The sequence below is a fragment of the Tachyglossus aculeatus genome, chromosome X4 (genome assembly GCF_015852505.1).
Source record: "Tachyglossus aculeatus isolate mTacAcu1 chromosome X4, mTacAcu1.pri, whole genome shotgun sequence".
NCBI lineage: Eukaryota > Metazoa > Chordata > Mammalia > Monotremata > Tachyglossidae > Tachyglossus > Tachyglossus aculeatus.
Window position 1 is genome coordinate 45,708,532 of NC_052098.1, and position 144,179 is coordinate 45,852,710.

The 144,179-nt window shown below is 47.1% G+C and overlaps 3 protein-coding genes and 2 non-coding genes across 6 annotated transcripts in view; 3 read left to right on the plus strand and 2 right to left on the minus strand.

Moving 5' to 3' along the window:
* The first annotated feature begins 4,780 nt into the window (after positions 1-4,780).
* On the plus strand, positions 4,781-4,918 carry LOC119948569. The gene has a single exon (XR_005456957.1). It is a non-coding gene; the product is annotated as a small nucleolar RNA SNORA7 (small nucleolar RNA).
* A 12,209-nt stretch (positions 4,919-17,127) lies between these two features.
* AP3S1 (adaptor related protein complex 3 subunit sigma 1) lies at positions 17,128-83,056 on the minus strand. Of its 2 annotated transcripts, XM_038769442.1 has the most exons (7): positions 82,899-83,056; positions 65,255-65,346; positions 59,964-60,075; positions 49,057-49,128; positions 27,416-27,523; positions 24,092-24,132; positions 17,128-17,736 (listed from the first exon to the last, which is right to left on the minus strand). In XM_038769442.1, the coding sequence occupies exons 1-6, from the start codon at positions 82,965-82,967 to the stop codon at positions 24,097-24,099; spliced, it is 489 nt and encodes a 162-aa protein (XP_038625370.1). In that variant the 5' UTR covers positions 82,968-83,056; the 3' UTR covers positions 17,128-17,736; positions 24,092-24,096. The 2 variants fall into 2 exon arrangements, with proteins under 2 accessions (XP_038625370.1, XP_038625369.1); XM_038769441.1 differs by lacking the exon at positions 24,092-24,132.
* Positions 83,057-83,331: 275 nt separating this feature from the next.
* ATG12 (autophagy related 12) lies at positions 83,332-101,088 on the plus strand. The gene is made up of 4 exons (XM_038770005.1): positions 83,332-83,663; positions 96,583-96,719; positions 100,133-100,195; positions 100,508-101,088. Exons 1-4 carry the CDS (start codon positions 83,537-83,539, stop codon positions 100,565-100,567), a joined length of 387 nt encoding a protein of 128 aa, XP_038625933.1. The 5' UTR covers positions 83,332-83,536; the 3' UTR covers positions 100,568-101,088.
* A 12,892-nt stretch (positions 101,089-113,980) lies between these two features.
* LOC119948356 lies at positions 113,981-114,118 on the minus strand. Its single transcript, XR_005456757.1, has one exon. It is a non-coding gene; the product is annotated as a small nucleolar RNA SNORA7 (small nucleolar RNA).
* Positions 114,119-132,494: 18,376 nt separating this feature from the next.
* CDO1 (cysteine dioxygenase type 1) overlaps positions 132,495-144,179 on the plus strand; it is a 14,696-nt gene continuing 3,011 nt past the window's right edge. Inside the window, exons 1-3 of the mRNA XM_038769777.1 lie at positions 132,495-132,733; positions 141,903-141,980; positions 143,034-143,188. Of these exons, the coding sequence (XP_038625705.1) occupies positions 132,564-132,733; positions 141,903-141,980; positions 143,034-143,188 (403 nt within the window). The 5' untranslated portion in view covers positions 132,495-132,563. The remainder of the gene's footprint in view (positions 132,734-141,902; positions 141,981-143,033; positions 143,189-144,179) is intronic.

Genomic DNA, 144,179 nt, shown 5'->3' on the forward strand with positions numbered 1-144,179 from the left:
GGGCTCACATTTCACAGACGAGGGAACTGAGGCACAGAGAAGTTGTGACTTCCCCAAGGTCACACACATTCACTGGTAATGCTGAAAGCAGAAGGTAACCTTCCTCCTCCTGCTTCTGCAAGCACTCCTTCCCACTACTTTCCCTCTCCCGAAGACTCACTGTGAAAGGAAGAGAAGTCGGCCCCCTTATTGCCCCCCAATGCCCTCCCAATACAACCCCCCCAATCCCTCTCTACCTTCTTTTGAAGTCCACTCCATCTGTCTCTACCCCCTACTCCAATTACTCATCGTCATTATTTACCACCCCCAGGACCCACCTCCAACTTCCTGAACCATTTCGACCCCTTCCTCACTTTCCTTCTCTGTCTCCGTCCCTACGCTGATCCTCGGAGATGTAAAGATCATGTGGATTTTCCCACCAACCTTTCCACGTCCCACTTTCTGCCTCCTCTCACTCCTCAACTCCAGTGACCTCCTGGTCCTCCCCAGTCATCCAGTCAGCAACTTGGACGTAAGTTTGATCTCTTCATTTCCAGTCACTATAAAATCCCCACTCACCAATCTGAAATTTCTCTGACTGCAACCTCCTGACCTGCCCTCTCTCCCACACTTCCCCTTCCCTGCAAATATGTCTTGTCCGTTTGCCCACCCAAACCTCCAATCTTGACCCCCATTCCATGCTTCTTCCGCTCTTGTGCACGAGTTGTGGAGTGCCGTTGATAGAAACCTAGACACCAGTGCTGTCCTCATCCATCTCAAATTCATTCTTACCTCTTGTAATTCTGCCCTATCCTTATTGTCTTCCACGCTCATTGCCCACGACAGCTGCTTCAGACTTTTAACTCCCTCCTCAAACCCCTGTCCCCTCACTGCCAACATCTCTTGCCCCGACGAGCCAGCCACATGCTTCATCGATAAAATTGAAAGCATTAGGGTGGTTTCCCTAGAATCTCCCTTGCTCCTCTACAGTCCCTTCCTCCTCCTGCCCCTCTTCAACTCTCTCATCTTTCCCAGAAGTTTCTCAGGAGGAGATCACCTGCCTTCTCTCAAATTCTACCCCCTCCACCTGTGCTTCTGATCCCATCCCTTCTTACCTCATCAAAGCAATAGCCCCCTCCCTCCTGCCCTCCCTGGCTGCCGTCTTCAGCTGCTCACTTTCTGGTAGCTTCTGTCCCACTCCTTTCAAACAGTCCCAATAATAATAATCCCCCAAATAATATAACAACAATATAACAATGATGATAATTATCGTTATTACGGTGCGTGTTAAGCCCTTACTATGTACCAAGCACTGTTCGAAGCACTGGGGTAGATACAAGTTAATCAGGTTGGACACAGTCTCTGTCTCACATGGGACTTACACTCTTAATCCCCATTTTATAGATGAGGTAACTGAGGGCTTAGAGAAGTGAAGTAACTTGCCCAAGGTCACACAGCTGACATGTGGTGGAGGCAGGATTAGAACCCAGGTCCTTCTAATTTCCAAGCGCGCACTCTATCTACTAAGCCACGCTGCTTCTCAAGTTTCCCCCGTCCTAAAAAAAACCCCTCCCTTCGACCCCTCAAGCACCCTCCAGTTATCTCCCTCCTCCCATTCCTCTCCAAACTCTTTGAGCAAATTGTCTACACCCGCTGCCTCCTCTTTCTCTCTTTCAATTCTCTCCTCGCCCCTCTGCAATCTGACTTCTGCCCCCTCCACTCCATGGAAACGGCCCTCTTTAAGGTCATTAATGACCTCCTTCTTGCCAGATCGAATGGCCACTACTCCATCCTAATCCTCCTCCACCTCTCTGCTGCCTTCGACACAGTGGACCAACCCCTTTCGGAAACATTAGCTCACCTTTCTGTCAATGACACTGGTCCCTCCTGGTTTCTCCTCCTATCTCTCTGTCTGCTTCTTCTCAGTGTCTTTCCCGGGCTCGTTCTCTGCCTCTCGCCCCCTTACTGTGGGGGTCCCTCGAGGCTCAGTTTTGGGTCCCCCTTCTATTCTCCATCTACGTCCACTCCCTTGGAGAACTCAGTGGCTCCCAAGGCTTCGACTACCATCTCTATGAGAATGGTTCCCAGATTTACCTTTCCAGCCCTGACCTCTCTCCTCCTCTGCAGTCTCCCATTTCCTCGTGCCTTCTGGACATCTCTACTTGGATGTTCTGCCGACATCTCAGACGTAACATGCCCAAACAGAATTCCTCGTTTTTCCCCCCAAACCCTGTTCTCCCCCTAACTTTCTTATCCCTATAGATAGCACTACTATCCTCTCTGTCTCACAAGCCTGTGACCTTGGCATTATCCTTGACTCATCTTTCTCATTCAATACACACATTTGATCTGTCATGACATCCTGAACCCTCGACCCTCACAACATCGCTAAAATCCACCCTCTTCCTCTCCATCCAAACTGCTGATATTTTAATCCACGCACTTATTATATCCACCTTGATTACCACATCAGCGTCCTCACTGACCTCCCTGCCTCCTGTCTCTCCCCTCTCTGGTTCACACTTCACTCTGCTGCCTGGATCGCTTTTCTGAAAAATCATTCAGCCCATCTCGCCCCCACCTCTCAAAAACTGCCAATGGCTGCCCATCCACCTCTGAATCAGACAGAAATTCCTTACCATTGGCTTTACCATTGGCTTTTACCATTGGTTCGAATCCCGGCTCCGCCACATGTCTGCTGTGTGACCTTGGGCAAGTCACTTAACTTATCTGAGCCTCAGTTACCTCATCTGTAAAATGGGGATGAAGACTGTGAGCCCCGCCGTGGGACAACCTCATCACCTTGTATCCCCCCCAGCGCTTAGAACAGTGCTTTGCACATCATAAGCGTTTAACAAATGCCATTATTATTATTATTATTATTAAGTCATTCATACAGCTCTCTCCCTCCTACCTAACCTCACTGATGGCCGACTACAACCCAGCCAGTAAACTCCACTCTTCTAACACCAACCTACTCACTGTACCTCGATCCCATCTATCCCACCCCTGACCCCTCGGCCACAGCTGGGAACTCCATCCTCTTTCATATACGACATTCCACCACTCTCCCAACCTTACAAACCTTTCAAGATGTTTCAGGTCGGAAGGTCATGGGCTCTAATTCCGGCTCCGCCACTTGTCTGCTGGGTGACCTTGGGCAAGTCGCTTCACTTCTCTGGGCCTCGGTTACCTCATCTGGAAAATGGGGATTGACACTGTGAGCCCTACGTGGGACAGGGACTGTGTCCCACCCAATTTGCTTGTATCCACCCTAGCACATAGTATGCGCTTAACGAATACCATAATTCTTCTTCTTATTATTCAAATGACACGTCTCCTCCAAAAGGCCTTCCCAAACTAAGCCTTTTATTTCCTGTATCCACCCTCCCTTCTGCATCGACTGTGCACTTTGGCTGTTTACCCCTTAAGCATTTTGATTCTCATTCCAGCCCCCCATTTCTTATGTAAATATTCTTATACTTTACTATTTCCCCTATCCCTAATCCATTTTAATGTCTGGTCTTCCCCTGTAGACTGTAAGCTTCTTATGGGCAGGGAACATGTTTACCAACTCTGTTGGATTGTAATAATAATAATAATGATGGTAATTTTTAAGCGCTTACTATGTGCAAAGCACTGTTCTAAGTGCGGGGGAGGTTACAAGGTGATCAGGTTGTCCCACGGGGGGCTCACAGTCTTAATACTTCATACTTCATGCTGCTGCCCGGATTATCTTTGTCCAGAAACGCTCTGGGCATATTACTCCCCTCCTCAAAAATCTCCAGTGGCTACCAATCAATCTGCGCATCAGGCAGAAACTCCTCACCTTGGGCTTCAAGGCTGTCCATCACCTCGCCCCCTCCTACCTCTCCTCCCTTCTCTCCTTCTCCAGCCCAGCCCGCACCCTCCGCTCCTCTGCCGCTAATCTCCTCACCGTACCTCATTCTCGCCTGTCCCGCCGTCGACCGCCGGCCCACATCATCCCCCGGGCCTGGAATGCCCTCCCTCTGCTCATCCGCCAAGCTAGCTCTCTTCCTCCCTTCAAGGCCCTACTGAGAGCTCACCTCCTCCAGGAGGCCTTCCCACACTGAGCCCCTTCCTTCCTCTCCCCCTCGTCCCCCTCTCCATCCCCCCCATCTTACCTCCTTCCCTTCCCCACAGCACCTGTATATATGTATATATGGTTGTACATATTTATTACTCTATTTATTTATTTATTTATTTATTTTACTTGTACATTTCTATCCTATTTATTTTATTTTGTTGGTATGTTTGGTTCTGTTCTCTGTCTCCCCCTTTTAGACTGTGAGCCCACTGTTGGGTAGGGACTGTCTCTATGTGTTGCCAATTTGTACTTCCCAAGCGCTTAGTACAGTGCTCTGCACATAGTAAGCGCTCAATAAATACGATTGATTGATTGATTGATATTTTATATACTCCTAGGGTGTCCTGCTTTCCTTCCACTGATACTAATCTTGCCACTAATCTACTAATCTTGCCACAATACCTTTCAATGGAACATGAGAAGCAGCGTGGCTCAGTGGAAAGAACCCGGGCTTTGGAGTCGGAGGTCATGGGTTCAAATCCCAGCTCTGCCAAGTATCAGCTGTGCGACTTTGGGCAAGTCACTTAACTTCTCTAGGCCTCAGTTACCTCATCTGTAAAATGGGGATGATGCTATATCTTCCCCCCTGCTCGGCACATAGAAAGCATTTTATATGATAATAATTGTTAGTAATTTACTATGTGCCAAGCACTGTACTAAGGGCTGGGATAGATACATGCTAATCGAGTCCCACCCATCTCGGGGTCACACCTGGAGCGTTTCCAGTCTTCTACCAGTCTTGGCTACGGGAGGAAGAGTCAAGCAGAGGCCTACCCATTCCATTCCTAGCTTGGCCAGTGGCTAGCGAGTGGAAGGCCATCTGCAGCAAGTCAAAACTCACCTGTGCCGGACAGCAGCGGCACGGAAGAGAGTCGAGGGCGGAGACTCAAGTTTACTACGCGGAAGGAGGCGATGGTAAACCACTTTCGTATTTTTACCAAGAAAACTCTACGGAAACCAGAACGGCTGCAGATGGAGGTGGGGGGTTCTGGGAGAGATGCGTCCGTGGAGTCGCTATGGGTCGGAGACGACGCGACGGCACAAGACGAGACGACCAGGAGGGAGATCAGGCATTGAATCCCCATGTTGCGGATGAGGGAACTGAGGCACAGAGAAGTGAAGTGACTTGCCCCAGGTCACCCAACAGACCAGTGGCAGAGCCAGAATTAGAACCCAGCTTCTCGGATTCCCAGGCCCTTGCTCTTGCCACCAGGTCATACTGCTTCTTCCTTTACAAATACCACAATTTTTATTGTGGCACATTTGCCAATGTGGCTATTATTCCATATTTATTGGCCATTAACAATAGGCTGGCCTCTGTTCAAAGTGTTAATTTTGACTTTCCTACTCACATCGAGATGGGAATCGGGGAGGAGAGTCGTGAGGGTGGCCTCCCTTTAAGAAGTATTGATCAGTTTATCAAGGAAGACCCAGAAAATCAAAGCTTTCCCTTGTACTAATCCAAACCAGGCATGAAAAAGGGGGGGGGGGGGGGAGTTTAATAATAATAATAATGATGGCATTTATTAAGCGCTTGCTATGTGCAAAGCACTGTTCTAAGCACTGGGGAGGTTACAAGGCGATCAGGTTGTCCCACGGGCGGGCTCACAGTCTTAATCCCCATTTTCCAGATGAGGCAACTGAGGCACAGAGAAGTGAAGTGACTTGCCCAAAGTCACACAGCTGACGGTTGGCGGAGCCGGGATTTGAACCCATGACCTCTGACTCCAAAGCCCGGGCTCTTTCCACTGAGCCACGCTGCTTCTTAACAGAATTCTTAATAATATAATTCTAATTCTTCTATAATAGAATTATAGCCATAGACACAGCATTAATAAAATAAATAGAGTAATAAATATGTACAAATATACACAAGTGCTGTGGGGAGGGGAGAGGGAGGAGCAGGGGAAGGGGGGGCTCAGTCTGGGAAGGCTTCCTGGAGGACGTGAGCTCTCAGTAGGGCTTGGAAGGGAGGAAGAGAGCTAGTTCGGCCGATGAGGGAGAGGGGCTCTGCAGACCCCCAGCATACAACTCTCCCACTCACCCCTACCTATTCCTTGATGTTCACTTGAGTCTGGATTTCTGCCGTTTCTCTCCCAGGGGTGGGAAAAACCGGACCTCTTTTGGGTCTTCCTGAAGCCTTTGCTCCAAATCAACTACTTCTTTCTTGCAGCTGATCCTGATCAGCAAAGCATTTTATTGCTCCGGAGAGCTAACCCTGGAGATTTTACCGTGCGCTCCATTTTCCAGATCATTGACGAACATGTCGAACCGAGCCAGTTCTAATGCCAACCCTGGTGGGGTGGAGTGGGGGCTTCCTATTCAATCAATCAATCAATCAATCAATCAATCGTATTTATTGAGCGCTTACTATGTGCAGAGCACTGTACTAAGCGCTTGGGAAGTACAAATTGGCAACACATAGAGACAGTCCCTACCCAACAGTGGGCTCACAGTCTAAAAGGGGGAGACAGAGAACAGAACCAAACATACCAACAAAATAAAATAAATAGGATAGAAATGTACAAGTAAAATAAATAAATAAATGAATAAATAAATAGAGTAATAAATATGTACAACCATATATACATATATACAGGTGCTGTGGGGAAGGGAAGGAGGTAAGATGGGGGGATGGAGAGGGGGACGAGGGGGAGAGGAAGGAAGGGGCTCAGTCTGGGAAGGCCTCCTGGAGGAGGTGAGCTCTCAGCAGGGCCTTGAAGGGAGGAAGAGAGCTAGCTTGGCGGAGGGGCAGAGGGAGGGCATTCCAGGCCCGGGGGATGACGTGGGCCGGGGGTCGACGGCGGGACAGGCGAGAACGAGGTACGGTGAGGAGATTAGCGGTGGAGGAGCGGAGGGTGCGGGCTGGGCAGTAGAAGGAAAGAAGGGAGGTGAGGTAGGAGGGGGCGAGGTGATGGACAGCCTTGAAGCCCAGGGTGAGGAGTTTCTGCCTGATGCGCAGATTGATTGGTAGCCACTGGAGATTTTTGAGGAGGGGAGTAATATGCCCAGAGTGTTTCTGGACAAAGATAATCCGGGCAGCAGCATGAAGTATGGATTGAAGTGGAGAGAGACACGAGGATGGGAGATCAGAGAGAAGGCTGATGCGGTAGTCCAGACGGGATAGGATGAGAGCTTGAACGAGCGGGGTAGCGGTTTGGATGGAGAGGAAAGGACGGAGCTTGGCAATATTGCGGAGCCGAGACCGGCAGGTTTTGGTGACGGCTTGGATGTGAGGGGTGAATGAGAGAGCGGAGTCGAGGATGACACCAAGGTTGCGGGCTTGTGAGACGGGAAGGATGGTAGTGCCGTCAACAGAGATGGGAAAGTCAGGGAGAGGACAAGGTTTGGGAGGGAAGACAAGGAGCTCAGTCTTCGACATGTTGAGCTTTAGGTGGCGGGCGGACATCCAGATGGAGATGTCCTGAAGGCAGGAGGAGATGCGAGCCTGAAGGGAGGGGGAGAGAGCAGGGGCAGAGATGTAGATCTGGGTGTCATCAGCGTAGAGATGATAGTTGAAGCCGTGGGAGCGAATGAGGTCACCAAGGGAGTGAGTGTAGATTGAGAACAGAAGGGGACCAAGCACTGAACCTTGGGGAACCCCCACAGTAAGAGGATGGGAGGGGGAGGAGGAGCCTGCAAAAGAGACTGAGAAAGAACGACCGGAGAGATAAGAGGAGAACCAGGAGAGGACGGAGTCTGTGAAGCCAAGGTCAGATAGCGTGTTGAGGAGAAGGGGGTGGTCCACAGTGTCAAAGGCAGCTGAGAGGTCAAGGAGGATTAGGACAGAATATGAGCCGTTGGATTTGGCAAGCAAATCCATTCACATTTAACAGTAATAATTATGCTATTTGCTAACTGCTTGCTGTGCGTCAAGCACTGTTCCGAACGCTGGGGAAGATACAAGTTAATGAGATTGGACACGGTCCCCGCCTCACCTGGGGTTCACAGTCTAAGTAGGAGGGAGAACAGGTGTTGAATCCCCATTTTGCAGATGAGGAAACTGAGGTACAGAGCAGTTAAAGTAGCCTGTCCTAGGCCACACAGCAGACGGGTGGCGGAGCCGGGATTAGAACCCCAGGCCTGGGCTCTTTCCACTAAGCCACGTTGCTCTCTCACGACATCTTTTAATCAATCAACTAATGGTATTTATTTAGGGCTCACTGCATGCCTAGAACTGTACTAAGCGCTTGGGAGGATACAGGGTAGTTGGAAGACATGATGCCTGCCCACGGGGACCTTACAGCCTAGTAGGGAAGACAGACATGAAAAGAAATGACATATAGGGAAGCAGTAGAGTATGAGGATATATACATAAATGCTTAGTACAGTGCTCGGCACACAGTAAGTGCTCAGTAAATATTGCACTGTGGACAGGGTGGGTGGGGGCAGTGAGTTTCAAAGTGTTTAAGGGAAACAGACCCAAGTGGGAAGCAGCGTGGCTCCGTGGAAAGAGCCTGGGCTTTGGAGATGTGTCATTTGAATAATAATAAGAAGAATTATGGTATTTGTTAAGCGCATACTATGTGCTAGGGTGGATACAAGCAAATCGGGTGGGACACGGTCCCTGTCCCACGTGGGGCTCACAGTCTCCATCCCCATTTTCCAGATGAGGTAACCGAGGCCCAGAGAAGTGACCTTGGGCAAGTCACCTCATTTCTCTGGGCCCGTTACCTCAACTAACAAATATTAGTGATGCTGATGATGAAGCGAAAAATTCCAGGTTTCTCAGATCATAGAGGGACAGTGTCTACATGTTAAAAAAAAATGCGGACACTTAAACTGCTGTGGGAAGGGTTAAATTCACGGGCGAGTCTACCATGGTGATAAATGCAAAGGGACATGCTAATAAAGAGAAGGGTTGATTAGAAGAAGAATGAAAATAAACTTCAAAGTGGCCCCAAAGAAGTGGTGAGCATGACCCAGGGCAGCTGCAAAAATTGATGAGGTGAAAATACCCTCATCACTGAATAATAATAATAATAATAATAATAATTATAATTATAATAGCTATGGTATTTGTTAAGTGCTTATTACGTGCCAAGCAGTGTTCTAAACGCTAGGATAGAAACAGGGTAATCAGGTTGGACACAGTCCCTGTCCCACATGAGGCTCACACTCTTAATCCCCATTTTCCAGATGAGGTAACTGAGGCCCAGAGAGGTGAAGTGACTTGCCCAAGGTCACACAGCAGATAAGTGGTAAAGCCAGGATTAGAACCCTGACTTTCTGACTCCGAGGCCCTTGCTCTATCCACTATGCCATACCCCCTTTCATGTTCATGCCCAACCTGAACCATTAAACTGGTAGCAGTCATTTTTAGGCCCACTCTGACCTCCCTGCATTTGACCTTGATCCCCGTCTGTTTTTTCTCTCTTCCTGGAACTCTGTCCAGGAATACCCAAGATTACAGCCACCTCCTGAGACATTCAACTCAGGGATACATTCAGTAGAGTTCAGTAGAGTTTGATATCCAAGCCGTCACCAAAACCTGCTGGTCTCAGCTCCACAACATTGCCAAGATCCGCCCTTTCCTCTCCATCCAAACCACTACTCTACTCGTTCAAGCTCTCATCCTATCCCGTCTGGATTACTGCATCAGCCTCCTCTCCGATCTCCCATCCTCCTGTCTCTCCCCTCTTCAATCCATACTTCACGCCGCTGCCCGGATTGTCTTTGTCCAGAAACGCTCTGGGCATGTTACTCCCCTCCTCAAAAATCTCCAGTGGCTACCAATCTATGCATCAGGCAGAAACTCCTCACCCTCGGCTTCAAGGTTCTCCATCACCTCGCCCACTCCTACCTCACCTCCCTTCTCTTCTTCTACAGCCCAGCCCGCACCCTCCACTCTTCACTGTGCCTCGTTCTTGCCTGTCCCGCCATCGACCCCCGGCCCACATCATCCCCCTGGCCTGGAATGCCCTCCCTCCACACATCCGCCAAGCTAGCTCTCTTCCTCCCTTCAAGGCCCTTCTGAGAGCTCACCTCCTCCAGGAGGCCTTCCCAGACTGAGCCCCCTCCTTCCTCTCCCCCCTCCCCATCCCCCCCTTACCTCCTTCCCCTCCCCACAGCACCTGTATATGTGTTTGCATGTATTTATTACTCTATTTCATTTGTACATATTTATTCTATTTATTTTGTTAATGTTTTGTTCTCCATCTCCCCCTTCTAGACTGTGAGCCCACTGTTGGGTAGGGACTGTCTCTATATGTTGCCAACTTGCACTTCCCAAGTGCTTAGTACAGTGCTCTGCACACAGTAAGCGCTCAATAAATATGATTGAATGATTGAATGAATGAATGAAAGTGAACTGACTTGCCCAAAGTCACACAGCTGACAATTGGCGGAGCCGGAATTTGAACCCATGACCTCTGACTCCAAAGCCCGGGCTCTTTCCACTGAGCCACGCTGAGTTGACACTCCAATATGGAAACAGGGGGAAAAATAAGAGGGAAAGAAAAGAAGGACAACATACAAGCAGAAGAAAGTGAATTCCAGGCTTGAATACTAAAGAGCCTGGCTGACGTTAACTGTGGAGCTTTCGCTATGATGTGATGTTTTTCCAACCACCCCACAGGCAGATGGAAGTAATCAGAAGCCACAATGTTCAGCAGCAAGAGGAAACATCAATTTCCCCAAGGACACGACCACATTTTCTTCTGATCCTGTTGATGGGTAGTAACACCTGGCAGGTCCGGAAATGGCAACTGTGTTTGAAACTCTCAAAATGCCTTTCATGCTACTGGAAACTTCAAATCGAGGGAGAGCAGAACACTGATGTCTCCCAAACCTATTCACTTCAACCCCCATCTGCAGAAGGAATAGGGGTGGTGAGGTTGAGGAACAGCCAGGGATCTCTCAGTGTTATTTATCTCACAGAGCTGTTGATATTTACTAGTTGCTCAGGCCATACTCAATTTACTGCGTGACAATTTCCTCTGGCAACTCTCTTACACCGGGAAATAACTTAAAAAGCAGAGGAATAGAAAATCAGCCCCAGCGCTGCATCCATATATTCTCCAAGCAGTTTGGTCCAGAACGAAGACTGAGATTCTGTCGCCAAAGTTGAAACCAGAAGCTTGGCGGTGGTTGCCTTTCTGGATAACCAACCTAATGTTTAGGGGTGGACTATTTAACGTCTAACTTTTCCTTTAATGAGACAGCGTACGGACCTCTCGTCCAAGAACTTATCCAAACTCTCTTTGAACGCTCTCATTTCTCTACCCTATTCACCCTCCCTTCTGCATCACTCAATCCTATTTACTGAGCGCTTACTTTGTGCAGAGCACTGTACTGCTTATAATAATGGCATTTGTCAAGCGCTTACTATGTGCCAGGCACTAAACACTGGGGTGGATACAAACAAATTGGGTTGAACACAGTCCCTGTCCCACATGGGGCTCACATTCTCAATCCCCATTTTACAGATGAGGTAACTGAGGCACAGAGAAGTGAAGTGACTTGCCCAGGTCACACAGCAGGCAAGTGGCAGAGCTCACCTATGCAACGAGGTCCATACCCCTTAGAGCATTTGAAATTTGCTCCCCCGCCTCAGCCCAGAGCACTTATTTATGTGCTCTGCCATTTCCCCCCATCTGTAATTTATTTTAATGTCTTTCTCCCTCTCTAGTCCATAAGCTCCTTGTGGGCAGGGATCTGCCTACCAACTCTATTGCATTGTGCTCTTCCAAGTGCTTAGTACAGTGCTCCGCACACAGTAAGTGCTTGATAAATGCCATCGATTGATAATTTCAGATGGCATAGCTTCCTGCGGGAATAAAGTCCATGTTTACCACCTGCTGGGTGAATCGATCAGTCTTGTATCTACCTCAGAACTTAGTACAGTGCTTGGCATAGAGTAAGCGCTTAAAAACGCCACAATTAACGCACCTAGGGAAAAATAATCCATTACAACTGCTTGACGATGGTGGGCTCAGGACTCAGGAGAGAGATCTTGGAGTCATTGACCGATCTTTCAAATTGCTGTTCCAATGTGCGGTGGCAGCCAAGAAGGCCCAACGAGGGCTTGGTCGCGGCGGGTGGGGGATAGGAAACAATAAAATGCCCGGCATTGCTACTATATAAAACCGTGGTATGCCCATTCCTAGAATACTTTATATAGTCCAGCGCTTAGAACAGTGCTTTGCACATAGTAAGTGCTTAACAAATGCCATCATTATTATTATTATTATTATTGTTGCATTTTTAGAAAGACATAATAGAGCTGGAGAAGGAACACTCCCCAGGGAGAGGCAGACCGAGAAGGGTGATGAAGATGATCAGGAGAAAGGGCAGTGCTCTGAATATACCAAGTGCTCCAAAACACTGTTTGATTGTTGCTTTCTACAGAAGCAGCGTGGCTTAGTGGAAAAAGCCCGGGCTTGGGAGTCAGAGGTTGTGGGTTCTAATCACGCCTCTGCCACTTGTCAGCTGTGTGACTCTGGGCAAGTCACTTCACTTCTCTGGGCCTCAGTTACCTCGTCTGTAAAATGGGAATTAAAACTGTGGGACAACCTGATGACCTTGTATCTCCCTCAGTGCTTAGAACAGGGCTTGGCAGTGCTTAATAAATACCATTATATATTTTAAACACAGATCATCCCATTTGTTAAGTGCTATGTGCCGGGCGCCAGGTGTAAATACAAGCTAAATCAGGTCGGACGCAGTCCCTATCTCACATGGGACAGTCAATCCCCATTTGACAGATGAGGAAACTGAGGCCCTTTGAAGGTGGTAGGTCCTATGTGTGCCTATAGGCCACACCGATGAATGGATGACTTCCAGTTTCGAGCATCATTGGGAGGGTCTTCCCTCTAACTTCGGGAGTTTCTTCTCCTGTCTCACTGTGGGGCTATCCGGAATTACCATTACAGGGGAGCTATCACGAAGAGATGAAAATGGACATCTTGCACAAAAAAGGTCCCGCTGCTGAAACAGAAGCTGGACGAGGTCTGGTCCACGGCCCCCCGGGGGTGGGGAGCGATTGGGGAACGATGGGCAGAGGATGATGAAGATGAAGAAGACCAGCTGGCTGCTGCTGGTCGGCTCCCTTGGGAAGGTAGTCCAAGTGGATTTAAAACAGAACTAAGAACTCGTCACGATCTTGTCCAGGCAGTTCCGGTAGCTGGAAGGACACTTGTTTACTTGATAGAAAATGGAGATGATTGAAGCCCACAAAAAAACAAACAAACCAAAAACAAAAACAAAAAAACTATCAATCAGAAGCTTGTGGGGAAGGCGAAAGAAAGAGGGTCAACACTTATTCCTTTTTTTTTAAAAAAAAAAAAGGATCATTCCTCGCAGCTCTTCGGAGAGAACTTGTTCTGTTTGTCGGAAAAAGCGGTATAGGTAAATATCTTTAATAGAATGATGCGACGTGGTACGGCTCAAGCAAAATATTTTTAAATTTTAATGGTCTTTCCACACAAATTGTTATTACTCATCAGCTGGCTGAATTGGTGATCTTGGAAGTGGCTCGGACATTAGTGTCACATTGACTTTCCAACTAAATAAATGCATCCCAAGTGCTGTAATTTTGGATGCAAATCTGTTTAAATCAGTTTCTTCATTAGCTTTCCAAATAATGACATGCTTTAGGGTTTCTTGAAACAAACTCCCTTGTTGTTTTAAACACAGGGATTCTTAAGACTAGAAAATGAGCCAGTTCATCCATTTCTGAACCTAACATCTATTCCAGGCCAGGGACAAGGTTTAAATAAAGTTTCTGTTCCAAGAATGGATGGGCTTCGAAGACTTTGGATTCAGCCTAATCTCCATTGTCCTCACAGCACGTAAACAATGATTAGAGACCCCAAAACTGGCTTGAAAGAGAGTCTTCTATAAATGTATCCAATGCTTTCCCCGCTTCCCTCTCATGTGCTGGATTTGAATACAGTGGCCAAAGAAAAGAAGGGGTTTCTAACTAAGAGTGTTTGGGGGAAAAAGTTATTTGCATAGAAAGAGGTTGCAATTCTCCCAGTTAATGGTGAGGCATTGGTTTGGGGGAGGAAAGAAAGGAGCAAAAAGTGCGAGTGTTTGTTCTCGGCCATCAGCAACTAGCTTGAATAAGAAACAGAAAAATGATTCAAGTACAGGGGTTTCAAATATGTGCATTACTTTAAGGGTTTCTGCTGAACACAGGAGCAGATATTAAACAAGTCATATCTTCCATGACAAGGATTCTATGCAGAGGCAGTAATGTTGGATTTCTTGTGAAAGCTCAGAGATGAAGCCTTACAGACTTTCAAGATGACCAACCCAAATGTACACAATTTTATACCCACTAGCTACTTTGTAGTAACTCATTCAACATTAGAATTGTTCCTGAAGTTTGAACCTGGAAAATAAAGAAAATGCAGTCCCATCAGGCTTCTCTGGTCCAGATCTCCAGTTCATTTAAACCATTTTGATTTGCACAATGTTGCTTGCACACTCTTGTAGTTTTTGTTTATGCTCGAGGCTGGTAAGTGTCTCAGCTAATCAGAAATTGACTTGTCTTAAGCTGTCGAGTCTTCGGCAGGACATCCAAGCAGAGATGTCTTGAAGGCGGGAGAAACCGCGAGACTGCAGAGAGGGAGAGGGATCAGGGCTGGAGAAGTAGATTGGGAAATCATCTGCCTAGAGGTGGTAGTTGAAGCCATGGGAGACCACTTGATTTTGAAAGGTTTGTCTATGTAGTCAACCAAAGGGTTCAGGCCCTATACTAGTCACTCTTTTAAATCAACTGCTTCTCAGTCCCAACTTCCCCAATACAATCTCACATCCAAACAACCTTCCAAACGCTGGGGACTTTCCACCCTACCCTTATCCTCCCCAGCCTGGTGGGTCCCTTAACCCCACTTTAGAGAACTAGATGTGCACATCAGGCTTTAGAAAATTTCCATCCCGTATCCTGGTACAAACTCAAAGGCCCAGGAATAGACTTTCGAGAAGCGGCGTGGCTTATTGGAAAGAGCACGGGCTTGGGAGTCGGAAGACGTGGGCTCTAATCCTGGCTCCGCCGCTTGTCTGCTGTGTGACCGTGGGCAAGCCACTTAACTTCCCTGTGCCTCAGTTCCCTCATCTGTAAAATGGGGATTAAGACTGTGAGCCCCACGTGGGACAACCTGATTACCTTGTATCTACCCCAGCACTTAGAATAGTGCTTGGCACATAGTAAATGCTTAACAAATACCATTATTATTATTACCTAGCATCGCTTACCTGGTTACTGGCATTTCTTAATCTGCTCCACTCAGAGTAGCAGCATGGCCTAGTGGAAAGAGCACGGGCCTGGGAATCTGAGGACTTGGGTTCTAATCCCGGCTCCGCCAAACGCTTGCTGTGTGACCTTGGGCATGTCATTTAACTTCTCCATGTCTCAGTTCTGTTCTCCCTCCTACTTAGACTGTGCGCCCCATACGGGACAGGGACCGAGTCCGACCTAACTCACTTGCAACTACCCCAGCACTGAGAACAGGGTTTGACTCACATTAAGCACTTAACAAACACCACCAAAAAAAAAAAAGCTTGACTGCCTTCTGGGAGGAGCTGGTCAAGATGAAGGGTAATACCTTCTGGCTGCCAGGAGGGAAGGGAGATCTGGTGCAGCTGAAAGACAGAATTGCTGGCAGAGAAGGGAGCGTGGGAGCAATTGAAAGCCGGGGGTAGGGAGGAGGTTCTCTGGCACATTACAGGCAGGAAGGAGAACAATGCAAACAGCAGATGAAGAAGAGGCGGCAGAGATGCTTTAAACCTCCAGGGAAGGAGAGGAAATAAGTCAAAAAGACAATAAAACAACAAGACAACAGCTTCTCTGAGCAATCGTGAAGTGGGAAAAGCCAGCAGGAAAGCTCGCTTCAGAAAGAGAGAGAGGGTTGAAGACCAAAATGCCCATAAATTCTAAATGAGCAGGAGCAACATTCCCAGTCAGGAAGTTTGGATTTACCTTGAGAAGCAGCATGGCGCAGCCAATAGAGCACAGGCTTGGGCATCAGGAGGTCATGGGTTCTAATTCTGGCTCTGCCCCTTGTCTGCTGTGTGGCCTTGGGCAAGATACTTCACTTCTCTGGGCCTCAGTTACTTCATCTGTAAATGGACCGCGAGCCCTGTGTGGGACAGGGACTGCGTCCAACCCGATTTGCTCGTATCCACCCCGGCGCTTAGTACAGTGCCTGGAACATAGTAAGTGCTTAACAAATGCCATAATTATTATCGTTATTATTATTCTGCTCTCTTAAGCTGAAAGTCCTTGCTCTTGATTGAAAAGAATAAACATGCAGGTGTGCCTCACTTGCTCTGTATCTGGATTCACAGTTGAGAGAGCAGAAATACAGACTGACCATCAGGTTCTACAGCAACTGAACCTGACAGCCACAGAGAAATCTTGGAAACAAAGAAGGCCAGTTGAGGAGGCTGCTGAGAAACAGTACCTTGGGGGTGATCGTTCAGTTGGAACCAGGGAGGAGGCCAACAGACCTTAGACCTTGAAGGGAGGGTGGTGGAAGGAGGTGCAGGCAATGACGGGGATCGGGAAAGGGACACTGGGTGACAACATTCCCTGACCACTTAACAAGGTTAAATGGGATAGTGCAGCTGGAGGATGATGGATGCCAAATTTGGGGAGGGGTGGGTGGGGGGGGAACAGCAGAAAGCCTTGGGTCAGTCCTTCAATCCACGCAACACAACAGGTAGGTGACCTTTCAGGCCCAAGTTAAGAATAGAAACCATTAAAATCAAGCATTTGTTGAAATTTCCACCATTTAGCAGGAAGCAATCACAAGGGAGAAAGTTAAAGCAAAAAGACTTCATCGCCTTGGCCTGGGGCTGGCATATAGCACCTTTCAGCATAATATAAGAAAGATTTTTCACCCTCTCGTCGCCCCGGCATTTAACCTGTCGAACAGATCACTAAACTATTTCTAGATTATTTCCATGCTTTCACTCTGGATTTAAATAATACCACGTTAACTTTTTACAATGATAAAATATATTTATTTACTTTGTTAAGCAACAGGAAACAAAATGATTTATTGCTAAAGTATATTTTAGACAAGCCAACGTTTTGGAAGTCCAGTAAATTTAAAGTTTATTTAAACAAAAAGGATTTTTTAATGTTTCATGCAACATTTATACATGATTCTTAAATAATACTCATGACAGAGAGCAGGAAGAGTTAAGGAATGCTGCACTATTAGTAGAATATATAAAATACTCCATAGATTGGGTAGTACATAGTAAAGAATTGTTTTAAATACTTTTTCAAAATACTGCAGCAGCCAAGTTCTACCATGCCTTACAGGGCATAGGAATGTAATTTAGAAAAAAAAAATCACACAGGACCATTTCCTTTAAAATTGCTGAGCAAGACAAAAGCAACACTGAATTTCACAAACTGATTTTTACACACAATTTCTATACAGTACCTTGATTCTAAATCCAATAGCAAAAGTTAGACTCTCTTCCTCTTTATTTGGTAAACAACTGCATGGTAAACCTAGATGACTTTTTTTCCCCCTGGATTTTACCTGGGAGTAGACTTTTTATTTAAAAGAGGGCAGGTTTGGCACTTTTATACTGATGTCACCAATGTTAATATTTCTTGGGATCTCGGGAAGGTTCATATTCTTTACAGCTGATACAGCACGGGCTGGAGCTCCTGCTAAGCCAGCCTGTATGTAGAGGTAAAGAAAAAAAAATACAGCTCAGGTGAAGTCGATTTCTGTAACAAGTGCAATACAATGGAAGACAGGGACAAAACAATTTTTAGGTAACGAGGTTGGACACACCGTATGGTAGGTTTGGTTGGCATGGAATGAGTTACTTTGAGGTAGTAAATAATAGAGAAAACAGTTCACACATTCTAAGATATCCTGGATTCATGCACTGTCAGCTGAACCTAAATGGTAGGGGGAAAACTACATAACGCCCCAGATACGACATAACTACGGTGAGAGAATGCAAAGGTGAAAGTTACGCACCACCTTATCCCCTCTGCCTAGATACTACAGGCAGGGTGCAAGTTTTTGTAATATGCCATGCCCATCAACTACCTGCAAGTATTAGGTAGATAGAGGCTGAGGTAGTTAATCTACACAATTAATGATCTTGGTTCCAATGGTCTATTTCAATTCAGAAATTCGATATTTTGCATTACTTTTCCCATTTTAAAGATGTTGGAACCATTAAGGCCTAGGGTTGAAAATGTATTATTGAAATAAATGCTTTTAAGCAAGAGGGTAAGGGGAGGATAAAAGATCAGTGGGTACTGTGAGACAAAACTCAAAGGTATTAAGCAAATGATTGAAAACACAAAATTTTCAAGATAATGGAGTGGGGGGAAAATTCCAAGCACAGAGAACAATTATTGGCAGCCCTTTTTCTGAAAATTGAAAAGGGAGGAAATGACTTTAGAAAGTTGGTTTTTTTTTTTCAACTTGGTAGGCTTAAAATCTAGGTGAAGTAAGTAAGGAGAGGGCAAATTATGGCTCCACAAGAGCCTTTATAGGGGTAAAAAAAATCTCAGAGATTTGGGAGACCCCTCTGTTAAATCTTCCTTCAGAGTTTGAAAAGAACAAAACAAAAAAAAAAACCCAAAAAACATTTAGGGTGCAGAGAAAATATAAGTACATGTTCCTGAACTGTGAGGCTCAGCTGAAGTCACCTCAATACAAGAATCCATCTCCAAATCACGTATGTGACCATTTCATTCCAGTTATTTAAGGTCCTAATGCATGGCATTGGAGTCGGGGGAGGTAAGGAGAAGACTAAGAAAGCTAGAATGTATAAAGGCCTAACACCTAAATGTTCTTTTTATAATTGGTGAAAACTGGTTTCAAAAATAGAGCTATTGAAAAACAAAGGAAAAAGAAAATGCAAACACATTTTCTTAAACAGGGAGATCATTTGCCTCTCAACGTTAAAGACTTCAATTTACACACTAATATTTAAAGATTCCATCAATATTTACTTAATAGTGTTTACAAAAGGTTATATAATTAAGCTCACCAACACATCTGCCTCCTGCATAAATGCAGACCACAGCATCTTCATGTAAAGCACTAAACTCCATACATAGATTGATTCAATATAGCAAAATGTACATATGAGGAAAGCAATGAGAAAAGTGGGTTTGAAAGTGCCAATTCATACTTCATTTCTGAAAATCATGTCAAAAAATCTGCTTCTTTGCATTCAACTGAATCGGTCCCTCTCTGCTGAGAAAACAAGGGAGCTAAGAAACCTAATTAAATTCTTCATCAGTTACCAAGAAGGCCAGTGTAAACTATTTTCTGCATGAACAATGCAATTATTTGTTAGGCCACAACCAAAGCTATGAATGATCAGCTCAGAAATGGAAGAACTGATGAATGAATGTCGACGTCAGACGGTCCACAGAGACAGAGAGACAGGGACAGGTAGGGGTGAGAAGTTGAACAGACGGGTCACCTTGTGATGGCATGAATGAAGACCCTCTGACCCCACTTAAAGATTAGGGTTGAGGCGTTCATTTATCCTAATTTAATGAAGGTTAATCGTTTTTGAATGGACAACTACAAATTGAAACAAAACTGCTTTTTTACCTACCTGTGGCTATCCTCTTTATACAGATTTACTGTACCCTGCCTCCCGCCCCCAAGAGGATGATGGAGACACAATTGAACATTATTTAGTGTACCAGGAATGATACCCAAAAGAGACTTTAACAATCATACTTTCAATTCAACTTCCATATATCACAACTGGGATGGCGAGGATCCAAGAAGATCCCAGATCAAGGAGAAAGGAGGTCATTTAGGCTCTGGTTGCCAAGGGAGCTGAAATGATCCTACCAAATGACACAAACAGTCCGGATACTACCCTTTCTCCACTTTACAAGATCTGGGGACGTCTCATCTGGCAATGCTCATTCACCACAGCTTTTCGGCATCGCAGCATATTTCTACCCGGAGCCGAGTTACCCAGAACTTCCAAAACGAGATGAACATACTTTCATACTTACAAAAACTGGTCAAGTGTCAACACTAAAGAACAAAGTCATAGAGTTCCCAGCGTGTACAAATTTCTGTCATACATTAAGCTTCAATACTGTATGTGGTGAACATAATTCCTTAAAACATTTGGTGATCCAGGCTAGTTTCCTACAATAAGCAACTAATGTTCGAATGTTAACAAAGAAAATGAAAACAAATTCATCCACTTTAACTTCACTGGATTGTGTTCTTTCTTTGCAACCAGCTTCCAAGACACCGTCAATTTTATGACAGCTAAATGAGAAGAGTCAATCGGCATAAGAGTTTCAATGACCTTATATTATGCGCCCCACTTTGCTAGAAAGTTGAGACACGAGAAACTAACCTTTCTAACATATAAGCAGCAAGCCATAGTCATGCAAAGATTAATGGATATTTAGAACACGCAATGAGTGAAGAAAATACAGATTATTTTTTGAGCATGTTCACAAATTTTTTTTGAAGTCTAATATGCACTTGAATGCCATGGAAGGTAATAAAAGGCATCAAATTGCACTTCAACTCCCTTGCCACGCTGCATAAGAAACTTTACACATTTTATATTTGTCTGCAGCTACTAAAATAGTGTTGAAGGAAAAAAAAACCCATCCCCCTTGGGGCTTAAAAAAGCTATCATTGTCCTATCAAACTTAAAAAATATCAGACTTTGAAAAATTGCTATAATTTAAGTGACCAACATAAAAATTGCCCCCCCCCCCCCAAAAAAAAAATCACTTTGGTTCCTCCAGCAAAAGTGGACTTGCATTGTATTTTACTAAGAAAAATCAGTGAGGAAGTGAACTCCATTTAGCGACATGAAAATATAAAGTCACTTATGTATGTACCATGATCACCTTGTGACAGAAGGCCCCCAAACCCTCTTGTTTTGTGGACATGCTTCAATTTTTGGAGAGGATTTGAACGAACAGGACAAGTTACCGGACTTCGTCACATTCATGAAGTCTAGGATCATACGAACGAAAAGCTGGGATGGTCTACAGCTGAACCACCACGGTCCAGTTAGCACACAAAGGAAGATTTGAGAACCCAGGTCTCACAAAACCAAAATAATGAAGACTGAAACCCTCCTGGAGAAATAAGCTGGTTCGCTCTGTACTGCTTTTAAAGCGCTCTAAGGCCGAGGTCCTGTACCAACTTCGCTCCCCAAAACAAACGTATGGGGTTGAAAGCAGTGGGGTTATGATCTGGATGGAAGAATGAAATACAAAGAATGACCATGTTTTCTCTCTCATGAGATTAAATAAATGAACAGAATCAGAGAAAGAAAACAAAATGAAGTCTGCAAGTATATCAAAATGAAGCCAAACAGATAGAAGACTTATACAGACATACTCCTGGAAATTTCAAGCACTTGAATCACAAAGATAGGAATGGATGGGTATGATTTTATTTTATTTTTTATTTGTTTTAAGTTGCCAGACCCAAAAATAAACAGAATGTGTGCAAGCAGAACTCAAAAGCAGCATTACTGAAGAAGTTTTTTCAAAGAACCTGCAAGCTCCCATTCCCTCATGCAGTAAGACAAAGGTTATTTGTTGGAGGAGTGAGGGAGACAGTGGAGAAAGATGGAAAATAGGTTATTCTTTTAAATAAAATGCTTTTCTACCATCTTAAGACATACTTCAAGTTTTACATGTAGCAACATAAAGATGGTAGTCTTAAATCATTTATAACTTTAAATACCCTATCCCCACCTTTCAAACGGGAAGATGCTCTAAGCACATTCCTCAGTTTTGAGCAACGCGGTCAACAGTATTAAACACACTTGAAAATGTTTTCAGAACCCAAACCATTAGCAAAACATCTGTAGTCTTCAAAGACATGCTTTTCAGCAACACGGGAGTATTCTAAAGCCCGGCTTTAGAATATGGACTCTCAATTGAGGTGACACCGAAGTGGATAACAGGCAGCCGGAAAACCCAGCAGCTCCGGGTGCTAATCCTGAGTCAGCTACTAGATTTCTGCCGCCATCTCGGGCGGGGGAGGAAAAAATGAACTTCTCAGAGGTCCACCTCTGGCCCTTCTTTCTTACCCCTCCTCGGGACTGCAGGGGACCTCTGGACACTGGGAACTTGCTCTACCCCTGATCTTGAAGCAAGTTATTATCTAGTCTGCAGGGTCAAGAGGGTATTATCGGCGTGGATTAACAAGCTCTATCAGTGAAATAATACTGTATTGCTCTGAAGCCAAGGCAACGATCGGTGATGTTCTTAGCCAGAGCTGCCCCCACCTCCTCAGCCCTACATCCTAACCAAGAGAGTCAGCTTAATTAAAAAAAAAAAAAAAGGTCATTTAAGGAAATGAGCTTCCTGGACCCCGCTGCCGCCTTGCTCCTCGCTAAGACTTCGAAGCACATAAGGCCCTTATGTCCACGCGGCGCTCTGCCGCTGTTAGATTTCAAGTCAACTCTGGGGACATCACTGGCCAATCTGCTGCTGCCACAGAGACGGAGGCGCAAGGCGAGAGCGCGTGAGCAGTGCTGAAATGCACACGAGGGAGAGTGCGAGACGGGGGGTGACTGGCACTGCAAAATTGATTTCTATTCTGAAGGATCAAATTTGGGGTGACTTGGTTTCCGAGTAACAAAGCATCGGTACCACACACCCAAATACGTTTTAAGGGAAAGGGCGTGGCCAGCTCTACACCTGCAAAGTCGGCTGGAGGGGTGATCCAGGCAGACAGGCAAAATGGATAATTCAAGCCAAAATACCCAGGATGGGGCCTGTCTAGATGGAGTAAATTAATCAAGCAACTGTCAACTTTCTACTTCGCTCTGCAAAGCAGATCCAGCCTAAATCCATTTTTTAAAAAAGTTCTGTTAAAGGTTCTCATTTCTCAATCTGCTAAAGGCGTTAAAGGACAAGATGATGCATCGTAAGACATTTCAGGGTTGGAACCCTCATTTAAAAACAAATGAACAACTGAATTTTTCTATGGTGGAAATCTTTTATCTCTGTTACTTTGTCATCTTCGTTAAGAAGCAGCGTTGCCTAGTGGAAAGCACATGGGCCTCCGAGTCGAAGGACCTGGGATCTGACCCCGGCTCCCCTACTTACCTGCTGTGTGACCTTGGGCAAGTCACTTAACTTCTCTGTGTGTCAGCAGTTTCCTCATCTGTAAAATCAGGATTAAATCCCACTACTTCCTACCTAGACCCCCATGCAGGACAGGAATTGTGTCCAAACTGAGAATTTGTATCTACCCCAATGCTTAGAACAGTGCTTGGCACACAGTAAGCGCTTAACAAATACCATTATTATTATCATTATTAATACTATTATTATTGGGATATCTACTCCCTAATTCAAATTTCAGAAGGGTGCTTTTTTTATTTGTTTGTTGTTTTTTAAAAAAAAACAAAAAAAAAAACCAAAACCACTTGCAGGCCACCAGTAACATGAACTGAGCTGCAATTTTAACTAAGACAATTCTGTTAAGAGTTTGGGACTGTAAATCATTTTGAAAAAAAAAAGGCTGGCTATTTACCTGTTAACTGCTCTGAGAATCCACTGCTTTTCTTCTTTTCATAACCAAAAATCAAAAGGTTCTTAACTTTGAAAAACTTTTCTAAGTTTAGAAGCTGTGAAATTACTATATACAACGCCGGATTTGGAGACAGAAAATTTCTGTTTCACCATTTTGATACTGAAAAGTAACTTGATTTTGTACAGACATATCAGATTGTTGTTTTCTATAAGTGTGCCATTTCAAAGAATCCAGTTAAATGACAATGATAAAAAAAATTAAAGGTTCATTCTACAATGCAGGCAGACAAAAAAAAGAACATGACATCAATGACGTGCTAGTAAAAATACACTAAGGCCAATAAAAGATGAGGGAACTACGAGAAGAAACTAGCATGAATAGGCTACAGGAATTGGTATGGGTTTATCAACACAGAGAATTTTTGAGTCTGGCCTAAAGAATTTATTGCCTTTGACATCATTTTGCTTTCCCTTTGTTAAAAGTACATTTTTCTCAAAGTCAGCAATACCTTGTCTACCTGTCCTGTCTGGGAGACTGAAAGATAAAGGTCTGTAAGAGAGAAGAATGGAAAGAGCTAGAAAGATCAGGAGGTTCGGAAAAAAAAATGAGGACTAACTTCAAGTAGAGACTAAATTCATACCCATCTTAAAAAGAACACTCAATACACGAGCACTGTCCCAAATCGCCCCTTCCACTCCCCCACCCCCACCCCCACGGGGGGTTTTTCCCCCTTCCCAAACCCTCTCCAGCCCCATCCCCGGCTTAATCCCTCCTCTCCCCGGATCCGTTTCAGCAAACCCTCCTCCTGGCCCAAGGAGAACACCTAGAATACCATTCAGAGCCTGCCATCACCTCTCTTCTGCGAGGCCCAGGGGTCAATGTCGACTGAGGAGAAACTTCCCTTCTCCCTGGCCGGAGTAAGCAGTATCTCCAGTAACCTCTGCCCCTTCTAGGCTGGGGAGGAGAATTCAAACCTGGCTCACTGGTGCCCACCTAGCCAATGGCCCAGCACAAATAACATAAACTGCTGATTTCAGGAAAGAAAATAATACAGGGGCTGATTAAGCTATCTCATTTCTATACAGACCAATTTCTCATAAATCGCTAGAAATAGTAACTAAGGCAAGCTGGGGTGCTGACCGTAACATTTCAACCTCACCACTTGTATTTTAATTTACTCTCTCAAAAAAAGTTTCCATTCACAAAGAAAGTTTTGCGGTCAACAAAGCATTTTAGAATCGGGTTATTGTGGTTTTCAGCACTGTTGCTGAAAATGAAATTTAGGATACTCCGCTAAGACTGCTATCTTCTACAGCCAACCAGCTTGAGTCATAAACTGAGATGGGAATTATACTGAAGGTTTGGATGACTTCAATATGCCTGAGACAAGGTTTAAAGTAGCCTTATGATAGTCCCCAGTGCAAAACTGTCCCTGAAGATGCCTCTGCAAAGCCAACATACTTTGCAATAATGCTGCTTAAATGCACGTGATCCTGTGATCCTGGCTACTTATGATTCAAAACCTTGTGTTACAGTAGAACTTTAACAACTGTCTTGCGGAGGGATTCTGTGCTAGGTTTTTTACCTTTGATAAAAGGATGTTGGAACATTCAATTAAAAGGATGGGGGGTGGGGGACGACTGATCTGGCGGCAGCTAACAATTGGATATAAATGAATAATAATACAACACAAATGATCAATGGATGACCAGAATTAGAGACCCACAACAGTACAGTGTTTGTGGAAAGCTGAAAAATGTTTCCGTTTCAGAACTCTTCGAAAGCTATTTATTCCTATCGATCTGTCACTTGAAATGTGCTCCGTTATATTTAATTTTTTTCATTCATTTCTCCTCGTAGATGAAAAAATGGCCTCAGACTGGAATAAAATGGACAAGACTAGTGAGGAGCTGGTCTCCACCACGTAATTCTTTTTGATCCTATTCTGCCCAATTGAGAATTATACTCATCACACTAGGCATTCCAGGGAAGAGAGGAAGGCTAGAAGAATGCCAAGTAAAAAGGAAGTTTGGTACACGGAAATTACACGGAAGGGGATCACAATCTGAAAAGTTCCATGCAAGAAGTCAAAGACACTTGCAGTTTAGAGCACAGAAGTTACAAATTACTCTAGGTAGTATGTTAATTTGGAGCAGATTATCAAACTGTCAATAATTTTCTTAAAAAAAAAACTGTCAGCCCTTCGGCTCCTCATCAGCCAGCACTTGGAACAGTGCTCGGCACACAGTTAGCTCTTAACTACCATTATTATTATTATATGTTGAGAAAACCATGTTTAATCAATGAATGCCCATTTCAGCTGATCAGAGGTACTATTTAAACACAGTATCTCATGGCTCGTAGAAAGTATTCTCTCTAGGCATTTTGGCCATCTTAAATATGTGTCGTATTTTAACCTAAGGTGCTTGTTTGCCACAAATAAAAAGTGTTCTGCATTTTTAGAACGTTTATCTGCCCTTCTCTGAGATTTGGATTTTCAGGATTTGGCTGTTAAGTTACACTTAAAATAAATATTCTTGCTTACAACAGTGGACAGTTAAGCAGCCCAACTTCTTCACTCTACTCGGCTCTCCTTGGGAACTTAAAGACAGGTGGTAGCTAATCATTTCATTTCAATTACAGCTGCAGAAAAAAAGGTTTTGCAGAATTTCAATGCTCACCAACCATCACCCCATCAATTGTTTTACTCATTTAAGGAGGCAGAGGAATTGTGCAAATCGGGAAAACACAAATACTAGATTACGAATCAGCAAATAGCTTGAAATGGAATGTTGGAAAATTGCTTTTTGCCTCGTTTAACCTGATGCTTTAACTGCAACATTTACTTGAAATGAACCCTACAAAGAGAGATTGCTCTAAAATGGCAAATAAATCATTTTCAAATGCCTTGGACAACCTTGCTTAGGCCTTTAACTCCGACAGCCATGAACTCTCCCCAGATGGAGACAATACTCACAGTTTTATGTTTTGCCACAGTGAACAAGAATGAACCAAGAACGAACGATAGCCCGAGTGGGCTAACTAGCCCACGCTGCTGCTGGTATACTGGTTGGCAGTTGCTAGCTAGGCTATAAGCAGAGCCCCTAAAATTCTGGAGAGAGATTTGAAATTCAAATACAGATTTGCTCCCACCTGCTCAACCCCATAACCCCAGGAGCATCTAGAGACCACTTAGGTCATACATACCCTTCTGCAGAAGTAGCACAAGCAGCGTAGCATTCAGAACTGTATGTAACCACAGCTAGCTTCCCAGTGCTCTCTCGGGTTAGCCAGAGGTCTCAGAGGAGAATGCAGGTTTCTTTCTATATATTGACAATTTCGCTCACCCCAAATCTAGCTTGGGATCCCCATTTCCAAGTCAATCCCACTCACCCCTTTTCTCCTAGGAATAATGCTTTTACACTACACTGGAACTTTTTTTTTTTAAAGATCAGTTCTAAGAATCCCTTTGTGAACCAGCTTTTGGAAAAATTCAGGAGCAAATATCGGATTTCATCCGCCAGACAGCGATACTCCAAAAGTCTTTAACAGTAAAGAACTGAAAAGTGGTGCTTGGGCAGAGTTACCAATAGCAGATGTGGCTCTGGTCAAACTAATGAGAACAGCTTCAGCTTCTAGTCAGCGTACCACAGGACAGTTCGCATACCAACATACTGAAGTGGGAAGTCTTTTTTTTTGTTTTCTTAGCAGAATAAGCAAAGCCAACTGCACTTCGAGGTGGTATCGAAAGACAAACAGTGAAAGCTGCAGATCATGCATATTTTATGATCATGCTTGGAATCCCGGTTCATTGGCATGCTTCCCAACTTACCTCCGATTTCTCCAACTTATTTTGGGCATCAATTTGTGTAACTATTTCATTCATGTTGGTCTCCAGAACCATTCCCCCCATCACCATTTCTGCCAGAATATTGTGGACCTAGAAAAAGAAGAGGAAAAACGTATGTCTACACCCCTGGAGCAAAATTTCGCTTAGCGTTATGGAAAGAAATTGGACGACTCCAGTCTCTACAGGCTTGAAGCTGCTGTGGGGGTCTGCTGAATACAGTTCAGCCTCGTACATGGCTTTCACCTCTCCAGATCTCTGGTTAATGGAGACTATTTTTGGTAGGCAGTTTCCGGCCTACCAGCATGCAAACCCATCAGAAAATGACACACAGGTAGCGAGCAGACCGACTGCTAGGCTCACATCCTTTGGCGATTTGGGGAGGAGAGTTGAAACAAGTGGCGGGGAGGGCCTGTGGAGACTTTTGCTTCTTGGAACTCCACTCCAGTCCCAACTCCCAGCCGGCAGAGCAGTGAAAACAGGCACTGCAGATGCTCCAGATGGGGGAAGGGGACAGGTGCCTGCTGTGAGCATGGGTCTGGGACCCAGGGTTGAGGATTGAAGGTCATTATAAGTGGCTGGAAGGGTTTACGGACAGCCCCAGGGGCCCCATCTGGACTCTTTTCAGGACATCCAGGTTTCTGTATCATACTCAATCCCGAACAATCCGAAAGGACAAGGTGGTACCGGATAGGTAGGGTCAAGATCAACCCTCGGAAAAAAGGGTGCTGCAACGGTTGACTCTGCCAGATTACGCACTTCAGATTTTACCTAAAAATCAATCAAGGGTATTTATTGAAAGCTTACAGTGCGCAGAGCACTGAACTAAGGGCTTGGGAGAGTACAACAGAGTAAGTAGGAACGATCCTAGTTCTCAGCTTATTCTTGAGTCCCAGGTTACCGCTCCGCACGTCTCGGTTCTTAGGGACTTGTCCCAGGTAGGTAGAACAATTTAGATACTACTCGAGGATTTGGATTGCAAATGTTCTAGAAAAGACAACTTCAGAAAAGGAGCATTTGCTCTCTGACAGACCTGTCCTAACAGTTTGATTTGGATATGGTCAGGTTTTTGTTTTTAAAGAACAGTCTAGTACGAAATAAAAATAAAATCCCACACTTACAACTAATCATTATTCGGCAGAGGGAAGAGGAAAGAAAGGAAATAGTCTGGGGGAGGAGGTTGGGACGGGGAGAAGAGGGAGGAACCAGGAACCACTGGCTATCTGGAATTCTAAAACCACTTTTTTGACCAAAAACATGTTTATAGGATACAGCCCATTTCTATTCATCCATTATTTATAAATTACCTTTCAGCGCTTAGAACAGTGCTTGGCACACAGTAAGCGCTTAACAAATACCATCATTATTACTATTACCTCCACTCTAGTCCTCTCCCAAAATGTCAATGAAATGCAAACAGGCTTTTGATTAACGTCTCTCAATATACTGCAGAAATTCAACTGATGAGCTAGAAGGCAGGCAGAAGAGATCACAAGGTGGACGGGATCAGACTCCAACCCAAGAGAAGGGATCTCCCTAAACTGGTGTTTCAGCATGGTTGGGGTGGGGGTATCTTCCTGGATAAATCAATTTTACAAGGAGGATTCCACGAGCATGTGATTAGTGGAACTGTTAAGGATTTGGAGCGGAGGTTTGTCACTGAGAGGAGGAAGTGAGGAAGTTATTCATGAGTTGGTGGGGCAACCAAAAGGTTAAGCAGTCTCCCTACAGAGGAAAGGAACTCCTACAGAATGCAAGCATCCAGTGTAGTTGCGACCTAAATGAGATTACTTACACAATTGCAAGGCTTCCTATCCTCCCTTAACCTGAGGACTCCTTACCTATTTGTATATGAAACTATTCTGTCTTCAAGTTAAAAGTTACAAAGGGCCCACTGTGGATTCAAAGGTACCACATTATGTAAACATTCACAGAAATCAATCAGTAAATCAATCAAAGGCATTCACTGAGCCCTTACTGTGGACAGAAAACTGAACTAAACGCTTGGGAGGGTACAATAGAGCTGGTAGACACGTTCCCTACCCCTAATGAGCTTACGGTCTAGAGGGGGAAACAGACATTTACTATAAATTACTGATATGTACATAAGTGCTGCGGGGCTGATAGTGTTGTGACTATCAAGTATTTTAAGCATACAGATATAAGTGCACAGGGATGGCAGAAAAGAGAGGGAGCAAGGGCAAGGAAGGTTTCATTGGGGAACGCCTCTTGGAGGAGATAAATAATTATGGCATTTGTTAAGCACTATGTGCCAAACGCCGTGCTAAGCGCTGGGGTACAAGCAAATCGGGTTGGACACAGTCCCTGTCCCACGTGGGGCTCACAGCCTCAATCCCCATTTTACAGATGAGGTAACTCAGGCACAGAGAAGTAAAGTGACTTGCCCAAAATCATGCAGCAGACAAGTGTCAGAGCCGGGATTAGAACCCATGACCTTTTGATTCCCAGGCCCTTGCTCTATCCACTACTAAATGCAGATGTGATTTTAAATACGGCTTTGAACGTGGTAAGAGTGGTGGTCTGTAATATGTGGAGGGGGAGGGAGTTCCACGTCAGAGGGAGGACATGGGAAAGGGGTTGGCAGTGCAACGGACAAGACTGAAGCACAGTGAGCAAGCCGGTGCTAGAAGAGCGAAATGTGCGGGCTGGGCTGGGATGTAGGAAATCAGCAAGATTTGGTAGGAGGGAATGCCTTAAAGCCGACGGTGAGGAGTTTCGGTCCGATGCAGAGATGGATGGGCAACCACTGGAGGTTTGTGAGGAGTGGGGAGATATGGACTAAATTTTTTTTTTTAGAAAAATGATCCAGGCAGCAGAGCGGGGGAGAGACAGGAGGCAAGCAAGTCAGTCAGCAAGGAGGCTGATGCAGTAGCTAAGGCAGGATAGAATTACTTGCATCACAACATAGTAGCCATCTGGACGGAGAGGAAAGGGCAGATTTTAGTGCCGTTGTGAAGATAGAACCAACAGGATCTGGTGACTGGTTGAATATGTGAGTTGGACGAGAGATGAATCGAGGATAATGCCACGGTTAGAGATTTGTAAGATAGGGAGGATAGTGGTATTGTCTACAGTGATGGGAAAGGAAGGGGAGGGCAGGGTTTAGGTTGAAAGCTGAGGGCATGCTTAGTTTGAGGTGTCAGTGAGACATCGGGTAGAGACGTCCTGGAGGCAGGAGGAGATGCAGAGGAGGAGAGAGAGAGGTCAGGGCTGGAGAAGTAAATTTGGAAATCATCCATGCAAATCAGAAAATATGTTTGGGCATTAGCATGAACCCTGACTTGGGTATCCAATTCTCAAAATGAGGAAAGCTAGTCACTAATCACATCCAATTCTCATTGTTGACTGTCTTTCTAATAATGTCCACCTTAGGGTTTTTCTTTTTTTTTTTTTTTGGAGAGTAACTGGCTGGGGGAAAGATAGAATCGGAATAGTCTTTTAAGTGACAGAAACGACTAAATTAAGGCAGCTGGCTCTCCTGGTAAATAGGATCGACACTGTCAATGAATTTTACCAAAATGGAAAGGAATGGCATGGCTCAGTGGAAAAGAGCCTGGGCTTTGGAGTCAGAGGTCATGGGTTCAAATCCCGGCTCCGCCAATTGTCAGCTGCGTGACTCTGGGCAAGTCACTTAACTTCTCTGGGCCTCAGTTACCTCATCTGGAAAATGGGGAGTAAGACTGTGAGCCCCCCGTGGGACAACCTGATCATCTTGCAACCTCCCCAGTGCTTAGAACAGTGCTTTGCCCATAGTAAGCGCTTAATAAATGCCATCATTATAAATACGCGTACAAAATAAATATAAAGAACCTGAGCAGCCTTGATTTCTTCTAAAAGAGGAGAAAGGAAGATAAAGCTTTGCTTTGTTCCACTTTGCCAACTCACACAGTTGATGTATTAGAACAGTTTATTTAAAAGTCTATCTAAAACAGATTTTTTACACAAATAGGAGAAAACTTGACAGCAACCTTGTAAAACATTGCATCTATAGAACTGCTGTGATGTTGACCAAGGATTAAACCAAAATCCCCTGTGCAAACATCTACAAGTGACAAATTAAAGCCTAAATGGTAACGATTCCTAGGATTAAAATTATTTTTCACTTTCAGGTCTCTCCATTGCAACGTAAACAGTTTTACTCAGGGGGCAAAAGTGAATGGCGAAAACAGTTCTGGGAAGACCACCATCTGTGTACAAATAATTTCTCAGTAAATTTCCATAATAAATTGGGTGCTTCAGGACCAAATGTAATCTGACCTCAATTACCAACATTTATATAGCCACCATTTGATTACTCATGCAGGAAAAAAAACACACAATGCCGGCAAAGCAATGTATCATTCTGGTTACTAATACCATTCCCTTACTTTGGCTGCTGATCAAAGAGAAAGAAGCAACAAAGCAGACCCAAGTCCTATTAAGTAGCCACAGACCAGAGACTTATGAACTGTCCCTAAAAAGGATTAACCAAGGCTCAGGTCGGATCCTGCCTCTGAAGTGGCTATTTACGAAGAAGCCAAGCTCAAATGGCTACTACATTGACGAGAAGTATGTTTTGCAATTGAAATCAAGCTCAAATGGCTACTACACTGAAGAGAAGTATGTTCTGCGATTGAAATCTTTGGGGAAGGTATTTGAAAAAATTGCCGAACAAGATTCCTCCCAAATTCCACCCTCCCCTAACGTACAGGGAACTCGGAAGCTCCCTGAATTGACCCTCCCCCAAGATCCCCTTCGGATCCTTTAAGCGAAAAATAAATAAGAAAAATGGAAAAAAACTAAAAACAAGTCTTAAAAGGATAGTTATTTGTGCGGTACTATTACTGATGCATTTCTTTATGCATATATGTATATTACGCTCTCTATTATATGGGCGTGGATCATCCATGTTGCAGATTATCCACGCCCTTAATGCTGTAAGAGAGTGTGTTTTTGTGTGTGCGCGCGTAGGAGGATGGAGGGGGTGGAAGAGGCATGCCCACGCCAAGGGGATTCCAGCCTTTGTGACAAGGACTGCGGCCTCTGAACGGGGTTTACGCACTGAGCAGGACTTGGGATATCCAGCCCTGCTCAATGTGGCGACTCCTGCCAAGAAGGCTGGGGATTTTCCATCTCAGGCCAGGCCACCGAATCAACTGTTTGGGTAAGAGCTGCGCGACAGAGGCTGGAAACCTCTTTGCTCAGGCATGCCACCCAAAGAGCTGATGCAACGGCACCGCCCAAGCCAAAAAAACCTCCAGACTTCGGGCGATAGGCTCTCAAGGTTACAGAATTCAAAGACGGCATTCGTTCAATTCCGGGCCACCGATACCGATCCTTGGTTGCGCGTAGGGTTGGCCAGGTGCAGGCTAGCCATAACCTTGGTCTTCTTCGGGATGACAGTTAATCCGCAACCGGTTCGAAGACGCCGCCTCTGAAGGTGAGACTGCGTCCGGGAGCGTGAGGGTCGTTCGGAGGGCATCTTGGACCCGGTGCCCATGGAGAGGCAGTCGTGCCCCTCGATCGGCCCCCTTGCCGTCCGGGGGCGAGCAGTCCTCGGGCACCGACGGTCGGAAAGAGAATGGAATGCCCCGTCGCCAGCAGGACCCACACGAGTTGCTTTGGCAGTAGTGGTGATGCGCTCTCTCGCCTGGACCCCGTGCCCGGCAGCCCACGGAGAACGTCGGCCGGTAGGGAGAGCGGGTGCAGCCGGCGGTCACGCCACCGAATACAGCTGAGACCTCTCGGCGGCGGACAGCTCTGGGCCCTCACCCGTTTGGTAAGCCAACGCTGAGTGCCGCCTCGGGGATTTAGGCAGAGTCCATTTTTTTGAGCAAAGCAGGGGAAAAACATAAAGAACAGCCGCAAAAAACTGTCGAGTAGTCCTTGGTACGATTAGACAGACCGGAGCATGATATAAGTAGGCAGAGGAGAGTATTTTGGGAAATAGCGCAGTAATCGCAAGTCACCTCCGGGTAGATTCGGAAGGCCTGATTCCGGCAATGACCCAACTGCAAAGCCAAACCCCAAGAGAGGTACAGCTCCGACGAGGAAGGGCTTGCCTCTCTGAAACAAGGCACGCCATTCGCCTTTCTCCACGAGCCAGTCCTCGATAGAGCCGTACGATCTTATCCAGTATGGGGATACCGACTCCGCATCCGGCCAGCCCGTGTGCTACGAGTGCCTCCGTCCTCGCTGGGCAAACGACTGTTCTCACCGGCCCGCGGCACCCCGGTTGAAACGGGTGCGACAGGGAAGCGACGCTCGTAGGCAGCGAAGGGGTGCCGCGCAAATCGTTACGAACCTAAAAATGGAAAAGCCCACTCTGCATCAGGCCAACTAGGGAGCAGGTGAAACTCAATTCCCCAGAAGCCTCTTTCATTAACTGTGGCATTTGTTAAGCACTTACTGTGTGCCAAAGCACTGTAATAAATGCTAGGGGTAGACGCGGTATGGGAAGTCTGGAGTCCCACATGGGACGCACAGTCTAAATGAAATGACAGTTTACAGACGAGGAAACTGAGCCCCGGAGAAGTGACTTACCCAAGATCACACAGCAGGGGAGTGACAGAGCCGGGATTAGGACCTTGGTCTGAAGGAGGCCCGGGGAAGAACACACCAGAATGGCTCACCCTGCTCACTGCCCTCCTGTTACCTGGATCTGAATGGTACTCTATTGATGAATGAGGCCCCCACTTCCGCCGTTCAGAGAATTGGCAGCCGGCTGGAAGTACCAGTTGTAGAGAGTGAAAGAATGGAAAAGAGAAAGGTAAAATTAAAATACGTGGAGTCTGCCCACGCTGAGAAGGCTTGGGGCAGGGAAATCACTTCTCCAAAAGCCCTCCTCCTCTGGTCTGAGCTAGTGATAGAGTATGGAGGTGGGAAAACTAAAAATAAAAAAAAATACAAAAAACAAACATAAAGAGAGAGGTGGCTTACCCTGCTTGCTGCCCTCCTGCTGCCTGGTCCTGGTCAGGTTAATCCATTAGTACTTTGCTGAATCTAAGAAACAGTTCAGAAACATCTGCTCATCGTCTTGTGTCTTTTTCCAGAGCACAGTTTTCAGCCCTCTGAGGCTCTTGCGTGAGTGAGTCAAGGCCACCTGAAGATTTGCTCAGCCTGTTGAGTTGGGAGACTCTCTCGGAGGAGCAGACTTGCATTCTGACTCCAGCTTCCAGATTCTTTGCTGCATCCTTGAGCGTGTCTGTGTAGACTAGGATGAACAAGGCTGGATCTAGCAGAACAGTGCTTTGCACATAGTAAGCGCTTAATAAATGCCATCATTATTATTATTACCCAGCCCTGTTTTACTCCACCGGGAATGAGGAAAAGGTCGGACGAAGCCCTTCCAATTCTTCTTCTGCCAGTCGTATCACTGTGGAGTACTCTTCCGCATTTTATAAACTTCTCTTGGCAGTCGAATCTGTTCAGGAGTTGCCGGAGCCCAGGCCTACTGACGGTAATAGCAAATGCTTTTCTCCGATCTGTGAACACTGAATATAGGTCTTCCTGTCATTCTCCGCACTTATCCTTTATTTGATGTGCACCAAATATCGTGTCCACTGTGCTCCGCTGACCTTGCATCACGAGCCTGGTAGTTAATGATGCTCTTTAGTAGATAATCCAGGAGAACTCTGACTAGCATCCAGCCGGCAACAAAGAGCAGTGAAATCCCACGCTCAGCTCGCTCCCTTCCTTCTTGAAGACGGTGATGTAACGGTGGCGGCTTTGAAATCCCGTGGCCTTTCCTCGGAGTCTCATACATTGAGGGAGAGCCCGCAGAGGCGACTAAATGGCATCCTCTCTGCTCACTTGTAGATCGCAGCAGCTAAATCGTTCTTCACGGCTCTAGCCCGGTGGGGACTTCGTTAAGGGTGGGAGCGAAAGCCGCGCCTTCGCACGTTGGCAGGCAAACTGCTCTCTGTAGAGTACCATCCTCAATGGGGAAAGGGGGCCAGGAAAATCACTGAGAAGTTACGTGGAGATGTTTCCTAAAAAAGCCTTTAGAAGTAGGCAGAAGTCCTGGGCTGGGTTTCTGTCTGCGTGGACTTGCGTCTCCGGGGCCTTGGCAACCCACCCCTTATTGTGCACACTTCCTGGAAGATTCTGAATTCCACATCGCAGGCTTAAATAAGCACCCTTTCATCGGGGGTGAGAGGATCAGTAGGGAAGTGTTGCTATACTGCTCGTTTTGATGCGGTAGCTCCTTGTCCTGGGAATCCCTCTCATCACACCAGTTCTGGTCTGCTTTTCGGGCAGCACCCAATCTTAACAGGTGCCCGCTAAGCTTATCCCATTGAGATACCTAGCCGTGGGTCCTGCTGGTAGAAGCGCATGAATTTTCTCGCTTTGACGGGGGTGACGTTCTTTGCCTGTTTCTTGATTCTCCAGGAATTTGACATGAAGCGGCCTGGGTGCCTTTCGGGGATGTTTTGACTTTACTGTTAGTGAACGTTTGGAATGTATCGGGTGAAGATCAGCCCTTGGCACCAGACATAGCTGCGGGAATATGAACATCCTTGAGGTCTCTGTCAGAGGATGATATAATCAACAAGGTGGCACTGCTTAGATCTTGGGTGCATCTCTTTGAAGATCTGCAAACCCAATAACGCTCAGTCACCTTCTTCACCAAAGGATTTAAAAGACGATTTCATTGAACACTAACACTTCATCACAGCCAAATAAACACAATGTGTATTAATTAGTACATACCCTAAGTAGAACTGTATGCAATTTAATTAAAATTACATTTGCAGAGAACAAATTCCATTCAGGGGTCACTTTCAATTGAAGGGCTCTTTTTCTTCATTTACTAATCTATAAAAATCCATTAATAAAGAGTACGGGCACCTTTATGCTCAGGTACGGTGCTATGTACCTTGGGCATGCTCAAATGCAGTTGTCTGCTTCAATTTAATGCAATGATTCAAGGTTACTGGCAGAGAATGTGTCTACCAACTCTGTTACATTGCCCTCTCCCAAGCGCTTAGTACAGTGCTCTGCACGCAGTAAGCGCTGAAATAGGAGTGATTGATTATGCCTTTGTTACTGTTCTAAGCCCCAGCCACAGCTTCCACTGCCTCCTTCCCTAAACCACATGGCATTTCGGGAGAATATTTTGGCCTTGGTTCCTCAGCAATTCAGTGGGAGGAAATACAACCTATTAAGGGAGAGGGGAGCAAATGCAAATGAGGGACAAAAAAAGATTGAAACTCCACAATCCAGTCAGTTCTTCCATAGTGTCTGTTTTCAATGTGCATTATGTTAAGACTGCTACCATGAAATTGGGGAATATTCTTCCCACAGTGCATATCTGGCTGGATACGACACAATGTATTGGTCAAGGCAAGAGTGCTACTCCACTAGTTTTCAATAAGACGGCTGTTAGGAACATTACCCCTGGCCTTTAGGAGAACTGACCGTGCAAGAAATGGAACAGGCAAAATGGGAGGAAAACAAATACTCTTCTCTGAGTATTCCAGGTATCACACTATTAAACAGTTCAACAGTTTGTTCTTTCCTCCACATCGTAAAAGATACATTTCTTGGCCTCATGTATCGTCCATGTGAACGTTAACATTGTTGGCATAATTGTTCTTCTTGAGAAAGCCTTAGGTCCACGCCTCAAATCGAAGTCAATGGTTCCTAGGAAAATGTTATTGGAAGCACTGAAGAATTTGCTCAGAAAATAAGTATCTGGAGGCATAAAGACGGCTGCCCGGAAAGCTTTTTTTTTTTTTTTGAGCCACCTCCAACAAGGAAAGGTTCTGCTACTAATCACTCTCGATTCTTTAAAAGGTTGTAGCCAGAGATCCCTAAAGCTCAGTTTGAAAATACAGTCATATGATTTTAAAATAATTTGGAAGAGAACCAGAAACCAGGTATTTTGTTAAAAACTACTGAGTCACAGTACTGTTTAAGGGAAAAACAAATATCCAGGAGTAGTAATCACAGCTGTATTTGAGAGCATACTGTGTGCAGAGCACTGTACTAAGTGCTTCAGAGGGTACACTATAACAGAGTTGGTAGACATGTTCCCCGCCCACAGTGAGCTTGCAGTCTAGAGGAAGAGACAGACATTGCTAGAAATAAATTATGGATACGTACATAAGTGCTGTGGAGTGTACTAGTATTATTATTTCTATAGCGTCTGAGTGCAGTGCACTGTATTAAGTGCTTGGAAAAATATAACAGAAGCCCAAGATACATTCCCTGCTTACAGTTGTTTCACAGAACTGGCACCCCAGGGACAATCTGAAACACAACCTTCCTTTTACAAAAACAAAAAAAACCCTAGAGAAAACAGAGACCCCCACTCCCCTGGAGTGGCCAACTACCAGACAGGATGAAATACAATCTACCATGTCCCAGAAAACTTAAATTATGGTAGCTTGGGTTGGTTGTTTTTGCTTTTTTCTGAAGTATCGTCTCCATTTTTCCTCTACCGGTAGAATCGCTCAATACAAGTGCATTTGGTTCCATCGAAGAGGACATTTATGAATATAGATTATGTCGCTTCTTAAAAGTACTGGTGCTGTTGCAGGTTACGAACATCACTGATCAGTGTGATGGAATCTGCCTCGGAAACCGATGGAAACCAACTCCAATATCTCCCATGGTATTCTGAGGTGCAGACAGAGGGCAAAGCATTAAGGTTCACGGCTAACGGCAAATTATGAACGTGGAGGGAGAGACTGATTGTCTTAAAACAGCTGCTTCCCAACCTATTCTCAGATTTATTGGCAGAAATTTCCATTTTAGCTTGTGCTTACAGTCTTACATCTCTCTCTGGGTAAGCAGAGCTACAGGAAGAATCAAGGGAAGCCCGATTACGTTCACAGAAGCATGAATCCTGTCTGATACACTTGACTGTGTTCACACTGTACTACGCGTTAAACTCCCAACCGCTCTCTCTCCTCCTATTCCAGGGTAGCCAAACTGTGGCTCGTGAAGCCCCATGCAACTCCTCTTCAGTTGCTGTGTGGCTTTGCGGTGAAAATCTAGGTAACACGCTCTGCGCGAGCGGGAAGAGGGTGGTAACGGTGGACGGCGCCCCGGCAGAACGAATCCGGGGAGCAGCATCGCCTCCGCCGCAGACACCACTGCCACTCCGCCTCTGACTCCTCATTTAAAGCCTCATCTTTGCCCTTTCCATGCCCGCCCCTCCACCACTTCCGACCTATGGCCCTCGGCCACAATATGCTTTTGGTTTGTGGTTTTTCCATCCACAATGCTTGGCCACCCCCATCTTCGGCCCTGTGGTAACAAGGGAGCGGGGAGGGTTGGGGGGAGGAAGAAGAAAGACACAAGAGCTAATCACCCCACATCCAACCCTCCGTGACCGGACTCGTATTAGATAGCAAACTCCTTGCTGGCAGGGAACATTGTCTTTGGCTTGTTGTGGTTTCCCAGGCATTAGTACATAGTGGTGGGCTCAGCAGCTGCTCGATAAATACGATAACAAATAAAAATTAAGGCAGGACAATGGAACTGGCCATAATCGAAAGCTCACTTCCCCCTACTGAAAGTTCAACTCCTCCAGGAGGCCTTCCCAGACTAAGCCCCCCTTCTCTTCTGCTCCTCCTCCCCTCCCCATCGCCCCAACTCCCTCTCTCTGCTCTACACCCCTCCCCGCCCCACAGCACTTGTGCATATATGTGCATATTTATTATTCCATTTATTTTATTAATGATGTGCATATATCTATAATTCTATTTATTCATATTGATGCTACTGATGCCTGTTTACTTGTTTTGAAGTCTGTCTCCCCGCTTCTAGACTGTGAGCCCGTTGTTGGGACTGTCTCCGTTGCTGAATTGTACTTTCCAAGCACTCAGAGTACAAGTGCTCTGCACACAGTAAGTGCTCAATAAATACAACTGAATTGAATGAATGAATCGTATTTCTTGAGCACTTACTCTGTGCAGAGCACTCTACTAAGCGCTTGGGAGAAGTGGTGTGGCCTAGTGGAAAGAGCCTAGGAGTGAGAAGACCTGGGTTCTACTCCTGGCTCTGTTACTTGTTTGCTGTGTGACCTTGGGCAAGTCATTTCACTTCCTCTGCACTTCAGTTACCTCATCTGTAAAATAGGGATTAAATCCTACTTCCTCCTAGACTCCCGAACCCCATGTGGGACAGGGATGGAGTCCAATCTGATAACCTTGTTACTATCCCAGGGCTCAGAACAGTGCCTGGCACACATTAAGCACTTAACAAATACCATTATGATGATGATTACAAGATAACAGAGTTGGTAGATACGTTCCCTGCCCGCAGTGAGCTTGCAGTCTAGAGGAAAGACAATAAGTGAAAGTAGGTAATCCCAAAGGCCGTTGGTCATCATGGTTCTGGGGCAGTGGGGTCTGGGAGTAACCACTGGCTGTGAGAACATTCACTCCGGCTACATGGTGTCCTCGCCACAAACGCTGGATTGGAGAGTTTGAGATCTGCCGCTTGCCAATTTAGGTCAACTAGAATAAGAACTCGTTGGCCATGACCCTAGGCCAGGCTCTGAGCAATTTAGATGAGTCGCTTGTCCACCTTTCCCTACCAGCATTGGTTCGATATGGAGCAACAACAAATGCTGGGCACTTTAGGGAAGGATACTGCAAATAACATGCAAGGCATAATTATACCAGTGTACAAAACCTGGTTACTTCCCCGCCTGGAATTCTGCCTGCAGCACTGATCAACACAACTCAGGAAAGAAAAAAAAAACAAAAGATAGAGAAGGGCGAAGAAACTGATCAGGAAGACAATGCAGAGTTGTTCAGGTGCAGATTGTAAAGATTAAGATTTTTCAGGATAGAAAGACAAGGGGCCAAAGGGAGACGTTACTTGAATCCATTACATCATAAAGAGTGTGAACGGACGGAACAGGAATGATGCTCGCCAAACCTCACAATTCTAGAAAGCTGTACCCTAATTCCTTTTCAAAAGAGGAAAGACTGGATAAGAAGTGCCGATCAGCTAGCTTCCTGGCAATGGGAGCCAGGAGCAGGAATGCACCCCCAAAATTTGCCCTTGCATGATACAGACCCAACCGCTTCAATCCAATCCTGACCTGATTCCTTACTATTTCAACAACCTGTGCTGTTTCCCAAGCACTGTTTGTTTTGAGTACAAATAATCAAGGATGAAATTACACCAAGACATAGGCATATTTTCAATGACTTTTGTTTTGATTCATGCAGGTACAGCTGGTAAGGGCTACTTAGTTAAGATGGTTTATGAGGGCGGTGGCAAGCTCACTGAGGGCAGGGAATGTGTCTACCCACTCTGCTATACTGTACGCTTAGTACACTGCTCTGCACACCGTAAGTGCTCAATAAATACCACCGATGGACCGAGTTTACGTCACTCGGCTGCCCAGATTGTTTTTCTGGAAAAGCGTTCAGTCCATGTTACCCCGCTCCTGAAAAACCTCCAGTGGTTGCCCACCCAACTCCGCATCAAACAGAAGCTCCTCACCCTCAGCTTTAAAGCACTCAATCGCCTTGCCCCCCAACACGCGCTTTACCTAACTGCTCTTCTTACTACAACCCAGCCCGCACAATTTAATACCAACCCACTCACTGTACTTCAATCTTCTTTATCTCACCCCCGACCTCTCACCCAAGTCCTGCCTCTGGCCTTATTGAAGGCACACCACTTCCAAGAGGTCTTCCCTGGATAAGCCCTTTATTTCCTCTTCTCCCACTCCATCCTGCGTCGCCCTTGCACTTGGATTTGTTCCCTTTATTCATCCCTCCCTCAGCCCCCCAGCACTTCTGCACATATTCGGAATTTATTTATATTAAGGTCTGTCTCCCCCTCTAGACTGTAAACTCATTGTGGGCAGAGAATGCGTCAACCAACTCTGTTATACTGTACCTTCCCGATCGCTTAGTACAGTGCTCTGCGCACAGTTAGCGCTTAATACATGCGATTAATTGATTGATAACCGTATTTACTGAATGCAAGGCATCGTACTAAGCACCTGGAAAAGTACAGCGGAGGCACAAGACACATTCCCTGCCCACGAGGAACTCTAATGAAGGCGAGGGACAAAAATAGTTATCAAAGTAAAGAACTGACCATACAATTGATTGGACATCTATACACAAGTGCAGAGGAAGGGCAAAAATAAATATATGCTGTGCACAGTAGCTTAGTACAGAGCTCTGCACAGAGTGGGCGCTCAAGCAGCATGGAAACAGCCTGGCCGAGTGGAAAAGCAAGGGCCTGGAAGTGAAAAGACCTGGATTTTAATCCCAACTCTGCCGCTTCCTTGCTGTGTGACCTTGGTCAAGTCACTTGACTGCTCTGGGCCTGTTTCCTCAACAGCAGAATGGGGATTCAATACCTGTTCTCTCTCTCCTCCGTAGACTGTGAGCCCTGTGTGGGACAGGGACTCTGTCTGACCTGATTAACTTGTACCCAGTGCTTAGAACAGCACCTGCCACAGAATCAGTGCTTACCAAATACCATAAACAAATCACTAAATACTACTGACTGATGGCTTGATTAGGATGGTTGCGAGGCCAACATGATGGGGAGGTGGGAATTAGCTGGGGAAGCTTGTTGGAGGAGGTGGGATTTGGGGAGGGCTGTGAACTCGGGCTGCGTTTCGCTCTGTCGGATTTGGGAGGAGGACAGGAAGAGCCCAGGCCAGGCGGACACTGAGGGTGAAAGGATGGAGGTGGGACAGCCAAAAGCAAGACCCAGTTTAAAAGGCTAGCTTGAGAGAAATGAAGACAGAAAACAGGGGAGTAGCGAGTAAAGAGAGCGGATAGGTAAGATGGGGAGAGGCAGTGAAGAGCATAGACAATAAATGACTTGACCAATTACAGCTTCAAATTAATTGGTGCGTGTCCTCTCTCTTTCCTCCCGTCTCTCCCTTCCCCTGTCCTCCCGTAATATTAGACCACGGTCCCCGGCCTCCCAGAAGCTTCCCCCACTAACAACGCATCAGCAAGAAAAGAAAGAGTTCTAGTCACCAACTTAATAATAACAACGGTGTCCATTAAATATACCAAGCACCGTACTAAGCGCTGGAGTAGATGCTTCTTTTCCTTCTTATTCTATTTAATAACGCGTTAGGTTGCTCTAAATTTTTACAAAGAACGTACTAGCAGATTACAACTTTTTTTAAAAAAAGTGCAGCCCATATATGAACTTATAACCCCACCAGGCAGACCACCCACAGGGATTGAGTCGGTCATGCCTGATTTAAGCCCTCTCAGAGAGTAGGAGTTACGGGAAAAATCTGGCAAATATAGATAATGATACATACCTCACATTCTGATGTGAAGAAGAACTAAAATTGAATTTATTTTTGCCTTTGAAGTCCTAGACCGGAGCTTGATCTTTCTGCAAATTTGAGGACTGCACATCACGAAAGAATGAAACAATCTATATACCAACTGCAAAGATTCTTCAGTTTATTTTTTCCATGTCATTCCTTACTCACCAGGAAATACTTAGACTTGTTTTTAGGCACATGTCAGACATAAACTTCTAAATCAAAGTATTGTGGAGTACGGCGGATGTTGGGAATATCATATCCACCTTTGCATTAAGGCAGGAGGCAGCTAAGCTAGATTCTGATTACTCATTAAAGTCCAAAATACCGTCCTACTCAGGTGCTGAGAATCCCTCTACAGTCAGTTTCCCCTCCACTCCACTGAAACCTCTCTCTCCCAAGTCACCAAAGACCACCTCCTTATCAAATCAAATGGGCTCTGCTCCATCCTTACCCTCCTCAACTTCCAACCTGCCTTTCACACTTCTTCTGGAAACATTATCTAACCTTAGTTTTTCTGGCAGCTCGATCCTGGCTCTCCTCTTCTCTAAGTCTTTCTCAGTCTCCTTTGACTGCTCCCCTTCTGCCTCCCACCCTGGGGTGGGGGGGAGTGGGGCGGGGTGGTCCCTCAAGGCTCTGTTCTGGGCTCCCTTCTCTTTCAGTTGATTCTCACTCCTTTCCAGAGGTCCCCTGCTCCAACAGCATCAACTAGCACCTCGATATGGTTGACTCCCAAGTCTCCTCGATGATTCCAAATCCACCTCACAAGCCCCGACCTCTCCAGGACACCTCTAGATAGACGTCTCACTGGCACCTCAAGTTCGGTATGCCCGAAATTGAACTCATCTCACCTCCCAAATCCTCTCTTCCACCTAACGTTGCTATCGTCGTTGACAACACCACCGTCTTCCCTATCTTGCAAGCCCAGAACCAGGGAATTATCCTCGTCTCCTCTCTCTTTCAAACCCCACGTTCGGTCGGTCGTCAAAATCCTGTGGCTTCTTCCACCGCGACATCTCCAGAATCCCTCCCAACTTGTCGTATCCCATTTTGATCGCTACATCGGCCTCCTCGCAGACCTAGCTGCCTCCAAGCCATTTTTCTCTCTGCTGCCTGGATCATTTTTCTAACACATCATCTTGCATACCTCTCTCCATTCCTCAGAAACCTCCCACTCCTCTCCGCAGAAACTCATGACCAAGGCACTCAATCAGCTCTCTCCTACTTATCCGCTCTCTTCTCCCACTCCACCCCAGTTTGGAATCTTCATTCTTCTTAAGTGAACCTGCTCAGGGGTTCTCATTCTCATCTCTCCTGCCACAAACCACTTGGCCACACCTCTTTCCTGCCAGGAATTCCCTCCCGCTTCCTATCTGACCGATCCCAGCTCTGTCCGTATTGAAAGCTGTTCTCAGATCACGTCTTCCAAGAGACCTACCCTAATACTTCCCCATTTTATATCTCCTCCCACCGCCCAACTCACTGCCAAAAAGAACTTTAGGTTCAATCTAAATCTCTCCTCCTACCGTTTTCCTTTGCACTGCCCTCTGTGAATATAGAAAACAGCAGATCGACACCCTTCATAAAGAGATTTCCTTCATTTTAAATCCTGGTTGCCGTCTGAGAAAAGAAAGACTAAAGCATAACTGTGCAGAGTGAACTTCAGGTCAAAACATATATGAGCACTCATCAACGTCAACTGGTAGTTGGGCACGGGATCATACACGGTGAGAGTGGAACAAGAGCTGCTCTGAGGGGAGGACGATTTTCGTTTCACGGCATTCGTTCAGCTTGAGAGCAGTGAACAAAAGCAGATCACTCAGACCTCGGAGTCACTGTTCTAACACAAACTATGACTGATGTTCCAAAAGAAAGCACAACTACCCAATCTGACTTTGAGACCTCGCTCCTACCTAAGAATGGGTACAGAGATCTTTTTGGGAGAAGAGGACGAGATTGGGTGAGGAAGAGGGAGACAGGGAGGAATGTTCAGCTAGCCAGAAATCTGCAATACTGAGGTCCAGTTGGCAGCTTGGATTTAGCTTTGACCTTTGAATTACAAAACAACTAATCAGGAACAGAATGCAGCCTACTTAATACAACAATGAATAAAGCCATCACATCACTGGGTTAGATCAACAGTTCTTCCATCCCAGGATTCTGTCTCCATTAGTGCCAACAAAGATCACTGGGAGGAGTCATGTGATGGTTGACTCCCTCACATCCATCTACCCGGTTAAATGTGGGCCTTTAACACACTTAACTCCTTCCCATGCAGTTTTCCAAATCCTTCGTGACCTTGCTGATACTTGGGATTTGTACGACTTCTGGGGGAAACAAATTCCACATACCATCCGCTCTGTGAACACTGTGTTTCTTGGTGAAATGACCACCAGCAATTTCAAAGGATATCCCCTCATCCTGGTGCTGTGAAAACTTCCGTGCTCATCCTGCCCACACCCCTTCATGACTATCGAGTTCAGCTGTCGCTCCAAAGAGCAGAAATTTCTTTCCGTTTGTCCTCACGCGGAAGCTACTCCATCCCTCCGATCATCTCGATACGTCTTTTCTGGGCCTTCACCAGTTCCATTATGCCTTTTTCTGAAGAGGCAGTGACCAGAACCGCATGCAGCATTCTAGGTGGGAATTTACCACCTAGACGCAAAACTATGCCTTTTTGCCTTCGCTTTCCAAACCCTTTTGCTATCCCAAATTTTACTGGCCTCTTTGGCTGCTGCTGCCCAATCAACCAATTAATCAAGCAATAGTATTTACTGATCGCTTACTGTGTGCAGAGCACTGTATTAAGCACTTGGGTGTCCACTGGATCCCTGATCGACATTGACTCTCTGAGATCTCTTTCTAAACTGGGACTGACAACTCTGAGTCCACTTTCATGGACTTTTCTTTGGTCACATCATCTTGCATTTGCTCATAATGAAATTTATCTTCCACTTTTCGGTCCACTGACTGTACTTTGAGAACTTTCTGAAATCTATCCCATCTGTATCTTCTAGAAGAGCTCGATGTCACCTGTAAACTTGGAGATTCAACTGCACTCTCCTTCTTACAAATCTTTTCTGAAAATGTTACACAGAACCAGTTCCAACAGGTATTTCAAAAGGACCCCGCTATTTAAATTTCTCCATCCTGCATAATGGCCACTTATTCCCCCATCCTTGATTTTCTTTCTTCGAAAACACTCTTTCCAATTCCATTATCACTGTTTTGATTTTTTAACTGCAGAAAGGCTTTTGGAAAAATCGAAATATGGATTTGTGTACTGGTCATGAATGACAAATGTGGAGAGAAATTCATAATTCATGAATTAGCATTCACATCATCATATACTCCACGAAGCCTACATTAAAAGAAAATGAGATGTGTGATTATTATCAATAATTCTATTATGAATAATTCTCTCTGAAAATCCACTTAAGAGATCATGAATAAATCCATGTATTTGAACCTTCTAGTACTGACAGGTGCTTAAATATTTGCCGACGGGCTGGGAAATGGCATCGTCTGATGCATTTAAAGCTTTCAAAAAGATGAGCTAAAAATGAGTCCCTCCCAGCGAGTGGAAAGAGGGTGGGCCTAGAGTCAGGAGAAACAGGTTCTAGTCCCAGCTCTGCACACTTGGACAAGTCACAACCTCCTCAGCTGTAAAATGGGGATGCACTTTCTACTTTTCCAACTTCTTAGGCTGTAATAATAATAATGGCATTTGTTAAGTACTTACTATGTGCCAAGCACTGTTCTAAGCGCTGCGGGGGGATACAAGGTGATCAGGTTGGCCCACGTGGGGCTCACAGTCTTAATCCCCATTTTACAGATGAGTTAACTGAGGCCCAGAGAAGTTAAGTGACTTGCCCAAAGCCACACAGCTGACAAGTGGCGGAGCCGAGATTAGAACCCATGACCTCTGGCTCCCAAGCCCGGGCACCTTCCACTGAGCCACTCTGCTTCTCTAAGGGACAGGGGATGGGTCTGTTCTGATTGGATCTACTCCGGCACTTAGCATCTAGTACAGGCTTAATATTAAGTGACCATAATTCCGAGGAAAGCATTTCAAAATGTAACAGGTGGAAGGTCAGAGTTAAAATGCGCAAACATCACCCACACTCTCACTGCGACATTACTGTTTATACAGCAGGCAACCACTTCCCACATTCGGTGATGACATTAAGCAATGCGGGCTACTTATTACTTACCCAATCAAAGCACCAGTGGAAGATATCACTTCACTGTGACCAATCAATTAGGACGAAACAGCATCTTGGACCACATTTAACTACCGCACTGATGATTCATATGAAAATTAACTCTGCTACGGGGCAGTAAATGCACTTCGCAACTCTATTTCCACATAGCTAATTCAACCGAGACTTCCCGTGTCGATGACGGTTCATTCTGTTTACAGGAAATCACTGGTTCTCTTGCCAGTAGCTTAACGTACCAAGAGGGGAGGTCGAGAAGGGTGCCCACCACACTGTTCATCCAAACATCCCGTTGCCAACGTCAGAGAGAAGGAAAACTGAGCCGACTGGATGACTGCTCTGACTTAATAATGGCACCGCTATTAGGTTGCTACATTAAAATTTGAGTTTGCCTTTATGTTCCAAATTCATTCATTCAATCGTATTTTTTGAGCGCTTACTGTGTGCAGAGCACTGTACTAAGTGCTTGGGAAGTACAAGTTGGCAACATATAGGGACGGTCCCTACCCAACAGCGGGCTCACAGTCTAGAAGGGGGAGACAGACAACAAAATAAAACATATTCACAAAATAAAATAAATAGAATAAATATGTACAAGTAAAATAGAGTAATAAATACGTACAAACATATACAGGTGCTGTGGGGAGGGGAAGGAGGTAAAGCTCTCAGTAGGGCTTTGAAGGGAGGAAGAGAGCTAGCTTGGCGGATGGGCAGAGGGAGGGCATTCCAGGCCAGGGGGATGATGTGGGCCTGGGGTCGATGGCGGGACAGGCGAGAACGAGGTACGGTGAGGAGATTAGTGGCAGAGGAGCGGAGGGTGCAGGCTGGGCTGGAGAAGGAGAGACGGGAGGTGAGGTAGGAGGGGGCGAGGTGATGGACAGCCTTGAAGCCCAGGGTGAGGAGTTTCTGCCTCATGCGCAGATTGATTGGTAGCCATTGGAGATTTTTGAGGAGGGGAGTAACATGCCCAGAGCGTTTCTGCACAAAGACGATCTGGGCAGCGGCGTGAAGTATGGATTGAAGTGGGGAGAGACAGGAGGATGGGAGATCGGAGAGGAGGCTGATGCAGTAATCCAGTCGGGATAGGATGAGAGATTGAACCAGCAGGGTAGCGGTTTGGATGGAGAGGAAAGGGTGGATCTTGGCGATGTTGCGGAGGTGAGACCGGCAGGTTTTGGTGATGGATTGGATGGGAGGGGTGAACGAGAGAGCGGAGTCGAGGATGACACCAAGGTTGCGGGCTTGTGAGACGGGAAGGATGGTAGTGCCGTCAACAGTGATGGGAAAGTCAGGGAGAGGGCAGGGTTTGGGAGGGAAGATAAGGAGTTCAGTCTTGGACTCATCTGGACTGTCCAAATGACAGGACACTGCCTAAAACTTTCAAAACGTGTATGTAAAAGTATGTACATGCACGAGTAAATGCATGTACATTAAGGACCCACTCTTGTGTTCAGTGATCCTGAGGGTCCTACGATGCTCGCTGGGGAGGTGGGGAGGAGAAAGACAGCTTCGTCTGCCCTGTCTCTATTCCCTCAAAGCAGGCCCATGCTCCCTGCATGGCAGCTTTTAACATTTAATCTGATCAGCCATTTTCAGATGATTTTAATCTGATCAGCCATGTCGCTATACCCTCTACTCTTTTGTGCACTTTAAAAGAGGTACAAGACAGTGATTATCCAGGTCTGATGAGATGATTTATAGTCATTACCCCAGTGACGTTCCCGCCGTAATCTGGGGACGACGTTCAGAAGATCATCGATCCCTGGAATCTGGAGGGGTCTGAGAAGGGAGGAGAGAGGACAGAAGAGAGGGGGGAGGGCGGGGAAAAAAGGGGTGGGAAGGAGAGGGAATACATTCTTTCACATCCCCCAGCTTCACAAACGCACTGGTGTACGTACTAGCTTCCCCTGGCTCCCCCTGCATAGGGGCAGACTTGGTTTCGCTGTTTCTCATCCCTACTTCCGCACTCTTTAAAAGCTTTCCGTATAATGTGCTGATGGGCAGTGAGTATATTCCATTATCCACAAGGGTGGGATTAACCACCACACTGGCAAATCCAGAACCAAATGTTTCCCTTCAAATAGAAAATTTGGCTCAACCGATATTACAGAAATTCACAGTACCTTGTCGACATGGAAAATTAAATCCAGCTCACAGACATTTTCAAAACATTTGTCTAATGTTTCCACGAATACCTGCGGAAAAAGAAAAAAAAGTAGAATTCAAGGGTTTAAGAGCAATTAAAACGTTAAACCTGGTATACAATGAGAGACTCTGAAAACAACAGAAATGAGAAAAAGCCTATAGAGTTTCCAAACATCTGTTGCCAATGTCGCTATTAGAAGTCTGCTCTGCTGGCAGTTTCTTAGAGATAAAGAACATTAAATATTGAAATCAATCATTTTAGTCATTGAGCAGCCCTCTTACTAAGAAACAGACAATCCTAACGGGAAGCAGCACATTCTAACAGACCTCTTCCAAATGCTAAAGAGAAACATTTCAGCTCTCTGAAGAAAAGTACAGTTAATTTATACCCTACTTTTCTGACTAATACAAGAAATTATGTTTCCATCATTAGTCAGGCTCAAAGAATATTTAGTGACTACTACACAAGAAACTAGAAGTGACTCTTTCTACAAGGGGATTGTGTTTGAAGGTTGGACAACTAAGGTAGGGAACTTTCTTATATGGGAAAAAAAAAAAGAGGAAAAGCTTTCCCTCCTGGTCATATTTTGTTCAGCGCTTTACTATGTGTCATGCACTGTACTAATTGCACGATAATCAAGCTGGGCCCAATCCCCGCCGCTCATCAGAGGAGCAGCAGGTACCGAGTCCCCATTTTACAGACGAAACCGACACAGAGAAGTTAAGTGACTGGCCCAAGTCACACAGTAGGCAGGTGGCAGAGCCAGGATTAGAACCCAAGTCCTCTGGCTCTCACACCTATTCTCTTTCTACTTGGCCACACAGTTTTCCCTCTTCCTACTTTCCCTATTTTCCTACCTTGTTCATTTTATTTCCTGTACGGTAGAAGGGATCAGCCTGGAGGAGAAGAGAGGCAGAAGTGGACATAGATAGGTAACCAACTAACTTTGCAGAGAACTCACCATGTTTGTTGGGAGCATATCATAGCTATTTCTTAGTAATAATAATAATAATAAAAATAATGGCACTTGTTAAGCGCTTACTATGTGCAAAGCACTGTTCTAAGCGCTGGGGGGGGATACAAGGTGATCAGGTTGTCCCACGGGGGGCTCACAGTCTTCATCCCCATTTTACAGATGAGGGAACCATGGCTCCGAGAAGTTAAGTGACTTGCCCAAGGTCACACAGCAGACATGTGGCAGAGCCAGGATTCGAACCCATGACCTCTGACTCCGAAGCCTGGGCTCTTTCCACTGAGCCACGCTGCTTCTCAGCTAGGCCCCAAATAGAGTTTTATTTCTCACATTCCTCTAAGTGCTTATCTGTCCTCTGTCACTTCCCAAAGGATGCTGCCTCCAAAGAGCTTTTCTCACAAGCCAAAAGGAAAGAATTTTGCTCCACTCGCAATCACCCACACTTCCGGGATATACAGAGGGGATACAAGCGAATCGAGGTCAATTTCCTCACGAGTACATCCAGTTGTCACCCAAGGACAAGGACTCAGTGACAGTTTTGTGCCATTATACAGAGTCCAAATGAGAATCACCTGCCTCTCTATTTCCCAACAGCAAGGGGAAGGAGCTGGAGCTCGGGGGGCCTTACCGGCACAGCCCCTTCCTCTTCTTGCCAGGGGCGAGTCAACATTGGGCATCATCATCATCATCAATCGTATTTATTGAGCGCTTACTGTGTGCAGAGCACTGTACTAAGCGCTTGGGAAGTCCAAGTTGGCAACATATAGAGACGGTCCCTACCCAACAGTGGGCTCACAGTCTAGAAGGCCGCTCCAGTTGCTCCTGGCTCACGGTCCCCGCCCCCGTCACCCCCACGCCCATATCCTCACCATCACAGTTATCCCGGCAGCAAGCCTCTAACCACAATACCTTTGTCAAATCTGGGCTAAAACCAGTTTTGGCCGTGCAGGAGGGACAGAACGCGCATTGGCTCGAGAGTAGGAAGGTGTGACGGCTAGCCGGGGGGACCCCAGACCCAAAAAAGGCTTCAGCCGGCCCTCTCTCGTCCCCATTTCCTGCCCCTCTAATGCTGCTAGCACTGTCTACGGGAGTCCCGCGAGCAGTAGAGCGGTGTGACTGGATTTGAGTGTAAGTGTGCCCTTAATTGAGCCTGCATAGCCACATTATTACACTCGAGATTCAGTGCTAAACCCTGGGACCAGTAGACCCCAGGGGATCAATGCTTACGGTCGGGTTGCACTGTCATTCATTCGATCGTATTTATCGAGCGCTTACTGTGCACGGAGCACTGTACTGAACGCTTGTCCCTCTCCCGGACTATTAGGTTTTCTCCAACTTTTTGGATCTGATGCTTCAGAGATCACATAGCTTCCGGCTTTATTGTTCCCAAGCTTTCACCAGAGCTGCCCTTCTCCTAGGCCAAATTCAAACTTCTCATTCTAACCTATAATGACGTTACATTTTTATATCTTCTGGTTCCCACTTCTTTGGTTCTCCTGCATCTGTCAAACTTGGTTCTGACGGCTTCCTTTTCTATTCCCTCCTTCTTAATGGAATCAAAGTCCTAGAACGCAAAGGGAATTCAAGAGGTCATCTGCTCACACCCCTTACCTCAGGCAGGTCTGCACTTCCGTCCTCTACAATAATAATAATAATAATGGTATTTGTTAAGCGCTTACTATGTGCAAAGCACTGTTCTAAGCGCTGGGAGTTGTTGGTCCTATTTACAAAGGTAACCAAGGACAGTGATTCCAGAACCTTCTGTGAGAACTTTATAAATCAAGAAGTTTTCCCTGGTGTCTAACTCTGTCACTATTTAAACCCATTTCCTTTCGATAAATCCCCTCTGGAGACGGAGAACAACGGATCGGCCCCTTCCTCATAACTCTTCAGACTTATCTGCATTCTCTCTACAAACTACTCAGCAAGACACCTCTGGAAAATATTCGTCAACTCGTACATTAATAATCCCATATTAAAAAGAAACAGGAATCAGAAATCCCTATGCCCTTTCCCATTTCTGAAGAATTTCGGTGGCCCTGAAAAAGTCAGTTATTTATCCCAACTTTTTCTGTGTGCTTGAATGAACTCTAGAGAAGAGGCACAGCTTAGTGAGTCAGGGGGTCAGAGGGTCATGGGTTCTAATCCCAGCTCCGCCACTTCTCTGCTGTGTGACCTTAGGCAAGTCACTTCACCTCTCTGTGCCTCAGTTCCCTCATCTGTAAAATGGGGATTGAGACTGTGAGCCCCATAAGGGACAGGGACTGAGTCCAACCCCATTTGCTTGTATCCACCCCAGTACTTAGTACAGTGCCTGGCACATAGTAAACGCTTAACAGAGACCATTAAAAAAAAAAACTCTAGCAGATTCTCCTGTAAGAGAAGTATCCATTAATAACATTCACCTACATTATTATCAATAATGACTACATATACCGATGGTCCCCTGGGCATTGGTAATGCAGCATTACATGAATTCCCATAGTGCACCCTAAAATTGCTCTCCTGGAGGCCCAAGAGGAACTCCACATCCACCCATCGATTATTATTGTTGTTGTTATTATTAATAATTCACTCAATACATAAAGGTAAATGTCATCTCTCTACAATCTGAAAAACATGGTTCCCTCTTCCAAAGTTAAAGACACACTCACCACCTCCCTGTAACAACAGTACTGTAATCAGTGGCTGTGCTTAATCCGACCACCTCTCTGACTTTCCCGTCACTGTAGACGGCACTACCATCCTTCCCATCTCACAAGCCCGCAACCTCGGTGTCATCCTCAACTCCGCTCTCTCGTTCACCCCTCGCATCCAATCCGTCACCAAACCCTGCCGGTCTCACCTCCGCAACATCGCCGAGATCCGCCCTTTCCTCTCCGTCCAAACCGCTACCTTGCCGGCTCAATCTCTCATCCTATCCCGACTGGATTACTGCATCAGCCTCCTCTCTGATCTCCCATCCTCGTGTCTCTCCCCGCTTCAGCCTATCCTTCACTCTGCTGCCCGGATTATCTTTATACAGAAACGCTCTGGGCATGTTACTCCCCTCCTCAAAAATCTCCAGTGGCTGCCTGTCAACTTCATCTGTAAAATGGGGATTAAGACTGTGAGCCCCCCGTGGGACAACCTGATTGCCTTGTACCTCCACTAGCACTTAGAACAGTGCTTTGTACATAGTAAGCGCTTAATAAATGCCATTAAAAAAAACAAAAACTGCAAATCAAGCAAAAACTCCTCACTCTCGACTTGAAGGCTGTCCATCACCTCGCCCCCTCCTACCTCACCTGCCTTCTCTCCTTCTCCAGCCCAGCCCGCACCCTCCACTCCTCTGCCGCTAACCTCCTCACCGTGCCTCGTTCTCGCCTGTCCCGCCGTCGACCCCCGGCCGACGTCCTTCCCCTGACCTGGAATGCTCTCCCTCCACACATCCGCCAAGCTAGCTCTCCTCCTCCCTTCAAAGCCCTACTGAGAGCTCACCTCTTCCAGGAGGCCTTCTCAGACTGAGCCCCCTTTTTCCTCTCCTCCTCCCCATCCCCCCCACCCTACCTCCTTTCCCCCCCGCACCACTTGTATATATTTATACAGATTTATTACTCTATTTATTTTACTTGTACATATTTACTATTCTATTTATTTTGTTAATGATGTGCATATAGCTATAATTCTATTTGTTCTGATGATTTTGACACCTGTCTACATGTTTTGTTTTGTTGTCTGTCTCCTCCTTCTAGACTGCGAGCCCGTTGTTGGGTCGGGACTGTCTCTATATGTAGCCGACGTACTTCCCAAGTGCTTAGTACAGTGCTCTGCACACAGTAAGCGTTCAATAAATACGAATGAATGAATGAATATTAATGAGTTGACAGGTTCTCAGTTTCAAGTGCCTCCTTCCCCTTAGCAAACCCAGGGCAACTTTTTTTTTACTCAACTGTTCCTGTTTTTCATGCCTATTTTCATTTCAGAAAAAAGGAACAACAAGCACTTGGAAAAATCATTCTGTGGAGTCAGGAGGGTAAAATGTTTGACAGATTTCTTCCAACCTTGCTGTTGAAGCTTCTATGTGTGAAAATGAGCCACCATTAAGGTTTGGTGCCCCGCTTGGTAAAATAGATGGGGGAAGCGAAACCAGAAAAGTATCTTCAGAAAGCTATTAACACTAAAATTAAACATTTTAAAATGATCTATTTAAAATACAATCAGCATAACAAACAGCAAGTCGTCGACTTCCCCTTCTAGACCGGAGTCCGCTGGTGGGCAGGGACCGTCTCTAGATGTTGCCAACTTGTAATAATAATGATGGCATTTATTAAGCACTTACTATGTGCAAAGCACTGTTCTAAGCGCTGGGGAGGTTACAAGGCCATCAGGTTGTCCCCATTTAATCCCCATTTTACAGATGAGGTAACTGAGGCACAGGGAAGTTAAGTGACGTGCCCAAAGTCACACAGCTGACAATTGGCAGAGCCGGGATTTGAACCCATGACCTCTGACTCCAAAGCCCGGGCTCTTTCCACTGAGCCACGCTGCTTCTCTAACTTGTAGTTCCCAAGCGCTTAGTAGAGTGCTCTGCACGGAGTAAGTGCTCAAGAAATACGATTGAATGAATGAATGAATGACGAATTGCAAAACATTTTAAAATTCAAGAGGCAAAACGCTAAGAGGTGATAAACCTCGGAAACCCGGCGAGCATCCTTCTACTGATTTCTTCAGACATCGGCGGCACTTGACACCACATTAGAAACTGCAGAGACAAGAGTTCTGCAGCTCAGAGTGGTTAATGTTACTGCAGGTGAAACAATCCAATCAATCGTATTTATTGAGCGCTTACTGTGTGCAGAGCACTGGACTAAGCGCTTGGGAAGTACAAGTTGGCAACATCTAGAGACGGTCCCTACCCAACAGTGGGCTCCATCAGAGACACAGAAAGAAGGTGAAGGCCTTTGCAGCGTCAAGGGCCCTGACAGCACGTTTGCCGCTTTTCAGAAAGTCTGACTCAAACCGAAAATGAGAAGGAAGCAGGGAAGTTTGGAAAGATAAAATAAATATAGGAAATAAATAAAATTAGATGGCGAGTTTCTAGCACCCCCTAGTGGTTTACTTTTGATCTCTCCTGGGCTCACTGCATCTGGACAAAATACTCAGACACATTCCCCGTCCCCTCATGGGGCTCATGATAAAAAATAAATAATGATGGCATTTATTCAGCGCTTACTATGTGCAAAGCACTGTTCTAAGTGCTGATAACCCCGCTGCCCTCACTTTAAGGCATTAGGAAATTCAGACAGGAATCATGCGTAAGAAGAACGGTGCTTTAATTACTCGGTCCAAACGAAAGCACGGTTGGAGCCACCGGGGGACCGGAGGGACATTATTATTAATAATAACAATAATAATAATAATAACGGTGCTTATTAAGCGCTTACTATGTGCAAAGCCCTGTTCTGAGCTTTAGGAAAAACCAGATTCCCTATGGCTGGCCAATCTGGAGGGTGGTGAAGCCAATAGGGTAGGCGGTGTGGAAAGTTAAAACCAGAGAATTAGCTATAAAAGTGTCCGTTGGTACCGTGGTAGCTCGCCTGTCTTTATCAGCATTTCTGGAGCGAGAGGATGCGAGCCTCATCAAGGAGCAGGGGAGGAAAAGGAGAAACATGGGACACATTTCCATTATGATAGATCTGTAGGATAAAGTGGTCCTCCCCTTGATCAACTTTACCTTATGTGCCTTCATAATAGTTCACATTCATTCATTCATTCAATCATCATCATCATCATCAATCGTATTTATTGAGCACTTACTGTGTGCAGAGCACTGTACTAAGCGCTTGGGAGCCCACTGTTGGGTAGGGACTGTCTCTATATGTTGCCAACTTGTACTTCCCAAGTGCTTAGTACAGTGCTCTGCACACAGTAAGCGCTCAATAAATATGATTGATTGATTGATTGATTGGGAAGTACAACTTGGCAACATATAGAGACGGTTCCTACCCAACGGCGGTTCTACATCTTAGGCCTCTACCAAGAGTCTAAAACATTCTGCATAAATTGGCTCATCGCTCTTCCTAACATCTCAGTGGAGTTGGTTGGAGGCTCCAGGTAATCTCCATAATTTATTGGAGGAGGAAATTGTGGTCCACCCAGCAAGCCATCATAGGAAATCACAAGCAAAAGTGAATTTTCCCCCAAATTAAGCCGGTGCTCAGTACACAAGAACCTTCTGGATTCTTGGACCAAATGCTGAACGACGCGTACTGACTGGAAATTCTGTTAGGCAAGGTGCGATTTCCTGAACCCAGAGGAGGAAGCATTCAGATTAAGTGTAAAATAATATATTTGGGGAAGTGGATGTTACCCAGTCATTTCCGAATTCTGTATTGAAAGAAATACTAAATGTGGATTTTTCTGTTCTTACCACTGATCATCTTGGGCTGGCAAATGAATTGAGGACAAACGAATGCTTATAAATAGCCCAGTGACCTGAAATTAATATTTAATGTGCTGCTTTCCTCACCTTGTAAATATTTTAGCATTGCCAATTAAGAGATGCCTCAACAGGCATAGCTCTCTAAAAGTTATCAGCTGTAAAATGATTATTCATTGTTGATGGCATTCAGCAACTTGGACAAAGCTTAGGTGACTAAAAAAAAGAATAGCCTGTTTTCCAAGTCAAAGGCAAATTTGAGGCAAACCCAAGCGCTTCGTACAGTGCTTTGCACACAGTAAGCGCTCAAATACGACTGAATGAATAAGTGAAAAGAGTAGGTGAGTTGCGAATTTCTGTAACAGATATCGACACAAAATCTACTGGAAATGTGGGAGGATTTATTGTTACTGACAGAGTCCTCTACCAGAAAGTAACTGGCAGGAGATTATTTAGTCAGTCCCAGATGAATGTACGGATGCACACCACCAAAGCACTATAACTGGGCAGTTCAGGAGCTGTCTTTCCGTATTAAACGCACGCTCCCGGGATACTATTTAACACTCCCATAGGTTCACTTTGCGCATGAAGAAATTCACTCAAACCTTTTATTCTTACTAAATTTACTGAATATAAGCTGTCAGTTAACACGGAGGAACTGTTTAAATTGTCTCCCAACGTTTCCCTTATTTTGTAGTGTGAAATGGGTCTCAAGGCGCCTTTACAATCCCTTAGAAAGGATGGAGAAAGTTGATCTGTCTGTGAATAAACGAAGGCTGATATGAAGTGTGAAGTATCCTGGTATTTTTTTTTTAAAAGGATATTGTTAAACGCCTACTCTGTGTCAGCCACTATTCTAAGCGCTAAGGTAGGTACAAGTTAATTAGGTCAGACACGGTCCCTGGTCCACGCGGCTTCAGTAGGAGGGAGAGGGGGCACCCCGATTTTATAGCGGAGGAAACTGAGGGACAGAGAAGTGAAGTGACTTGCCCGACGTCACACAGCAGACAAGTGGCCGAGCCGGGAGTAGAACCCAGGTCCTTCCGATCCCGGGCCGTGGTCTCTGCACTAGGCCATGCTGTTTTGGGCGTCTCCTACACTACAGCAGACGCTTTCAGCTGGGGGTTCGTCATGAGGGAGCGTGGCCCTGAAAAAGCTCTATCATCATCATCAATCGTATTTATTGAGTGCTTACTGTGTGCAGAGCACTGTACTAAGCGCTTGGGAAGTACACATTGGCAACATATAGAGACAGTCCCTACCCAACAGTGGGCTCACAGTCTAAAAGGGGGAGACAGAGAACAAAACCAAACATACTAACAAAATAAAATAAATAGAACAGATATGTACCAGTAAAATAAATAAATAAATAAATATGTACAAACATATATACATATATACAGGATCTTTCTGGACTTCCAAACAGGGCTGGAAAGTTTCTTTTAATGCTTGCCTCCCCGATTAGACTGTAACCTCCTAAGGGCAGGGATCACCTCTACCAACTCTACTGTAGCATATTCTCCCAAGGGTTTTGTACAGTGCTCTGCACACAGCAGAGGAGCAGCATGGCGTAATGCATAGAGCGCGGGCCTGGGGATCAGAAGGTCGTGGGTTCTAATCCCGGCTCCGCCGCTCGTCTGCTGTTTGACCCTGGGCAAGTCACGCCACTTCTCTGTGCCTCGGTTCCCTCGTCTTTAAAATGGGGATTGAGCCTGTGAGCCCCACGTTGGGCAAGGGACTGTGTACCCCCCACCTGATTTGCTTGTATCCAGCCAGCACTTAGTACCGTGCCTGGCACATAGTAAGCGCTTACCCAATACCAGAATTATTATTAGTAGAAGTGCTAAGCGCTTAGTACAGTGCTCTGCACACAGTAAGTGCTCAATAAATACGACTGAATGATTGAAGCAGCAGCTGGAGCAGGTGAAATGAGTCCTTGCTCCTGCTACTGGCGTTGACTGCCTGGAATCTGGGTCTCCATTCAGCTGTATTTATTGAGCGCTTACGGTGTGCAGAGCACTGTACTAAGCGCTTGGAAAGTACAAATCGGCAACAAATAAGAGACAATCCCTACCCAACAACGGGGTCTGCAAGGTGCACAGCAAACGGCGGCCCCACAGCCCACGGAACACAGGATGGCAGTGACAGGCGCTGTTGCTCTTCTCCCCTGCTCAATCCATCCATCAGTGGTATTTATCATCATCATCAATCGTATTTATTGAGCGCTTACTGTGTGCAGAGCACTGTACTAGGCGCTTGGGAAGTACAAGTTGGCAACATATAGAGACAGTCCCTACCCAACAGTGGGCTCACAGTCTAAAAGAGTGGGCTCACAGTCATTGAGTGCTTACTGCGTGCAGAGCACTGCTCGGAGAGAATTCAATATAATGGAGTTTGGGGGGGTTCTTTTCATGGTATTTGTTAAGTACGTACTACTACTAATAATAATAATGATGGCATTTATTAAGCGCTTACTGTGTGCAAAGCACTGTTCTAAGCGCTGGGGAGGTTACAAGGTGATCAGGTCGTCCCACGGGTGCCAGGCACTGTACTAAGTACTGGGGTAGAGTCATTCATTCATTCAATTCATTCAGCCGTATTGATTGAGCGCTTACTGTGTGCAGAGCACTGCACTAAGCGCTTGGGAAAGTACGACACAACAATAAACGGTGACATTCCCTGCCCACAACCAGCTCTCGGATACAAGCTACTCAGATATGAGCTAATCAGTTGGACACGGTCCATGTCCCACAAGGGGCTCACTGACTTAATCCCCATTTTACAGATGAGATGACTGAGGCACAGAGAAGTGGAGTCACTTGCCCAAGGCCACACAATAGACAAGTGAGCTAGATTTAAACCCAGCTCCTTCTGGCTCCAGGCCTGCTCTACTCACTAGGCCACACTGCTTCTCAGCGTGATAGACCTTAATGTAAATAAATAAATGACGGATACGCACATAAGTGCTGTGGGGCCGAAGGAGGGGTGTATAAAGGGAGCAAATCCAACTGCAAGGGCGACGCGGAATATGCTCCAGTGAATATTCCTCTGTGGGTGTTTAGAAAGGTGGGTAGAATACTTCAAAGTGGAACTCTGAGGTCCCAGAGAACCAATTTCTTAAAAAAAAAAAAAAAAGATTTGACATCACCTGCTTTAGTAATCATTCAATCAGTGGTATTTATTGAGCGCTCACCATATGCGGGGCACCGTACTTAGCGCCTGAGAGAGCACAATACAACAGTTAGAGGATGAGTTCCCTGCTCACAACGAGATTATGGTCTAGAGGGGGAGGACAGGCATTAATATAAATAAGTAATCTATAATAAATAATTTAAAGATATGCACATAAATGCTCCAAAATACTACATCAATCCTTACTCTATTCCTAATGAAAATACTTGCTTTTCAATATATTTTTGAACAAAAAGATGCATTTGTAGGAAAACCCTAAAAGGCGCTACTTAAGAAAAGGACATTATTAGAAACTTACCTGTATTAGGTCTAAAATGCCCAGTTCGCTTTCTGAAGAATCCACACAGAAGACAAAATACAATGTGGCATAATGTCTGTAAATCAGTTTGTTGTCAGATCCCCCTATTAACCTGAATAACAAGAGGAAAAAAAAAAAACAGGCTGTCATATTGCCAACAACATAAAACATATTCTTTAGCTTGAGCAACTTCTAAGTATGTTTTAGTACGTGGTTCAAACGAACCACCATCGATAGCTTATGCCTAAGCCGTTCATTTCGTAATTGTATTCCACTTAAGAAAAGTGTTAGTAAGTGAAGTTGGTACTTAATCAATTTTTTTGGTTTTACTAGAGAAAAATATTTTTAGATCACAGTGGTGATACACAGGCAACCTTTTGAGTTGGGCAGCTTAGAAGAAATATTACCCAAAAAAGAGGAGAAATAGTGAGCAATACTGAAGATAGGCAAGGTCTGCCATTGCATCTACTCCAACTCAACTAAAATGATTTTTGAGGTTATAAATGTTTTGAACTGGAAATAAAAGGTCACTGAACTATTCTACTATTCAGAGACCCTAAGTGTAATCATAATTATTAAATTATGGTACGATGCTATTTAGTACGGAGATTTAATCATATTAATTGAGGAAGCAAGCCCTCTAGTCAAAGAAGCACTTTCTGCCAATTTCGCATTCAGAAAAGAAGCCCCCTACAATTTCGCTTAAGTGATTAAAAAGGCTCAGGCTATTTTTTCTAGTAGCGCACCCAAAGTGACCCCTAATCTTTTGCAGTTAAAATGTCAATCAACAATACTGAAAATAACTGCTGCACGAGATTTAAAGCCTTCCCAAAAGAGAAGTGTAACAAGCAACAAGCTCTTTAAAGATGCTCAAAACTCACAGTCACACAATAAGAATGCTACAGTAGTATACCAGCAATTTAACCTGAAAAGCAATCAAATAAGTTGCACGGTTAGGAACAAATATATTCTCATATGTTGTTTAGTACCATTTGCATTGACTAGATTTTAGAAACTATAAACTCCTACGTCTCTCCTGAAACTTCATTATAAACTGGGTTTCGGGGGTACCTCTTCCCTCTCCAGTTCTCCGTTGAAAGGAGCCCCCCCGGGCCCTCCCCTTGGAAGCAGCGTGGCTTAGTGGAAAGACCCTGGGCTTGGGAGTCAGAAGACGTGGGTTCGAACCCCGGCTCCGCCACCGGTCCGCTGTGTGACCTTGGGCAGGCCACTTAACTTCTCTGGGCCTCCGTTACCTCATCGGTAAAATGGGGATTCAGACCGTGAGCCCCACTTGGGACAACCTGATTATTCTGTATCTACCCCAGCGCTTAGAAGAGTGCTGGGCACATAGTAAGCGTTTAACAAATACCATTATTATTATTATTCTCTTTGGGAGGCAACGAGGAGGGGACAAGAGGACGCCTGGACGGGCAGGGTGGTTTCCTGGGCTTCTCCGAGAACTCATCTACTGCCGTCTCCCAGGAACAGGGTTGGACATTGGCACCACCAAATCAATCGACTGCATCTACTGAGGACTGCAGAGCACTGTACTAAGCGCTTGGTAGAGGACAGTACGACAGAGTTAGCAGACACGTTCCTTGCCCGCAGCGAGCTTACAGTCTAGAAGGGGGAGACAGACCTTAATATCAAATAAATATATTTACATAACATTGATTTATTCCCACCAAACCAGAGGAAACTCAGAAAGGATGAAGAAGCTTGAGGGGGCTGGCCACAAACCAAGGCACCTCCCGGCACTCCCACCCTTCGCCTGACCTTAAGGTCCCCCTCTAAACTGCAAGCTTGTTGTGGGCAGGGGACACGTCTGCCAACTCTGTTATACTGGACTCTCCCCCAAGCGCTTAGTACAGCGCTCTGCACACAGGAAGTGCTCAATAAATGCGGCTGATTGACCGATTGGTCCGCGGGGGCACCGGAAGAGAAGCAGCGTGGCTTAGTGGAAAGAGCAAGGGCTTGGGAGTCAGAGGACGTGGGTTCTAATCCTGGCTCCGCCACTTGTCCGCTGGGTGACCTTGGGCAAGCCGTTTCACTTCTCTGTGCCTCAGTTGCCTCATCTGGAAAATGGGGATTCAGACCGTGAGCCCCGCGTGGGACAACCTGTCTACACGTTTTATTGTCTGTCTCCCCCTTCTAGACCGTGAGCTCGTTGTTGGGTAGGGACCGTCTCTCTGTGTTGCCGACTTGTACTTCCCAAGCGCTCAGTACAGTGCTCTGCACACAGTAAGTGCTCAATAAATACAAATGAATGAATGAACAAATGCCATAATAATAATGAAAAATAAGAGACAGTTCCGAGCGGTATGGCTCCCTGAAGCTCTCGTCACGCCGTTTCCTATTTACTTGCCAATACCCAGTGGACACTCAGGGACCGGCTATGTGGGAGACGGCAGGAAGCTCACTGACCTACCTGCACAGTTGGCAGGGGAGTGTGCTGGGGGCGGGTGCTTCAGGGACGCCACCCTCCCCCCCACACAATCTTTTCTAGGGGACGTGGATCCCTGAGATACAGCAACATCTGCCACAAGATGCGCAGCGGGAAAACCACCTTGCAGAATTCACTAAATCAAATCAGCGTTTAGACCGCAACTTGGAAAATAAGAGATAGTTTCACGAAAACAATAAAATTAGATGGGAAGGCAGCAGTAGTGGTAACAGCACCAACATCATACACATAAGCACAACCACTTCTTCCATCACCACCTCGTCTTCTACCCAGATGGATGTGCACTGTCAAAAGACCGCTGCCTCGATTCCCTTACAATGTTCTACCTAAAACACGGAATGAAAACAGATGCTATGGAAGACAAGAGTGTAATCTCTATTGCTAAAACTTCTTTTCTCCTTTGCTCTTCCCAATCCACTTCCTCCCCCTTTGAAGTGGCTGGACCATAAAGCCTGAAGGCTTCCTAGAGTAGAACGATAAAGCGGGATCTGCTTTAGGCACCAGCGTCGCCAGTGGGGTTTGAGGAGTTGTGTTTGATGGGAAACTGAAAAGATCAACGTTTTATCATAGGCTTGGAAGCAATGCTAGCTCCAAATCCTCTTTATGAGTTTTGTAATGGAATGTAATTACAATACATACCGTAAACGGTCTAATCTGCGCATCTAAACTCCCTAAACATCCAAAATCTACAGCTGAGCCAAGATATTACTATAATTCGTATTCCGGTATCCCGGGCCAGGCCATCCGGCTTTATAGATCACGCGTGTTTCAAGGTACGTCGCTACAAATATATACCATTTAGAACCCGCTGTTAAGGTCATGGTATGTTCCAATCATAAATCTCAGGCCCATAGTTGCAAATCCACAGAAATCCCTAACTGACATATGAGCCCAGCAACTGCAGAATTGTGATCTTCTACTGTATCTGGAACCAGAAGCAAAGGGGGTCTCTGAATTCAGATCATGCTTTCAAGTTCAAACAGAATCTAGGATTGAGGTGTCGAAGATACGGAGGGTTATAAGCGGAGGGTGGGATACCTGGAGTCGGAATAAGTGCAGTGAGAAGCTGATCTCAGAGATCTCCAGATGTCTGAGCTCACCGCTGTTCCAGAGCGGAAATGATAATTCTGCTGTGTCCCCGGGTGTCCCACTGTTCCACCCTGGTCTGGTCACCTCAGTAGTTTCTACGTGTTTCCAGGGAGGAAAAAAGCTTATCCAAAATCCTTGAACCTGAAGCTGCAACTTGGATTTCCAATCACCCGGATTGTCTGCCGTGTGAGCTTGGGCACTTAACTTCTCTGTGCTTCAGTTACCTCATCTGTAAAATGGGGAATAAGACTGAGCCCCATGAGGGACATGGACTGTGTCCAACCTGATTACCTTGGAACTACCCCGGGGCTTAGTACATGCCTGGCACAGAGTAAGCACTTTAATACCATTAAAAAAAACCCAAAAAACTAAAAACAAAACCTTCTCCCACCTCTTAAGGGAGACAAAATGCAGCCTCAGTGTAGTTTCTGGAAGGTGTGACTGTGTGCAATAGGAACAGGAAAAAGCAGCAGCAATCGTGGAGACGGTGGCCTTGCTGGGTAGGGACCGTCTCTATATGTTGCCAATCTGTACTTCCCAAGCGCTTAGTACAGTGCTCTGCACACAGTAAGCGCTCAACAAATACGACAATGAATGAATGAATGATGACTAATGAAATAATCGCGACATTTTACACGCTAACTACAAATTATCTGCACCTACCTGAACACTCAGGAGAGCTTCCTTATTACTAAATTTGTTGATCAAGTCATAGATCACATAGTGTCTGACCTTGCCTGGGACAAAAGAAATGTCTGTTTTAAAAAAAAAAAAAAGGAGTGCAGAATCTACGCTTCCTCGTGTCGCAGATGTTTCCAGTTTTTTCTTCATCTGAATAGCAGAGGACTTCCTTGGGCTTCTTGCTCAACATCCGCACGGTCGAGCAGTTAGCAAGTTCCAGCCGAAACCCGCTAGATACTAAGGTGTTTGGGGTTTTGGGGGGGGTTGTTTTGTCCTGCTTAGCCTGGGAACCTGTCTAGGGGACACCTGCTTTCTAAAGGGTCAGAGGGGAGGCATGGCCTAGTGGAAAGAGCACTGCCCTCGGAGTCGGCGGACCTGGGTTCCAGTCCTGGCCGCCAGCTGAGAGACCTTGGGCAAGTCACTTTGCTTCTCTGTTACCTCGTCTGTAAAACGGAGATTCAACACTTGTCCTCCCTCCGACTTGGACTGGGAGCACCACTGTGGGACAGGAACTGGGCCCAGCCTGATTAACTAGTATCTACCCCAGCGCTTAGAACGGTGCTCGTCACAGACGTAAAGTGCTCTTCAAATATAATCTCGATACAGAGCCCTTCACCCTTTTTGGAAAGAATTCGCAGTTTAGGATTTGGGGTCTCTACAACTCCAGGAGAGCAGGAGAAACCGTCGAGAAAGCCATGTTCTGTTAAATACAGCTCTCACTGTAATCTTGTTTCATGTCTGCCTCATACTTACCTTGACCGATCTCTCCCAATCCCCACTGCAGTTCGGTGACAGGACTGGGGAAAGCTGGAAATATATTCGGACAAATGTTCCCTTCCCTTCCATAAAACTAGTAGGAAGGCTGCTAATTGATCAAGATTACTTTCACCTGTCACTTGGCAAAATCTGCAACAAACGATACCCGCATAGGATAAGACTGTACAAGTAATCCCAATACTTATGATGCGTTAAAACAGGGTGCAAGTTCCTGCTGGAAGCAAACTCAATTGCTATTCAAAAATCACTAAAAAAAATTGCTATTAAATATTTTACTTACAGGCCTCCTTCTAGAAAATTACAAACATTTTCATCTCGTTTGGATACCAAGTGGAAAGTTTCTCGAATGATTTGTTGCTGTGTATCTTCACTCTGAAGAAGAACAGTTAACACATTTAATAGCGGCCGTTTTGATTAGAGCAAACGTGAACAGGTAGCATTATCAAGGCAAACACTCTGTTGAAAAAACATTTATTTAGAAATGCTTTTCAGTGGTGCTGAAAAGCATTACCACCTATCTCAACAAAAAATACCTGGCAGAACTTTGAATAGCTACATATTGATTGTGAAACAACAGACCTTGGAAAGGCAAGTCGATGCTTATTTTTTTTTCTTAAAAATCAATCGACACAATGGTCACTGATTTGTTTTCTAGTCAATTAAGCCACCCATCCCAACCCTTTCCACCCTCTCTCCACAACCAGGTATTTTTCAGCAGTCATATTTGCTTTCGTCCCTAAATGTACATACATCTGAATTTTTATCTTTTTTTTGACAATCATTTTTTCTAATGTGTCAAAATGACTGCATAATTATGGTATTTATTAAATGCTTACCTTAGGCCAAGCGTAAGAAACAGCGTGGCCTAACGGAAAGAGCACAGGCTGGGTGACCTTGGGCATGTCGCTTCGCTTCTCTGTGCCTCAATTACCTCATCTGTGAAATGGGGATTAAGACTGTGAGTCCCGTGTGGGACAGGGACTGTGTCCAACCTATCTTGTATCTACCCCAGTGCTTAGTACAGTGCCTGGCCCATAGAAAGTGCTTAACAAATACCATTAAGAATAAGAAGGAAAAGCACTGAAGATAATCAGATTGTATAACAGACACTGCCTCACGTGGGGTTCACAGTCTAAGAGGGAGGGGGAGGCAGGTTTTATTATCTGTATTTTACAGAGGGGGAAACAGGCTCAGAGAGGTTAAGTAACTTGCTTATGGTCACACCGCAGGCCAGTGGCAGAGCTGGGGCTAGAACCCAAGTCTCCTGACTCTCCATCCCACGCTCTAACTCCAAATTTTGTTATTCTGGATTTCCAAAGTGTTACCCACTCCACCCAATTTAGTGTCACCGGCAAACTTGACAAATATGCTCTCAATTCCTCGATCCGATGACTAATAGAGATACCGAGCACTAATCCCTTCACGGCACCACCCGCTACGACCCCAAACTGACACTGATGCATTGAAAATATTTCCCTACTGAATGAGAATGCGCTGTATGGCCAAATCTAAAGCCTTACTTGCATCTAGGTGGATTATATCCACTACTTGCCTCCTTGTCATCATAGCCAGGTGCCCTAGTACGGAAGAAAATGTAACCCATCTGGCATGATTTGCTCTTCACAGAGCGGTGTCGGTTGCTTCACAGCATCTTATGCTCACTTTGGTGGTTGCAAATTAATTGCTTGATATTTGTTCTGCTATTTTCCCAAGGACGGATGTTAAATTGAACCAACCGTAATTACCAAGATCATCCTTTGCCCCTTTTAAAAACAAACAGCACACCATTTGTCCCTTTCAAATGTACAGGAACGTTCCCTGTCCTCCAAGAGTTTACCAAAGTAGGGACAAGTGGCTTGATCATCCACGGCACTGACTGAGCCCCCGTGTCCAGAGGCGTTGGAGAGAGGGACAATTAATTATGAACTGTAGCCCCCTGCCCTTGAAGAGCTCACAAACAAACGGGGGAGGACAAGGAGATATACAGACAAAAATATTGTACTTGAAAGTGGATACGTGATGAAGAACAAATAAGTAGACCCCCGCCTTCTCTCCTTCGCTCCCACATGCTCCTTCATTCATCCTCCCTCCCAGCCCCACAGCACATACGTCTAAGATCCGTAATTTCTTTATTTGTATTCATGTTCGCCTCCGCCTCTAGACCGTGAGCGCGTCGTGGGCAGGAGTGTGTCTGTTATACTGTGCTCTCTCAAGCGATCGGTGCTGTGCACACAGTAAGCGCTCAATAAATACGGCGGAAAAGGCAGGGGAAGGGGAGAGGCGGGATGAAAACAAATCGGGAATTGCCTTCTGTAGGAGGTGGTCTTTACAAAGGGATTGGAAGGGGCAAAGGATAGGGTTGGACCAGATGATGAACTGGATTGAAGCAGGCAGAAAGCTGTTGAGAGGTTTGCTCGGGAGAAATACAGAGCATAAGGTGGTAACAATAATAATAATAGTAATAATAACGGCATCTATTAAGCGCTTACTATGTGCAAAGCACTGTTCTAAGCGCTGGGGAGCATACAAGATTATCAGGTTGTCCCACTGTGGGGATCACAGTCTTCATCCCCATTTTACAGATGAGCTGAGGCACAGAGAAGTCAAGTGACGTGCCCATGGACACACAGCTGACAAGCGGTGGAGCCGAGATTAGAACCCATGACCTCTGACTCCCAAGCCCAGGCTCTTCCCACTGAGCCAGGCTCCATATTTATTTTACTTGTACATATTTACTATTCTATTTATTTTGTTCAGCGCTTAGAACAGTGCTCTGCATAGTAAGTGCTTAATAAATGCCATTATTATTATTATTATTAATGATGTGCATCTAGCTCTGCTTCTATTTATTCTGATGACTTGACGCCTGTCCACATGTTTTGTTTTGTTGTCCGTCTCCCCCTTCTAGACTGTGAGCCCGTTGTTGGGTAGGGACCGTCTCCATAGGTTGCCAACTTGTACTTCCCAAGCGCTTAGTACAGTGCTCTGCACACAGTAAGCGCTCAATAAATGACTGAATGACTACTGAAGGCTCACCTCCTCCAGGAGGCCTTCCCAGACTAAGCCCCCCTTTTCCTCTGCTCCCCCCCATCCGCCCCAACTCGCTCCCTTTGCTCTACCCCCCTCGCCCCCCACAGCACTTGTGTATATATGTATGTATTTATAATTCTATTTTTTTAATGATATGTATCTATCTATAATTCAGTTTATATTGATACTACTGATGCCTAATTACTTGTTTTGATGCCCGTCTCCCCCCTTCTGAGCCCGATGTGGGCCGCGATTGCCTCTGTTTGTTGCTGAATTGTACTTTCCAAGCACTTAATACAGTGCTCTGCACACAGTAAGCGCTCAAGAAATACGACTGAATGAACGAATAATAATGATAGTAATGATGGTATTTGTTAAGCGCTCACTATGTGCCGAGCACTGTTCTAGGCGCTGGGGTAGATACAAGGTAAGGAGGTTGTCCCACGTGGGGCTCACAGTCATCATCCCCATTTTCCAGATGAGGGAACTGAGGCACAGAGAAGTGAAGTGGCTTGCCCAAGGCCACACAGCGGATAAGTGGCCGAGCCGGGATTAGCACCCACGTCCTCTGACCCCCAAGCCCGGGCTCTTTCCACTGAGCCACGCGGCTCTGAAGAGCAGACTCAGAAGCTCCCGCTTCGGGAAGTCGAAACCGGGGTTGCTCGGCTGCGTGACCCCACGTGGAGCCCAAATTGGCCATCCTGCATTTACGGCGACCCAAGGAACGTGTGGGATTAGTGATGCCAACGAGCAGAAGTAATAATAGTATTTATTATATAATAAATAATAGCTATATTATATAAATAAATATAATAAATAATATTATATAATAAATAATAGCCTTCCCAGACTGAGCCCCTTCCTTCCTCCCCCGCCGTCCCCTTCTCCATCCCCCCCATCTTACCTCCTTCCCTTCCCCACAGCACCTGTATATATGTTTGTACATATTTATTACTCTATTTATTTTACTTGTACATATCAATTCTATTTATTTTATTTTGTTAGTATGTTTGGTTTTGTTCTCTGTCTCCCCCTTTCAGACTGTGAGCCCACTGTTGGGTAGGGACTGTCTCTATGTGTTGCCAACTTGTCCTTCCCAAGCGCTTAGTCCAGTGCTCTGCACACAGTAAGCGCTCAATAAATACGATTGATTGATTGATTACCGAACATTCACTGGGTCCCAAAACAGAGAAGAGACACACACACCCCTGCCCACACGGAGCTTACACTCCAACGGAGAATGCAGATGGAAAAATCTTTACAAAGGGAGGACTCGAAAGTAACAATGTACAGAGTGGCCTACTCAGGCCACTCTTCAGGAGAAGCAGCGTGGCTCAGTGGAAAGGGCCCGGGCTTTGGAGTCAGAGGTCACGGGTTCAAATTCCGGCTCTGCCAACTGTGTGACTTTGGGCAGGTCACTTAATTTCTCTGGGCCTCAGTTACCTCATCTGTAAAATGGGGATTAAAACTGTGAGCCCCCCGTGGGACAACCTGATCACCCTGTAACCTCCCCAGCGCTTAGAACAGCGCTTTGCACATAGTAAGCGCTTAACAAATACCATTATTATTATTATTACTAGATAGAACACAGGCCTGGGAGTCAGAAGACCTGGGTTCTAATCCCGGCTCTGCCACGTGTCTGCTGTGTGACCGTAGGCAAGTCACTTAGCATCTCTGTGCCTCAGGTACCTCAACTCTAAAATGAGGATTAAATCCTACTCCCTCCTACTTAATGATAATAATGATAATGGCAATTTGTTAAGCGCTTACTATGTGCAAAGCACTGTTCTAAGCGCTGGGGGGGATGCAAGGTGATCAGGTTGCCCCACGGGGGGCTCACAGTCAATCCCCATTTTACAGATGAGGGAACTGAGGCCCAGAGAAGTGAAGTGACTTGCCCAAAGTCACACAGCTGACAAGTGGCGGAGCCAGGATTTGAACCCATGACCTCTGACTCCAAAGCCCGGGCTCTTTCCACTGAGCTAGACCGTGAGCGCCCATGTGGGACGGGGACTGCGTCCAACCTGATTAACGTGGATCTACTCCAGCGCTTAAAACGGTGTTTGGCACAGAGTATGCGCTTAACAAGTTCCATGGTTGTTATGACAGGCTTGACCAGCTGTCGGCTGTGTGACTTTGGGCAAGTCACTTAACTTCTCTGTGCCTCAGTTACCTCATCTGTAAAATAGGGATTAAGATTGTGAGCCCCCCGTGGGACAACCTGATCACCTTGTAACCTCCCCAGCGCTTAGAACAGTGCTTTGCACATAGTAAGCACTTAAATGCTATCATTATTATTATTATTATTTGAGTAACATCTATGCAAAAGTGCTCAGAATGGATATAAATAAATGCACAGGTGCTGGGGATCACTGGTGGGTTTATACGGCTTGGGATGCCAGGGGCGGCTTGTTGTAGAAGGGATTTTAAGCGGAGAGAGCATCAGGGTCTGTTGGATTTGGGAAGGGAGGGATTCATTCAATCGTATTTATTGAGCGCTTACTGTGTGCAGAGCACTGGACTAAGGGATTCATTCATTCATTCAATCGTATTTATTGAGCGCTTACTGTGTGCAGAGCACTGGACTAAGGGATTCATTCATTCAATCGTATTTATTGAGCGCTTACTGTGTACAGAGCACTGTACTAAGTGCTTGGGGAGTACAAGTCGGCAACGTATAGAGACGGTCCCTACCCAACAACGGGGTCACAGTCTAGAAGGGGGAGACAGGCAACAAAACAAAGCATGGAGACAGTGTCAAAATCGTCAGAACAAATAGAATTAAAGCTAGATGCACATCATCATCATCATCATCAATCGTATTCATTGAGCGCTTACTATGTGCAGAGCACTGTACTAAGCGCTTGGGAAGTACAAATTGGCAACATATAGAGACAGTCCCTACCCAACAGTGGGCTCACAGTCTAAAAGGGGGAGACAGAGAACAAAACCAAACATACTAAATATGTACAAGTAAAATAGAGTAATAAATCTGTACAAATATATACACAGGTGCTGTGGGGAGGGGAAGGAGGGAGGGCGGGAGGGATGGGGAGGAGGAGAGGAAAAAGGGGGCTCAGTCTGGGAAGGCCTCCTGGAGGAGGTGAGCTCTCAGCAGGGCTTTGAAGGGAGGAAGAGAGGTAGGTTTATGGAAGGGCTCCCAGGCTGGGAGAACCGCATGGGCCAGGGGGTGAAGGTGGGTGAAGCAAGGTAGAGCTAGACTATGAGCTTGAAAAGATAGCAAGCTGGGGCAGAGATGGTGAAGAGGGCAGATACTTAAGATGGGGAGAGTTTGTTGAGAGCCTCGAAACCCACCGTGAGGCTTTCTGTTGATGCGGAGCAACAAAGAAAGCCAGTAGAGGGTTTTGAGGACTGGAGAGACGCGTACCGGGACTCAGCTGACTCAGTTCTACGAAGGCCCCGGGGATCACGGCCAAACCGGATTCCCCACCAAGGTAATGACCAAAGGCAGGATTTAATCAATACCAGAATAGGACCGCACCTGGAGACCTTCCAGTGCTCCGACAGTCTCGGCTGCGGGAGGGAGAGTCAAGCAGAGCCCTACCCATTCCATTCCTAGGTTGGGCAGCGGCTAGCGAGTGGAGAGCGATCGGCTACGAGTCGGAGACTCAAGTTTACTGCGCAGTAGGTGGCAACGGTAAATGACTTCTGCGTCTTTACCAAGAAAACTCTACGGACGCGCTACCAGAATGACCGCAGATGGAGAGCGGGGCGTTCCGGGAGAGCCGTGTCCACGGAGTCGCTGTGGGTCGGCGACGACTCGACAGCATAAGACAAGAACAGCCACAGAAAGATGCCAGAGCCTAGGCTTACGTGACTATATTTAAAGCCAATGAGGTTCAAAGCTGCAAGGGGTCAAAGCTTGATGATCTGATTACCAAAAACCAGACGCCGTGGGTTTCCCGACCCAGCGGCCCGCAAGCTCTGCTTGGCGAAGTGGTTCTTCGTCCAACCACTTGCCCTAACTTCCTTTTCACCTAAGGTACAGCTTAAGCATCATCAATCGTATTTATTGAGCGCTTACTATGTGCAGAGCACTGTACTAAGCGCTTGGGAAGTGCAAATTGGCAACATCTAGAGAATATACTTTACCATACGGAACTCTCCGGGGGTTGCTTCCTCAACAAACAGCACGGGAATCTCCAACTGCCTTAATTTCCTCTCCACACTGTCCGCAGGCGAACTCAGCCCTGCCCTCGGAGCAACACAGGTGAGGCCTTCCCACTACTGGCGGAAAAGCCAGTCTCTTCCCAGAATGTCCCAATACTTTCTGGGAAGCGTAGGCAAAAGAAGCCTACGAGGAGCAGTGTGGTCCAATCAATCAATCAATCAATCGTATTTATTGAGCGCTTACTATGTGCAGAGCACTGTACTAAGCGCTTGGGAAGTACAAATTGGCATCACATAGAGACAGTCCCTACCCGATAGTGGGCTCACAGTCTAAAAGGGGGAGACAGAGAACAGAACCAAACATACCAACAAAATAAAATAAGTAGGATAGAAATGTACAAGTAAAATAAATAAATAAATAAATAAACAGAGTAATAAATATGTACAACCATATATACATATATACAGGTGCTGTGGGGAGGGGAAGGCGGTAAGGCGGGGGGATGGAGAGGGGGACGAGGGGGAGAGGAAAGAAGGGGCTCAGTCTGGGAAGGCCTCCTGGAGGAGGTGAGCTCTCAGCAGGGCCTTGAAGGAAGGAAGAGAGCTAGCTTGGCGGATGGGCAGAGGGAGGGCATTCCAGGCCCGGGGGATGACGTGGGCCGGGGGTCGATGGCGGGACAGGCGAGAGCGAGGTACAGTGAGGAGATTAGTGGTGGAGGAGCGGAGGGTGCGGGCTGGGCAGTAGAAGGAGAGAAGGGAGGTGAGGTAGGAGGGGGCGAGGTGATGGACAGCCTTGAAGCCCAGGGTGAGGAGTTTCTGCCTGATGCGCAGATTGATTGGTAGCCATTGGAGGTTTTTGAGGAGGGGAGTGATATGTCCAGAGCGTTTCTGGACAAAGATAATCCGGGCAGCAGCATGAAGTATGGATTGAAGTGGAGAGAGACACGAGGATGGGAGATCAGAGAGAAGGCTAGTGCAGTAGTCCAGACGGGATAGGATGAGAGCTTGAATTAGCAGGGTAGCGGTTTGGATGGAGAGGAAAGGGCGGATCTTGGCAATGTTGCGGAGCTGAGACCGGCAGGTTTTGGTGACGGCTTGGATGTGAGGGGTGAATGAGAGAGCGGAGTCGAGGATGACACCAAGGTTGCGGGCTTGTGAGACGGGAAGGATGGTAGTGCCGTCAACAGAGATGGGAAAGTCAGGGAGAGGACAAGGTTTGGGAGGGAAGACAAGGAGCTCAGTCTTCGACATGTTGAGCTTTAGGTGGCGGGCGGACATCCAGATGGAGATGTCCTGAAGGCAGGAGGAGATGCGAGCCTGGAGGGAGGGGGAGAGAGCAGGGGCAGAGATGTAGATCTGGGTGTCATCAGCGTAGAGGTGATAGTTGAAGCCGTGGGAGCGAATGAGGTCACCAAGGGAGTGAGTGTAGATTGAGAACAGAAGGGGACCAAGCACTGAACCTTGGGGAACTCCCACAGTAAGAGGATGGGAGGGGGAGGAGGAGCCTGCAAAAGAGACTGAGAAAGAACGACCAGTGGAAAGACCACCACGGGCCTGGGAATCAGAGAACCTGATTCTGCCAGTTGCCTGCTGGGTGACTTTGGGCAAGTCATTTAACTTAATGATGGCATTTATTAAGCGCTTACTATACGCAAAGCACTGCTCTAAGCGCTGGGGAGGTTACCTGGTGATCAGGCTGTCCCACGGGGGGATCACAGTCTTAATTCCCATTTTACAGATGAGGTCACTGAGGACCAGTGAATAATAATAATAATGATGGCATTCATTAAGCGCTTACTATGTGCAAAGCACTGTTCTAAGCGCTGGGGAGGTTACAAGGTGATCAGGTTGTCCCACATGGGGCTCACAGTCTTCATCCCCATTTTACAGGTAAGGTCACTGAGGCCCCGAGAAGTGAAGTGACTTGCCCGAAGTCACACAGCTGGTAACTGGCGGAGCCGGGATTTGAACCCATCACCTCTGACTCCTAAGCCCGGGCTCTTTCCACTGAGCCACGCTGCTTCTTAGCTTATCCGTGCCTCAGTCTGTTCGACTGGAAAATGGGGATTCAAAACCCATTCGTTCATCAATCGTATCCACTGAGCACTTACTGTGCGCAGAGCACTGTACTGAGCGCTTGGGAGGGTACACTACAACAAATAAACAGTAAACAGACACATTCCTGGCCCACAACGAGCTTACAGTCTAGAGGGGGAAACATGATTATAAATACATTGCAGAAATGCACTTAAGTGCTGTGGGGCTGGGAGGGAGGGATTAATCATCATCAATCATATTTATTGAGTGCTCACTGTGTGCAGAGCACTGTACTAAGTGCTTGGGAAGTCCAAATTGGCAACATACAGAGACAGTCCCTACCCACCAGTGGGCTCACAGTCTAAAGGGGGGAGACAGAGAACAAAACCAAACATACTAACAAAATAAAATAAATAGAATAGATATGTACAAGTAAAATAAATAGAGTAATAAATATGTACAAACATATATACATATATACAGGTGCTGTGGGGAAGTGAAGGAGGTAAGATGGGGGGGATGGAGGGGGGACGAGGGGGAGAGGAAGGAAGGGGCTCAGTCTGGGAAGGCCTCCTGGAGGAGGTGAGCTCTCAGTAGGGCCTTGAAGGGATTAATGAAGGAAGCAAGTCAGGATGACGCAGAAGGGAGAGGGAGAAGAGGAAGGGATGGCTTAGCCAGGGAAGGCCTCTTCGAGGAGATTTGCTTTGAAGGGGGAGAGAGTCAATTGTCTGTTGGATAGGAGGAGGGAGGGCATTCCAGGCCAGAGGTAGGATGTGGGCGACAGGTTGGCGGCGAGATGGACGAGACTGAGGTACAGTGATGTTCAAGCGTGCGGGCTGGGTTGTAGTACGAGAGTAGCAAAATGAAGTACGAGGGGCAAGGTGATTGAGTGCTTTAAAGCCAGTGGTGAGGAGTTTTACCCACCCTCCCTCCGATTTAAGACGGCGAGCCCCACGTTAACGAGGGACTGTGTCTGTTGTAACTAACTTGCATCTACCCCAGCGCTTAGAACAGAGCTTGACACACAGTAAGCGCTTACCAAATAGCCTTAATAGTAATATTAAGCCCCCTCTGTACCATAGGGTTTGTAACCTGGGGGCCCTTCCTTAGAATCTTCCTGCCACCCTTGTTTGAAAGGATTTTAAGGCATCCTGCTCTGGCTCTAGCCTTGCTCTTTAACAGCTGGGAATTGCAATGCTGACAATTTCTAAAGTGCTGCACGTTATTAGATCTTGCTCATTTAAAAATAGCCAGTGTTTGGAGGCTAGCCTTAACTATATCTTCCCCTAATCTAGTCTGGCTTTCCAAATTTAGGCCTCGCTCCATTAACTGGTTACATTTGATTAGAACCCATGACCTCTGACTCCAAAGCCCGGGCTCTTTCCAGAAGCAGCGTGGCTCCGTGGAAAGAGCCCGGGCTTCCGTGGAAAGAGCCCGGGCTTTGGAGTCAGTGGTCATGGGTTCAAATCCCGGCTCCGCCAATTGTGAGCTGTGTGACTTTGGGCAAGTCACTTCACTTCTCTGTGCCTCAGTTGCCTCATCTGGAAAATGGGGATTGACTGTGAGCCCCCCGTGGGACAACCTGATCACCCTGTATCCCCCCCAGCGCTTAGAACGGTGCTTTGCACATAGTAAGCGCTTAACAAATGCCATCATTATTATTTATTATTATTTCCACTGAGCCTCGCTGCTTCCCTAGAAAGAACTACAGAAAATAACATCATTATTATTAGTATGGTATTACGGTATTTGTTAAGCTCTTACGTGTCAAGCACTGTCCTAAGTGCTGGAGTAGATTCAAGATAATCAAGGTTCAAATATGGTCGCTATCCCACAGGGGTGTCTCCACCTAAGGGGAAGAGAGGACAGGTAGTCCACCCCAATTTACAGATAAGGAAACTGAGGCACAGAGAATTTAAGTGGCTTGCCCAAGGTCAACCTTAACACAGAAGGCGAGCGGTAGAGCTGGGATCAGAACTTAAGTCTCACTCCCAGGCCCATTAAACCCCTATGTTAGAATTAATATGAACCGAACACCTACTGCGTGCAAAGCGCTAAACTCAGCTATTTGGGGAGCATAACAGAAATTAAAGACACGTTCCCTGCCCTCGGGTTTCTTACGATCTAACAGGGGTGATGGGGACATTCATTCATTCATTCAATCGTATTTATTGAGCGCTTACTGTGTGCAGAGCACTGTACAAAGTGCTTGGGAAGTATAAGTTGGCAACATGTAGAAACGGTTCCTACCCAACAGCGGGCTCGCAGTCTAGAAGATGAATGATATTCAAATAGTGGGAAGAGGAAGAACAAAGATCAAAATGACGGTATGGAAAGACGAATAAATAATTAAATAGATAGGATGCGCTAATCGATCTACGTGCTAATGGGATGACCTGACCAGGGGTGGTGAAAATGAATCAGAGAATGCTTTCTGAAGGAAGTGGACTTTCAAGAAGGCTTTGATGATGGTGAGCTCTGTGGTATTGCACATTTGAAAAAGGAGGGAGTTCCAGACAAGTGGAAGGGCATAAATATGGGAGTCAAAAGTAGGAAAATTGACAGCAAGACATAGTAAGAGAGTGCGTTTGGAAGTAGCAACGAACACAAGTGTGGGAGATGCAAATGAGTAGCAAATAAAAGGAGAGCTGACTAGAGTCACCCATGAGTTAGGGTCCTCAAGGACCTTTTTTATGATCTTTATTATCATAAACTAATAAATTATTATTAATAATAAGTGGTATTTCTAAGCACTTATTGTAAACATTCAGTTGCATTTATTGAGCACTTAGTGTGTGCAGAGCACTGTACTAAGTGCTTGGGAGAGTACAATACACCAATAAACAGACACATTCCCTGCCCACAAAGAACTTACAGTCTAGGGGGTGGGGAGGACGACAGGCATCAATACAAATAAATTCCAGATATGTACCTAAGTGCTGAGGGGCTGGGACTGTATTAAGCACAGGGGTAGATCATCGGGTTGGACACAGTCCACGTACCACACAGGGCTCACAGTCTCAATCCCCATTTTATAGATGAGGGCACTGAAGCACAGAGACGTTAAGTGACTTGCCCAAGGTCACGCAGCAGACGAGGGTTGGAGCTCAGGCCCTTCTGAATCCCAGGGCCGTGCTCTATCCACTAGGTGGCGCTACTAGGAACTTGCCGGGGAGTTATTATTATTATTAATAATAATAATAATAGTATTTATTAAGCACTTACTATGTGCAAATTATTACTATTCAGTCCTGGACTGGTACTACCAGAGGAACTCCATATCAAAAGACCAGTGAAGCTTTTAAGTTCTTTTACAGAGAATAAAAAATAGAAAGGGGTTTTTTTTTTTGGTAAATATGAAATCTAGAACTCCGCCTTTATTCTATTTAGGGCCTGAGACAGCAACCTGATTGAAATTTCAGGTTGGCGAGGAAAAGCGAAATGGTCAATTTTACTTGAACGGAGCCATGGGGTAGGTAGCCTCTGAAGGAGTGTGGATCGGTTGTTCCTCAGCTGCGACCGGGCTTTCAAGGCATTGAGTTCGGAATTTGCGGTTACTCCTGTGATTTCCAGATAAATGTCATTTTACTGGATTACGGAATGGGTTTAGGACCCATTTTCTTTCTACTGGTTACAATATTTCTATATTCTCCTATTTATTTTAGCCCTTCTCCCTGGGGCAATACTGAGGTTATCTATTTCATTCATTCAATCGTATTTATTGAGCGCTTACTGTGTGCAGAGCACTGTACTAAACGCTTGGGAAGTACAAGTTGGCAACATATAGAGACGGTCCCTACCCAACAACGGGCTCACAGTCTATTTGTTTCTCAGATGTTAGTTGAAGAATTTAATTCATGCTGCTGTATCTTTCCTTACTGTAATTAACATACTGGTTCTGTGTATCTTTATACAGGGGCAATTTGGCAAATTTAAAATGATCAAATCTGAGAACGTTGGAGCTACAAAGTGTTAGCCCCTCTAATTAACGGCACAACTTTGCTGAATAAAAATCGATTTTGTCCTGCCTTTTAGAGGGCATAAAGTATTAATCTCACAGATCAGTATCGGTTTGCAGAGTCCAATGTGGGAATTGCAAAATGTCACGGAAATGGAAGTGTGGGAAGGAAAGTGGTTTTTTTTTTTTCAGTTTTAAATACTCAGTAGTTTGCAAATGGGCAGGATTAGAAGCATCTATTTTATTCAGTGTGTACTTTTAGGATCCCTGGCCTCCTCTAGACCGTACGCTCGTTGTGGGCAGGGAACGTGTCTCCCAAATCCGTTATACTTTACTCTCCCGAAGCGCTTGGTACAAGCGCTTAGTGCAAGGACGAGGCAATCTTCAGAACACCATCGAGAGTCACCGTGGAGTTGTTTCCTTACGGACGCCGCTCGGTGAATTGGGGCTTCATTCTCACTCATTCCACCGTATTTATTGAGCTCTTACTGTGTGCAAAGCACCGTACTAAGCGCTTGGGAGAGTACAGTACAACAGCAGGCGCATCCCCTGCCCACAACGAGCTCACAGCCTAGAGGGGGAGGCAGACATTAATATGAATAAATTACAGATACATACATATGTGCGCTTAGTACGGTGCTCTGCACACGGTAAGCGCTCAAATACGATTGAATGAATATGTGCAATTCTAGACTTCAGTGTTAAAATGAGGAAAAGCTGTATTATCTTGTATGTACCCCATGCTCAATACACTGCCTGGCGCATAGTAAGTGCTTAACAAATACTATTAAAAAAAAGGGTAGGCCTCATTTAGTTTATAGCTCACCCAGGGCAGCAGCCCACAAGAGAAGGGCTAAAATAAACGGCAGAATATAGAAATATTGCAACCAGTAGAAAGAAAATGGGTCCTAAACCCATCCCATAATCCAGTAAAAAGACCTTTGTCTGGAAATCACCAGAGTACTCATGTGATTAGTTAATCAGTGGTATTTACTGAGGGCTTACTGTATGCAGAGCATTGTATTGAGAAACCAACCTGAGGTCTTAAGTGTGTAAAAGATCCAGAAAGCCAAAGTAGCAACCATATGTTCCCGACAGAGAATTTCCACACGATTACACAGAGATCGAACTGTAACTATCACAGCATAGGGAAAGCAAAGATTCTTAATGAATCATCCTGGGATATGAATCTCTCAAGTCAAACAATTCATATTTTGCTTTTTTCTTAATGGTCTTTAAGCGCTTGCTATGTGCCAGGCACTGTACTAAGCACTGGGGAAGACAGAAGCTAATCAGGTTGGACACTGTCCCTGTCCCACATAGGTCTCACCGTCTTTAATCCCCATTTTACAGCTGAGGTAACTGAGGCACTGAGAAGCCAAGTGACTTGCCCAAGGTCACACAGCAGACGGATGGAGGAGCCGGGATTAGAACCCAGGACCCCCGACTCCCAGGCTCACGCTGCTTCTCTGTTTTGATATTTTAATACGTAGGACAAACCACCTGATGCAAATAACTGGGTTTTAAAAATGAGAAAAATGTGTCAACCATTTTTAGAGAGGAAAAAGTGAGTTTGTCAGATGGCATTTCATGATTCACTGTTAGAACTAAGATTAGATCCTAACACGTGATGTGATTGCCGTGTAAATGGTGAACTGTTTTTTGGGGGGGGGGGTTTTTGGTTGTGGGGAGTGAAGTGAAGTCTGTGAGCCCGTTGTTGGGTACGGACCGTCTCTATATGTTGCCAACTTGTACTTCCCAAGCGCTTAGTACAGTGCTCTGCACACGGTAAGCGCTCAATAAATACGACTGAATGAAAGGGGAAGTTTTAGACATCTTTCAGAATTCAACGGCGCTGGTGGTACTTTACATCATGAGACAAGGATGGGGCAGACGGTTTATAATTGCCAGAACTGCCACGAGTGATCAAAAAACTCTGCCAGGTAACAGGACAAAAACCAAAATGTAAAAAAATCCCCAAACCTGTTTGACTGGTTGCTGAGCACTGGATGTCAAGAGCCCCAACTGTGTGCAGTGAGAAACAGAAGACACATTTTTCCCACATATGTCAGACAGCAGACGGTGGGTTCTCAAGCAATCTACGGCGGATATTAAGCGGGTACTGTGTGCTGAGCACCGCACTAAGCACTTGGGAGAGCACAATACAATAGAGTTGGTAGACACGTTCCCTGTCCTCAAGGAGTGTCACCGAAAGGACTCTCCAGGCCTTCTCCAGCTTTAGTGGGAAGAGACTGACCGGGGCTTTGAGCTTTGCCCAAGTTGCAGAAAAGCCGTTCTAATCCTCCATTTCAGGCCAAGGAGGCCTTGGCACGTTAGCTACGGCCCAACTGCCCGTACGTGGCTCCTATCAACCTCCCTTCCTCTTCCTCCCCCCCATCTAGAAGAGGTTAAGCTGCCTCCATGCCCAGCCAGGTATCGGGGTATATCTGGGGGCTCCAACTGGGCAGAAAGTTCTCCGTCCACGCACAATTCTTCCAGACTCTAGCTTTCCTTGCATTCTGCCTGTCAGCTGGCAGACCCAGGAGAGCTGAAGCCTAATGCTGCGGCTAATGAAGCCTTCACCGATGAAAAAAGGCAACAGGTTCGGGCCGTCGGCAGTGGACTCGGGCGGCGAGAGAAGAGCGGGTGTCTCTCCTACGAATGTGCAGGCAACTCATTTCCAGTCCTCCAAGACCTTGAAATTTGGTCTGGCCAACGGCCAGCCGAACCATTTATTAATACGAGCATCTCTGTCAGGGCACCAAACGTCTCGGCGACCGAGCCACATCCTTCCTGTCGGTTCATAACTCGGAGTGAAACAACAGTAGAGAGTCAGTCGTAGCCCAGGCTGGCCAGCGAGTTTCTTCGGTATTCACTTTTATCCATCAGCTTGAACTGAAGTAACAGCAGCCCCTATTTTAAGTTATTGAGCTAACTCATCGAAAGGGAAATATAGGCATACCATAAATAAATCCAATCTTGACGCAAAGGACCAACCTCAAAACCAAGTTCTTTTTAAGCACAGCTTAAGTGCCGCAAGTGTCACCGATTTTCCCCGATCACCTTTATTTCCTTAACATAAATCATCGTTTGATCTGGACAAGCGGTTAATGGAACGTGGCGCAACTCGGGCCAAAGTGAAAATAAACGCTCTCTTTCCCTAATCGGGGTCGACCGCGACCAACAGTTTACACTCTTCAAAGACTATGGAACAAAAGTGAAAGACTCCGCCATATAAATCAATCAATCAATCGTATTTATTGAGCGCTTACTGTGTGCAGAGCACTGTACTACGCGCTTGGGAAGTCCAAGTTGGCAACATATAGAGACAGTCCCTACCCAACGGTGGGCTCACAGTCTAAAAGGGGGAGACAGAGAACAAAACCAAACATACTAACAAAATAAAATGAATAGATATGTACAAGTAAAATAAATATGTACAAACATATATACAGGTGCTGTGGGGAAGGGAAGGAGGTAAGATGAGGGGGATGGAGAGGGGGACGAGGGAAGGCCTCTCCAACAGGGTGACCATTACTGCCAATAAAATCACCTAATGGAAGGGCTGTATTCAAGCAGAACAAAGGATCTCTAACAACACCGAAGCCTCCGGTTACCTCTGCTTAAAAAATTCTAAAAACGAACGTTTTCACTCGTCGTTTTTAATGGCAGCAAACGACTCCCCGGGCCAGATCTGCATTGAAGCGTGAAGCCTGGCGTAATCTCAGCATTATAAGGCGGCGCCTGCAAACTTTTCTCCCCAAACTGCACCGCCTAATCGAGCACGGCTTGGGTTTCGCTGTGGCGGCCCATCCCTTCGGGGGTTTCCCGGGTGGGCAATGGGGCCCTCGATCCCGAGTGGATGTTTATATCATGCGCCACACCCTGTGTCCATTTTACTAAAGGGATCTCACATGCACCGGTATCCTAGAACTAGGAGGAGAGGATACCGACAATCAATCCATCAATCGTATTTATTCATCACCATCATCATCAATCGTATTTATTGAGCGCTTACTATGTGCAGAGCACTGTACTGAGCGCTTGGGAAGTACAAATTGGCAACATATAGAGCCAGTCCCTACCCAACAGTGGGCTCACAGTCCTCTCTGTTGGCCAAACCGATTTTCCTTCCCCTTTCCGAGAACACCCAGCAGAACGGGAGGACTAGTCTAGTCACCCTGGTTCCCCCGGCGGGTACAGTTAACGAGCTGAAGATTCATCACCATCATCATCAATCGTATTTATTGAGCGCCTACTGTGTGCAGAGCACTGTACTGAGCGCTTGGGAAGTCCAAGTTGGCAACATAGAGAGACGGTCCCTACTCAACAACAAGCTCACAGTCTAAAAGGGGGAGACAGAGAACAAAACCAAACATACTAACAAGATAAAATGAATAGAAAAGATATGTACAAGTAAAATAGACAAAACAAAACACGCAGACAGGTGTCAGAGTCATCAGAACAAATGGAATGACAGTTATATGCACATCATTAACAAAATAAATAGAATAGTAAATAATAATGTTGGTATTTGTTAAGCGCTTACTATGTGCAAAGCACTGTTCTAAGCGCTGGGGGAGATACAAGGTAATCAGTAAATATGTACAATAAGGGCAAGTAATAAATATGTACAAACATATATACAGGTTGATCAAGATTGCTCTTGATCAACTCCTAACGATCTTTTTTTTTTTCCCGAGGTCGGGAACGAGGGCCAGGATGGCGCGGGCCGGAAAAGATGGTGGGGAAGGGGCCGGCGACTCACGTAAGGCTGGTAGAACTTGGAGAGGCGGGGTTTCCCGTGATTGTTGAAGATGAGGATCGCCTTGATCATGGTGGAGCGGAGCCGGGCCGGGCCGATCGGGCGGGCGGGCGGGCGCGAAGGACCGGCGGACCGTCTCCCCGGCGGGCTCTTCCCCGCCCGCGCCCCCGCGCGCGCTCCCGCAACAGGGCGGGCACGAGCACGCCCTCTTCCGCCCGCCCGGCTGAGGCGCCGCGCGCGTGCGTGCGCGCTCCCGGAACGGGGCGGGCACGAGCACGCCCTCTTCCGCCCGCCCCGCTGAGGTGCCGCGCGCGTGCGTGCGCGCGCCCGGTACGGGGCGGGCCCGAGCACGCCCTCTTCCGCCCGCACGGCTGAGGCGCCGCGCGCGTGCGTGCGCGCGCCCGGTACGGGGCGGGCCCGAGCGTGACGTCGGCGGGCGCGAGCGCGTCCTCTTCCGCCCGCCCCGCTGAGGAGGAGATGCCTCTCCTCAGGAGGAGGGGGATGGAGGGTCGGGGCTGAGGAAAAATTCTCTCTCTCTCCCCCACACACACCCCGAGGGGGGTTTGCACCTTATGGCCGCCCCTTCTCCGTCCTGATTCCCCTCAGTCTTTGGGTCTTCGCCCGCCCCGCCGCCCGGCAAGATGGCGGAAGGCGGAGGGCCGGCCGGGCCCGACGCCGAAGGGCTGGCGGACAATCCGTCGGAAGCGGCCGCCCCAACGCCGCCGCCGCCGGGCCCCGAGGAACCCTCCGGCGACACCAAGAAAAAAAGTAATTGCGGAGTCATTCGTCCTGCCGGGACCGAAGGGGGGGGGAGGATGGGAAACGCATTCGGTCGGATTAATTTATTTATTTTTAATGGCATTTATTAAGCGCTTACTATGTGCCAAGCACTGCTCTAAGCGCTGAGGAGGTTACAAGGTGATGCGGGGGGCTCCCAGTCTTCATCCCCATTTTCCAGATGAGGGAACTGAGGCGCAGAGAAGTGACTCGCCCAAAGTCGCGGAGCCGGGACTTGACCCCATGAGGCCCGGGCTCTTTCCACTGAGCCGCGCTGCTTCTCTATTTATTAATAATCATCGTCGTAATTTAGGTACTTGATAGGCGCTTACTACGTGCCAGGCGCCGGGGAGGAGACAAGGTCGTCGGGTTCATTCATGCAGAAGCCGCGTGGCTCAATGGAAAGAGCCCGGGCTTGGGAGTCGGAGGTCAATCAGTCAGTCAATCGTATTTACTGAGCGCTTACTGTGTGCAGAGCGCTGTACTAAGCGCTTGGGAAGTCCAAGTTGGCAACACATAGAGACAGTCCCTACCCAGCAGTGGGCTCACAGTCTAGAAGGGGGAGACAGACAACAAAACCAAACATATTAACAAAATAAAATAAATAGAATAGATATGTGCAAGTAAAATAAATAGAGTAATACATATGTACAAACATATATACATATATACAGGTGCTGTGGGGAAGGGAAGGAGGTTAGATGGGGGGATGGAGAGAGGGACGAGGGAGAGAGGAAGGAGGGGGCTCAGTCGGTCATGGGTTCAAATCCCGGCTCCACCACTTCAATCAATCGTATTTATTGAGCGCTTACTGTGTGCAGAGCACTGTACTCAGAGCCACTTGTCAGCTGGGTAACTTTGGGCCGGTCACTTCACTTCTCTGGGCCTCAGTTCCCTCATCTGGAAAATGAGGGTGAAGACTGGGAGCCCCCTGTGGGGCAATCTGATCACCCTGTATCTCCCCCAGCGCTTAGAACAGTGCTTTGCACATAGCAGGCGCTTAATAAATACCATTATTATTATTATTATTTATTGAGCGCTTACTGTGTACAGAGCATTATAGTAATAATAATAATGGCATTTGTTAAGCGCTTACTACGTGCCAAACAGTTATGGCCTGGATCCATTCATGATCGCAGAGTTATTTGAAAATTCCAGGTCGTACTCAAACACCAAGCATTTACATTACCCCTATTGTACATATTTACTGATTACCTTGTATCTACCCCAGCGCTTAGAACAGTGCTTTGCACATAGTAAGCACTTAACAAATACCACCATTATTATTTACTATTCCATTTATTTTGTTAATGATGTGCATATAACTTTCATTCTATTTGTTCTGACGACTCTGACACCTGTCTGCATGTTTTGTTTTGTCGTCTGTCTCCCCCTTCTAGACCGTGAGCCCGCTGTCGGGTAGGGACCGTCTCTGTATGTTGCCAACTTGGACTTCCTAAGCGCTTAGTACAGTGCTCTGCACACAGTAAGCGCTCAATAAATACGATTGAATGAATACAAGGTGATCAAGTTGTCCCACGTGGGGCCCACAGGCTTCATCCCCATTTTACAGATGAGGTAACTGAGGCTCAGAGAAGTTAAGTGACTTTACTTGCCCAAGGTCACACAGCAGACATGTGGCGGAGCCGGGATTTGAACCCATGACCTCTGACTCCAAAGCCCGGGCTCTTTCCACTGAGCCCCGCTGCTTAGCACTGTACTAAGCGCTTGGGAAGGACAAGATGGCAACCTGTAGAGACGGTTCCCTACCCAACAGCGGGCTCACAGTCTAAAAAGGGGAGACAGACAGCAAAACAAAACGTGGACAGGTGTCAAGTCATCAGAATAAATAGAAGCAGAGCTAGATGCACATCATTAATAATAATAAAGGCATTTATTAAGCGCTTACTATGTGCAAAGCACTGTTCTAAGCGCTGAACAAAATAAATAGAATAGTAAATATGTACAAGTAAAATAAATATGGAGCGTGGTTCAGTGGAAAGAGCATTTATGGCATTAAGCGCTTACTATGTGCCAAGCACTGTTCTAAGCGCTGGGGAGGCTACAAGGTGATCAGGTGGTCCCACCGGGGGCTCACAGTCCCCATCCCCATTTTCCAGATGAGGTCACTGAGGCCCAGAAAAGTGATGTGACTTGCCCAAAGTCACACAGCTGACAGTTGGCAGAGCTGGAATTTGAACCCATGACCTCTGACTCCAAAGCCCGGGCTCTTTCCACTGAACCAGGCTGCCTCACATGTCTCACAGTCTTCTTCCCCATTTTCCAGATGAGGTCACTGAGGCCCAGAGAAGTGAAATGACTTGCCCCAAGTCACACAGCTGGCAAGTGGTGGAGCCGGGTTTTGAACCCATGACCATGAACCCATGATTTATTGAGCGCCTCCCGTGGGCGGAGCACTGGACTAAGCGCTCGGGAAGTACGAGAAGCAGCGTGGCTCGGTGGAAAGAGCCCGGGCTTGGGAGGCTGAGGACGTGGGTTCGAATCCCCGCTCTGCCACTTGTCAGCCATGTGACCTTGGGCAAGTCACTTCACTTTTCTGGGCCTCAGTGACCTCATCTGGAAAATGGGGATGAAGGCAGTGAGCCCCACGGGGGACAACCTGATGACCTTGTATCTACCCCAGCGCTTAGAACAGTGCTTAGCACATAGTAAGCGCTGAACAAGTACCATAATTATTATTATTACAGTTCGGCAACAGATAGAGACAGTCCCTACCGAACGAGGGGCTCACAGTCTAGAAGGGGAAATGGAAGGAGAGGCGGAGGGATGGCTATTTTGGATTTTTATCCCAAAGAATACATTTCCCTCGAGAAACAAGACTTTTCCTGGGCCCCGGTACCTCACTCAGCACATTTCGGGGACGGCAGGAGTGACCGAACACTTACAGTGTGCAGAGCACCATACTGAGCGCTTGCGAGAGTAAAAATAATCATAACGATGAGGGTGTTTAAGTCAAACACTATGGGCCAAGCACTGTTCTAAGCGCGGGGGTAGTAATAATAATGATAGCATTTATTAAGCGCTTACTATGTGCAAAGCACTGTTCTAAGCGCTGGGGAGGTTACAGGGTGATCAGGTGGTCCCACGTGGGGCTCACAGTCTTCATCCCCATTTTCCAGATGAAGTCACTGAGGCACAGAGAAATGAAGTGACTCACCCCAAGTCACACAGCTGACAATTGGCAGAGCCGGGATTCGAACCCAGGGCCTCTGACCCCCCCCAAGCCCGTGTTCTTGCCACTAGGCCATGCTGCTTCTCTGGTACGTACAGCAGACTTGGTAGATGCGTGCCCTGCCCACAATGAATTTGCAGTCTAGAGGGGGAAAAAGACATTAATATAAATCATTATTTCGTAACATAATAAACTTAAGGAGTTTGCTGTCTAGCAGAGGAGATGGGCATTAAGATGGATTACAGGGAGGGGAGGCAACCAGTATAGCGGTAGATTCGCTTAGTACAGTGCTTGGCACATAGTAAGCGCTTAACAAATACCATAATAATAATTTCAGAGATGCTTTGAGGATGGAGTGAATGCTTAAGTGCTTATCGGAAACGGACTCGAGTGACACGGTAGAGAAGGAAATAGGGTGGAGAGATGAGAAATGTCAGGGAAGACTTTGTGAAGAGGTGATTTTTAGTAGTGCCTTGATGGAGAGAGTGGCACTACAGCATTTCAGAGAATTATCCCCTTACCTTTCAATATAGAAGTATAGTGTTTTGGTTTTTATCCCTGGCCGCTTGTCCCTTTGCTTCCTGCAGTAAAATTAGAATCCTCTGTCTTTGGAGTTCCACAGTGTGCTGTCTCTGCTTGTGCACTTTTGGGTTTTTTTTATGGTATTTGTTAAGCACTGATTCTGAGTACAGGGTAGATACAAGATAATCAGGTTGGACACGGTCCTTGCCCCACATAGTCACACAGAGGGAAGAAGATTTAATCCCCATTTTACGGGTGAGGTAACTGGGGCACAGAGAAGTGGAGGGACTTGCCTGAGGTCACACAGCAGACAAGTGGCAGAGCCGGGCTTAAAACCCAGGTCCTCTGACTCCTGAGCCCGTGCTCTTTCCCCTAGGCCATGCTGCTTCTGCAAATCCAATTAGTCAATCAGCTAATCATATTTGAGTGCTTACTGTGAGCAAAGCAGTATAGTGTTTGAGAGAGTACAGTATAACAGATTGGTAGACAATGGATAAGAGCCCGGGCTTTGGAGTCAGAGGTCATGGGTTTGAATCCCGACTCCGCCACAAGTCTGCCGTGTGACGTTGGGCAAGTCACGTAGCTTCTCTGGCCCTCAGTTCCCTCATCTGTAAAATGGGGATTGAGTGTGAGCCCAATGTGGGCCAAGGACTGTGTCCAACTGATTAAGTTGTATGTACCCCAGCACTTAGAACAGTGCTTGGCACATAATAAGCACTTAACAAGTACCATAATCATCATTATTAGTATTAAGTTCCCTGCCCACAATGAGTTTACAGTCTGGAGAAGGAGGCAATATAAATAGATTACAGATGTGTACATAAGTGCAGTGGCGCTGAGGGTTGGGTGAATAAAGGGTGCAAATAATAATAATGATGGCATTTGTTAAGCGCTTACTATGTGCAAAGCACTGTTCTAAGCGCGGTAATAATAATAATGGCATTTATTAAGCATTTACTATGTGCAAAGCACTGTTCTAAGCGCTGGGGAGGTTACAAGGTGATCAGGTTGTCCCTCGTGGGGCTCACAGTCTTAATCCCCATTTTACGGATGAGGTCACTGAGGCCCAGAGAAGTTGCAAGGGGGACGCTAAAGGGAGTGAGAGAAGAGGGAATGAGAACTTAGTTGGGGAGGGCCTCTTGGAGGAGCTGTGATTTTTAATAAGGCTTTGAAGGTAGGGAGAGTGAACCAGGCACCAGACTGAGCTGTGCCGCTACAAATTCACCCTGAGCTGCCATAATTCAATTCTCTCTTTGGCTAGGCAAATCTTCTATGGCTTCCTCCTTGAGACCCCGTGCCCACAACCTCCCGCTTATTATAAAAAGCCTTCAACTCCCTCTGGAAGCTCCAAATGCTCCCACTGTCTCCCTCCCTAAAGCAGTTGATCTGTGGTACTTATTGAGCTCCTGCTGTATGTTGAACGCTGAAGTAAGTGCTGACGAGATGCATTATGAGATGCAGCGTGGCTTAGAGGAAAGAGCACGGACTTGGGAGTCAGAGGTCGTGGGTTCAAGTCCCGACTCCACCGCCTGTGTGCTGTGTGACGTTGGGCAACTCCGTGCCTCAGTTACCTCATCTGTAAAATGGGGGTTGACTGTGAGCCCCTCATGGGACAACCTGATCACTCTGTATCCTCCCCAGCGCTTAGAACAGTGCTTTGTACATAGTAAGCGCTTAACAAATGCCATCATTATTATTAGTGGTAGTAGTAGTAGATAGGATCCCTGCCTTCAAGGATCTTACGATCTAATTGGGGAAGGCAGATGTTAAAATGAATTACAGCTAGGAAGAAAGTAGTAGAGAAAAAAGATATTTACATAGGTACTGAGGAAGTATGGTGGGGGGCAAGGGAGTTCAGAAGTTCTCAAGTGGCAGTTGGGAAGAATATAGGGTACAGAGCTAGAAGTGGTATTTAAGTGCTTACTCTGTGCCAAACACTGTACTACTAAGGGCTGGGGTGAATGTAATACAATCAGACCAGACGTGGTCCCTGTCCCACATCGGGTTCACATCTAAGGGGGGAGGGAGAACGGATATTTAATCCCCATTTTACAGATGAGGAAATTGAGGGACAGAGAAGTTAAATGACTTGCCCAAGGTCACAGAGTCACAGTGGGAGAATTGGGATTAGAGCCCAGGTCCCCTGACCCCAGGGCCGTATTCTTTCCACTAGACCTGGGAGGTGAGAGTCATTTAGGAGAGGGTCTCTGCCAGGAGGGCTTTGAAGATGCAGTGAGTAGGGTATCTTGGTTTGTAGGAGGAGAAAGGAATGGATAAGTAGGCGGGAGAGAGCTGACAATACCTTAAAGACAATTGTCAGGAATTTCTGCTTGATGCAGGGATTGGAGATTTTTGAGGAGTGGGGAGAGGTGTGCTGAATACTGATAATGTCAGGGAAAAAAAAATGATTCAGGCAGCAGGGTGAATTCATTATGGACTAGAGGCTAGTCAAATCAGCAAGGATGCTCATGTGGAAATCAAGCCAGAAAATTATTATTATTATTATAATGATGGCATTGACAGGTCTGGACCAGTGTGGTGGCCGTTTGGATAAAGAGGAAGGGACACATCCTGGAGAATTCAAAGAAGAACTAGTGGGATTTGGCAGTGGACTGTATATGAGGCTTCAAAAAAGGGATTATGTCAATCGAGGGTAATGTCAGGAGGGCTTGAAAAATGGGGGAGATGATGACATTGCCATCTGTGATGGGAAAGCTTAGGAGGCGTGGATTTTGGAGGTAAAACAGCAACCTTCATATATGACGTTCCCCAGATATCTCCACTGCTTTCCCACCATTCTACTACACCCTCCCCCTCCTCCTCTTTCCTATTTCACCAGGTCTCCCACCTGCTGTCCCACCTGCACCCCCTCTATCTGTGCCTCTTGACCCCCATCCTCTCAGAAACACTTCTTCCTTTCTGTTAGCATCACTCAGTCTCATCTGGCTCCTTCCCGTGTGCCTTCAAACCCACTGAGGCATGCTAAAAAACCCATCTGAATCCCACATGCTCCTCCAGATATCACCCCATCACCCTACTCCCTTGCCTGTCCAAACTCTTTGAGTGGGTTGTATAGAGTACTGCCTTCGCCTCCTCTCTACCACTCTTATTCACTCTCTGCCATCAAGCCTTTGCCCCGTTCCTCCACTCACAGTGACGGCACTCTCCAGGGTCACCGATGCAACCAAAGAAGCCAAGCGACTGGGGTGGGAATTGAGATATGAGGGTGAGCAGATGATGATTGGTTAAAAACAGCCCATCCTCACTGTGAAAATGTGCCCTGGGAATATTGGAGGGAGGAACTTTAGGGCCTAGAATTTTTCATCCGGAAGCGAGCACATTGTGGTCTCTATCCTAATCCTCCTTTACCTCTCAGCCCCCCAACACACTGGATTATTTCCTCCTCTCTGAAACAGTTTCAGACCTTGGTTTCACCAACATAGTACTCACCTGGTTCCCCTCCTACCTCTCTGGCCACTCCTTCCCAGTTTCATTTGCCCCTCTTCTACCTCTAAATCCCCTAGTTGTGGTCGTTCTGCAAGTATCTGCCTCGGGTCCCTTGCTTTTCTTCCTCTACAGCCTTGGGAAGCTTATCCATTTGCCTGGTGTCCGCCACCTCCTCTCTGTGGATGGCTCCCAAACCTACTTCTGTTGCCCCAACCAGTTATCTAACTGACAATCCCACGTTTCCTCTCGCCTCCAAGACATCTCCAAAGCTCAGTGAATCTAAAATTGAACTTTTTTTAATGGTATCTGTTCGGTGCTTACAGCGTGGCTCAGTGGAAAGAGCGCGGACTTGGGAGTCAGAAGTCATGGGTTCTAATCCCGGCTCCTCCACGTGTCAGCTGTGTGACTTTGGGCAAGTCACTTAACTTCTCTGGGCCTCAGTTCCCTCATCTGGAAAATAGGGATGAAGGCTGTGAGCCCCCCGTGGGACAACCTGATCACCTTGTAACCTCCCCAGCGCTTAGAACAGTGCCTTGCACATAATAAATGCCATTATTATGATTATTATTATTATCTAAATCCACTCCTCCTAACTTTTCCATCGCTGCTAATCACCTCCACGTTCCTTGTCCCAGCAGCCCATAGCCTAAGTGTCATCTTCACATCAGTGCTTTTTGCTTTCTCATTCATTCAACTGCTAGATCCTGCTAGTTGGGTAGGGATCGTCTCCAAATGTTGCCAATTTGTACTTCCCAAGCGCTTAGTACAGTGCTCTGCACACAGCAAGCGCTCAATAGATACGATTGATTGAATGAATGAATGAATGCTAGTGCCTCCTCCCCAGCATTTTCCAGATCTGTTCTTTCCTCTTCACCCAGTTTTATCATCCTCGTCCAAACTCTTGTCATGGCATGATCGGAGTATGGTATCTGTCTCCTCCCTGCCTTCATCCCCTCCCCTATTCAGTCTATATCATCGTCAATGGTATTTATTGAGCACCTACTGCATGCAGAGCGCTGTGCTAAGCGCTTGGGAGAGTATAACACAGCAGAGTTGGAAGACACGGTCCTTGCCCATAACGAGCTTTTAGTCTGTGTACTACGTGCTCCTGACTCAATTTTCCTGAAAGATCACAACCCACTTCTGTGCTCCTCACAAACTGCCAATGGTTTCCTGTCTTCCACATCAAAGACAGGCACTATTAGCTATAAGGCTTTCCACCAGCCTTCCCCATCTTACCTATCAGCTCTCTTTACCCACTTCCCTTCGGCTTTCTCCCTTCACTCCCCTCTAATAACTCATTGTTGACGCAAATTCATCAAAGCCTGCTCATGCCCTGCCAGCGTCTCAGGGTCTTTTTACTGTTCTGATAATTACATCACTGCGTCAGGGTCTCTATATCCCCTTGGGCGGTGATGATCCTTATCCTTACAGAGTTAAACCAGAAGTTTAGGAAGTAACGTGGCCTAGAGGGAAAGAGCACAGGCCTGAGAATCAGAGGACCTGGATTCTAATCCTGACTCCTCCACTGGCCCGCTAGATGACTTTGGACAAGTCACTTAACTTCTCTGTGCCTCAGTCACCTCATCTGTAAAGTGGAGATTAAATCCCCCTCCCTTGGATTTAGACTTTGAGTCCCTTGAGGGACAGGGCCTGTGTCCAACCTAATTATCTTGTTATCTACCTCAGTGTTTAGTACAGTGCCTGGGACATAGTAAGCACTTACCAAGTACCAGTAAGAAAAATGATCGGGCAGTGGCACCTGATTCCTCCCTTAGCAATGTAAAATTGTTGTCAGTCCCTGTATCCTTATTTAAAACTACGTTCAATCGGTAGTATCCGTGGAGGACCTTCTCCGTGCAGAGCACCGTACTGAGTGCTTGCGAGAGTACAATACTGTAGAAATAACCCTGTGTTTTAGGGGTAATCCTGTGTGGAATCTCGTAGATCACTGAATCAATCAATGATATTGATGGAGCGCTTAGTATGTGCAGAGCACTGTACAGCAGAACTAGCAGAAATGTTCCCCGCCCATAACGAGCTTACAGTCTGAGGGCCCGAGAAATGTCCACCGGCACGGATGACATTGCTTTATTAAACCTTAAGCAATACCAGTGTAAAATAGTCATTCCTGCTTGTCCGGTCTTATGCCATCGAGTCGTTTCCGACCCATAGCGACACCATGGACATAGCTCTCCCAGAATGCCCCACTCTCCATCTGCAATCCTTCTGGTGGCGTACCCGTAGAGTTTTCTTTGTCAAAACGCGGAAGCGGTTTACCATGGCCGTCATCCGCGTAGTAAACTCAAGTCTCCGCCTTCGACTCTCTGCCGTGCCACTGCTGCCCAGCGTGGCTGAGTTTTGAGTCTTGCCTTCCACCCGCTAGCCACTGGCCAAGGTAGGAATGGAATGGGTAGGCCTCTGCTTGACTCTCCCTCCCGTAGCTGAGACCGGTAGAGTACCGGAAACTGTCCAGGTGCGACCCTGAGAGGTGCATTCCTGTTACAACTGGATAAAAAATGGCATTGTCTCAGTGGTAAACAAGGAGCTGGGGAACTGGATGGTTTGAAAACAGTTGAATGGTACACAAAAAGGCTTAGCAACCCAGCAACCCATAGGTTTTAGGTTTTACCAGGTAGTTTGCAACTGTTTCTGTATTAGTTCACTCGCATTTTACGGGGAACTAATCTTCAGTTGCTTGAACCAGGATAATTCCCCCCACCTCAGTGCCTGACGAGGCTGGGTTTCAAAGCATAGTATAATGGGGCATGATAGTGGAAAGAACATGGGATGCTGGCTCAGTCAACCAGTGGTATTTATTGAGTCCTTACCATGTTCAGAGCACTGTACTGAACGCTTGGGAGAGTACAACTCAGTAGAGTTGGTAGACACGTTCGCTGCCCACAGTGAGCTTAAAGTCTAGAGCACCAGACTTTATTGAGCACTTACTGTGTAAGCGCTTGGAGAGTACAATATAACAGAGTCGGTACACATGTTCCCTGCCCTCAAGGAGCTTACAGCCCGGTTGGGGGGGGCAGATATTAATGTAAATAAAAAAATTATGGATAAATACATAAATGCTGTGGGACCGAGGGAGAGGTGAGTGATGAGATAGACGAGATCGGAGCCCAGTGAGCAAGCCGGCACTAGAGGAGGAAAGTGTGCGGGCTGGGCTGTTGTCGGAAATCAGTGAGGTAAGGTTGGAGGGGGCAAACTGATTGAGTGCTCTAAAGCCAGTGGTGAGGACCTTCTGTTTGATGCGGAGGTGGATGGGCAGCCATTGGAGGTTCTTGAGGGGCGGGGAGATGGGCCGAACGGTTTTGTAGAAAAATGACCTGGGCAGCAGAGTGAAGTATGGACTGGAGTGGGGGGAGAGAGGAGGCAGGGAGGTCAGCGAGGGGGCTGATAGGGTAGATCCTTGGATCAGACTAGTAACAGTTTGGATGGAGAGGAAAGGGTGGATTTTAGTGGTGCTGCGAAGGTAGACCTGACAAGATCAGGTGACAGGCTGAATATGTGGGGTGAATGAGAGATGAGTCAAGGTTGTGGGCTCGTAAGACAGGGAGGATAGTGGTGCTTTCTACAATGACAGAAAAATCACGGGGAGGACGGGGTTTGGGTGGGACGAGAAGGAGCTCTGTTTTGGGCATGTTTAGTTTGAGGTGTCAGAGGGACGTCTAGGTGGAGATGTCCCGAAGGCAGGAGGAAATGTGAGACTGCAGAGACGGAGAGAAGAGAAGGAGAGAGGTCGGGGCTGGAGAATTAGATTTGAGAGTCAGCCGTATAGAGATGGTAGTTGAAGCCATAGGAGCGAATGAGTTCTCCAGGGGAGTGGGTGTAGAGGGAGACTAGTCGGGGACCCAGAACTGAGCCGTGAGGAATCTCCACTCTTAGAGGATGGGAGGCAGAAGAGGAGCCTGCGAAAGAGAAGAAGTGGTCAGAGAGGGGAGAACCAGGAGAGGATGGTGTCAGTGAAGCAGTGTGCCTAGTGGATAGAGCACAGGCCTCTCAGCTCCGCCACCCGTCTGCTGGGTGGCCTTCGGTAAGCCACTTGAGTCTTCTGTGCCTGTTACCTCATCTGTAAAATGGGGATTAAGACTGCGAGCCCCATGTGGCACGTGGACTGCGCCCAACCTGATTAGCTTGTATCTACCCCAGTGCTTTGTACGGTGCCGGGCACGTGGTAAATGCCATTTTTTTAAAAAGTCAAAGTTGGATAAAGTGTGAAGGAGAAGAGGGTGGTCCAAAATGTTGAAGGCAGTTGAGGGATCTAGGAGGATTAGGGTGGATTAAGGTGGTCATTGGTAACTTTAGGGAGGGCTTGTTTCCCTGTAGTGAAGGGGGTGGAAAGCTGATTAGCGGGGATCGAGGAGAAGAATTTGAGACAGTTGGTGTCAATAACTCAAGGAGTTCAGAGAGGGGTGGTAGGAGAGACATAGGGCAATAACTACAGGGAGTTTTAGGGTAAAGGGAGGGTTTTTTTAGGATGGGGATACAAAAGCATGCTTGAAAGCAGTGGGGAAGAAACCACTGGACAGTGACTGGTTGAAGATGGCAGCATGCTGTGTGACCTTGGGCAAGTCACTTAACTACTCTGCCTGTTTTCTCAACTGCACAAGGGGATGAAATACCTGTCCCCCCTCCTATTTACAGTATGACACCCCCCCCCCCCCCCCCCCCGTGTGGGACAGAGACTCTGTCCAACTTGATTAACTTGTATCTATCTCAGTGGTTAGAACAGCGCTTGACACATAGTGAGCGCTTTACAAATACCATTAAAACAAAACAAAACCACCCCAGGGACCAACTTACCTAGGACCTCTAGTGAGGTGGATGGGTTCAGCAGGAATCCGGAAAATAGCTGGCCAAGTTGGCATCAGAGGACGACAGCAGCAACCACGTGTCAGCTGTGTGACCTTGGGCAAGCCACTTAACTTCTCTGTGCCTCAGTTACCTCATCTGTGACATGGGGGTTAAAACTGTGAGCCCCATGTGGGACAACCTCATCCCCTTGTATCCCCCGGTGCTTAGAACAGTGCTTCGCACGTAGTAAGCGCTTAACAAATACCATCATTATTGTTACCCTGGCAACCACCTGCTGGTCTGTAGTGCTACAGCATTGGCACTCTGCTGTGGTCCCTTTTCCTGTAAAGGGGGTTTTGTATGTAGTAAACCTTTGCGTGCATTTTGCAGTGTAATAATAATTATTAGCATTATTATTATTATGGTATTTGTTAAGCGCTTACTATGTGCCAAGCACTGTTTAAGTGCTGGGGTAGCTACAGGGTAATCAGGTTGTCCCACGTGGGGCTCACAGTCTTAATCCCCATTTTACAGATGAGGTAACTGAGGCACAGAGAAGTTAAGTGGCTTGCCTAAGGCCACACAGCAGACAAGTGGCGGAGGTGAGAGTGCACCACACCCCTGCCCGCCTACTTAGCTCTTGTGCCGTGAACTTTAAACACAATCAAGTCCCCATACGGGGCTAATGAACCGATGGAGTGATTTTTGTTACAAGCCCATCTTCTCAGCCAGCTAGCCCTCTCAAGTGCTTAGTACAGTGTCCCGCACATAGTAAGCGCTCGATAAGTGCCATTGATCGACAGCGTAAAGGCACTGTGTTCTATCCAAATCGCATAATAGAGACCGTGGCTTACCTTGGCTGAAGACCGTCGGGTATATTCTAAAATTATTTTGTTGTCTCTGATTTTTCCCATCGTGTCTATCTCGATCTGTTTTCTTTCCTAGTTGACATTCTGCTAAAAGCTGTGGGAGATACCCCAATAATGAAAACCAAGAAGTGGGCAGTGGAGCGCACCAGAACAATCCAGGGTCTGATCGATTTCATCAAAAAGTTCCTCAAACTGGTGGCCTCTGAACAGTTGGTATGTAATCAGAGGAAGTGATTTCTTTGTGGGTAGTAGCAGAGGCTCCCAGAATGTCTTTAATGTACTCCTAGGCGGCCCAGAGCAATAAAGACAAGAAAGCTGTTATGTGGAAGGCCATTCTCAGTTGTAGGTACAGGGTCTCTAGTGTGCTGTAGCCTGCCCAAAATGTTCTTTCCAGAGGAAATTGGAATGAACCAGTATCTTGGTAAGTCTCTGATTTGCCCCGGTATTTTGAAGCTTTGTCCACTGAAGCAACAATCTTCAAATAATTTTAGTCTTTTGAATTAGCTTCCAATTTGGGGCGGGGGGACAAGAGAGAGACTGTCTGATATATGAGGGATGGCTTTGGGCTGCTACAGAATATTGTATACCACCATTATTGTATGATAAATTTCAAATACCTTGGAGTAAATGCTAGAATAGTTGTGCTTATGCCATTGATATTTTTTAAAAAACACAGTATCATTCTCAAAAGTGTATTAAGTGCCCCTAAGAAAATGTTATTCTAAAGGAACCTGAACTTGTTTGAACAAATGACCTGCCTTCTAGAAATGTCTAACCTAAAATAGACCATAACAACACGGTCTCACGGGCAGCTTCCCGATCTCACAGAGAATGTTGATTGGACAAAATGGGATCACTGCAGAAAATGTGCTTTGGAAAAAGAAAAGCGCTATATGAATTCAAGGTGGCATTATGACAATATCTAGAAGCATAAAATTCCATACGATTGAATAAATGTCTCAAGTACCTGAAATATTTATGTTCTTCACACACATTGGTGTATGTGGGTTTGGGGGTGGGGAATGTAGTGGACATGGATAACACAAGAAAAGAGAGTGGGGGGCAGAGGGTAGGCAAATCACCTTTATTCTAGTTCATGGGAAAAGGGTGTTTTGGAAGACGTGAGATTGAGGTTCTGATGAGTGAAAGAGAAGTTGGTGGGTAAATTGGAGGTCATCCAGATGAGAGGCACAGCATGAGAGATAAAACTAGGAGGGATGAGTATGACTAGTGGGCACAAGTGGAGGGAGAAGGGTGGGTAGAAAGGGCCAGTAGGCGATGACATAGGCTAGGATGGCCCGAGGAGGACGTAGAAGCTATAGACTCCTGCTTGGTTAGTGGGAAACCGTTACTTGACTGTTCAGGATAGGGATCGCTGTGGCTGAGAGTGGAGAAAACTGTGGTGTTGAGAATCCCATGAGGGAATAGTCCTGAAGGCCGAGTGTCTTGTAAGAGGGAGGTTGAAATAGCCAAGGAAGGAGGTTGCCAAAACCTGGAGGAAAGGGTTAGATTGTAGGATGGAGATTCATCCATTGTTATTATCCATTCATTCATTCGATCGGATTTATTGAGCGCTTACTGTGTGCAGAGCACTGTGCTAAGCGCTTGGCAACACATAGAGACGGTCCCTACCCAACAGCGGGCTCACGGGCTAGAAGGGGGAGACAGACAACAGAACAAAACATGTAGACAGGTGTCAAAATCGTCAGAACAAATAGACTTAAAGCTATATGCACATCATTAACAAAATAAATAGAATAGTAAATATGTACAAGTAAAATAGAGTAATAAACCTGTACTAATATATACAAGTGCTGTGGGGAGGGGATGGGGGTAGGGTGGGGGGTGGGGAGGAGGAGAGAAAAAGGGGGGCTCAGTCTGGGAAGGCCTCCCGGAGGAGGTGAGCTCTCAGTAGGGTTTTGAAGGGAGGAAGAGAGCTAGCTTGGCGGATGTGCGGAGGGAGGGCATTCCAGGCCAGGGGGAGGATGTGGGCCGGGGGTCGACGGCGGGACAGATGAGAACGAGGTAGAGTTAGGAGGTTAGCGGCGGCAGAGGAGCGGAGGGTGCAGGCTGGGCTGGAGAAGGAGAGAAGGGAGGTGAGGTAGGAGGGGGCAAGGGGATGGACAGCCTTGAAGCCCAGGGTGAGAAGTTTTTGAGATGAGACAGGTGTGGGAGATGGTCTTCAAAAAATGAAGTTTGGGGGGGGGTTTTCCCTTGGAAAATGGGTGAAGTAATGACACTGCCCACTGTGATGGGTGGAGAGCGGGTTACGGAGGAGAAATGAACAACACGCCTTCATATTCAGTATGAGTTGGCGGTGGGCCATCCGATCGGCGCTGTCTTTTAATCAATCAATCAATCAATCGTATTTATTGAGTGCTTACTGTGTGCAGAGCACTGTACCAAGCGCTTGGGAAGTTCAAGTTGGCAACGTATAGAGACGGTCCCTACCCAACAGTGGGCTCACAGTCTTTTAGGCAGTCTTAAGAGCAGATTGTGGTGTTTGTTGATCTTGTGGTTTGTTAAGCACTTGTACTATGTGTCAAGGCCTGGGTTGAAAAAAAGTGTGTGGTGAGTCGTGTGTGGTTTGCAGCAGTGACAAAGGCCCCAGAAGGAGCCTTAGAAGAGCTGTGTTCATTTATCAGAGGAGGTAGTTGCCAGTCTTCACATATTGATCATTTCTAATACCAGCCCCCGAGCGTATAACAATCGCAGCCCCGTCTAATTCTAATTTCCAGCCTTTCTTTTATCATTAAGGCATTTCCTGGGATGTTGTACCCAGCTGAATTATGGCCGAGAGATTTCCCTAAAATATTTGAGTGAGGCCTATGTTTTACAGCTCCCACAAAGTACATAGCACAAGGTTTACATATTACAGGTGAAGACAGATTCAACATAAATGCAGATGTAGATTACGTATTTTCAAATGTGCATTGTTGCTCCCTTTGCAGTCATTTCCTCGTCCCTGGATTTAAGGTCATCATAAGAGCTGGCACACAGTGGGGTGCCATAATTGGCACTTAAGTAAGATTTTGGGGGGGGGGTTTTGCACTGGTTGGTATTCCAGGATATGCCAACTGCGGACTTAGTGAAGAGTTCCTGTCTCCTAAGGGTAATTATTCTGGAAAATTCCAATTGAAAATAGAGGTTTGAGATAGAATATCCAATTCAAGTTGTTAGGAACAGAAACATAGAAAGGTCCTTTGAAGTTAAATGGCCTGTTGGGCAACTTATTTCAATGACCATAGGACTCTTAAAAAGCTATTATGGGGTAAATTGGGTCTAGAGCATTTAGAAAAGAAAAAGAAGTAAGGTGTAACCGTACTGTCTTTTTTCTCTTTCTTGATCTGACTTCCCGTCCTTACTCTGCAAGTCTTTATTAGTTTCATTCCTGCTATGGAGAAAGAATATGTCCTTGTGGAGCAGACATCCCCTGCTCCCTCCCTTAAAAAGGGATGGAATTTAAGCTTTCTCCAAAAGGACTGTCATTATGACAGAACGGTAAGGGTAAATAATTTGAAGTAAGGGCTTTCTTTGGAGCCGTAAGAAACTGGGAGATGCATTCCTTTCAGCAGGAAGTGAGTGAGGGGCAATTTCACTGACCTGTTTTTTTTTCTTTCATGCAGTTTATATATGTGAACCAGTCCTTCGTTCCTTCCCCAGACCAGGAAGTTGGAACTCTTTATGAGGTAACTAGTTTCAAATCGTCCTTCTGTCAGTGGCTGTGTGTGTGTGTGTGTGTGTGTGTGTGTGTGTGTGCGCGCGCGCGCAATCGGCCCATAAATTGACATTTCTGTTTTAAATGATCGGGAATAATTCTTTTTTAAGCCTAAAATGGTGACTGGGTTTTAGGGAACGTTCTTGGTGAGACTACCAACAGATGGCAATTGTCACTAAATGGTAACAGAGACTTGGAACTTTAAGTACTTGCTGCTGGGTTGGGGGTCTGGGTACTACTGAGCTTAATTCCTTGTCACATTATCTTCTTCACCCTCCTGCAGTGTTTCGGAAGTGACGGTAAACTTGTCCTGCATTACTGCAAATCTCAGGCCTGGGGCTGAACTGTAAATGACACGAACCACTTGCAGATAAGGATTGATCTTCAAAATAAGAACTGGAGTACCGATAAGCTTTTGATGACTGCAACCGTGGACGTAATGGAGGCACTTATGGTTCTGATGATGGGTACCACTCTGCAATCTCTACAAAAAAAAAAAAATCCGCGTGTGTGCATAAGAGCACTTGAGGACAAAGACATTTTATACCACTGCTTCGTGCGTTTAATTTCCCAGGGTGTTGAGAGAGTATGTTCACCGCTGTGATTCTCAGTTGCTGTTTTCAGAATGACCGTAGCCTTTTCCAGTGATTTTGCGAGTAGTGCCGAGACCCTTACGTTCCCTTTGTTTCCCCGGGGTATTTTTCAGGCTTGTCCAAGTGGAAGTGGAAGTGGCAGTGGGAGTTTTTCATCTCGTATCTGGTTGGGTCTGCATCTGCTCTGCAACCCGTTCGTGCGGCGGCTGCCGCCTGTACGTACAGCTTGCACGGCTGAACCAGGAGAGGGCAGATCAGCAGGCCAAAAAAATAAAAAGAAGTGGAAATCAGGAGGCCGGGGTTGAGGTGCATGAGCTTAATTAAGTCTGTTTAATTAGCCCTCACGGAGCCAAAATTGCCCAGGAAAAATGATGATGGAAAAAGCCACTCGTCCATCCACCCCTGGATCTTGGCTCAAAGGGGTAGGATTCGGCGGAGCAGAGGAGGCTTACGAGTACCCGGACGTTAGCAGCTCTACAATGCCAAAATACCCTGGGTAGTTGCTTGCTTGACCACCCCAGGTGAGCAGGCAAGTGACGATTTGGGGATTTTCAACAGAGTATCCCCCCCCACCCGCCCCCGATTTAGGCGGCTCATATCTGAGAACTTTGGGGACATGATGCTGTGTTGTTAAAGGGTGATCTTTTTTTTGGATAAATGAATCATTCAGGGCTATTTACTCTTGTTCAGGTCTTAATGGAGCAACAACGATGTATTCTATTTCATTTTATTTTGTGGTAGAGTACTTGGTGCGTGTGATCACATTACTCCTGGCAGCATCCTTGTGATATTAAAATGTATCCGTGGTAACTTTAAGAAGTCAATCAGTGGTATTTATTGAGCGTTTACTGTGTGCAGGGCACTCTGTTAAAGAAATCTTCAGAACTGACTGAAACCTTGCCTGCCAAGGGTCAAATTAAAGGGTTTTCTCTTTCCGTTAACTGGATCGCGAGATGCTTACAGTGGAGATATTGCCAGCTTTTTGTTTTAATGTTCTAGCACATTGAGTGGAATGTCAGAGTCTAGTATATTTGGCAGTAGTCAGGGAAATTTGTTAACAAGATCTGCTTACGCCTGAAGGGAATAGTGTTCTTCCCCTACCCCTCTTACCCATCAGAATTCCATCTTGCTTTTCTAAATACCTACTAAGGGGCTGAAGCCACTCTGTTTTTTCCCCTCTGGTCTGGGCCTTTGAAAAATCCACACAACTCTTCAAAGGGCACAATACACCAAGGTATCCAGAGTGTGTTTACGATTAGTGTATTGTGACCTCACAGCCCCTGTCACAACTCCTAGTCTGTCTCCCCACTCCCATATTTTGACCAAGGGATACACTACCAGAATGACTGCAGGTGGAGAGCGGGGCGTTCTGGGAGAGATGCGTCCGTGGTGTCGCTATGGGTCGAAGACAACTCGACGGCATAAAACAAGATAAGTCTGTGAAGCCCCTGCTCTAGTTGCCCATTTCCCCAAAACTCCACTGTCACCATCCCTCAATCACCACAGTGTCCTCAGGACTGCTCCTCTTCACTGCCTCTGCCACCGTAGCTGCCGTTCTCCTGCACACCCTGGCATTATCAGAAATAAAATAACACCTCCAAATATTTGAAAGCGTACAAACACCTTGTAAATGTTCTGACTGCCCTCTCAAAGGTCACCAATGATGACCTCCTTGCCAAATCCAACGGCTCCTACTCTATCCTTATCCTCCTTGACCTCTCAGCTGCCTTCGACACTGTGGACCACCCCCTTCTCCTCAACACGCTATCCATCCTTGGCTTCACAGACTCCGTCCTCTCCTGGTTCTCCTCTTATCTCTCCGGCCGTTCATTCTCAGTCTCCTTTGCGGGCTCCTCCTCCCCCCCACCCAATTCCCTTACTGTAGGGGTTCCTCAAGGGTCAGTTCTTGGTCCCCTTCTGTTCTCTATCTATGCTCACTTGGTGAATTCATTCGCTCCCACGGCTTCAACTATCATCTCTGTGCTGATGACACCCAAATCTACATCTCCGCCCCTGCTCTCTCTCCCTCCAGACTCGTGTCTCCTCCTGCCTTCAGGACATCTCCATCTGGATGTCTATCCACCATCTAAAACTCAACATGTTCAAGACTGAGGTCCTTATCTTCCCTCCCAAACCCTGCCCTCTCCCTGACTTTCCCATCTCTGTTGACGGCACTACCATCCTTCCCGTCTCACAAGCCCGCGACCTTGGTGTCATCCTCGACTCCGCTCTCTCGTTCACCCCACACATCCAGTCCGTCACCAAAACCTGCCGGTCTCACCTCCGCAACATCGCCAAGATCCGCCCTTTCCTCTCCATCCAAACCGCTACCTTGCCGGTTCAATCTCTCATCCTCTCCCGACTGGATTACTGCATCAGCCTCCTCTCTGATCTCCCATCCTCCTGTCTCTCCCTGCTTCAGCCTATACTTCACTCTGCTGCCCGGATTATCGTTGTACAGAAACGCTCTGGGCATGTTACTCCCCTCCTCAAAAATCTCCAGTGGCTGCCTGTCAACCTACGTATCAAGCGAAAACTCCTCACTCTCGACGTCAAGGCTGTCCATCACCTTGCCCCCTCCTCCCTCGTCTCCCTTCTCTCCTTCTTCAGCCCAGCCCGCACCCTCCGCTCCTCTGCCGCTAACCTCTTCACTGTACCTCGTTCTCGCCTGGAATGCCCTCCCTCCCCACATCCGCCAAGCTAGCTCTCTTCCTTCCTTCAAAGCCCTACTGAGAGCTCACCTCCTCCAGGAGGCCTTCCCAGACTGAGCCCCCTTTTTCCTCTCTTCCTCCCTATCCCCCCAGCCCTCCCTCCTTCCCCTCCCCATAGCACTTGCATACATATTTGTGCAGATTTATTACTCTATTTTACTTGTACATATTTACTATTCTATTTATTTTGTTAATGATGTGCATAAAGCTTTAATTCTATTTGTTCTGACGATTTTGACACCTGTCTACGTGTTTTGTTGTCTGTCTCCCCCTTCTAGACTGTGAGCCCGTTGTTGGATAGGGACCGTCTCTATATGCTGCCGACTTGTATTTCCCAAGTGCTTAGTACAGTGCTCCGCATACAGTAAGCGCTCAATAAATACGATTGAATGAATGAATGAATGATGCCCTAAAATCTAGAAAAACTAACCAGATTTGCAATGTTTATGCCACATTCTCACCCTCTGTCCCCACCCCTGCCCTAGCCCTTGGTGTTACTCGTTTTTGTCCTTACAATGTTGTGGGACAGTTATGCTCAGTGGAAAGAGCCCGGGCTTTGGAGTCAGAGGTCAGGGGTTCAAGTCCCGGCTCTGCCAGTTGTCAGCTCTGTGACTTTGGGCAAGTCACTTCACTTCTCTGGGCCTCAGTTACCTCATCTGGAAAATGGGGATTAAGACTGTGAGCCCCCAGTGGGACAGCCTGATCACCCTGTAACCTCCCCAGCGCTTAAGAACCGTGCTTTGCACATAGTAAGCACTTAATAAATGCCATCATCATTATTATTATTATTCTCTGTGCCTCAGTTCCCTCATCTGTAAAATGGGGATTAAGACTGTGAGCCCCCCATGGGACAGCCTGATCACCCTGTAACCTCCCCAGCGCTTAGAACAGTGCTTTGCACATAGTAAGCGCTTAATAAATGCCGTCATTATTATTATTACCGGAGAGTACAATGGGGGTTGTGAGTGCCCAAGGGTGGAAGTACTGAAGTGGCTGGGGGAAGGTGGGGAGATGAGAGAGTAATCAAGGAAGGCCTCCCGGAGGAGATGTAATTCCAAAGGGCCTTGAAGAAGGGGTGAGCAGTCCTCTGCTCGATGCGTTGTGGATGTCTGCTGGTTCTAGTCCCAGATCTGTCGCTTTTCTGCTGTGTGACCTTGGGCAAGTCACTCCACTTCTCTGGGCCTCAGTTACCTCATCTGTAAAATGGGGATTAAGACTGTGAGCCCCACGTGGGACAACCTGATCACCTTGTATTCCCCCCCAGCGCTTCATTATTATTATTATTTCTTGTGCCTCGGTTCCCTCATCATTAAAAAATGGGAATTAAAACTGTGAGCCCCATGTGGGAAAGGGACTGTGTCCAACCCGCTTTGCTATCATTGCCATCATTATTATTCTCTGTGCCTCAGTTCCCCCATCATTAAAAAATGGGGATTAAAACTGTGAGCCCCATGTGGGAAAGGGACTGTGTCCAACCCGCTTTGCTATCATTGCCATCATTATTATTCTCTGTGCCTCAGTTCCCCCATCATTAAAAAATGGGGATTAAAACCGTGAGCCCCATGTGGGAAAGGGGCCGTGTCCAACCCGTTTTGCTTGTATCCACTCCAGCGCGTAGCACATAGTAAGCACTTCACAAATGCTACTATTGTGTGTGAAGGAGAAGGGAGTTCCTGGAAGAAGTGAGGGTGTGAGCAAGAGAGTGGCAGGGAGAAAGGTAAAAATGAGTCAGAGGGTAGGTTTAGAGAGAAACGAGGTACGCACGCTGGGTTGTACTGGGAGAATGAGAAGTACCGGGGAGAAAGCTAATTAAGTGCCGCAGTGCCAATGGTCAGGAGTTTCTGCTCGACGGGCAACCGCGGGAGGTGTTTGAGGAGCGGGAAGAAGTACGGAGAATGATGTTTAGAAAAATCCAGCCAGGCGGGCAAATGGTGGACTCAGGATTAGAACCCAAGCCCGTACTCTTTCCCCTAGGCCACGCTGCTTCTCGAAAAGCCTACAGCCCCTGGTATTTGCAGGCGGTCTTCCATCCAAGCACTAACCAGGCCTGATCCCGCCTAGCTCCCGGGATCAGGCGAGACCGGGCGCCGTTCAGGGTGGTCCTTGAGAGATGAGGAGGTGGTGGCGGCGGTGGAGGAGAGGATTTGGGAGGTGAGATGAGTTTCCGACATAATTTGAAGTGTAAGCAGGCATCTCTGCAGGGATGTCTTAGCAGCAGGAGGAGATGTGAATTTGCAGAGAAGGCGAGAGGTTAGGGCTGATGAGAGATTTGGAAGCCATCTGCCTTAAGCGCTTAGTACAGTGCTCTGCACACAGTAAGCGCTCAATAAATGCGATTGATGATGATGATAGTGGGACCCGTGGGAGTAGCTAAGATTCCCCAGAGGGGGTGAGAATAGAAGCAGCGTGGCTCAGCAGAAAGTGGAGACAGAGGTCATGGGTTCAGATCCCAGCTCCGCCACTTTGGGCAAGTCATTTAACTTCCCTGTGCCTCAGTGACCTCATCTGTAAAATGAGGATTGGTGATAAATGCCATCAACAGCTGAACATCAGTGGCTGGGATTAACAATACAATAGTGAGCAAATGCCAAAGTTGCTAATACCCAGCTCTTTAAACATAATAATAATGATGAGGATGGCATTTATTAAGCGCTTACTATGTGCAAAGCACTGTTCTAAGCGCTGGGGAGGTTACAAGGTGATCAGGTTGTCCCACAGGGGCTCACAGCTTTCATCCCCAGTTTCCAGATGCGGTAACTGAGGCCCAGAGAAGTGAAGTGACTTGCCCAAAGTCACACAGCTGCCAGTTGGCCGAGCCGGGATTTGAACCCATGATCTCTGACTCCAAAGCCCGGGCTCTTTCCACTGAGCCACGCTGTGAGCCCTCCGTGGGACAACCTGATCACCTTGCAACCTCCCCAGCGCTTAAACAGTCCTTTGCACATAGTAAGCGCTTAATAAATGCCATCGTTATTATTATTATAGAAGGGGACCAGAACTGAGCCTTGAGGAACGCCCATGGTTAGGGAATTCATTCATTCAATCGTATTTAGTGAGCGCTTGCTGTGTGCAGAGCACTGTACTAAGCGCTTGGGAAGTACAAGTCGGCAACATAGAGAGACGGTCCCTACCCAACGACGGGCTCACGGTCTAGAAGCGGGGGAGCAGGGGAAGATTTAGGAAGCATCGACTAGAGAAGACTATTGCAGCAAAATCAAGGTCGGAAAAATCGGGTTTCCCGGGCGAGGGTGGTCCGCGCAATCAAAGGCAGCCAGAGAGGCTGCGGAAAACCGGAGGCTACGGGGTAGAGTCCGAAGGAGGTCACTGGTCGCTTGGGAGAGAGCGATCTCTACTCCTGTCCCTAATCTATTTTAATGCCTGCCTCCCCTTGTAGACTGCAAGCTCCCTGTGGGCAAGGAGTAGGTCTGCCAACTCTGTTGTACTTTTTTCCAAGCGCTTAATATAAATGCTCTGCACGCAGGAAGCACTCAATAAATACCACTGATGGATTGACCGACTTTGCCTGGCTCCATGCAGTCCATCACCACTATTATTAAAGCAATTCAAGCCTAAATAAATAGAGTAATAAATCTGCACCCTTTCTTCCCTCGAAGCCCCACCCCGCCAGAACTCCACTCCAACTTCACTGCTGCCCCCAAATTAAAGCAATTCAAGCCTATGACTTGCTGCCAGGAGGGCAGAGCTTAAGCCATCACTTCTGTGCGACGACTCCCAAATCTGTCTCTGCCCCTGATGACTTACCTGCCCTGCGATTCCCGCATCTTTTCCTTTTTCCAGGACATCTCCACTTGGATGCTCCGACAGCCCCTCAAAACTCAACGGGCCTACAGAACTCCTCTTTCCCTCCCTATAACTTTCTCGTGCCGGTCCACTTCATCCTTGATTCTTCCAACACCCTTTCGTTCATTCATTCGATCGTATTTATTGAGCGCTTACTGTGTGCGGAGCACTGTACTAAGCGCTGGGGAAGTACAAGTTGGCAACACATAGAGACGGTCCCTACCCAACAGCGGGCTCACAGTCTAGAAGGGGGAGACGGGCGACAAAACAAAACACGTGGACGGGTGTCAAGTCATCAGAATAAATAGAAATAAAGCTAGATGCACATCATTAACAAAATAAATGGTAAATATGTACAAGTAAAATAGAGTAATAAATCTGCACCCTTTCTTCCCTCAAAGCCCCAGCCCCCGCAAACTCCACCCCAAGTTCACTGCTGCCCCAAAATTGTCGGCAGCCCCGATTCTAAGCCGTACGTGAGGCATGGTAAATACGAATAAAGGAGCACGGTGTGTAAAAATCATTTTCACTTGAATGCTATCGGTTTGTAATACATGTTCAAATTACTCCCGAAAAAAATTTCAGTTCAGTTAAACTATTTTTTCTTGCCCTGATAAGTGGCTTACTCACATTTTGCTCAGAGGCCATGATTAGGGACAGAAACTTCACAGTCACAGTGGAATTGGGGAAAAGATGCAGCATTTTAAGACTGGAGATCTTCTTAATAGAGAAGCAGTGTGGCCTACTGGGAAGAGCCCAGGCCTGGGAGACAGAGGACCTGGATTCTAATCCCGTGTGACCTTGGGCAGATCACAACTTCTGTGCCTCAGTTCCCTCATCTGGAAAATGGGGATTCAACCCCTGGTTTCCCTCCTACACAGACTGAGAGCCCCATGTGGGACCTGATGACATTCATTCGTTCATTCAATCGTATTTAATGAGCGCTTACTGTGTGCAGGGCACTGTACTAAGCGCTTGGGAAGTCCAAGTTGGCAACATCATCATCATCATCATCATCAATCGTATTTATTGAGCGCTTACTGTGTGCAGAGCACTGTATTAAGCGCTTGGGAAGTCCAAGTTGGCAACATATAGAGATGGTCCCTACCCAACAGCGGGCTCACAGTCTAGAAGGGGGAGACTGACAACAAAACAAAACATACTAACAAAATAAAAAGAAATAGAAATATTTACCCCAGAGCGTAGTATAGTTCTTGGCGCATAAGCGCTTAACAAATACCATTATTATTATTTTTATTATCATTGGTATAAAGTACAATGCAAGACTGGTCTTCGTGATAGGAGCACCTGAAGATCACGCGGGTGACCTGGAAATGGGTGGCGGGGCCGATCCAGGCCACCTGCCACCCCGGTTATTCCCAACTGGGTTCCAGAGTTACCACGACAGTTTACGGGATATTTAGCGTTGGATCTTCAAAAAACCGGTTGGCCAGGGAAGGCTGTACTCTCTTCCGTCCACTCAAGGCTGCTAGAGTGATCTGTCATTGATGAACAGCCGGGGGTGCCTTAAGCGTCGGTGTGAAACGGCCTGCTTGTGCCCTGAACTTGAAATCATTACCGCGTTTCCTTTTTTCCACCTAGGGACCGAGGCTGTGGTGGAGTCTAGTGCCCCTGCTTGACGTATTCCGCTAATAGCTGCAGCCCTGGGCTGCTCTACTGTAATTCAACTAAATTGTGGAACTGCATCTCACGCAATTGAGAGAAGAGCAGCTAATGCGATACATATGGCTAGGATGGTTTCTTCGAATGAGTAAAAAGCATCCTGAAAAGAAAACCTGCTCTTCTGTCTGGTCCACCTTCTAATCATTGCAAAAATCGAATGCTTTCCAGTGGTTACAAATAGAAATACCAAACCTTGGGATTAGATGGTAATTTTCTTTCTAAAAACGGAAAGAGCGGCGCTTTCATCATTTCCCCGCCACGATCCAAACTTTGTTGTCTGTAGTGTACCTTCGTCCCGTGACTCCATTCACTTCATTAAAACCTAAGACCACAAGTAATGCCATTACTGAGTCGGGCTAGTGATCCACTCCAGCCTGGCATTCTGTCTCTGACAGAAGAAACTGGATGCTTGGAGAAAGCCGGTGGTGGTTAGGGATGGGCCAGCTGACGTCCTTAGCTTTTCATTCATTCATTCGATCGTATTTATTGCGCGCTTACTGTGTGCAGAGCACTTTCCCTCCAGGAATCCACTATGAACCTCTCAACAATGAATCCATCCAAACTCCTTTCTCTACCAAATTGATGTCACTTGGACTCTTCTCACCTATGTTTAATGCAATTGGCTAATTGTATATTTAACTTTTTCCAGATCCCAGGACTTCAGTTAACAGAAAGTATCCGCTCACCCTATATGCTTCCCAAACTTTGTGTTTTGCTTATCCACCAGTGTATCTGAGCCAGGCTAGCCATATTTGGGGGGAGATGGCCAAGTGAAGAAACACCTTTAACACCGCTTTATAATCTGGAGAAGGTTGATCCCAAATGCAATGTGGAGAGGAGCAAAAACCTAAACGTCTCCAAAGTTAAAAATGAGTTTTGCAGTCGCACAGCAAGCCACCAATGGCAATGGGACCTAGTACAACCCATCTTTTGAACGAGGGGCCACGAGCTGGCGACTCAAAAGCAGACCGGAATATCTCCGATCTCAATAGCTGTCTACGCCGACTTCTCTGGCTCTATGCCAACTCGATGCCTCTCTGAGGAGCCGCCCGGCCTGGGGGAACGAGTACAGGCCTGGGATTCGGAGGACCTGTGTTTTACGCCTGGGCCTGCCACTTGACTGCTGCTGCGTGACCTTGGGCAAGGCACTTCATCTGTAAAATGAGGATTCGGTTCCCGTTCTCCCTCCTACTTCGACTGTAAGCGCCCTGTGGGACGGAGACTGTGTTCGACCCGATTAACTTTGAACGGTACTTGACACTTAGGCGCTTAACAAATACCCAAATAATAATGTGGGAGAGATTACCCAACCATTCCGCCGGCACCCGGAGTTCAGGAATGTCACCGCGGCCCTCACCGGCAAGATTACTGGACCGTAGAGAGCAACGTGGCCTTTCCTTCCTTGGGCTGGAACATGTGGGTACTTGGTGTCCTCTCGCTGCCTTTGGTAGTCGTCCTTCCCAACTTGAGAAGCAGCGTGGCTCAGTGGAAAGGGCCCGGGCTTGGGAGTCAGAGGTCATGGGTTCCAATTCCAGCTCCGCCACTTGTCAGCTGTGCCTCGGTTCCCTCCTCTGTCAAATGGGAATTAAGACTGAGCCCCACGTGGGACAACCTGATTACCTCGTATCCCTCCCCCCAGTGCTTAGAACAATGCTTGGCACATAGTAAGTGCTTAACAAATACCATCGTCAGTATCAGCAGCCTACTGAGCAATCGAGCAATCGATCAATTTTATTTATTGAACAGTTACTGTGCACAGAGCACTGGGAGACTACAGTCCAACAGGGGTGGTAAACACTTTCCCTGCCCATCAAGAGCTCACAGTCTAGCGGGGGAGACAGATGTTAAGATAAATTATGGATACGGACATGAGGGCTGTGGGGTTGAGGGTGGGGTGTATATCAAGTGCTTAAAGGTGACAGATCCCAGTGCATAGGTGATGCAGAAAGGAGAGGGAATAGGAAAAAAATGAGGGCTTAGTCGGGGAAGGCATCTTGGAAGAGATGTGATTTTAATAAGGCTTTGAAGGAAGGAAGAGCGGCGGTCCGTTATAAGAGACGGGGGCCGGCTGTGGGCATGGGATTCATTGAGGAAACAACAGAAGATTTGCCAAGCCAAAGAGAGAACTGAATTATAGCAACTCAGTGTGAATATGAAGTGCCAGAGTTCACTCAGCCTGGTGCCTGGATTATTCTCCCCATCTTCAAAGCCTTATTAAAATTACATCCCCAAGGGGCCTTCCCCAACTAAGCTGTCATTCCTTTTCTCCCACTCCCTTCCACGTTGCCCTTGTACTTGGATTTACATCCTTTATTCCCCCCCAGTCTCAGCCCCACAGCCCTTGTGCCCATAACCAGAATTTATTCATATTAATGTCTGTCTCCCCTTCTAGACTGTAATAATGATGGCATTTTATTAAGCACTTACTACACGCAAAGCACTGTTCTAAGCGCCGGGGAGGTTACGAGGTGATCAGGTTGTCCCACCGGGGGCTCACAGTCTTCATTCCCATTTTCCAGATGAGGGAACTGAGGCCCAGAGCAGTGAAGTGACTTGCCCAAAGCCACACAGCTGACAGTTGGCAGAGCCGGGATTTGAACCCATGACCTCTGACTCCAAAGCCCGGGCTCTTTCCACTGAGCCACGCGGCTTCTCCAAGTTCTTACAGAACTTTGAACTTCTTCTGTAAGTTCTTTGTGGCAGGGAACGTGTCTACCAACTCATATTGTATTCTCCCAAGTGCTTCGCACAGGACTCTGCACACAGTAAGTGCTCAATGAACGGGATTGATTGATGGATTGATTGATTGATAAGTAGGTTGCCGTTGGAGGAGCAAAGTGAGTGTGCTGGGATGTCGAAGATCAGCCAGGTGAAGTAGGAGGGGGCGAGCTGATGGAGTCCTTTAAAGCTGATGGTGAGCAGTTTCTGTTTGATGTGGAGGTGGAGGGGCAACCACTGGAGGTTTTTGAGGAGTGGAGATGTGAACTGAGCTTTTTTGTAGAAAAATGTTAGGCAGCAGAGTGAAGTATGGTCTGGAGTCGGGAGAGACAGGAGGCAGGGAGGTCAGCAAAGCGGGATATGATAGGTGCTTGGATCAGCAGTTTGGATGGAACGGAAAGGATGGATTTGGGCAGTGAAGTGAACTGATAGGATTTGGTGACATTGAATATTATTGTTGTATTGTACTCTCCCACGCACTGAGTTCAGTGCCGTGCATACAGTAAGCACTCAATAAATACGAATGAAAGAATGCGGTTAAAACGAGAGCAACGAGTGGAGAACAATGCCGAGATTACGGGCTTGTGGGGCAGGGAGGATGGTGGTGGTGTCTACCATGATGGGAACGATAGGGAGGACAGGTTGTGGGTGAGAAGATGAGGCATTCTGTTTTGGACATGTTTAGTTTGAGGTATTCAGGCGGAGATGTCCCGATGTCAGGGGGAAATACGAGACTACAGAGAGAGAGAGGTCACAGCTGGAGAGGTAGATTTGGGAATCATCTATGTAGAGGTGGCATTTGAAGCCATGGGAACCAATCAGTTCTCCAAGGGAGAGGGTGTAGATGGAGCCTTGAAGCCTTGAAGTACCCCCACTATCAGAGGATGGGAGGTAGAGGAGGATTCTGCAGAGGACACTGAGAAGTAGCAGCCGGAGAGAACCAGGACAGGTCGGTGTCAGTGAAGCCAAGGTGGGATGATGTTTCCAGGAGAAGGGGGTGGTCGACAGTGTCGGATGCGGCCGAGAGGTTGAAGGACGGCTAGGATGGAGTAGAGGCCATTGGACTGGACAAGGAGGAGATCATCAGTGACCTTTGAGAAGATACCGGCCGGGGAGCGAAGGCGGCGGAAGCCGGATCGGAGGGGTCCGAGGAGGGAATTGAAAGAGAAGAAGCGGGGGGCAGCGGGCGTGACCAACTCCGGGATTTTGGAGAGGAACAGCAGCCGAGGAGTCAAGGGACGACGTGCACATTGTTGGAAACAGTGGAGGAGAAGCCATTGGAAAGGGATCGGTTGAGAATGGCTGTCAGAGAGGGAAGCAGCAGCAGCAAAGCCTAGTGGAAAGAGCACAGGCCTCGGAGTCAGGGGACCTGACTTCTAATAATAATAATAATGGTGTGTGTTAAGCACTTACTATGTGCCGAGCACTGTTCTAAGCGCTGGCTCTGCCGCTTGTCCGCTGTGCCACCTTGGGCAAGTCACTTCAGTTCCCTGTGTCTCATTGACGAGCCCGCTGTTGGGTAGGGACCGTCTCTATTTGTTGCCAACTTGTACTTCCCAAGCGCCTAGTACAGTGCTCTGCACACAGTAAGCGCTCAATAAATACGATTGAATGAATGAATGAATTGACCTCATCATTAAAATGGAGGTTAAGACTGTGAGCCCCAGGTGGGACAGGGTCCAACCTGATTAGCTTGTGTCTACCCCAGTGCTTAGTACAACGCCTGGCACGTGGTAAATGCCGAACAAATTCTTGCCTTACGCCGTCGAGTCGTCTCCGACCTATAGCAACGCCATGGACGCGTCTCTCCTAGGACGCCCCACCTCCGCCTGCAGTCGTTCTGGTAAGTAGATAGAGAAGCAGCGTGGCTCAGTGGAGAAGAGCCCGGGCTTTGGAGTCGGAGGTCATGGGTTCAAACCCCGGCTTCGCCGATTGTCAGCTGTGTGACTTTGGGCAAGTCACTTCACTTCTCTGGGCCTCAGTAACCTCATCTGTAAAATGGGGATTGAGACTGTGAGCCCCCCGTGGGACAACCTGATCACCTTGTAACCTCCCCAGCGCTTAGAACCGTGCTTTGCACATAGTAAGCGCTTAATAAATGCCATTATTAATTAATTAATAGTGGATCCACAGATCTTCATAAAAATACGGAGGTGGTTTACCGTTGATCGGCTCCATCTGCGCGGTCAGCTCGAGTCTCCGTCCTCGATTCTCTCCCGTGCCGCGGCTGCCCAAGATGGGTGAGTTTTCTCTTATAGCAGATGGCCTTCCACTCGCTAGCCACTGCCCAAGCTAGGAATGGAATGGGTATGCCACTGCTTGACTCTCCCTCCCATAGTCGAGACCGGTAGAGGACTGGAAACTCTCCAGGTGCGACCCTGAGAGGGGGGCTTTAACAAATACCATTAAAAAAAAAAAGATGGGGGGCAAATGTTTCGCTCTACGTGGCCTAGTGGGTAGAGCATGGGCACCCCCCCACCTTACCAATCCTTCCCCTCCCCACAGCACCTGTATATATGTATATATGTTTGTACGTATTTATTACTCTATTTTATTTGTACATATTTATTCTATTTATTTTATTTTGTTAATATGTTTTGTTTTGTTCTCTGTCTCCCCCTTCTAGACTGTGAGCCCGCTGTTGGGTAGGGACCGTCTCTATGTGTTGCCAACTTGGACTTCCCAAGCGCTTAGTACAGTGCTCTGCACACAGTAAGCACTCAATAAATACGATTGAATGAATGAATGAATTACCACTAAGTCACGCTGCTTTGGGTGATATAGTCTATTTATTTTATTTAGTTAATATGTTTTGTTTTCTTGTCTGTCTCCCCCTTCTAGACTGTGAGCCCACTGTTGGGTACGGACCGTCTCTAGATGTTGCCAACTTGGACTTCCCAAGCGCTTAGTACAGTGCTCTGTGCACAGTAAGCGCTCAATAAATACGATTGAGTGAATGAATGAATTACCACTAAGTCATGCTGCTTCGGGTGATATATTCTATTTATTTTATTTTGTTAATATATTTTGTTTTGTTCCCTGTCTCCCCCTTCTAGACTGTGAGCCCACTGTTGGGTAGGGACCGTCTCTAGATGTTGCCAACTTGTACTTCTCAAGCGCTTAGTACAGTGCTCTGCACACAGTAAGCGCTCAATAAATACGATTGAATGAATGAATGAATTACCACTAAGTCACGCTGCTTTGGGTGATATAGTCTATTTATTTTATTTAGTTAATATGTTTTGTTTTCTTGTCTGTCTCCCCCTTCTAGACTGTGAGCCCACTGTTGGGTAGGGACCGTCTCTAGATGTTGCCAACTTGGACTTCCCAAGCGCTTAGTCCAGTGCTCTGCGCACAGTAAGCGCTCAATAAATATGATTGAGTGAATGAATGAATTACCACCAAGTCACGCTGCTTCGGGTGATATATTCTATTTATTTTATTTTGTTAATGTGTTTTGTCGTCCATCTCCCCCTTCTAGACCGTGAGCCCGCTGTTGGGTGGGGACCGGCTCTAGACGTTGCCGACTTGGACTTCCCAAGCGCTTAGCCCAGCGCTCTGCACACGGTAAGCGCTCAATAAATACGATTGAATGAATGACTATATTTGCCATTACCCGGCTTTCGTGGTGGGCCAACTTTATACTGCTTTGAGTCAAAGCCCCATGGGGGCAGGACTTGTGCCCACCATTTTTTTTTTAATTGTACTTTTCCACGTACTTAGAGCTGAATATACATAATCTCTCAATCGGCAGCTCTGATCGATCTTTAGAGCTGCTGCAGGTAACCGTGCAGGGCAATAGAAATCATAATTATTTGTCAACCTGGGCGATTTCCAGGATCTGCCGGGAGCTTCCGGAATGACCGGCAGACACTTCGGCTTTGTCCCTCGTCTATGAAAGGAGAGTAATGACAGCGGTTTCCATGGAAGGATTGTTAGGAAGAATAACCAACTGAACAACTGAAATGGTTGTTTCAGTAAACAACTGGAAAAAAATGCTTGGAAAAAGCAAAATGGTCACAGCTGTGCCCAGGCCCTTTTCCTGTCAACTACCGGCTAGTTAAAGGACCAGAGAAGCAGCACGGCGGAGTGGCTCGAGCGCAGTCCTGGGTTCTAATCCCGGCTCCGCTACTTGCCTGCGGTGTGACCTTGGGCCCGTCACTTCGCTTCTCTGAGCCTCAGTTCCCTCACCTGTAAAATGGGGATTGAAACTGGGAGCCCCATGTGGGGCAGGGGCTGTATCCACCCCAGCACTTAGTACAGTGCCTGGCACATAATAAGTGCTTAACAAATACCATGATTATTATCATTATTTCTACAGGAACACACCCGAATGCAGACTTGGCCCTTCAGCTAATGGGGGAGGAGAAACCTGCACAGTAGAATAATAATAATAATAATAATAATGGCATTTGTTAAGCGCTTACTATGTGCAGAGCACTGTTCTAAGCGCTGGGCAGGGGGATACAAGGTGATCAAGTTGTCCCACGTGGGGCTCCCAGTCTTAATCGCCATTTTACAGATGAGGGAACTGAGGCTCAGAGAATAATAATAATAATAATGGCATTTATTAAGCACTTACTATGTGCAAAGCACTGTTCTAAGCGCTGGGGAGGCTACAAGGTGATCAGATTGTCCCACGGGGGGCCCGCAGTCTTCATCCCCATTTTCCAGATGAGGGAACTGAGGCCCAGAGAAGTGAAGTGACTTGCCCAAAGTCCCACAGCGGAGCCAGGATTTGAACCCCTGACCTCTGACTCCAAAGCCCGGGCTCTTTCCACCGAGCCACGCTGCTTCTCAAGAGAAGTGACTTGCCCAGGGCCACACGGCAGACGTGTGGCGGCGGCGGGACTCGCACCTGTGACCTCTGCCTCCAAAGCCCGGGCCCCGTGAAGTAGTAATGGTAGTCATGCTATTTATTAAGCACTTACTGTGTGCAGGTCACTGTACTAAGCTCCGGGGTAAGTGGGGGTTAGACGCCGTCCCTGTCCCTCAGGAGGCTCAGAATCTAGTAAACATCGATGGATAACCGCAGGAGACGTGAACAAACTTCACGGAGGGAGGAGACTTTTTAGGGCAGACCGGGGGTCTGGGACTGTGAAGATCTGGGTTCTAATCCAACCTCTGCTACTTTCATTCCGTCGTATTTATTGAGCGCTTACTGCGTGCAGAGCGCTGTACTAAGCGCTTGGGAAGGACAAGTGGGCAACGTAGAGAGACGGTCCCTACCCAACAGCGGGCCCACAAAGCAGCATGAGAAGCAGCGTGGCTCAATGGAAAGAGCTCGGGCTTGGGAGTCAGGGGCCATGGGTTCAAATCCCGGCTCTGCCAATTGTCAGCCAGGTGACCTTGGGCAAGTCACTTCACTTCTCTGGGCCTCAGTTCCCTCATCTGGAAAGTGGGGATTAAGACTGTGGGACAACCTGATCACCTTGTATCCTCCCCGGCGCTTAGAACAGTGCTTGGCACATAGTAAGCGCTTAACAAATACCATCATCATCATTATTATCATTATTAGACGCCCGCCGTGTGACCTCGGGCAAGTCACTTGACTTCTCGGTGCCTCATGGGAATTCAGTACCTGTTCTCTCTCCTGTTTATCCTCTGAGCCAAATGGGGGAGAGAGACCGCGTCTGCCCTGATTAGCTTGCATCTACCCCAGCGCTTAGCACAGCGCGTGGCACATGGTAAGCGCTTAACGATTAGCACCTTACCACCCCGACTCCGAGCCGTACGGCCAATATTTCTGAGGAATCTTCTCTCCCCAGCCGCCGCCCCCCCGAGCCCTCTGTCTCAGCCAGACTCGGAAGCTGTTGGCTCAAGGCTTCCATTTGTAGGAAAACTGACCCGCTTCAGCTCTCCTGCGCAAAACAGAGCATCCGTGGTCACGAACAGAGACCCCGAGTTGTTCCCGGAAGCAAACAGCAGTGAACGCAGCCTCCTCTGGGCCAGAACTGAAGGGTCTGCCTCCAGCCATTCAAGCATTCATCGCCAGTTGGCACTTCACAAATAGGGAAGCAGGATCGAATCGGGCTATTGGTTCAAGAAATGCGCCGAACCACATGTTTAGTGGATATTTTACTCGGCATTTCGGAAAAGCAGCGAACGAGGCCCCGCAGTAGCTGGCTGAAAGAAAGGGGGGTGAGGCTGCCCTGTGTGATCGTTATTATTTGCGAATTAACGAAGCAGGAATGGGTTTTGCTCCCCTGTAATTAGAGTTGAAGGCGCTCTCCACAAATCAGCTACCTACTGAATACGTAAACTGCTAAATGGGATGTCAGGGTCCTGTGTGGTGGTCCCATTATCATGTCTGCTGATCAGCTGTCTGCCTTCCTGGACTCCAGGATCAGAAAATGGGCTAGTCATCCCTTCATTCATTCATTCAGTCGTATTTATTGAGCGCTTACTGTGTGCAGAGCCCCGTACTAGGCGCTTGGGAAGTCCAATGAGACCACGAACACTGCATCTACGTAATTTGTTCCCTGCTTGGAGACCATAAGCAATGATATTTCCGGGGCAGAGCCAAGTTCGGTATTCCGTCTCCAGCAGGGCAGGAGACCTGCCTGCCAACTCTGTTATCAATCAATCAATCATATTTATTGAGCGCTCACTGTGTGCAGAGCACTGTGCTGAGCGCTTGGGAAGTCCAAGTCGGCAACATCTAGAGACGGTCCCTACCCAACAGCGGGCTCACAGTCTAGAAGGGGGCGAAAACAAAACATATTAACAAAATAAAATAAATAGAACAAATATGTACAAGTAAAATAAAGAAATAGAGTAATAAATACGTACAAACACATATACAGGTATATACATATCTACAGGTGCGCTTAGCAGTGCTCTGCTGGCAGTAAGCGCTCAATAAATACCATCGATTGATTGAGGGAACATGTCTGCCATTCCCAAGCTCCTAGTACAGTACTCTGCACACGGTAAGAGGCGACGTAACCTAGTGGATAGAGCATATGCCTGGGATTCAGAAGGACCTGTGTTCTAATCCCAGCTCTGCCACTTAATCTGCTCTGTGACCTTAGGCAAGTCACTTGACTTCTCTATGCCTCAGTTTCTCATCTGTAAAATGGGGATGAAAACTGTGAGCCCCGTGGGGGATACGAACTGTGTCCAACCTGATTAGGTTGTCTCAACCCCAGCGCTTAGTAATGATAATAATAATGATGGCATTTATCAAGCGCTTACTATGTGCAAAGCACTGTTCTAAGCTCTGGGGAGGTTACAAGTTGATCAGGTTGTCCCACGGGGGGCTCACAGTCTTAATCCCCGTTTTACAGATAAGGTCACTGAGGCACAGAGAAGCGAAGTGACTTGCCCAGAGGCACGCAACTGACGAGTGGTGGAGCCGGGATGCGAACCCACGTACTCGGCTTTGTACGGTACCTGGCACATAGTAAGCGCTTAACACACGTCATTATAAATAAATAAATAAATGAACAAATAAATATGGCTGGCATCCTGTTGCCAATCAGGAATAAGTGAATAAATAGATATGACTGATTGGCAACAGGATGCTTGGAGAAGCCATGGGAAGGTCATACACCTTCACGTCCATCCTCACGTTCAGGGATGCTTCCTCTGACATCCCTAACGTTCCCCTCTATTTTCCCAAACTGTCCTGCAGTAATCCATCGTGGACCACTTGCGATCCGTCAGCCGTATTTATCGGGTGCCTACTGTGTGCAGAGCGCTGTACTAAGCGCTTGGGAGAGTATAAGATAGCAGAGTTGGTAGGCAAGTTCTCCGCCCGTATCAAATCCGCAGTCTAGAGGGGGAGAATTTAATCCTGGCCCAAGAATGTATCCGAATCCCCCTAGAAGTCGTTTATATTTTTAGGCTGCCCAGCTTCCTTGCCTGCAGTTGCAGTTCCTGACTACAATGGGCCAGTTTATCTTCCTTCTTCCCGGAATTCCAGGATGTAGGGGAGGAGAAATCGCCCGCGAGGCATCTGAGCGAGTGTGTGGGAACGACTTCGTGTGGGTGGACGGACATGGAAGTCTGTGAGTGTGGGAGGTTGCCGAAAACAAAGGGGAAAGAAGAAAATCTAATTTTGAGGCAGGGAGAGAGTAGAAGACGATCATCTACCCAACCTGATTGGTTCATTCTGAACAAAGACCAACATTAAAGCTTTGGATGTGGTGCCCAAACCCACTAATTCACAATAGGGTCTAAAAAGAGATGCTTTCTCAATGTTTCCCTCCTGCTGCTAACCAACGACCATCAGGCTTTCATTTTTTCTCTCGGGAACCCCCGGGTGATCAGTTCTTTGATCAAACTTCCCTTTCATTACAACTACAGCGCAGAAGCAGGGTGGAGCAGTGTGGTCTAATGGAAGGGGCACGGGCCGGGGAATCAGAAGGACCTGAGTTCTAATCCTGCCCCTGCCCCTTGTCTGCTGTGTGACCTTGGGCAGGTCACCTGACTTCTCTGTACCTCAGTTACCTCATCTGTAAAATGGGGATTGAGACCGCGAGCCCCATCAATCGATCGTATTTACTGAGCACTTGAGTGCCGGGAAGAATGCGACACAACAGCAGGCACCTTCCCGGTCCACAGTGAGCTGCCAGTCGAGATGGGGAGACGGACATTAATATAAATCAGTTACGGATATGTACATAAATGCTGTGGGACGGGGAGTGAAGGGAGCAGTCGCGGTGATGCAGAAGGGAGTGGGAAAAGAGGAAATGGGGGCCTAAGAGGAGATGGGCCTTTGAAGGAGGGGAGAGTATTGTCGGATACCAAGAGGGAGAACCTTCCAGGCCAGAGGCAGGATGTTGGCGAGAGGTTGCCCACCAGATAGATGAGATCGAGGGACAGTGAGTAGATTGGCATTAGAGGAGTTAAGTTGGCCGTCTGGTTTGTAGCGGGAGAGCAGCGAGGGGATTGACTGCTTTAAAGCGGCCAGTAAGGCGTTTCTGTCCGATGCAGAGGTGGATGGGCAACCACTGAAGTGTTCTTGAGGAGTGGGGAAACATGGACTGAACGTTTTTGCAGAAAAATGATCCGGGCGGCAGAGCGAAGCGTGGACTGGAGTGGGGAGAGACAGGAGGCGGGGAGGTCAGCAAGGAGGCTGATAATAATAATAATAGTAACGATCGCATTTATTAAGCGCCTACTATGTGCCAGGCACTGTTCTCAGCGCTGGGGAGGTTACAAGGTGATCGGGTTGGCCCACGGGGGGCTCGCGGTCTTCATCCCCATTTTCCAGATGAGGGAACTGAGGCCCAGAGAAGTGAAGTGACTCGCCCAAAGTCACACCGCTGGCAATTGGCAGAGCCGGGCTTTGAACCCGTGACCTCGGACTCCGAAGCCCGGGCTCCTTCCACTGAGCCGCGCCGCTTCGGTAATCAAGGCGGGCTAAGGCGAGTGCCGAGCTCCCCAAAAGAGTGAGCATAAAGCAGTAAGATTAGGGGGTCCCAGAACAGAGCTATGAGAAGAGCCCCCCTTAGTTAGGGGATGAGAGGAGGAAGGGGAACCAGCAAAAGAGGCCAAGGCCATCGGAAGAAAGCCGGGAGAGACCTGAATCCGTCGCACTAAGCTTAGATAATGCTCGGAATCACGCGTTTAAATACATGATCCTGTCCTAAGGGGAGAAGCCAGCGAGCGGACTCAAACGTACAATGGGAAAACATGGATGGTAACCATGGCATTTATCAAGTGCTTGCTATGCATGTAGATACAAGACTATGAGGGCGACAAAGTTCCCGTCTCCCAGAAGGCTAACAACCGATCTGAGGCCAAGGGAGGTTAAGTGACTTGTCCAAGGTCACACAGCTGGCCGTCGGCCGAACCGGGACTCAGACCCGCAACTCCTTCCAGTCCCGTGCTCTTTCCTTTAGGGCACGATGCCTCCCGCTCCGGGAGTGACATGAGAGATAACGGGATACAACTGGTAACGACGAAAGTAAGTGAAAAATGAATGAATAAATGGAATATCGTATTTATTGAGCGCTGACCGTGTGCAGAGCATTGTACTAAGTGCTTGGGAAAGTAGAGCATAACAATAAGCAGACACATTCCCTGCCCACAACAAGCTTACTGTCTAGAGACGACGACGAGCTTACGGTCTCTGCATCTAGGTGCAAACCATGGCTAGCGATTTTTGTTCATTCATTCAATCGTATTTATTGAGCGCTTACTGTGTGCAGAGCACTGTACTAAGCGCTTGGATAGTACAATTCGGCAACAGAGAGAGACAACCCCTACCCAACAACGGGCTCGGTCTAGAAGGGGGAGACAGACGACGAAACAGAACAAGTAGACAGGCGTCAATAGCATCAAAATAAATAGAATTGTAGATATATGCACATCATTAATAAAATGAACGGGCCACCGTATGATAAAGGGGCAATAAATATCATTGTAACCGTGACGGAAATCAATATGGCGGTCAACACCTTCCAGATTCCAATCAGTCAATCAATCAATCAATCAATGGCATTTATTGAGCACTGACTGTGTGCGGAGCTCCGGACTCAACGCTTGGGAGAGTACAGTATAACAGAGTTGGCAGACACGTTCCCTGCCCACAAGGAGCTTACAGTCTAGCGGGGGGAGACTACTTCTAAAACTTCCTTTCACATGCTCTGGAGATCAGAGGGTTCGGTCGGGAGCGGAGGCGGGGAGCGGTTGTAGCTGATATGCATGCGGGCACTGCATAGGTGCCAGAGAAGCGGCGTGGCTCAGTGGAAAGAGCACGGGCTTTGGAGTCAGAGGTCATGGGTTCGAATCGCAGCTCCGCCGCACGTCTGCTGTGTGACCTTGGGCAAATCACTTCACTTCTCTGGGCCTCAGTTCCCTCATCTGGAAAATGGGGATTAAGACTGTGAGCCCCCGGTGGGACAACCTGATCACCTTGTATCCCCCCCAGCGCTGAGAATGGTGCTTTGCACATAGTAAGTGCTTATCAAATACCATCATTATTATTATGATGATTAACTCCATGGGGATAGTGGAGCTCAGTGCCCGAGCTGAACTCCCAGCTTCACTCATTCCGGGGTTTCCCATCAGGACTGAAAAGCCCCCGGATGATGGCTTTCTGGGCTGTTAGCTTATCGAGACCTGGATCCTCCTGTTCCCCCTAATATTCCTCTCCCCCTTTTATCCTGGCATTTATTTATGTGCTCGCGAACATACCAAATACACATTCACGCAGTTCAGCCCAGCTTAGCTCAGGCCTGTTACCGCTCCTTATCAGCTCCTATTGAATTAGAGAACACCCCCCCTCCTCGGGCTTGATTAAGAGAGATGAATCTGCATCTGGCCTCTTTTTCTTTTAGAACGGTGTGTGTTGGCCTTTAAATTTTATTTTACTGTAAGCCCAGCTGAAAAGAAGGGACCATTTTTCCCCCCTACACTTAAATGTGCCCGGAGGCTAACTGTTCGATGAATTCAGTAAACAAATAAAGGATGCAAAGTATCATTAATAAACAAAAGTACTGTTATTATTATGGTTACCGGCGGGGCCGGATTGAGGTTCTAGGGAGTACAGGCCAGAGAAAGCCTAGCAGGCTTCTCACACAAACCAAAGTTCACCCCTTCCCTCCGGCCCGCTTCAAAGCACTTAAGCCCCTGCTCCGAACAGACTCTTGCCTCTCCTATGCCGCTCGATCTATTTTGAGCCAAAGGTTGGGGGAGCGCGGAGGGAAGTGTCGTCAAAGTGGAGCCCTTCCGAAGGGTAGTGAACCCCCATCCACAACCTCTTTACAGGGAGGAAAATGGAACACCCCTTAAATTCTTTCTGTTATTAGCAAAATAAAAATAATATTAGTATCCCGGGCAGGGAATGTTTCTGTTATATTGTACTCTCCCGGGTGCTTAGTACAGCGCTCTGCGCAGGGTAAGCGCTCAAGAAACAACGATCGACTGACTGATCATAACTGGATATATTGGCCTGGTATATAAAGGGGTAAGTGGGGCATTGTGAGGAAGAGGAATATATCTCAGCCCCACAAAATTTACGTGCCTGCCCGTAATGAATTTATTTAAAGTCGGTCTCCCTCTCTAGACCGTAAGCTTCTTGCGGGCAGGGAATGTGTCTCCCAACTCTGTTGTAAGTGCTGAGTGCTTCTGTACATCAAATACGCTTGATTGATTGAGAGTCTTGAAACTAATGACTAGAAGATTAGGACTGTACTGTTAGTGACTCTGAGAGTGGAGAGAAAAGGAAGGATCTGTGAAATACTACCAAGGATGGGTTTCCAAGATTTGGTGACAGGCTGAATGAGGTAAGTAGGTGGTGAATGAGAGGAGGCAAATGTGACTCCTGGGTTGCAAGCATATAATAGTAATAATAATAATGGCATTTATCAAGCGCTTACTCTGTGCAAAGCACTGTTCTAAGCACTGGGGAAGTTACAAGGTGATCAGGTTGTCCCACGGGAGGCTCACAATCTTAATCCCCATATTCCAGATGAGGTCACTGAGGCCCAGAGAAGTGAAGTGACTCACCCAAAGTCACACAGCTGACAATTGGTAGAGCCGGGATCCAAACCCATGACCTCTGACTCCAAATCTCGGGCTCTTTCCACCGAGCCACCCTGCTTCTCATGGAGCTTCTCACGCTGCAAGCGTATGAAATAGGGAGCACAGTGGTGGCATCAACCGTGATGGGAAAATTTGGAGGGAAGATGAGGAGTCCAGTTTGGGACAAATTGAATTGGCAGCAGATACTCAAACGAAGATGTTCTCGAGACTGGAGGAAATATAAGAAGGGAAAGACGATTGAGGGCCCTTGGAGGTGAATAGGAAGGGTCGGAACATGAGGGGGGAGATTAAGTAGAGGGAGGAATTGCTCTCCCCTACCCCAGTGTTCCCTCCCCGAGTTAAGAGAAGTCTCTTTTGTCTCCCATACTGCTGGGGTGACCCTCAAGGGGCTCCTGGTTTCAGATGGGAGAGCGGGAGGCAGGCCCTAGGATGACATGAGTCCTCATGACTCCGTCATCCCAGGAAATCTTTTGGCGAAGATCAAATTCACGATGGCCTTCATTCTATTTCCGGAGCTCCATGTGGGCATCCGGGATCTAGACCTAGAACGTGGGAACCCAGAGGTAGAATACTTGATTAATAATAATAATGATGATGATAATGGCATTTATGAAGCGCTTACTATGTGCAAAGCACTGTTCTGAGCGCTGGGGAAGTTACAAGGTGATCAGGTCGTCCCACGGGGGGGGGTCACGGTCTTAATCCCCATTTTACAGATGAGGTAACTGAGGCACCGAGAATTTAAGTGACTTGCCCGAAGTCACACAGCTGACAATTGGCGGAGCCGGGATTTGAGCCCGTGACCTCTGGCTCCAAAGCCCGGGCTCTTTCCACTGAGCCACGCTGCTTCTCTACAGAATATTACAGAATATACGGATTCTGGAATATATTCTAGGAGCTGTTACTTTCCAGGGGCCCAGTGTATAAAACTATATCACCAAGCTTCCAGGAAGTACGGGACTAGGAAACCGGGTGCTTAATGAACACTTGTTAACTGGCTTGCCATCCTCAACCTCTCTGTCCACCCCATCCCTGATATCTTTGTGTTCTTGAGGAAGGAAAAGGTTGTTCGTTCGTCCCCAGCCAAAGAAAAGGTCATCTGATCGTTGAATGGATTCGCTGAAATCATAAATTTTGCTTGAAATTTACCGTGATGCCATCAGACGCCCTTTCTTGCTTCAAATCTGCTGCATTCGCAAAGCCCCTGGAGAGTCTAGGGTCCTGCCCAAGTCCAACAGGCCGTTTCCCCCAAGGAGGGGCTCTTCTAACCTCAGCCCAGGGTCAAGAATGAATACTTTTACTTCGACTAATAATAATAATAATGGCATTTATTAAGCGCTTACTATGTGCAAAGCACCGTTCTAAGCGCTGGGGAGGTTACAAGGTGATCAGGTTGTCCCACGGGGGGCTCGCAGTCCTAATCCCCATTTTTACAGATGAGGGAACTGAGGCAGAGAGAAGTGAAGTGACCTGCCCAAAGTCACACAGCTGACAAGCGGCGGAGCCGGGACTACTCATGTAGCTGGATTGATTTCAGGTATTTTGATCAAATAGACAATTTTCATAAAAGAAGAAAAAAGAAAAGAGGGAATGCGGGTGCTAGGTGGTGGATCACATGGAACTCAGCGGTCGACCTTCAGACCGGAGGAAGAATTCCTTTGTTTATATTGTGTGTGTGTGTGTTCCTTGCCCTCAAGAAGACACTGAACTGTCCGAAAACATTCTCAGCCACATCCAGAGTTCGTCAGGCAATGTAGCTGTGATTCAAAACTCCAGGTTTAGTCTCAATCCCCTTCGTCTGGAAATAGATCCTGCCCTGATTTCTTTAGTTACCTTCTGCACATCAATACGGGAAGCTTTTTATTGCTTCCGCCGCTTCAGCTTCTGTCGTTTTCAGAGCTGAGGGAGGCTTAACAAATGCGCTTTTCTTAAAAACAAGGAGGCGCTTTAAAAAGGAATGCCAACTGCCTCAGGTTCTCTAACTGTCTTCACTGTAGCCCCGATTAAAGTCTTTCTCCAAAAGAACAGAATTCAGCAGACTTTACTCTGCATACCAGCAGAGTCCAAGAACTGTTCTTGGACCATCTCTTTGCTCTCCAGAGTATATATAGAAGTATCTACCCATCACACATCATCAAGTAGAATTGCCCAAATGGTAACGAAGACTAGAGAGTCTAAAGAAGAGGTATTTAAGAGAAGCAACAGCTGGCCGAATTGGCAATCAGAGGCATATCTGACTCTTCCTCTGAAAATGAGGCTTAAGCCATCCCTTTCTCCTCATGGTCACACCATTGAGACGCTCCTGCTATTACTTTACAAGACGGAGGGACGGAAACTCAGTCTCCAGGATGGAGAAGCCACCTGATTCAACCAACACAGGGCACCCTCTCCTAAGAAGGATTATTACTCGACAAATTCATGGGTTTCTAATGCCCGTTTTCTCTCTGGTTCATTCCCTAATCTGAGGCGGGGGGGACTCTTGAATTTTCGGTTCGGCTTCCTTCTTCCAATTTCGAAGTGCGTAAATTCAAGTCGATTGTGTAGTTTGGGGTCAAGTGGTCAGAAACTCACACAGGGGTGCGTAGTCAACTCCGTAGAGGTGAACTGGTCTGATGACAAAGCATCCCTTCCTCTCCCTCGCATCAGTGACACAAAGAACATCATCCGTAGCCATAAGAGAGGTCTGAGGGAGACCTTGGGTTCTCAAGGCCTGGACAGGTTGGGGAGGGTGAGGTGGTGGCTTTTTCTGAAGGTCCCAGAGCTCTGCTATTCTTCCCTCCCTCTGCTTCCTCCCTCTCTCCCAGCCCTCTCCCTAATCTGTACATATTTGGGAAAGTTCCAACTTTCCCTGCCGTCACTGACAGCGTTCTACGGATCACTTGTGTTTGAGCTACAAACTTGCCCGTAATATTCCTGTAAGCCCTTCTCAATGAGCACCAAACAGAGCCCCTCCTACGGACCGAAGAGTCTGGAATCTTGTCCTAAACAGAACCCTAAAAATGTTTGCTGAAAACATTTTCATGCTAAGGAACTCTCGTCTTTAATGGGCACGACGTGATCTTGGGATTGAAGCATTTAATGCCTTGGGCCTTTTCTGATTTGGTTGAAAACAAAAAAACTAAATGAACCTGAGCGAACCGGGAATCCAGTAGAGCGATTGCGCCCCGGAAGTCGCCTCTGTCCCAAGAAGAGCAAGTCTCTGGGTCTTTGCCTTCGTTTCCTCACGCCCCAGATGGCTTTATTTAGGGACTGTAAATTTTTGAAAACTCGTGTCCAAAGGCCGTGTGCATCCTTAAATCGTATTAATGCGGAGTCATCCATCCCTGCCCAGATTTGGGGTGGCATGCTCTCCAGCATGGCGTAGTGGATAGAACCAGGGCCTGAGATCGTGGGTCTTAACCCCGGCTCGGCCACTTGTCCGCAGCGTGACCTCGAGCGCGGCACTTCGCTTCTCTGGGCCTCCGTTCCCTCATCTGTAAAATGGGGATTGAGACTGTGAACCCCACGTGGGCCGGGGACGGCGTCCAACCCGATTACCTCGTATCATCTGCCCCCGAGCTGAGAACACTGCTTGGCACATAGTAAGTGCTTCGCAGATCCTGCTATTATTATTCATGTATTCAATCGTATTTATTCTTCTAGACTGTGAGCCCACTTCTAGACTGTGAGCCCACTGTTGGGTAGGGACCGTCTCTATATGTTGCCAACTTGGACTTCCCAAGCGCTTAGTCCAGTGCTCTGCCCACAGTAAGCGCTCAATAAATACGATTGAATGAATTCAGCGCTTACTGTGGGCAGCGCGCTGTACCAAACGCTTGGAGAGTACGATTCGGCAATAAAGAGAGACAAGCAGCGTGGCTCAGTGGAAAGAGCCCGGGCTTCGGAGTCAGAGTTCATGGGTTCGAATCCCGGCTCCACCAACTGTCAGCTGTGTGACTTTGGGCAAGTCACTTCACTTCTCTGGGCCTCAGTTCCCTCATCTGGAAAATGGGGATGAAGACTGTGAGCCCCCCGTGGGACCACCTGATCACCTTGTAACCTCCCCAGCGCTTAGAATAGTGCTTGGCACATAGTAAGCGCTTAATAAATGCCATCATCATCATTGTTATTATCGTTATTAGGGAAGGGAATAAAAGTACACTGTGGGTCCCCACTTTACCTTGTAACCTCCCCCGTGCTTAGAACGGTGCTTTGCACATAGTAAGCACTTAATAAATGCCATCATCATCATCATCATCATTATTATTATTGTTGTTGTTATTAGGGAAGGGAATAAAGGTACACCGTGGGTCCCCATTTTACCTTGTAACCTCCCCAGCGCTTAGAACGATGCTTTGCACATAGTAAGCGCTTAATAAATGCCACCATCATCATCATCATCATTGTTGTTGTTATTAGGGAAGGGACTAAAGGTACACTGTGGGTCCCCATTTTACCTTGTAACCTCCCCAGCGCTTAGAACGACGCTTTGCACATAGTAAGCGCTTAATAAATGCCATCATCATCATCATCATTATTATTATTGTTATTGTTGTTATTAGGGAAGGGACTAAAGGTACACCGTGGGTCCCCATTTTACCTTGTAACCTCCCCAGCGCTTAGAACGGTGCTTTGCACATAGTAAGCGCTTAATAAATGCCATCATCATCATCATTATTATTGTTGTTGTTATTAGGGAAGGGAATAAAGGTACACCGTGGGTCCCCATTTTACCTTGTAACCTCCCCAGCGCTTAGAACGGTGCTTTGCACATAGTAAGCACTTAATAAATGCCATCATATCATTATTATTGTTGTTGTTATTAGGGAAGGGACTAAAGGTACACCGTGGGTCCCCACATTACCTTGTATCCTCCCCAGCTCTTAGAAGGGTGCTTTGCACATAGTAAGCGCTTAATAAATGCCACCATCATCATCATCATTATTGTTGTTGTTATTAGGGAACGGAATAAAGGTACTTTGCACATAGTAAGCGCTTAATAAATGCCATCATCATCATCATCATCATCATTATTGTTGTTATTAGGGAAGGGAATAAAGGTACTTTGCACATAGTAAGTGTTTAATAAATGCCATCATCATTATCATCATCACTATTATTGTTGTTGTTATTAGGGGAGGGAATAAAGGTACACTGTGGGTCCCCATTTTACCTTGTAACCTCCCCAGCGCTTAGAACGACGCTTTGCACATAGTAAGCGCTTAATAAAAGTCATCATCATCATTATTATTATTATAGTTATTAGGGAAGGGAATAAAGGTACACCGTGGGTCCCCATTTTACCTTGTAACCTCCCCAGCGCCTAGAACGACGCTTTGCACATAGTAAGCGCTTAATAAAAGTCATCATCATCATTATTATTATTATAGTTATTAGGGAAGGGAATAAAGGTACACCGTGGGTCCCCATTTTACCTTGTAACCTCCCCAGCGCTTAGAACGACGCTTTGCACATAGTAAGCGCTTAATAAAAGTCATCATCATCATTATTATTATTATAGTTATTAGGGAAGGGAATAAAGGTACACAGTGGGTCCCCATTTTACCTTGTAACCTCCCCTGCGCTTAGAACGGTGCTTTGCACATAGTAAGTGCTTAATAAATGCCATCATCATCATCGTTGTTGTTATTAGAGAAGGGAATAAAGGTACACCGTGGGTCCCCACTTTACCTTGCAACCTCCCCAGCGCTTAGAACGATGCTTTGCACATAGTAAGTGCTTAATAAAAGCCATCATCATCATTATTATTGTTGTTGTTATGAGGGAAGGGACTAAAGGTACACCGTGGGTCCCCATTTTACCTTGCAACCTCCCCAGCGCTTAGAACGACGCTTTGCACATAGTAAGCGCTTAATAAAAGCCATCATCATCATTATTATTGTTGTTCTTATGAGGGAAGGGACTAAAGGTACACCGTGGGTCCCCACTTTACCTTGTAACCTCCCCAGCGCTTAGAACGACGCTTTGCACATAGTAAGCGCTTAATAAATGCCATCATCATCATTATCATCATCACTATTATTGTTGTTATTAGGGAAGGGAATAAAGGCACACCGTGGGTCCCCATTTTACCTTGTAACCTCCCCCGTGCTTAGAACGGTTCTTTGCACATAGTAAGTGCTTAATCAATACCATCATCATCATCTTCATCACTATTATTGTTGTTGTTATTAGGGGAGGGAATAAAGGTACACTGTGGGTCCCCACATTACCTTCTAACCTCCTCAGCTCTTAGAACGGTGCTTTGTACATACTAAGCGTTTAATAAACGCCATCATCATCATCATTATTATCGTTGTTGTTATTAGGGAAGGGAATAAAGGTACTTTGCACATAGTAAGCGTTTAATAAATGCCATCATCATCATCATTATTATCGTTGTTGTTATTAGGGAAGGGACTAAAGGTACACCGTGGGTCCCCACATTACCTTGTAACCTCCCCAGCGCTTAGAACGGTGCTTTGCACATAGTAAGTGCTTAATAAATGCCATCATCATCATCAATCACTATTATTGTTGTTGTTGTTAGGGGAGGGAATAAAGGTACACCGTGGGTCCCCATTTTACCTTGTAACCTCCCCAGAGCTTAGAAGGGTGCTTTGCACATAGTAAGCGCTTAATAAATGCCATCATCATCATCATCATCATTATTATCGTTGTTGTTATTAGGGGAGGGAATAAAGGTACACTGTGGGTCCCCACTTTGCCTTGTAACTCCCCAGCGCTTAGAACGGTGCTTTGCACATGGCAAGCGCTTAATAAATGCCATCATCATCACCATCATTATTATTGTTGTTATTAGGGAAGGGAATAAAGGTACTTTGCACATAGTAAGCGTTTAATAAATGCCATCATCATGATCATCATCACTATTATCGTTGTTGTTATTAGGGGAGAGAATAAAGGTACACCGTGGGTCCCCACATTACCTTGTAACCTCCCCAGCGCTTAGAAGGGTGCTTTGCACATAGTAAGCGTTTAATAAATGCCATCATCATCATCATCATCATCATCGTTGTTGTTATGAGGGGAAGGGACTAAAGGTACACCGTGGGTCCCCACATTACCTTGTAACCTCCCCAGCGCTTAGAACGGTGCTTTGCACATAGTAAGCGCTTAATAAGTGCCATCATCCTCATCATCATTATTATTGTTGTTGTTATTAGGGAAGGGAATAAAGGTACTTTGCACACAGTAAGCGTTTAATAAATGCCATCATCATCATCATCACTGTTGTTATTAGGGAAGGGAATAAAGGTGCTTTGCACATAGTAGGCGCTTAGTAAATGCCATCATCATCCTCATCATCATCACTATTATTGTTGTTGTTATTAGGGGAGGGAATAAAGGCACACCGTGGGTCCCCACTTTACCTTGTAACCTCCCCAGCGCTTAGAACGGCGCTTGGCACATAGTAGGCGCTTAATAAAAGCCATCATCATCATCATCATCATCATCATCATCATCACTATTATTGTTGTTCTTATTAGGGAAGGGAATAAAGGTACTTTGCACATAGTAAGCGTTTAATAAATGCCATCATCATCATCATCACTGTTGTTATTAGGGAAGGGAATAAAGGCACTTTGCACATAGTAAGCGCTTAATAAATGCCATCATCATCCTCACTATTATTGTTGTTGTTATTAGGGGAGGGAATAAAGGCACACCGTGGGTCCCCACTTTACCTTGCAACCTCCCCAGCGCTTAGAACGGTGCTTTGCACATAGTAGGCGCTTAATAAAAGCCATCATCATCATCATCATCATCATCATTATCATTATTATAGTTGTTGTTATTAGGGGAGGGAATAAAGGTACACCGTGGGTTCCCATTTTCCCTCGGCATCCCTGATCGCGCTTCGGAGGAGGAGGAGGAGGAGGAGGAGGGGACCCAAATCGCAAATCGAGCGAGGGGAACGGGCCAGATGGCTCAAGGGGTGGGGGGCCTGGGGGGGGATGGGAGAGACCACCAAGCCGAGCGGCCCCCCCCGAACACGGGGACCGGCGGGTGGTCGACGCCCCCCGGGCCTTCGAGGGGTGGAAGCCGTCCGCTTTGGGGGGCGTCGCTGCTGGACGCCCCCCCGGCCCCTTTTCCCCTGGCCCGACCCCCGCTCCCCCCCCTCCCGCCGCGGGCAGTTGGTACGTTCCCGCTGCCACTTCGGAGGCTTAAATAGAGCCCGCGCCGCGGCGGCGGGGCAGTAGGACGAGGGCTGTCGTCCCTCCATCACTCAGTCAATCGATCGTATGTATCGAGCGTCTCCTGTTTGCAGAGCACTGCACTAAGCGCTTGGGAAGGCCAAGTTGGCAACGTATAGAGACGGTCCCTACCCGACATGGAGCAGACGGAGGTGCTGAAGCCCCACAGCCTGGACGAGCTGATCCGGATCCTGCACGAGCTGTTCTCCGAAGACAAGGTCAACGTGGAGGAGGTGCAGGCCATCCTGGAGGCTTACGAGAGCCGGCCGGCCGACTGGGCGCCCTACGCCAAGTTCGACCAGTACAGGTGAGCAGCTCTGATCACCTGGCTGGGGGGGGGGCGTCCAAAGGGGAGCCCCCCCCCCCCCATCCCCAACCCGCCCGGCTCCTTGCCCCCGACTTGGGCCGCACTGCCGGGCGGAGCAGTAGATGAGGACCGCTGTTTGTGATGGCTTTCAACTGATAAAGAGCGGAGTGACAGTTATTTTTATAACTTTTTATTGGTAAAGAAGAGCCGGGCTAGCCAAGCCTCAGCTGCGAGCCCCCGGCTCAGGGCCCCCGTGGGTTCAGCCGCCCCGTCCCCGGGCTGGCCACGCCCCCTCTCCGGGCTGGCCACGCCCCCTCTCCGGGCTGGCCACGCCCCCTCTCCGGGCTGGCCACGCCCCCTCTCCGGGCTGGCCACGCCCCCTCTCCGGGCTGGCCACGCCCCCTCTCCGGGCTGGCCACGCCCCCTCTCCGGGCTGGCCTCGCCCCCTCTCCGGGCTGGCCACGCCCCCTCTCCGGGCTGGCCTCGCCCCCTCTCCGGGCTGGCCTCGCCCCCTCTCCGGGCGGGCCTCGCCCCCTCTCCGGGCGGGCCACGCCCCCTCTCCGGGCGGGCCACGCCCCCTCTCCGGGCGGGCCACGCCCCCCTCGCCGGGCTGGCCACGCCCCCTCCCCGATGCTGCCCACGCCCCCTCCCCGGGGTGGCCACGCCCCCTCCCCGATGCAGGCCGCGCCCCCTCCCCGGGGTGGCCACGCCCCCTGCCGGCCCGCACAGGTGAAGCCCTCAGACCACATCTTAATACTATTCATAATTGTATTTATTGAGCGCTTACTGTGTGCAGAGCACTGGACTAAGCGCTTGGGAAGTCCAAGTTGGCAACATCTAGATTGGACCACATCTTAATACTATTCATAACAATAACGACCGTCTCTAGATGTTGCCAACTTGGACTTCCCAGGCGCTTAGTCCAGTGCTCTGCACACAGTAGGCGCTCAATACATACGATTGAATGAATGAATGAAGGTCATCAGGTCCCACATGGGGCTCCCAGTCTGTGTAGGAGGGCAAACATTCAATCAATCAATCGTATTTATTGAGCGCTTACTGTGTGCAGAGCACTGGACTAAGCACTTGGGAAGTCCAAGTTGGCAACATCTAGAGACGGTCCCTACCCAACAGTGGGCTCACAGTCTAGAAGGGGGAGACAGAGAACAAAACCAAACATATTAACAAAATAAAATAAATAGAATAGATATGTACAAGTAAAATAAATAAATAGAGTAATAAATATGTACAAACATATATACAGGTGCAGTGGGGAAGGGAAGGAGGTAAGGCAGGGGGGATGGAGAGGGGGAGAGGAAGGAGGGGGCTCAGTCTGAGAAGGCCTCCCGGAGGAGGTGAGATTCATTCAATCGTATTTATTGAGGGCTTACTGTGTGCAGAGCACTGGACTAAGCGCTTGGGAAGTACAAGTTGGCAACATAACAGGTGTTGTATCCCCATTTTCCAGATGAGGGAATGAATGAAATAACGATGGTATTTGTTGAGCGCTTACTATGTGCCGAGCCCTGTTCTAAGCGCTTGGGAAGTACAAGTTGACAACGTAACAGGTGTTGAATCCCCATTTTCCAGATGAGGGAATGAATGAAATAACGATGGTATTTGTTGAGCGCTTACTATGTGCCAAGCCCTGTTCTAAGCGCGGCAGTGGACCCAAGCTGATCGGGTTGTCCCCCGGGGGGCTCACAGCCTTCATCCCCGTTTGCCCATTTGCCCAGAGAAGTGAAGTGACTTGCCCGAAGTCACCCAGCTGACAAGTGGCGGCGGCGGGATTAATAATGATAATAATGATGGCATGTATTAGGCACTTACTATGTGCAAAGCACTGTACTAACCTTGGGGAGGTTACAGGGTGATCAGGTTGTCCCATGGGGGGGCTCACAGTCTTAATCCCGATTTTGCAGATGCGGTAACTGAGGCCCAGAGAAGTGAAGTGACTTGCCCAAAGTCACACAGCTGACAATTGGTGGAGCCGGGATTTGAACCCATGACCTGAGCTCTTTAGAACCCACGACCTCCGACTCCCAAACCCGGGCTCTTTCATTCATTCATTCATTCATTCAATCGTATTTATTGAGCGCTTACTGTGTGCAGAGCACTGGACTAAGCGCTTGGGAAGTACAAGTTGGCAACATATAGAGACGGTCCCTACCCAACAGCGGGCTCACAGTCACCATCCTGCTCCCCTAAGGGCCCGCTAAAACAATAATAATGATGGCATTTATTAAGGGCTTACTCTGTGCAAAGCACTGTTCTAAGCGCTGGGGAGGATGCAAGGTGATCAGGTTGTCCCACGGGGGGCTCAGAGTCTTAATCCCCATTTTCCAGATGAGGTAACTGAGGCCCAGAGAAGTGAAGTGACTTGCCCGAAGTCACCCAGCTGACAAGTGGCGGAGGCGGGATTAGAACCCACAACCTCCGACTCCCAAGCCCGGGCTCTTTCACCATCCCGCTCCCCTAAGGGCCTGCTAAAATAATAATAATAGTAATGGCATTTGTTAAGCGCTTACTATGTGCGGAGCACTGTTCTAAGCGCTGGGGAGGATACAAGGTGATCAGGTTGTCCCCCCTGGGGCTCCCAGTCTTCATCCCCATTTTCCAGATGAGGTCACTGAGGCCCAGAGAAGTGAAGTGACTTGCCCAAGGTCACACAGCTGGCGGAGACGGGATTTGAACCCATGACCTCTGCCTCCCAAGCCCGGGCTCTTTCCATTGAGCCACGCTGAGCACTGCCCGACGCCTTGGAATCTTGCGCTTTCTCTCAATCATTCGTTAATCCGTATTTACTAAGCGCTTACCGTGTGCAGAGCAGTGTACTAAGCGCTTGGGAAAGTACAATCCGACACTGAACGGTCACATGCCCCGGCCACACCGAGCGACAGTACAAATAAATAAAATGACGGATCTATACGTAAGCGATGTGGGGTTGGGAGGGCGGGAGCGAGTCCTGGCCACGCGGAAGGGAGTGGGAGATGAGGAAAAGTGGGGCTTTAGTCTGGGAAGGCCTCCTGGAGGAGGTGGGCCTTTGGTAAGGCTTTGAAGGAGGGGACATTTCTCCCACTGAAATGTCATCGGGCCCCCCCCGGCTCCGAGGACTCGCCACTCCGACCCGGTCGTAATTCACTCCAAACCGGCCGGGTGACCGCTTCGCCCTCCATCACCGAAGTCGATGGTATTTATTGAATGGTTGCTGTGGGCGGAGCACTTTACTAAGCTTTGGGGAGAGCACGGAGTTGGTGGGCACCGTTCCCTGACCACAACGAGCAGGGAAAGGTGTCAGCGGGACTTGAACTGAAGAAAGAGCCCTCCACCCAGGTTTTTTTGGGAGGGGGGGGTTCTTATTTTAATGGTTATTTGTTAAGCACTTTCACTCATTCAATCGTATTTATTGAGCGCTTACTGTGTGCAGAGCGCTTGGAAAGTCCAAGTTGGCAACATCTGGAGACGGTCCCTACCCGACAGTGGGCTCACAGTCTAGAAGGGGGAGACAGACAACAAAGCAAAACATATTAACAAAATAAAATAAATAGAATATATCACCCGAAGCAGCGTGACTTAGTGGTAATTCATTCATTCATTCAATCGTATTTATTGAGCACTTACTGTGTGCAGAGCACTGTACTAAGCGCTTGGAAAGTCCAAGTTGGCAACATCTAGAGACGGTCCCTAGCCGATAGTGGGCTCACAGTCTAGAAGGGGGAGACAGACAACAAAGCAAAACATATTAACAAAATAAAATAAATAGAATATATCACCCGAAGCAGTGTGACTTAGTGGTAATTCATTCATTCATTCAATCGTATTTATTGAGCGCTTACTGTATGCAGAGCACTGTACTAAGCGCTTGGAAAGTCCAAGTTGGCAACATATAGAGACGGTCCCTACCCGACAGTGGGCTCACAGTCTAGAAGGGGGAGACAGACAACAAAACAAAACATATTAACTAAATAAAATAGAATATATCACCCGAAGCAGCGTGACTTAGTGGTAATTCATTCATTCAATCGTATTGAGCGCTTACTGTGTGCAGAGCACTGTACTAAGCGCTTGGAAAGTCCAAGTTGGCAACATCTAGAGATGATCCCTAGCCAACAGTGGGCTCACAGTCTAGAAGGGGGAGACAGACAACAAAACAAAACATATTAACAAAATAAAATAAATAGAATAAATACTATTCTATATTCTATTCTATAGTAGTATGCCTATAGTATAGTATTCTATAGTAGTATGCCTGGCACTTGCTATATGCCAGGCACTGTACTAAGCCCCGGAGTCGATACCAGCTAATCAGATTTGATACGGTCCACGTTCCACGTGGGGCTCACAGTCTTAATTCCCATTTTCCAGATGGGGGAACTGAGGCACAGAGAAGTGAAGTGACTTGCCCAGGGTCACACAGCGGACAAGTGGCGGGGCTGGGATGAGAACCCCGATCCTTCTGCTTCCCCGGCCCGTGCTCTGGCCACCCATGTTCTACCCACCAGCTCATGATGCTTTCCGGCAGATAGAACACGGATGGACAGAGCATAGGCCAAGGAATCAATCAATCAATCGTATTTATTGAGCGCTTACCGTGTGCAGAGCATTGTACTAAGCGCTTGGGAAGTACAAGTTGGCAACATATAGAGACAGTCCCTACCCAACAGTGGGCTCACAGTCTAAAAGGAGAATCAGGAGGATCTGGGTTCTAATCCAGGTGATAGGGAACTGTCCTCCCTGCAGCCCTTGGTGAAACTTCAGGTAATAAAAATGCATCAATTAGTGCTTGGGGCCAACTCACACTGGGTACAAGGTAAGGTGTGTGCCTCCCAGATTTTTTAAAGATCCAGGCAGACAACAGTATTTAATTAGTGTTTATTTTGATCAGAGCAGGGGGACCAACTGCTGAGAAAGAACACAAAACCTCACTCCAGCTCTCTTGAAATTCAATTGAGTAATGAGGAAGACAGGCCCAACAGTCAGTTATATTTGTTTTGAGCCCCAGCTGTATGCAAACCACCATCCTAAGCACTTGGGAAAGCACAGTAGAGATAGACACCATCCCGGTTTTCAGGGAATTGGAATCTAGCATGGGAGAGACACACACAAAAACTTACACACATAGGCAAGAAAAGAACGGAAAGATGGCTCGGTAAATAAGTACATAACTAGTAGAGTATGTCAAAAGATTTGTAAAGAAGCGCTACAGGTGGTTGCAAGGTTGGAGTTGGTAGTTGGGAGGAGAAGAAAAATGAATCGGGGGGAAATAGCTTCCTGGAGGAAGAGGTAGATTTCAGAAGGGGTTTGAAGGTCGGAAGAGCTGAGGTGTGGTGTATTTGAAGTAGGAAGGAGTTTCAGAGAGAAGGAAAGCCATAAGCTAGGGGTTTGAAGATTGGAGAGGCATATTGAGCTTGGGAGACAGGGAGTGTGAGCTGGGGTGTAGAATAATAATAACGATGGCATTTGTTAGGCGCTTATTATGCGCAAAGCACCGTTCTAAGCGCTGGGGAGGTTACAAGGTGATCAGGTTGGCCCACGGGGGGCTCCCGGTCTTCATCCCCATTTTCCAGATGAGGGAACTGAGGTCCAGAGAAGTGAAGCGACTTGCCCAAAGTCACACAGCTGACAAGTGGCAGAGCTGGGATTCGAACCCGTGCCCTCCGACTCCCGAGCCCGGGCTCTTTCCACCGAGCCAAGCTGCTGCTTCTTGAAGGAAGAGAGAGGACAGTAAGAGGGAGAGAGCTGAGTGAGACCCTAGGAAGCCAAAGGTCCAGACTTTCTGCTCGATGTACGGAGGAATGGGGAGCCGTCGAAGACTTTTAAGCGGTGGAGATCTGCGTTCGGAACAGCGTTTTAGAAAAACCATCCGGGCAGCAGGGTGAAGTATGGACTAGAGAGGCTGGAGACGGAGAGGAGCGAAGAGGCTGGAACAGTAGTCCAGTTGGGATATGACAGGCAGGCGATTAAGGTAATAGTAGTAACATGATTACATTCTTTCCGTGTGCAAATGACCCTACTGAGTTCTGCGGGGGGAAAAAGTACCCAGTGCCTGATCCCCAAGAGTAAGGCCGGAGAGGCGGTTGGTGACGGACACAGGAGGAAAGATGAAAACAACAAAATAAGGCAAGGGGGACAATAAATGCAGCAGAAGCATTGGGGCGTGGTGTGTGTGTGTGTGTGTATGTTTTATTGAAGGAGGAACTCGGGCTCCTCGCGACTCAGTCCAGCGGTCAGAAAAGTCACGGCCGCGGCCTTTCCGCCGTTGGGCTAGAACGGGGGCTGATGGAAGTCCCGATGGCATGGTGAAGCCAGTGACTAGGTGACGTGTGAAGCAGTGCGGCCTGGTGGAAAGAGCGTGGGCTTGGGAGTCGGAGGACCTGGGTTCTAGTCCTGGCTCTGCCCCTCGTCTGCTGTGTGACCCTGGGCAAGTCACTTAACTCCTCTGGGCCGCGTCTGTAAAATCCCCCTACTTAGCCTGTGAGCCCAAAGTGGGGCAGGGACCGTGTCCGACCTGATTACCTCGTATCTACCCCAGTGCTTACAACTGTGCTTGGCACCTAGTAAGCTCTTAACAAATACTATAATTATTATTATTACGGTGCAGGGGGGAGGGTGCAGCATCTTCCTCTCACACATTAGAAGGAAGCAGGGTGTCCGGTGTATCTATGTAGCATACCTTCTCTAGGCTTTGTGGAAGGCTGAGGGTTTGTTTCGTGGAGTAACGGCGTGGATTCACCACACCGAATGGACCCCCGACTCCTTACCAGAATTCAAGGCAGCCGTTGCCCGGGTCGGGGTGAGGAGAGAGCGATCCCAGCTGCCGTCCTCTGATCCAAAAGCACAGGCGACTCCACTGTGCTATGCTTCATATCGGGAGTCTAATGGAAAGGGCCACGTTTCTATCAAGCGTATTCACCCAAGCGACTTGGAAGCGCGTTCAGTCCTCCCTCCCACAGTCCCTAACGTACCAACTCGATTGGGTATTTGGGTCCGTTGACACCGAACCAACAGAAACCTCGCTCTGTATAGACGGGGTCCGGAATCGAGTCGCAGCGCGAGTGTAGCTCTCGCTGTACAGCACCACTCACCCCTAACCCCGTTCGGCCCCGCAGCCTCTGGGGCCTGTTGCGTGCTTTTTAATTTGTACTCCTCTCCGGGAGGTTGAAAGGTTCTTGCGAAGTCGCCGAGGGCAGGGGTGGCGTGTGGTCATCTTGGGTGGGCTGGAGAGGAGAGCCATCTCTGGTGTGAGAAGCCACAAGAAATACCCTTGCTTCCCCCTCACTGTGACGTGGCTCCACTTAGGTGAGCCCGGCATTATTGTAATGGATGGAAACGGTTGGGGATTGAGAAGCAGCGTGGCTCAGTGAAAAGAGCCCGGGCTTAGGACTCAGAGGTCATGGGCTCAAATCCCGGCTCCGCCACTTGTCAGCTCTGTGACTTTGGGCAAGTCACTTTGCTTCTCTGTGCCTCAGTTACCTCATCTGGAAAATGGGGATAAAGACTGTGAGCCCTCCGCGGGACAACCCTGATTACCTTTTATCCCCCCCCAGCGCTTGGAACAGTGCTTGGCACATAGTAAGTGCTTAATAAATACCAACATTATTATTATTTACGAGTGAGTTTAATTCATTTGTGGAAAGAGCAGCTTTCTCTGACCCTGGACTGTTCTGTTAGCCCTATCAAAGCCTGCAGTTTTTTCCGGAATAATTGCCTCAGTTCTCCACGTTTCACTAGGCAGTGCCTCTTCTGCTGAGATGAAAAGGTCATTCAACAGGTGAATCACCGTTAAAAGAATTGACCATTCTTTATCCCCGTCCCTGGGGAAACACATCTGAAGACCTCAGCCCAGTCTAGCAACTAAGGTGCTTTGTAAAAAGAGTTGCTTCTGTCCGTTAGTAGGTCCCGTGAAGGGTCAGGAGTCTCTTTTCGCACCTTCGCCCGTGGCCAGAGCAGAGTCCGGGTGCTGAAGGGCTTGCCGAGGAAGAAAGACTTGTACCCTTGGGCATACACTCTCCCCTTCTGGCATTTAAGTGCTCATTATGTGCCAGGCCCTGGGGTAGATACGAGCTAATCGGGTCGGACACGGTCCCCGTCCCACGTTGGGCTCACAATCCTAATCCCCCTCTTACAGATGACATAACTGAGGCACAGAGAAGTGACGTGACCCGCCCAAGGTCTCACAGCAGACAAGTGGCAGAGGTTAGAGTCTTAAGATAGACCTCGTTGATGCAGCTAAACCTAGAGCCTGACAACTGAATAAATCCAGAAAGAGGAGGTGAAAGCCCCAAGTCCAGAGCCCCCCAGACGATCTGGTGACAGTGGTCAAACTTCTTACTGGACTTCGATGGCTGGTTTGTTCTTGGGGTCAAAAGAAATCCAGGCTTGTACTCCAGGAAGTAAGTCAAACCATCAAACTGTGTACTGCTCTTCTGTTGCTCCTATCCCCTCTCTGTGCACCACTTTCCTGGGTATCTGCTGAATCCTCCGACAGGCGCTTCCAATAACGTTTCCTAGAATTCCATTGTCTGAGTCCCAGGGAAATTGATGGAAACTGTTCTATGAAATGTGTCTTAAATCCTAGTGTTAATTACATAATCCCAACGCTCTTGGCTTGAACACTCTGGCTTTTGAGAGCGGCTACTGTGTAGGAATAACTTTTATTCTGCTCTTTATCAGTTGAAAGCCATCACAGATCGTTGGAATTTTCCAGAAGAAACTAGCGGAGTTCGTGCCTTTTTTTAAAAAAAAACAACCAAAAAAACCAAACTAGAATTCCGGCAACGGATTGGCTGGGGGGAGGAGAATACAATGCCACTTTGTGGAAAGAGAATCGAAGAACATCTGAAAAGAATCCACTAAAGTATTTTTTTATTATAGTATTCAGTTTCTAATTATAAGCCAGCCATTGAAGTGATTTCACTGTAAAGCAATTTTGACTAGATCCTGCAGCTCTGCAAATAGAAATGGTGTCTACTGAAAAAGCTGCCTTAAAAAATCCCCTAAAATTACTCCTTCTCTTTGGAAAAACGCAAAATGACGTGGTAAAAACTTTTTAACGATCCCCTTACCCCCATACGGCATCTTTTATTTTGGAGACTCTCTCCTCGGGACGAATCTTAGTTCTTTTTAATTGACTAGGTCTGTTTAAAACTTCTGCTCTGTATTCTTTTAGATATACTCGAAACCTTGTGGATCAAGGAAATGGAAAATTTAACCTGATGATTCTGTGCTGGGGTGAAGGGCATGGCAGGTAACCCATCCGGAAGTTTTAATGTCCTTCGTTTGAGTTGTGAGCCCCGATTAACTTTGTTTTACGATCTTTAGGGGTGTGACTCGGTGACGTTGCCAGAACGAGCAGGCAGAGCAGCCACTGCCGGGGTGCTTAGGGTTGCAGAGCGCACTTAGCAATCCGAGTGACCACATATTGGATAAACCTCAGAATGGGTCAGGAGAGAGGGGGGTTTGGATCGGTGGCCTCGGTCAATCCATGGCATTTATTGAGCACTTACCGTGTGGAGAGCGCAGTAGACAGTTGGCAGACTCATTCCCCCCCAACAAGGAACTCTCTTCCTTTCTCTTGGAAAAGGAAGTTTTGTGTGCTCCTCCTTACCCTCCCGTCCCCCATCCTTCTACTGAGTCGGGGAGGAACCGGAAATCTCCTCAAAGAGGAGCTGCGATAAATTCCTTTAGCACGCCGAACTGTTACTTCCCCGGTGGTGTGCTTGATGGGATTAGAGGGGCAAGAGTGGGGGAAGAGATCCATGCCTCAAAAATCACATATTTTGTTCCAAAGCCCAAGGCTCTTGCCTAGTTTGGGAAGATGCTGTAACGGTTTCTCCTCGCTAGCTAATGTACGGCATCTGTCTGTGGCCAGGGGAGGGGGAGGTTCAACATGAGCTGGGCTGCAGCCGGGTTGAAAAGTGGGGGCGGAGGACCCTGGGAATGGCAAGGCCTCCTAAACTCCAGACATTCTGCCTGGCATCTCTCAGGTGTGGCTTTGAAAAAGGTCTGATGACCCTTTTCCTACAGCGCTGGGAATCGCCTATATCCGTCTGCACGGTGGCAGACGTTTCAAGAAGCACTTGAGATTGACAGCGAACTGGTCTGATGGGGGTGCTTGGGTGAATAAATGCTTACGGGCCGACCGTTAGAAGTAATGTGACTGAATGTAGTCCTCCCCTCGTCGGCCCCCGACTCACCCGTCCCTGACGCACGCGTGCGACGTTGAGGCAGCTCGGATATTGTTCTGACGCTTGCGTGTTTTAAGACCACTGAGATCCGTTGTCGTTCCCTGTATATGCAGCAGTATCCATGATCACACCAATTCGCACTGCTTTCTGAAGATGCTGCAGGGAAACCTCAAAGAGACCCTGTTTGAATGGCCTGACAAAAAATCCAATGAGATGATGAAGAAGTCTGAAAGAGTCTTACGGGAAAATCAGTGCGCCTACATCAATGGTGAGTGTTGTAGCGTTCCTCTCCTCCTCTGTTCCCGTTGCCGCGCTGATCTCGGTCTTCGAGTGAGATGACTATCTCAGATGCACACTCTGCCTTCTAAAATAAATACTCTAAGCCCCTCTCCAGAATTATATGTGCGTAGAAGTTACTGTTTGGCAGTTGACAGCGGACATATAACTGAAAACTTGCTTGTAACCTTAAGGTTAACAAGGTTAAGGTGAGAAGCTGTTTTTCTGCGAGGAGTATGTTGCCAACTTGTACTTTCTGAGCGCTCTGTACAGTGCTCTGCACACAGTAAGCGCTCAATAAATCCGATCGAATGAATGAATGAATTTAGAGCAGCTGAAGGACTTGGAGGTATGACTAGGAGTCATCCCCTGAATGGGAAAATGACGAAATTTGACCCTAGCTTGGGCTAGATAGAGCTGGAGAACTTCTATGTCAAAGTATTCTGTAGATGAAATTAGTTAGTCATCCTAGATGTCGGCCTGTTTTTCATGAGACCGATCTTCTGGTCACGATCGATTCTGATTTCGCTCAGGTTAAATCTCACCATACCTCTTTTTTTGGTTTTTGGTTGTGTTTTGCTAAATGGCATTTGTTAGTGCTTATTATGTGTCAGGCACTATACTAAGCGCCGGAGTAGATACAAGCTTATCAGGTCGAACACAGCCCCTGTCCCGCATAGGGCTCGCAGCCCTAAATCCCCATTTTACAAATGAGGTAACTGAGGCACAGAGAAGTGAAGCGTCTTGTCCAAGGTCACACAGCAGACAAGTGGTGGAGCCTGGATTAGAACCCGGGTCCTTTGACTCCCAGGCTCGGCCTCTGTCCACTAGACCGTGCTTGTGAACAGAAGAAGCCTTTTACAGGTGGCCGAGTTTCCTTTCCATACAGAGGTTGGCCCATCTGTACATTCGCACCCACTGTTTAGAAAAGGGGCATAGGAAGGCGTATTTCCAGGGCACTTGTTCTAACGCTTGTCTTCCTT

What these genes read in the sequence shown, in the direction of transcription:
- AP3S1 (XM_038769441.1), bottom strand. Translation starts at nt 82,967, where the DNA reads ATGATCAAGGCGATCCTCATCTTCAACAATCACGGGAAACCCCGCCTC. An exon ending in GCATTTTAGACCTAATACAG is followed by an intron (nt 49,129 to 59,963) that starts GTAAGTTTCTAA and finishes CTTTTTCCGCAG; the next exon opens with GTATTCGTGGAAACATTAGA. An exon ending in TAATTTTCCATGTCGACAAG is followed by an intron (nt 27,524 to 49,056) that starts GTACTGTGAATT and finishes TTCTTTTTCTAG; the next exon opens with GTCCACAATATTCTGGCAGA.
- ATG12 (XM_038770005.1), top strand. Translation starts at nt 83,537, where the DNA reads ATGGCGGAAGGCGGAGGGCCGGCCGGGCCCGACGCCGAAGGGCTGGCG. An exon ending in CGGCGACACCAAGAAAAAAA is followed by an intron (nt 83,664 to 96,582) that starts GTAATTGCGGAG and finishes TTTCTTTCCTAG; the next exon opens with TTGACATTCTGCTAAAAGCT. An exon ending in AAGTTGGAACTCTTTATGAG is followed by an intron (nt 100,196 to 100,507) that starts GTAACTAGTTTC and finishes ACCCTCCTGCAG; the next exon opens with TGTTTCGGAAGTGACGGTAA.